This window comes from Leptinotarsa decemlineata, unplaced genomic scaffold (genome assembly GCF_025532065.1).
Source record: "Leptinotarsa decemlineata unplaced genomic scaffold, Ldec_3_MD MMD2_tig00026299_RagTag_RagTag, whole genome shotgun sequence".
Taxonomy (NCBI): domain Eukaryota; kingdom Metazoa; phylum Arthropoda; class Insecta; order Coleoptera; family Chrysomelidae; genus Leptinotarsa; species Leptinotarsa decemlineata.
This window is the reverse complement of record NW_027412676.1, coordinates 3,566,996-3,708,835: the sequence shown is the minus strand read 5'-3', so window position 1 is coordinate 3,708,835 and position 141,840 is coordinate 3,566,996. Positions and strand designations below refer to the sequence as shown.

Genomic DNA, 141,840 nt, shown 5'->3' with positions numbered 1-141,840 from the left:
CCTTGGTTCCAAACATAAGACGGTTAACAGTATAATCTCCTTTCATTGTGGTTATAGCTTGGATTTTGGCGCTATTATCATCCATAGGCATATGAAGGTAAGCTTCTCTGATATCGAGAGTTGTGAAAAGCTTACCACCAATCATACTTGTAGCAAATATATCTTCCACATTAGGCATTAAATATCGATCATCTTTGAGAATTTTATTAATTGTAACCTTATAATCGGCACACAATCGAATAGTACCATCTTTCTTAACAATTGGAACTATTGGCGTACCCCATTCGCTATATTCAATTTTTGTCAAAATTCCTATTTGTTCCAGGCGGTCTATCTCGTCTTCTACCTTCTTCTGCAATGCATATGGAACTTTTCTTGCAGAACAGTAAATTGGTACAGAGTTGTCCTGAAGAAATAATTTGGCTTCATAATTATTTATTTTACCAATTCCAGTTTCAAAAACTGCACTAAATTCTTTTCGTAATTCATTCAAAATTTGGGATTTCGAATTTTCTGACCAATATATATCGTCCTGTACCTGATGAATTTCAGGTGGAATAATTTTAATATCTTTGAGCCATTCACGACCAAAAATAGGTTCTACCTCACCAGGTAATATATATAGGTTAGCCAATACTTTTTGTCCGCAATAACTGACTTCAAAAGTTGAGTATCCAATTGGTTTTATTATTTCTCCTGTGTAAGTCTTCAAAGGAAGTTCACTTGTGTGAATCTGTTTATTGGGAAAAAGTTCCTTAAACATATCATAAGATATAGAAGAAACTGCTGCTCCGGTATCGTATTCCATTTCTACATGTTTATCATCTAATTGAACATCAAGAAGAAATTTATCCGGTTTTCGCTTAGATTCTGGTAACACACAGTCTATGATATTGTTGATGTAATAGAATTCATCATCAGAATCATTTTCCACAATAACCTCACTAGAACTTGGTTGAGTTACTGGATGTATCTGATTCTGATTATTGGATTTCACAAATTTCTTGGTAGGTTTGACACTTGGATGAATTGTCATTGGTTTTCCATTTCTACAAACTGCATCTAAATGTCCAACTCGACCACACCTTCCACAATGTGAACGAACGTGTTTACAGACATTTGCTAAATGCGATTCATCACCACATCGAAAACAAAAACGCTTGAACGGATTCGGAGATGACCTTGTAAAGTTTTGACTGAATTTCAGTTGATTTTGAGATATTGACATCGAAGATGATTGCAATGCTTGAATTTCTTTCGAATCTTTGTGAGCCGATTCCATTGCTAGTGCTGTTTGAACACAATCCGAAAAAGTATTGTTAGGTTCTTTCAGCTGAATTAGTTTTTCCAACCAACTGGAGTTTTTCATTCCACTAATAAATTGCTGCCGTAGATGTTTATCAGCGGTGGACGCATTACAAGAAAGACATCGAAAGTCACAATTTCTTGATAGTTTCTTCAGATCTGCTACAAAATCGGAAATGCTTTCACCTTCTTGTTGTATTCTTCTTGTGAAACGATTTTCTTCCGCGATTACGCTGGGTTTGGGATGGAGATGTTCTTTAATTAGAATTTGGAGAGAATCATATGATTTGGTTTTCGGATCGTCAGGACTTGTCAAATTGTATAGAAGTTGTAATGTTTTTGTACCCATGGAATGTATCAACCATTCTTTCTTCTTATTGTCAATCTCTGCCAAGGTACCCGTGAAATTTTTCATATTGAAAAAATTCTCTAGTCTCTTGATGAAAATGTCCCACGTTTCCGTTTCTTCGCAAAAAGGTTCTAAAGGAATAACTTCTGGGGAACTGGATTTTTGTGAACATTGTAATGATTCCGTAAGAGTCTTAATCAGGATACTGAATTGTTCAGAATCCATTTTATTCTATCCCGTCCTCGTCGCCACTATTGTATATGTAAATTCTTGTTAAGAAATACGTAATACTTTATTACAAAAATGCATATGACAAAAGTGATAACAGAATGACAGACTTCACTGTCTACAAACATCGGTAAAATATGACCTATACAGTGTGAAATATACATGAACATATACAACACCATAGTTTCAGACTGCATAGCTTTACTGACAATGTTAACTTGAAATAGGATGTCGTACCAAGCCACCATTGTAACTATAAATTCAAATTGCTCCATATTCTGAATCAGTGATAAAGCCTCTGATGCAGCAACTGAGTCATTCGTTTTTTCGTGAAGATCCAAAAGAGCATCACGAACTGAAGAGTAATTATAGCGAACAGAAGCAAGGCTAGAAACTCTACTTTCCCAGCGAGTTTCGCAAACGTTTTTCAATGATAGTCCTTCTATGTGTTTGGATATGACATCCCACCTCTTTGTTGACCCAGAAAATATTACAAACAGTCTTTGAAGAAAACCAAATAAAGAAACAGATTTAACGGATGATTTAGCCGCATCTGCTATCACTAAATTCAAGCTATGACAGCCACAAGGGTTAAAAAATGCTCGAGGAAATTGGTTCAGAATTCTGGTCTGGACACCTTTGTTTATGCCTACCATATTGGAACCATTGTCATATCCTTGACCTCGACAATCGTTCATATCCAAATCAACTTCCTTCACAATTTCATCAAGAAAAAGGCCAGTGAGCCCTTCTCCTGAAGAGTCACTTACCGGCTTGTAAGCAACGAAACACTCTCGTACTTTGACTTCTTCTCCATTCGTGTCAACAAAACGGAAAGTTAATGATAATTGTTCAACGTGGCTCATATCAGGAGTGCAGTCTAGTATGATGGAGAAGTACTTAGATGACTTAATCATAGTCAATATTTTATTTCGAACTTCACTTCCAAGTAACCCAATTAACTCGTTTTGAATTCGTTTGCTAAAATAGTGGACATTAGTTTCCTTATTAACAATGCGGCGAAGGTGTTCCATCATCACAGGATCAAATTTTCCTAGAAGTTGCACCAAACCCAGGAAGTTACCATTATTATAAGTGTATATAAAGTTTCAGATCCAGAGCTTCCTCTGAACGACAAATTATTGCCTGCCAAAAAGAATACTATGGACATCATTCGTTCGAGGATAGCGACCCACTTTGATTTCTCGTCTTCAATCTGTTTTTGCAACTGTTTGTCTATTCCACTCAAGTTCTTCAATCTAATCGATGCTTCTATCCAATTGTTCATAGCACGTCGGTGATCTGAAGATGCTTCGTGACTTTTAAGACGTGTTGATAAGTGCCTCCAGTCATCAAATCCATCTTTTCCCAAATTAGAATGTACACTTCGATTAAATATACTGCAGCAAAAACAATATACCTTGTCAGCAGATTTTGAGTATACAAGCCATCTTCTTTTAAAAATTTCTCCATTTGGCATTACTCTTTGAAAATGTATATTTGAAAAATGACGCCCATCACATTTTCTAGGGTACTTTTCATTACTTATTTCATTATTTACAGGTCCTCTAATAATTATTTCATCTCGTGTTGAAGAATCAATAAGTGGCGGCCACTTTGAAATATCATCCCAATAATTATCTTGCAAGCATGGTGATGATTGTACAATATCTTCTACAATATTTTGATCTGCAGATGAGGTTCCAGAAGTAGCAATGTCTTGCGTGTTTTGCTCTTCATGTTCATAAGCTTCGCGTGCAGAACATTTGTCTTCGTCTTCTTCTGTCTGTTGAATTAGTTTTGATGACGACGATGTTTCAGTTGACTTCTCAAGTTTCAACAATTTTGCAAGTGATTTTGCACCTTTCTCAATTTCTCTTGTTTTTTCTTTTTTCTTTTTAGGTTCTGTGCGCCTGATAGTTTTTTTGGTGGCGGCATGTTTATTTTCTGTAAGAGATACATATATATTATGTAAATAAATGAGGTCTACTAAGTTACTTGAGGGCAAATTTTGAACTAAACAAAGGATACATCATATATAATTACTTAATGTACAAACCCACCCTCATACAAATAAAAAAGATACCTACCTATATGTAAAATATATAATGAAATAATCAAATTTATATCTTAATACTTTAGGATAGTTAAAATATGATATATCGGGCTAATATGAAATCTATCTCTAACATGCATAATCTTACTTACCTAAATGAACTGTATCTGCAACAGAGGCAATAGTTGTTTGAAGTTTAATCAATAGATCACAAGACACAAGTAAGAAGTAATTAAATACACACGTGCGCGAACAAATAGTTTTTGCGAGTGACTGATGGATGATTATGAAGAAAACGCGATCAGTGGTCGAGCGTTTTCGGCGCCCCACACATTACGGCGCCTAGTGCGGTCGCACCGCTCGCACCGCCGCTGATTTTACTATTTAACCACATTCTTGACGTGTATACAATCTCTATGATTAAAAGTGCAAATAAATGTGATTTTTCATTTGATTACAATTTTTACAGGGTTAGACTTTTGCTTCACCTACAATCTCGCTTCATTATCCTGGAGACGCCAACTTGTTTGGTGAAACGCGCGTCGAGAAAAGTAATGCATTTCTGGAGATTGGGAAAAGTGTTTGTTTTAGACTTGCTTATTTTCGCTTTCAGCAAATACTGATTGGGATACTTGTATGTCTCGCTATTATAATGCAAATGCTAATTAAACCCTTCTATTCATCATTACAAAGATACAAGTTCAATTGCTTCATCCAACCAAATTATTCATCCCCCCTACAGCTCTTTCAAGACATACAAATGTTTGTCCTCCAATCTGTTTAAAATCTGTTTTTCCCTTAATCAATTCTGTTGTAATTAAAAATTATTATAGGTTCGACACTGTCCGGCAAGGGGCTTATTGTAATCCAATAGTAATTTAGTTGGGAGGGGCGATCGCTCGCCATCACGTTTGGCGCTTGCTGTACTTAAAATTCAATAAATTTTACATTCAATGTAATATCTATACATGAGTGACATATTCTGCTACCTTTTACCTAGTACAATAATCTTCTTTGGCGACGACACCATACTGTTACAATTAAATTTTGATATGATTGCATATGATTGACATTGCAGATGCCAATGAAAATGAACATACTTGATTTATCTATACTTGTTGGTAGTATGTAATTTTCCGCAAATCGGTAACAAAAGTGTGTGCTAATAAGGTAAAAACATAATATCTCTTGAGACAAATATCTCTCTGATTTTGTACTTATATTTTCAAATATATTCAAGAGGTGTTCTTATTTGTAGCACATTTTCTGGATGTCATTAACCAAACAAAAAATGTGTCAATCTAGTGTCCGAACGAAACGGGTTTTTACGACCGAAACCGAATTTCGGCAACGGTCTCAGTTTCGGCCGAAACTTAAATTCCTTACAAAGATTATGTTTGAGGGAAAAATAAATAAAACCTTATTATAATCAGTCAGTCTTTATATTTTCATCTTTAAATTACAACGTTATGCAGTCTTCAAAAATTTTACTTATTGATAATCAACAAATCAACATAACTACCCCCTATTCAAGAAAAAATATCAAATTCACCTTAAAAATACTTAAAATAGGTGAGGTATTTATTTGAGCAGGTGTAGATTCTTCTTTTGAATATTATTAATGGTTTTTCAAAAATAAAATTACTTATTTAAGTTGTTACCTAATAATATTTATGTAGTAAACAAAGTAAATCACGAGTCACGGCATGATTAGGCATGTGGACGTGGCAAAATGTCTTCGTCGCTTGTAACTTTGAAATTCAACGCGCCGAACATGACCGATCACAGCGCTAGAATTCCCAAATGCAGTTTCGGTTTCGGCCAGGTTTGCCGCCGAAACTAAACCGAAACCCGTTTTTTTGCCGAAACTCGACCGAAACCGAATTTTAGCTCGGGTACTAGCCAATACTCATTTCCAACAATAGTCAGATTATCAGAAGATTTTATCAGTTTGATATGCTAATCATTGAATTATTTTTTAAACGCAATCAAAAATTTATTAAAAAACCGAATATCGAATATTCTTGCATTAAAGACTATAAAAAGTAAAATAATTGTTAATTTTATTAGCAGATGGAACATCAGCAGAAAAATGTTTATATTGCCGTCGCGGGCGTCTTAATACAACAACCGAATGGGTAGCTTGTGATATTTGTAATCGTTGTATACACCTGACGTGTGATCCTACTTCCGGCGAAAAAACCTATAGCGGTACCTTTATTTCTGATTATTGTTCAGCCGATAAGCAGTTCAATAATGAAACAATTTTAAATAAGTGTTTATGTTGCTGTTTAGGGGAACGAGCTGCCACTGTAACGTGGGTAGCTTGTGATAATTGCAATCGATGGATCATTCGTATAGAGGAAATTTTTACTGTGAGAACTGTTCTTATAGTGTGAAAGTAAAATGCGAACGAGCGTTACAAATACTAAAGGAAGGGAGTAAATTGATTTACTTGAATTTAATCGAAGAAAGAACAAGGGACCCGTGCTAGTCTTCTGCATAGTTCGAGAAAAGAAAAAAACGTTTAACTACGTCAAATTTCGGGGTTTTTTGCAAGGCGAGGAATCGTAAATCGAAAGTGAACCTTACAAATTCAATTCAGTCTAGTAATTTCTTTGCCAGTGGAGCGATAACACACGGCATTTGTATTTTTTTTTAGGGTGGTCCCTAGACTCAATTATGAAATAATTGAAATAAAATGTCCCTTCAAAGTGCGCGACTGCAATCGTACCGATATTGATAATGACGGAAAATTAAAACTTAATTCAAATTGCCACTTTCAAATTCGAGATTGTTAGAAATTACTAATATACCGTGGTGCGAATTCGTTATTTACAATTTTAAAGGAATTCAATTAACACAAAAAATAGAGAGGAGTTGAATTTTTCAAAAATAAAATGTTCCCCGTGCTACAATAATTCTTTTATTGCTATCATTTACCAAATTCATTGGATATGAAATATCAATGTGAAACTAAACTTGAGATCACGTAAAGATTTAAATATTTTACCAAATAAACTAATAAATGATATTAGTTACTATAAAACAAATAAAAGGGATTTTGTTATAGCACTTTTTAAAGATTTCTATTGTTTACAAGAAATAAACATTTCTGATTTTGCTTCCTTACCTAATCAAACATGGATAACTTATTTCGTTTTGTACATTGTGTTGAATTTATTGAATGTCAATAATAGGCATCAACTAATTCAAGAATTAGTGAATGTTATGAATCAAAGAGGTTTTTGTATGAAAGTGTATAATTGTAAAATTATTGCAAAGCGCTTTCGACTTTCGTCATCATCAGTGCTCACCTGAAAGTAAGTGATCTAATTGAAAAGAAAGCTTTGTTAAAATTAAAATTTGTCAAAAAATTTTTAGAGGTTATGAAATTTAGAAAATTGTTTATGATTACTTACTTTTTAGGCAACAGTAAGTATCAAAATGAGTACATGGCACATTTTTAATATTTGACAAAATAGGCTAAAAGCCAAGAAAATACATTTTTGGATTGAGCCTTGTGGTTCACTCAAAATATTACGTGAAAGAAGGGCAACTTGAGACAGAATGTGTCAAGTCATGTTAAAAAATAATGGTACCAACTTGAGGAGTGATCCATTAGGTATTGATTTAAAATAATTAATTTGTGATGAAGCCAATTTAGAATAAAGTATTTTAGTAATAAATTTGATAAATTAACAATTCATAATCCTTTTATGAAGGGGAAGGAAATCTCTGTTTGAGTTTACTTGAGTATTCAAGCAATGATTATTATTGAAAAGTTCTTTGGAAATCTCCAGCTCTTCAAACAAGTCCAATCTGAGGAATTTTTTATTATCTGTTTTATGTAATATTCTGGAATTTCTGTTGGGGCTAAAGTTATGATACTCCACTTCTGTGTAATTTGTTAATTTTGTCTTTGGAATTTAATAAAATTTGCTTAAGTTATTTTGAGATTTAAAAGAAATTTTTGTGCCAGGTATGGTATTTTCTATACAAATTCACATATGGTTTTTAAATAATTGTTTGAGAGAAGATATCATTCCGTAGTTTGCCAGAACCACAATGCCAACCAATATACCATCTCACTTGAAATCTATTCAATGGATCCAATGAATTGTAATATACGAGAGAAATATCTAAATTCATTTAAAATATGTTTACTGATTCTCAAAATATTAAAGAAGAATTATCACTGAAGGTTTATAATCATGCGTTGAACAAAGAGGCTACTTTAACTGTTGTCTGTTTTGTATTAGATTTTTCGAATGTATTGTCAATAATCATAACATGTTGAAACGAATAGATATAGTAAAATATAGGCAATAAATTAAAACATTGATAATCAATAGATCTGAAGATATGACAAAATCTTGCTTAATGTGTTTGTGATGTCACTACAGCAAAAAAATGTGCTTTTGAAGAAGACTCATACATATTGAATGTAATTCACTTAGGGATGTATATTTTATTAATAACATTTGTCAATTGTGCGCCCAGTATTAAAATGTATCTCTAATCTACTGTTCGTTTTGTGTGGAATGGGTAAGGCTAAAAGTTGAGGTTGGTGGCCTTTTGCAGAAATGGAAAGTATTCCATTTCTGTTTTCGTGGTCAATTGTGCGCCCAGTATTAAAATGTATCTCTAATCTACTGTTCGTTTTGTGTGGAATGGGTAAGGGTAAAAGTTGAGGTTGGTGGCCTTTTGCAGAAATGGAAAGTATTCCATTTCTGTTTTCGTGGTCAATTGTGCGCCCAGTATTGAAATGTATATTTTATCACTAATTTAGTGTTCGTTTTGTGTGACTTGGGTAAGGCTAAGAGGGGAGGTTGGAGGCCTTTTGCAGAAATGGAAAGTATTCCGTTTCTGTTTTTGCGGTCCAAAACTTCAAAGGTTACACGTTTTGTGAGGACTGTATAAGACTATGAGGGGAGGTTGGAGACCTTTCGCAGTTATGGTGTGTACCCGTTTTCTTTTTCCGCGGTTCATTTCAGGAGTTGTCAGGAAGATTAACGAGAAAATGAGTTGAAATCCATTTTTTTCATTTACAGACACAGTGGTTTAGTGGCGAACCTGCCACTAAAACAAAAAGATAACGCTCCCGAATTAGACAGCAACGAATGTCTTGGTCGAACAATTGACTGGCTTCTAGCTGAAGCTTCATTGGTGACTGAGAAAGCGGGTCTTAATCATTAACTGTGGAAGATTTAATTAGCGGGAAGTTACACAGACTTGGCTTACTCCAGAAAAAAATTCAGATTTTTCCAAATTTAACACTGACTATTTCTTCTCAGATTTGAATTCAGTTAATTGGAATTTCATCTATGCTTCGGAGAACGTGGATGAAATGTTAACTCATTTCAACAATAACATAATAGCTCTCTTTGATATTCATGCTCCTGTCCACGTTACAACTACCAAACCACCAGCACCTTGGCTAACATATGATATTAAAGAAATCATACAAATTAGAGATAAGGTATTGAAGAAATATAAAAAGACAAAATTTTTAATCGATTGGAAATACTATAAAGATATCAGAAACTATATACAGGTGAAAAGAAAGCATACCGGTTTTGTCTTTTGGAACAAAAACTCAAAAACCAAGTGGAACACACTTAGATCTTATGAAATTTTTAGAAATAATAAACAAGGATACACTACAAAAACACACGTTTGTCTATTTTCCACTATATTTCTTTATTGTTGACTAGTTTCGGCTATTACACCATTTTCAAAACATAAAATAGATAAAGATAATTTAAATATCCTTCACACATGCGAAAAAGGGAAAATGATGAATCTGTTGGAATCTATGGAAATAAACAGGTCAAAGAAAAATCCCAATACTATTGTCCTCAAGGAACAACTTGATCTAAATAATAGTCCTCTCCTGAACCTATAATCCAGTTCCCAAAACCTACATTATATCAAAAGCATTGTTTTATGTTCATGGATATTACAGGTATACAAAATGTAGGTACCAAATTATTTATGATAGGATAGGCAACTTAGGTATAAATTACTCAGATTTAAATGTATTCAGTTAGTTTTGAAAATGGTATAATAGCCGAAACTAGTCAACAATAAAGAAATATCGTGGAAAATAGACAAAAGTGTGTTTTTGTAGTGTATCCTCAGTGAACATGAATTTCCACAAAATAAACAAGTCGTCAATCAAAGAAAAGAAAAATAATAAACGATCTGAAATTCCTCGGGAACTTAAAGATGCATAAAAAATGAATTCACATTTTCTTAATATCAGTCATGTGGATAAAACTTCTGGGCAACTTTTTCTTCTTGATTAATACGACACTCTGAGTGGAAATTCCCAATTCCGTTTTTCAACTTTTACTTCTATCCATGTTCAACGCCACCTGAATTCTATCACAAGTAACGCCACTGGGATTGATATTTCCATCAAAATGATCGATTATATTTTCAAAAAACTTTCAGATCATATAACATTTATCTTCAATAAGGTCGTCACCACTAACTGGTTTTCCATAGCATGGAAAAATGCCTTAGTGATACCCATACCTAAAAGTAGTAATCACATCGACTTATCTCAACTACGCCCTATTAGTTTGTTGCCAACATTTTTCAAAGTCTTTGAACGAATTCTAAAAGAACAAATCACAGATTATGTTATGAAACAAAATATTGTAACGGAAGCTCAGTCTGGATTCCATGCATTCCATAGCGTAACCACTTCTCTTTTGAATATAACTGACGATCTATTCACATCAGGTGATTACAACCAACTAATATGTCTTACACTACTAGATTATAGTAAAGCGTTCATACAATTGACCATAATTTACTATACAGAAAGCTATTACACTATGGATTTGCTGAGGATGCTGTCAAAGTGATTAAAAACTAAAGACACATCCATACCCAATCAGTTATTATTGGAACTTCTATATCTGATGTCAGACCAGTCACTTATGGAGTTCCACAAGGTTCAATTCTCGGATCCCTATTGTTCTCACTCTGTATAGCAGATTTTTACTAAAGTTTGGAAACTTGTATAATCCACCACTATGCTGACGACACGCAAATATATACAGCTTTTTCAGCTGAAAATATCACTCAGGCCCTCAGTAACATCGAAAAAGATCTTCAATCCTTATTTGACATTTCTGCAGCACATAACCTCAAATTCAATCCATCAGATTCACAATGCTTTTTAGTCCCAAGTCAAAGCGTGAGCAAATATGCGGTAACTTCAACTTAAACATATAATGTGAGACTCTGATTATGTCCAGAATATCATATTGCGATAGTGTATATGGTCCTGCATTACTTAAGGCTGATTCTAGTCGTTTGCAATGAATTCAGAATTCTTATATTCGATTTGCATATGGAATTCGACCACATTAATGGCAAGTTTGCAGATTCCAGATGGCTCAACCTGGAAAAAATGCGTAAACTTCATCTCCTCACTCTTATCCACAAAATTTTAATCACTGGTCATCTCACGTATCTACTCAAAAGTTTATTAATAATGCATAGCCTGAATCAAGTGAATACCAGGAAATGCAATCCACTTCTTGCACCTCAACAATCTACTGCTCTATTTACACGAAGATTCTATTACGTCTCTTCAAAAAAAAATAATTCCCTTCCTAATGAATTCTGGGATTACTCTCTGTATAACTTCAAAAAGAAATTGAGAATGAGGCTCCGCCTACTATAGATGGACTGACTACTACAAATGTTAAGTTCTCGGATAACCCCACTATATTTAGTTATAATTATTATTATAAGCATATTTATTTCGGATTTGGCATCACTCCGTATATGTTAATTTCCTCGCGCATATCGCCAAGGAGACTAGACAAAAAATTGCTCTCCGCGATAGACGAACAGAATGTTTTGAGTGACAGTACAAATGTAAAAACGTACGAGCCGGTGGTGCTATCGAGTATCCAGAAATCAAAGTGCCGATTTACGTGTGCTCCTTTATACCCATAAAGCAATCAACCCCTTACAGTCCACTATTCGCTGCTGATTGGGCGGATGCATCCCCTTTACCCGGAAGCTGCACAGTAAGAGCAGGTAAGGTGAAAACCTTTGACGATTTGATCCAACATTTTGGGGATACATGCCAAACTCAATCAATTCCGCAACAACAAATAATTATTTTCTTCAAGTTGTTCGTATTAGATGCCAACCTACCTATTTATGTTCAATATATTTGACCAATACGCTATATTCAGTATTATATTTTTTTTTTGTAAATACTTCCGTGCAGTATGAAATGTAACATCTGGCCATTCTTCCGCCGAGAATGATAACATCATTTATTTTCAAATAAATCATTTTGTAATAACTGTATATTTGAGGAAATGTACCATTAGCAATTTTATGTTCATAGATTTAGGGTTTTTGTAATGTAAATACAAACAAGATATCCTTTATCTTTCGCGATGAATAAAGTCGATTATCATTATTATTGTAAGTTGCATCCTCAGAGTAATTTGTTAAAGATAATCGATTTTGACAAAAAAAATTAACCAACAGACGTCGTATAGAAATAATGGAGTATATGCATTCTCAATGCAACATTTACTGTTTATCTCGAAGTCTCTCTGTCTATTAGAAATTTTCATCAAGTAATCCAGATATATTGAAAAAAGATCAAAATTGTCAAATACATATCTAGTGGAGAAAATATTTTGCTGAGTAAGAGAAAAGCAACAGGATATTTGCTCAATTGATTGGACCTCACTATATTTCACTGATATGAATTGTGGATTTTCTTATTTTTCTGAACAAATTTCCTGGTGTTATGATGTTTCTTGTCCTTTTAAAAGAACTAGGCCTAGGGAAAATAAATCAAACTTATGGATCTCAAATGATTCAGTCAAAGAGAGCAAAGCCTTTAGAGATTTGTTTTGGTTAATTTCCACGAATTGTAATGTGGACCATCAAGCTATGCAATTGTATAAACAAAAAATTAAAGAACAAATTAAATATAAAAAAAGAAAAAAGTCACTATTACGATTCAAAAATCAGGAAATCCAGTAACAAAACTAAACAAGTTTGGAAAATAATAAATAATGAATTGGGAAATAAAAAAAGGGCTCTTGGAAACAAACCTATTACTCTAAAAAATGAATTAAAGGAGGAAATTAACAATCCACAAGAAATTTCAAATCTTTTCGTTGAACATTTTTCATCTTCTGCCGAATTGCTCATCTCAGAGCACTTTGGTCAAAATGTATTACTTCCCTGTACCTATTCGAAGAATACTGTTAGTCAGTATCCCTTCGATACATCCCCATTCACAAAGACCGAAATTCTAGGTACTCTGGAAACAATGGCAAATAAAACCTCCGCAGGTACTGATGGTATCTCAATAGTTACTGTGAAAAAAATTGTAGACCTTATAATCGAGCCACTATTGTTTTTGATGAATCAGTCATTTTTTGTAGGTTGTTTTCCAAATGTATTTAAAACGGCTCTCATATTTCCTCTATATAAAAAAGGCGACAAAACTGAGGTAGACAACTACAGACAGATATCTTTACTTTGTTCCCTCTCTAAACTGTTTAAGAAAGTTGTTAGTAACAGAATTCTGAATTACATGGATCAAAATAATCTTTTTAGTAATAACCAATATGGCTTCAGGAAGAACAAATCAATTGAATCAGCTTCATACCATTTATTAAATTTCATTTATACACAGGTTGATTCGAATAAACTAGTTGTAACACTTTTTTTCGATTTGTCAAAAGCATTTGATACCATTTCTTCCGAATTTCTTATAATTAAACTTGCAGGCCTAGGTTTCCCAAATAATCTATTGAACTAGGTGAAATCATATATGGAAAACCGTAGTCTAATAGTTAGCTGCAATGGAATTTTATCAAGTCCCAAAGATGTAAAACTAGGAGTGCCTCAAGGTTCTGTCCTGGGACCATTGTTGTTCCTCAATTTCATAAATGACCTGTCTGAATTCTTTTCTGAGTGTCACATAACCATGTTTGCGGATGACACTGCAATTACTGTGGCTGACAAAAACGAAGTTGAGTTGTCAGACAAAATAAATAAAATAATAGATAAATTCAGTGCTTGGTGTCAACGTAACAAACTTATTCTGAATAAATCTAAATCTGTTTCAATGAAATCATTTATTAGGAAAAATTTCAGCAGTGATTCTTCCACAATAAATGGTATTCGATCTTCCAGCGAAGTCTTGTTTTTAGGAACGTCTTTAGACGAAAATTTGACCTGGAGCGGTCATATTCAGAAGGTCTGCAACAAACTCAATTCCGCATATTACTCAATCAAACAATTGAAAAACACTCTAGATAATTTTGGATTGATGAATGTCTATTTTTCTATGGCTTATTCTCACATCAGCTTTAATATCATTTCTTGGGGATGTGCAAGGGAATTTCCACGAGTTTTTGTCGCTCAGAAAAGATTGCTGAGACTAATTTTTAATATAGATTTTCAAGATAGTTGTAGACCAATTTTCTTAAGAGAGGGCCTATTGACGGCACCTTCTTTATTTATCTTGAAGTGTGTCACTTTTGCCCGTAACAATATAACTGAATTTGTCACAAATGCAGATATACATGGTAAAGACACCCGTCATGGGAAACTGTTAAGAACCCCCTCACACAAAACGGCTCACTTTAGATGCTCCCCACTATTTAATACAACAAGCTGTTATAATAACTTGCCGGCATCTATTAAGAAAATCGAGTCAGATAAACTTTTTAAAATTGAGGTGAAGAAACTTCTCTTACAGAAGTGTTACTACAGTCTTGAGGAATTCTTGCACGACACTTTTTCATGACTTTTTGAGAGTATTTGCTAGAGCTTCTCCGATTTTTTATATAATACTTCTATGTTGTGAAAGTTTGTGGACGTGAACCATATTTATTGTTTTTGTATTGTTCAACTTCTGTAGTTTTATTTTTGTTTTTTAAGTATGATTTAGCACATGTACTCAATGTACCAAAGTGTCATAAATAAATAAATAAATAAATAAATATTTCACAAAAATCAAATGGATATTTGTTATTTACGTTAACCAGTTGTTAACCCTGCAATCCTGAGAATTCTTTAGAAGACTAATGAAAGCAAAGGATCTACTTGGTCTTTACTTCTAAATTTTTTATTCCCGACAACTGTGATGCCTGACTCACACACTCGCCTAGAGTATGGCCACACAAGTCACAACGTCGAATACTAAAGTGACGATTGAACCCTCATTCACAATAGCAGTTGTTTCATGAGTGGAACTCTTCAAACAACCTGCTACTGATTGAGCATCTATGAAGAGAGAAAGTAACATAAAAACACGTTGAATTTTGAGAAATTAAAGCCTAGAAGAAATCTCTTTTTAATTTGAGGTACTTAGGAAAGCACTGTTATTTGATTCTTCACATTAAAAAAAATCTGTTTAAAGTTTTTCCGTTAACCAGCTGTCGCACCTCTACGAACAACAACTCTCAAAAGTCAACACTTGTGCGAGCTAAGGACTAACGAGGTCTTACCTTTTAACGTGTGATTCCTAACACGGGTTGGGCGATAGCAAGTGAAAATCGATTGTTCAGCCTGAGGCTTGAACCAGCGACCAACACGGCGGTCGATTTGAGTGAGTCAACAAAGCACCCACGTCGAACCGACTGGCTACCGCCCGTGCTAATGAGTCCCAATAAGTACACTGGAAAAAAAACGACATGTTGCTGAGGAAACTTTATTTTAGCTACTTCAAAGTAAAAAAAATTAAGAAGACTGGACTTTTTTGCACAAATCTGCATGAGAAAAAAAGGTGAATCAACTTCTCAACTGCATTTTTCATAAATAAATGGTTAGGACAAACTCGTTTATCATTAATTTTTGGTTGGGGCCTTAAGTTCTAATGTACGACAGACTTTCTATCCACAGCAATTTGAAAATATTTTTTTAGATATAAATTTACCAAAACACCAAGAAATTGATGAATGGACGAAAAGTAGTTGCTATTTTCATATATTATAGGAAATAATGTTTAGTACATGAAGTAATACCAGACATAAAAAATATATCAAATTGAATATGCTAATACTTGGCAAGAATTCATTGAAAATTCATCAATAGTAATACCACAAGACCTCAGAATTTTATCGATGAATTTCCATTTTTCAAAGAAAATTTTATTTAGCAATACCATAAGAGCAAAAGTCTTTATAAAACCACTTGTCCTATGGACTCATTGTTTCATCTATTGCCGGTCGATCGATCGGTATTGCTTGAAAATAATAAAGTTTGTATTTTTTCATACAATCATTGGTAGCTCTGTTTATATTCCTGTCACATATGAATAAACAGGAACCAGATGAAATTAATGCCCTAGATGAATTTCCATGCTTCCGTATCTTGCAAGGAATACAAAAATATTAACAAATGGTTTGCCTTGAAAACATTCAGTTGCCGAATAAAAAATCTGTACATGCATATCAAAAACCTAAGTATCACATAGTTTGAAATGATAGTTGAGAATATTAGTTACTACTTTATTTGGCAATTCTCCTCACTACGTGATCAATTTATCCAAAACGTATATAATTTTGAATGTTCTGATGAGTTAATTTGACCGAGATATTCAACTGACAAAGTAAAAACTATATGATACTTTCACAATAATACAATGTAGGAATGATAATGAATGCTTAATAAGAAAATATATACACTTTAAACATAAAGATACTCTTTGTTCCTGAAAATCATGGTTTTGTCTGCTAAAATGTTTCCATAAGATTTAATGGAACAAGTATATATAACAGTGACCTCTCCTATAATTGTAGTTAATTATAAGCTTTTTTCCAATGTTAATGACAATTGGAATAAACTTAAACATATGTAAATTCTTTGGCTAGATATATACAGTCCGAGTTGAATAATTGTTTCAACACTTTTTCATGGCTGCCGATTTTTTTTAAAAGTTCTTCAAAAGATGGTAAAACTAAAGTACCTGAAATTTACCATTCGGAATTGAAGTAAGTAGATAATGATTCCAGTAAATCTTTTGGGTTCAAAGAATATTTGAATGTCTGAAAAGTATTTTGTACTTTAGACATGAGTCTAATCGTTTTCGCCAAAAAATATTTCATACAACAGACGAAACAAATTAATTTTACAGAACCTTTAAATCATCTTATATGCAAAACTCAAATATAAAACTATCAAAACTACACACTGGGTACCTGCACGTATATATAAAAAACAATCTGAAAATTAAAATAATGTACAACATAAACTCTCTGGGGGAAATTATAAAGGGCTACATGGTTTATGCAAATCCGAGGGACAACACTTGATTCCTCATCATGCGTTGTCTACCAATAGTCAATCTGACTGCTCCTTAATGGTAAAACAGTTTACTTTGAAATGGCGGCACATCTGCCTAACCTGAAATTTAAGTTCATACTTTCAGGTTTTATTATGTCATTGCTAGATTTAAAACAAAAAGGGGGGAATAATTTCACTCAGTGAATACAAATATCAAGTTTGAGTTACTTATCGATTTTGTTAAATAATGGTTTGAATTTCAGCTTCACAGGAGTTAGTTACACGAAGAAATAATTTGTGAATATAAATTTGATGCATTTTCATCGTGCTTGAAATTGCAGGTTAAAATAGATTAAATTTATATCCACAAGATTTTTTTTTGTGTAACTATCCTCTGTGGGGCTGAAATTCAAAGCATTATGCCGAGAATAAGAGCATAATTTTATTTTTCCAGTATGAAGAGTGCAGAACCATAAAAAATATGTCTTCAATGTCGACAATAAAAACAAAATATTTATACAAAAAATGTGGAAATCTTTCAAAGAAAGGAATTCATCAAACATTCTAACCTATTGAAAAATGTACTGAAATAACTTACCACACAGGTCCCATAATGCATATGAGCAATGGTTGTGAACAAACATAAAGCGTGCATAAGGAACAACTCAAGACTGGCCCACTGGGTTAATATAGATACCATGATGACAAACGAAGTAGGAACTAATAATAAATTGAATGCCTCACATGTGGTGTTACTCATCTGGGCGACGATTAGGCGACACTAAAATTAATGAAAAATATTTAGATTCAGATTTATAAAGAATTTACATCTTCAAATCAAGTTATATCGACATCAATGTGTTTCTGTGACTCCTTTGTATATTTTCATCTCCCACAGTACAAAAAAATAAAATATAAATTGTACTATAGAAATCCAAATAGGTATAGAAAGGCAAACTAAGTAAACACATTATTATTTTTCTAAAATCACAATGAGTGCAATATAAATCAAATAGTCACATAACAACCAGTTGACTTTAAGACACCAATCCAAGAATCAACAGCTCAACAACAGCTATTGATACTTTTCACATTATTTTTAATTTAAGGGAATTTTTCTACTACTTAGGAGTCATCTGACTTGTTCGTTTCGTCTCAGGAAAACACTGCAGCCTCAGGGGCTTATTGCGTTTTTCTCTCATCCGTTTCATTGTTTCATGATACCAATTCCAATAATCTTGTGAAGTGTACTAGTTTGTAAAGGATCTTTACTGGATGCATGTCATATCCAATGCATAAAATATGACGAGCTGTCTCTCTTTGTTGCAGTTAAAATCACCGCTGTACAGCCTTTTTCGTTCAGGTGTCCTCTCTGTCCCCAGCCCTGGATCTGCAATGTTTTAGGTGGAGTAAAAACTGAAAAATGCCGCCCCCGTCCAATTATATTTATTTTTACCTTTATCAGCCTCAAAATTTCAGTTATCTGAATTGACATTTGATTAATTGACATTTGATTGATTGACATTTGGACATAGGCCTTTTGGAAATAATGCATCCATCGCTGCTCTTTCTGTGTTAAACCTATTTATTTACAGATATGCCCACTTACTATAGGTGAGAGATATATAGACATGAACGTGTAAGATATATATTTTATACATAGCACATTCCTTTCTACAATCCTGGCTTGTAATCCTTTATAGATGCCGGCCATATTGGAGCATTATCATGAGATTGGCCACGACATTGTCCAATATCTAATATGATCGACAAGTACTAAATAGTAAACACAAACAAACAACACAAATGTTTGAAACAAAACACTGTCTTGGAGAGAGGAGAGAGTTTTCGAATATAGCTTCACCCCTTTCGCACGCACGGTAACCAAACGCGTGTTGCCGCGATTCCTGCCGGCGACCGGGCGCGCATTTTGAACTGTGCCTACGCGCCTCGCGAATAATAATGTTCGTGCCTAGTGTAGGTCAGAGTTAAGTAAATGATGAGTTCTTCATTCGTCTGCACAGTGTGAATTTGTCCGCCCTCTGAACTTGCCGCCCGGGGCATAGGCCTCGGCATGCCGCCTTCTAAATCCGTGTCTGAGAAAGAGTATGGGTCCTAAGATCGATCCTCAGAGTACTCCTGCTTTCACATTCTTTGTACTTGAACAACTATTGGTTAAAACAAATTGTGTATATCCTGTAAGGTGGGATTCGAAACATTTGAGGCAGTTTTCAGTAATTTCATAATGAAGTAGCTTCCACAACAGTATTCTGTGGTTAACACAATCAAAAGCTTTCGATAAGTCACAGAACACTGCCGCAGTCGCCTCACCACTATTCAAGTTGCTGTATGCTTTATGGAGAAAATTGAATATTACGTCATTAGTGTTTTTGTTTTGCTGAAAGCCAAATTGATGAGGAGTAATTATTTTGATTATAATTAGATGGTCTGATGGTCATCAACCCTTCTATTACTAATTTTTCAATCAAATTTGCTAAAATTGGTCTTAGGTGTGATGGGCCATTAGGACCACCCCCTCAGGCAAAGGAGGGTGATCCTAATGGCCCATCAAACCAAGGCATTTTAGGTTTCTAAAGATACCTGTTCCACGGACTGTCTTATCTCTGAATATGTAATGCTTGATATAAAACAGGTATTTTTTAATAAAATCCTGATATATTAAAAAAAATCTGTACAATCTATAGTTCATCCACAAATAACAAGAGCACTGTCGAAAGGTTTTGCTAAAATCCTCTCATAAAAAAACCGAAATATCGAGATTTTGTCACCCAGTTTGTTCAATTCATTACCTAGTGATCGTAAAGAAACAAAATATCGTAAACGATTCAATTTTGTAGTGAAAAAATCCACAATAGAATATATTTTACCCACTAATTGTAAATTCTTATCAGGGGCACATAACGTTGAATTATTATATTATATATATTTGGTTAAAATGTTTACTTTCAATACTTGAGAAATTGTGTGTTGATTATATTTTATTGACTTTTTTATAGTCTACAACTAGTTACATTTATATGTTACTTTTATTACTTATGGATGTTTATCACTGTTGATGTTATTGTGTTGTTTATATTATTTATGATATGGTTACATATTATTTGGACTGACTTTTATAAAATTGTTATATTTACATTCATATGTTTTTACATTTACTTTTAAAATTGACATTTTCTTTGTTTATTGTGCATTGATTTCTGTCAACTGTACTTTTCAACCAAAGAAATAAATATTATTATTATTGCATTGTAACAATATGGGCGCGTCTATTCCAAATAAATTTATTCTTTTTATAACTAAATAAGTATTTTGGTGTGAAAACAACAAAAAGGTCATAAAAACGCATTCAGTGAATATCAGTAATAGACAAATGAAAAAATCTATGTTGATATGATGTAGAGAAAATATGATAATTAGCTAATCAAAGACAAGAATTATGTAGTATCAGTGATGTTACTTGCAATACTTACCGATATATTTGAAAAAACTGTTCCCAAAAGGAAAAATAGGGCTCTAGGCTCTCGGTCCACAATATTACTGGGAGAGTATAAAATCCATATCAAGGTTAATAAAAAAAAGGCAGATACAGGTAAAAGCGGCCGAATTGCATCTGAAAAACTTCTCATTTTTCCAGTTCCATTTTTGTATGACGCATAAATATTATATGCAACGACAGGTACATTTGATATGAGAGAGCATACATAGAGTAACATTTCAAATACCATTCCAGTATTGATGCCACCTATTCGAAATTGCCAAATTTCATGCCCACCAATCTGAAATTAAAAAACAAAACAATGAATACAAGTGAAGTTGAAATATGCATGCATTATCTATGGGGTTTGAAAAGGCTGGTCCTCACAGTACCGCAACCACTGGTGGTTAAAAACTTACCTTCTGATAGTATATAGAACTCTAGGCAAGGACCAATTTTATTCAATGTATATATAAATGAAATTTTCTCATTAAACAATAAGGGTAGTATAACTGGTTTGGCAGATGACACAGCCGTCTTTTAGTAGAAGATCCGAACCTAAATCGACCTTCACCGAGCTGATAATAGAATGAAATATATTTTATAATGAATTTAGTATATTAGAAAATATGTTGAAAATGGGTTCGCTAAAAAAATCCTGGACAGACTATTTTTAATTATTTTTCGAAAAATGATTTTTAATTAAATTTTGCAACATCAAGATAATAAGAAAATTTTTGTCCTTACTTGAAGTATAAAACATATAGAATGTGCAGCCGTTGGGTTGTCTATTATTTACCTGGGCGAACTACTGGTTTGTCAGGTATAAACAGGTATATCGATGCCAGTTACTTTCACTAGATTAGATAATAAAAAAAAATTATATCATCGTAAGCGACTACGATGTTGAGTCCTTTATTATTACACAGTATACTTACCTCGGATCTCTCTGGCACACATTTCCACGCGCATTGAAATTCAAATCTTTAAAGTTCGCAAACCCCTAATAGGACCGAATTTTCTGGGGACAACCCTATATCAACGTGTTCGCAAAGAAACAGCGCTTATGATGATATACATTTTTTTTTATTATCTAATCTAGTGAAAGTAAGTGGCATCGATATACCTGTTTATACCTGACAAACCAGTAGTTCGCCCAGGTAAATAATAGACAACCCAACGGCTGCACATTCTATACGTTTTATACTTCAAGTAAGGACAAAAATTTTATTATTCTTGATGTTGCAAAACAACCCTTGTGGGTTGCGGTGGAGGGTCAAATAGTCCCACTCACTTTGTACCTAACCTAACCTATCCTGGGGAATTATTGCTATCATTGATTATTTTGAGAATTAGTGTAAGATATGATTTTAATTTTCTATGAGTCAGTTAAAACTTTCCAATATAATTTTTGAATAGAACTGGCCGATATTTGATGAAAATCCATATTAATACTAATTAATACAGTTTATTGTATAATTTTCACTAGAAAGGGTTTTACAATATAGCGAAAAACGTGTCGCGGTTTTTGTAAAACCCTTTATAGTGAAAATCATACAATAAACTGTATTAATTAGTTCCAATATAATTTTATGGTTATATATATTATAATATTAATAATAATAACATGTCTTTATTCATCACAATAAGAAGTACAAATTAAATGAAATTCAAAGAAATGATGAATAGGCGGAGTTCAGCTATGAGAGCTGCTTTTAAACCCAACCTCGATTAATATGCATTTTTATTATTTTTTATAATATTCGGATATGTGAGAAATTGCCAAAATCTTTTTGCATGTGTCGTGCCCTATCTCTGTCGTGTAAGAAACATATCTTTCAACCTTTTCTTAAAGTTTCTCATTGTCACATTCAACAAAAAACTGTTAATTTTTTCTGAATTGCATAGCCCAGTTGAAGTAACACCACCAACAGTTTTTAATTTTTTTTCAATTCAAAACATATTATTTTCTGATTTAATTGCATGATTGTATATTGTGAACTATTTAATTTCTTTTGGTTTCCATAAGTACACTTTGAATAAAAAATAAAGATATGCGAAACTGTACATAAACACAATATACAAATAAATTGTACTTACTCCTGCTACCAGGAAAGTCAGAATAGTACCCCACATGGAAAAATCATATCCCCATGGTAAAAATAGTACACCAGTATTGTACTTCTCAAAATGAGATAAATAAAAATTCATCATCACGTTCCACATGGTGAAAAACATCCGAAAAGGAGGCAAACTGTAGGTGCTTCCTCTTCCAAAAATCGAATACATAGCACCTGGAATAAGACCAGCTGTATAGGAATCCAGGCCATGATCAAATAATTCACCAAGAGGTCCACTAGTGCCTGTCCTCCGGGCTTGTTTTCCGTCGATCCCATCTAAAAAATATATATTTTCAATCCAAAATAAGCACTTTTCCCAATCATCAGAACTGTTAGGGTCTTCAGGAGATGAAGAATATTTTGTGTTCTCTTCATCTCCTGAAGACGCCAACTTGATTGGTGAAACGCGCAGTTCTAATGAAGAATATTGTGTTTCATTAATTTTCTGAAGACGCCAACTTGGTTGATGAAACATGCGGCAAGAAGAGTATTGCAGTTCTGGTGAAGAGTATTGTGTTTGTGTTGGTGTGTACATTTGGGAATATATGGACGAAGCTACACAAAAAACTCAATCCAGTTAAAGTGGAGAAATTGGTAAAATTTATAGATATTTCAATTGTCACCAATGAAAGTTATATATCTATATGTTGAATGATTATTTCTTTTTACATTTTATGAGAATGTTCCTATATTTGGTTTAATAAATGTTATATATTTGATGACTTACTTAAATTTTTTCAAGAATTCGAAGAAAATGAATAGGTTATAACCGGCGGGTTTTTCATTGTGGCTTTAGCCGGTTACAACCCCCGGTTTTAACCGGGTTGGTTTTAACAGTGCCAACTCTGCGAAAATCCACACCAAACAGTGACTTTTTCGGAATGCATTGAACGTTCTTGGATCTCATGTGGATTAGTATCGTCCCAAATTCGACAATTTTGTTTATTCACGTACCCATCCATCTAGAAATGGGCTTCATTCCTGATGCACGACGCAAAATTTGCCACAATGTGGTCTGAGAAAAGCCAAGTTCTTTTGAGAGATGCGAAATCGACTGTCTCGGATTATCCTGCACACTCTCACAGACAGCGGCGATGTTTTCGGCAGATCTTGCGTTTCGTCGACGTACGGGTGTTGGTTTACTTAACCAGTGGACTCAAATTTATCCACCACATTGCCAACAGTCCTCTCGGTAGGACGATTATGGCGACCGTAAAATGAACGAAACACGAAGTACGTTGCCCAAACAGAATTTATTATTTCCACGTGTTGTTGAATGCTATATCCGTCCATGGAGATTTCGCAAAAGAGACTGAATAAACGACAACTAATTTGACAGATGTAGCTTCAACAAGATGGCCGTTATCAATTATCAAAATTCTGAAATCCCTGTTGGAAAACCCTATATTTATATATTTAAAACTTTCACCACAACACCAAAGTCACAGATGTAAAGTGAAACTTCCTGCATTCGTTTTATTTGAAATACAGACTTACCTAATGTATAACCAATGAACAAAAATATTCCTCCGACTGTGAAAGCCCACTTTGGAATAGGTGGATATTCAGGATGATCTGGATCACTAGCATAGAAGTTACAATCCAGAATGGTAAACATAACGTATGTAGACACAGTAAAGAGAAAGCCAGTGAAAGTTAATAAATTTGGAGCTATCGATCTGGGGCAGTACTGAAATTCAAATAAAAAATTATTGAGAATATAAAGATAATAATAAAATAATGTAGATTCTGTCAGATGTGTCCTGAAGAAAAGTTATCATGAATTTATGGTTTTTTATTGAAGAGTTAAGGGATATTGAAATTGGAGGATGAAAATACGATTTTCAAAGTAAACCAGAAACTTTACTAGTCGAAAAATTTCTTCAACACCATTATACAATGAGCAATCGAAATGTTAAACAATTATTAATATTATATAGCCCTGTATTTGAAACTGAAAAACTTTCTGAAATATAAAAAAAAATTTCACCCACCAGTTTTTAGTATTACTTATTTTAGTATTATATTTAGAAAGTAGATATTTAAATGAAGCTAAACATGTTTCTAAATATTTTCATACTAATTTACTTAGGTGAAAGTTTATTTTTGTTTTACAAAAACCCATTTGTAGAAGTTTTTTCATGAGGAAATATAATTCTGCATTAAATGTATATACTAACAACACATATTGGTCTCGATTATTAATTCACTTGAAGCTTCCTGCTAAACTAACACTATGTATTCAGCATACATAACTAAATGAATGTACAGTAATTCAGTATGTACGTAATTCACCATGAAAAAGCTACTGTGTTAGCGGAACATGTCGTGATATTTTTCAAAAACAAAGTTTGTGGAGATCAAACCGTAAGGTGTAGTTTATGAAATAACTTTTCTCCCAAGACGAATGTTCTTTCAATTTAAACAAGATTCCTATGGCTGAGATTTAATCAAATGAGCGAATGAATGTTATATATGTACTGTCATCGATGACATGGGTGGATTTGACCCATTCCATGACAAAAAGTCATAGTTATGAATGAATTGAGTATTTTTTCTTATAAAGTTATCCTTATTTGCTAATGAAGAGCCGATAAGGCAAGTGTCTTAAGGCAAAATATCGGATGTCTAGCAGTGAGGATGACAGTGTTCCAAGTAAGTGAAATTTTACTTATTTCATCAATTATATTGTGTAGGAATCTTGTGAATAATATCTGATTCAATCTCATTCAAATGTTTGAAATACAAACAGAATAGAGAAAAGGGTTCTTCATATAATTCAGCGTTCATATAAAAGTATTTGTTTCAAAAGTATTTTTCTTTCCAGTAATTCAATGTTTATATGAAAATAGCTGTTTCGGGAGGGCTTTTTTTTCCAGTCTGTGTCTGAAAGTTACTTCTTTGTATAGATTTAAGTTTTGAAATTGATTGCTTCCTTCATTTCTTTGGAAGGTTGCCACATTTTTTGTATCAAGATGGAGAAGTAGAAGGCCAAAAACTTTTTTTTCAAAAAATGATGGAGAATATTTTGAACAAAAACAATGGTTGGGATAGTGTAGCCTAATCTCTAATAAATTTCAAAACACATTTCGTTTAAATAATTACCTCAAAACTGTTACTCTCAGTGCAGGCATATTTTAATTACTTTTGAAAATATCTATTGATGCAATTTTTCGGAAACTGCTGTTGGAAATATTGATATTAAAGTATCACTGGGAAGTCAATTGAAATCACTTTAAAAAGATGTGCCACCTGACCACATTTAAGATTCTAAGGGTAATATCCAAGTTACTCTTCGTAAAGAGTTGAATCATGAGTGCTTAAAATGATTCCTGAACATGTTTTCTTTGAAAATAAATTTGACGTGTTTTTTCCATATTTCAAATTATCTCCTGGAAGGAGTATATAGAGGGTTGGAAATAGTTTTCAAATCGACACGCTGTGAATTATAACTTTAATCACAAAACATATGATTTCATGTAATACCATAAAATATAAAAAGTTAAAAATAACTTACCTGCACAAGCCAGTTCCAAAATGGATGCATAACATAAATACTCAATATTCCAGTATCTTTGCAGCTATACTGAAAATAAAAGAATTGAATATATAACATTTTCAAAATAGAGATAGATAGTGTTGCATTGTTACCCTATTTTTTCTCGTGAATAAATAATTGTAGTGGCGAACTATATTTCAAAAAGATATTTGGCTGATTCATGCACCAAATTTTTACCTTTTTTTTTTCTCCAAATATAAATTTATTTGGAACAATCATGAAATACAAATCAATCAATTCAAAGAACTACGATTATAAAAAAAAAGGAAAGAAGAAAAAAAAATCACATCAAAGGTGCTGCTTCGTTCCCTTCTGCTCATAAAAGAGGACATATGCCTCATCGCTTACTCTATCTTCAACTTCAAGAAAGTTGGTGAAATTTAAATCAATGAGAGCTTCCGCATACCACATTTTTGCTTTTATATTTACTTTGACTTAAAGGAAAGTTCTGTAGGCGAGAATGTTTTGTTTACGGATTTGACGGAAAAAATGTGCATGCGTTAACCAACATTGTGTTCCATATTTTTGTAACATAAGTCTGTTCTTTGTTGATATTAGCATTCTGCTATTATATGTGAAGTGTAGTAACAATGACATTTAATTAATAATAATAATATAGGTCTTAATTTTCCACAACATTACAAAAAAAAAATAGTACATAATAATTATAAAATAACGAGAAAAAAACCGAGGTGTCAGGTCAATATGTAAGAACACATCTTCCCTTCCAACCGCATCAGATTTTATGTGATTAGGTTATCAGCATCTACAAAATGAGGTGGAATGTTTTTGTCATTCCTCTTCAGGTTTTTTTAAATTCCATTTTGTGTTTTAATTTTTAGACTTTTTAAAATTTCTAATTAATTTTTTGTAATTTTAAAAATTAACTGTCTTTTCATTGGGTGTATTATTCTCGTAGTTCTAGTGACTTTGTAGACAAAATGTTACCTTTTCAGACTATAAAGGTTATCTTTCTATCTACCAATCTATCTATACAGTGTTTATCAGCCTAATAGAATAAAATCGATAATAATGATCGACACGTCGATTGGTATTTTCAGTTGTGCATATTTTTCAACAGAGTGTGTTGTGTAACAGTGCAATACCAATTTTGTTATTTCAAATGCAACACTCTGTATATTGTGTCAGCGCTATTTTCTAGGTTTGTTTTCCGTAGTCTGCATACAAGCATTTCTAAATGAAAACTTTGAAGCATGTAATGTATTGAAATTTTAATCATTTTAATTAATTAATGTTTTTGAAAATACCATTAACTGCTACAAATGCTCTTTACTGTTTTGAAGCAGATGCGTACTTAGATTCAGTGTGAATTGCATCGTTGTTGTGTTCTTTTTATCGAGTTTAATTCTGTTGTTTAAATTGCATCTTTTTAAATACCATACCCTGTAGTTTGAAAATTGTGTTTTAATTAAATACTTTTGGACTTCAAAGAACCACAGGTCTTATTGATAAAGCATACAGGGTGTACAGGGTGTCAATTTGAAAACTTCCCACCCTTAATATAATCGTTCCAGTAAACAATTTAAGGAATCGAAAAAATAAGTCAATTTTATTGGTTTTTATGTCAAGTTTCATTTTGACATAAAAACCAATAAACGTGTATAAGCAAGAGACTCAAGAAAATCTAATAATACTCAAAGATGAAATTGTGAACAAAGTATCAAATAACAGGAGTGTGTGGTCGCAGCATCTACAATATTATGAGATAATTTATCACTAATCATAGATTTTCAGAATTTTTATATTTCATTTTATACCATCTGATTAATTACATATGTACTTTTGTGTCATCTTGTATAATATTTTTAAATATTTTTGCAATTTTCGTTGGTATTAAAGTATTACAAATTCATATTTCTAAAATTCTCAGTTTAAATACATTGCAATAATATTTTGTTTACTGAGCCTTGGAATGGAAAATATTTTAGTTTTAAAATTAAATATACAGAAACAAAACAAGGAAGAGCTAGTAGTAGTAGATTATTGTAATTGCTTTGATAATATCCAATCCAAATGAGCACTTTAACCTTGTTATCTCAAATAGTATAAATGATTGTTGAAATCAGGTTACTAACCCTTTTATCTTCATTTCCAAATATCGAAATTATTATTATTATTTATTTAACAGTTTCCTGTTAATGAGATTACATAATAGCTCCTAAATTAGGGGATATTATATAAAAATCTATTATATACAATAAAATTAGCTGCAATAAACTGATTAAGAAATTCAAATTTATTTTAATTTTTATATGAAGGGGGTCACACTGGAAGACATTAACCTATCATAAAAAAGCTACCAATATATGAAGTCCAGTAGACTTTAGATATTTCGATAGAAATTCATAGATAACTAATAAAGGATACAGCTACCATAACTTAATTTTACTAACCTTGTAATTATCAAATCCAATCAAATGGTCTTTTGTTAAATATTCCTTTTCCATTTCGATTGAGTTTTGTAATAACTCTCAATCGCAAATATCGGTACTCGTTTATTCAAAACGAATGAATCATTCCATCGTAATCATAATTCAAAAATCTGCAGAATAATAATCCATTAAAAAAAAGAAATAGAAAATATTAGCATACATGCGACAATTAACATAACCTACTGAAAACTGTCATTTGAATAGTCTGAAGTTGTATAGTTATCTTCTTTTTATTTTTTTACCTAAGCGGAGTTAAACTGACCCAGGGTTCTTCTGGTTTCGTATTCAGGATTCAGGAGGCCCATGGAATTGGTGACATCAAGGTTTAATCATTGTCACAAGGAAGGAACCGCAGTCACAATATTCGGTTGAGGACGCCAAGCAATCTAGGTATAATTTCTATAGCACAAATGCCATAAATTACTGAATATTTAGCTACTAACATTACCGGCATGACAACCATATCACAACAGGTTACAAGGATGAATTTATAGTCAATAATATTTAGTTCAATCAAATAAAGTTGAAAACTCGGAAACTCTCTCGCAAAAACTTCAATGATGTGAACCTTTTTATATTCACCAATATCAAATATTATTTCAAATGTTGAAATAACACGAGTTTTTTTGGTGACATTATATATTAGATCAAACGTAAACGGCCAACATATTCTGTAACCTTGTCAACGTTTCTTCTGTCGAAAAGGGAAATATTCAAAATACTTTCTTTATACAACTTATGGCTGACTCACACACTAAAATTTTACTTTATAGTCGGGATTGATGTACTGTAAAATTTCGGGAGAAAAATAATGTTTTCAAATATCGAATCAACAAGTATTTCAAATTACTCTTCAACAATGAAAAAACCTAAAACTTGTTTAAATTGAAAGGTGTATATTTTTAGGAGAGAATAATTTTTGGGAAAGAAAGGTTTATTATCCATATCTGTATGCAAAAAATGTGGGAATCTTCCAAAGAAAGAAAGGAAGCCAAAATCTTTATTTATCTAAATCTTCTTCTAAGAATATCTTCGAATGGATACTAGATGAAAATCCATATCGAAATTCACTTATGAGATTCATTTTGATTTTCACCATAAAAAATTTGCAAACCCACGACACGTGTTTCGCTATAAAATAGCTCCCTAAAGCAGTATTTGATTAACTACTTTTAGACTGGAACATTTTATAGTATCATATAACTATTCCCCTGGCTAATACCACGAAGGACGTTGGATTATATCTAACAGGTGTCAGTGCAGGAATCTTCACAGAAGTATTTCCAGCATATCCCAACACCCTTCGTGATATTAGCCGGGGATATAGTTGGTTTCTGATAGGTATCAGTCCATTAACCTATAGTGTAGGTAAGTCAAGACAGGTCTGAACAAATTGTTCTTTTAATTAAGTTGATTTACAGCCGATATTCAAGTATGCCCACTGAATATATGTGAAGGTTTCTTTCCTTTTGGATATGCAGTTGCTTTCAGTACCTTGTTTACCATATGGAGCGATGGCAGATTTGTTGTTTGTCATTCGCTTCAGCTTGGTTAGAGGAATGATACTCTGAAAGGAATACGATTTTCAATTATGGAATATCATCAACTTCACGTTGATGATGGCCACTAACTTGCACTGACGAGAGGCCAAATAACCCGAATCCGGTGTGCAAGTGTGCCCGTTTCTATAATTGAAAATCGATTCCAGCAGTTCTATAGCCAACAGCAGCAGGAAATACTTCTGTGAAGATTTCTGCACTGACACCTGTTGGATGTAATCCAACGCCCTTCGTGGTATTAGCCAGAGGAATAGTTGTTTTGTGATAGGTGTCAGTCCATTAACCTGCACTACAGTGTAACTGAGTCGAGGCTATCCTAAACAAATTGTTCCTTTAGTTAATTTGATTTACAGCCACTCGTTCAAGTATACCCACTGAATATTTGTGAAAATTTTATATTATCTCTCTCTCTGTTTTATTCTCAATTGATTCCGGGCAGACGCTTTTCGCCAGATTTCATATTTTTATAACTTATGGTCTACGATTCGATCAGTCTAGTTTTAACTATCTGACTGAAGAGATCGGATACATTCATTTCTTAGCTATTATAAAAGTAGGTAAATACTCATTAACTAGTAAAAATTATGTGAAAAACAAGTCAAGTTAAAAAATATTATTAACTAGTTGTTGCCCGCGGCTTCGTCCGCGTAGAATTTTGTTTGTCACCATTTTAAACAAATAGTTGCAATATTTTTTATTAACCCAAAACTTTAGGTTTCCAACTTCAAAACTGACGAAATTCAATATAATCTTTGAACAATTATATTTCCTCCTTGGGGTGGAAATTCCTGTTTCCCTTTCTTGATGCTTATTTACGCTATACAAAGAACCTACCTGCATATTTCAAGATTCTAGGTTCAGGATTCCCAAAACTAACACAACTGTCAACGACGTCTGCCCACGTTCTCGGCGATGGCGCTTTATTGCTTAGACCACCCCTCTACCCCCGCGTATCTACCTCCGTCGTCTTACAGTAGACGCAACTGGTAATGGTTTATTGCGTTGCATCAGGTTCGTCTTATCGTGATAAGTTTTAAATGATTTGCCCAAATTACTTAGTGTAAAAGACAAAGTTTATCTATATTAAATACTTGAAACGACAATTGTGCATTGTAAAAAAAGTATTCAATTCAATTGTATTTATGGCTCAGTATTTTGCATATAGTGGCTACGACATAAGAGGTGGATATATGCTATTACGGACTTTTTAGAACTATTTGAGATAAACAATCTTACGGTACATTATCTGCATGTAACTCCAACGGTATAGGCAGCACACGTCAAAATAGCTCTCACCCATCCTCACAAACTTTCACATTTATAATACAAGTGTAGACATAGACTGATTTTCTGGGGCGACAAAGCATACTTATCTGGTTCTGGTGAGAACATTAAGTACCTGAAAATGAATTTTGAATTCATAATTGAACTCATATCTGTCTGTTTGTAAGAAGATGCGTCGGACTGTAGATCATAGTAATGTTTTTATTGAATTTCTTCAAACCGCTAGGGATATGCCTCATATAACTCCATATGTTTAGGAAGAGGGGAAGAGTTTTTCATTGGAAAATCAAATGGAAAATGTTCAAATTATTTAAAATTAAAACATTCAAAAATATCAAAACGGACTCTGATTAAATTTTCATCCGGATATGAAATTTCATTTCAAAAAACCTAACTCTGACAAGACACGCTTTTACTCAGTACCTTGTATATTGGTAAATATTTCAAAAAAGCTCAATGCATTGTAATCCAACACATTTATTCAAAACATTTTTTGGTAACTTCACTTCTTCAACTCAAACTTTCTAATGGAATCTCATCGCTGTGACAATGTATTTTCAGCAAGTTGGTTTAGTATTCAATAATGAAAAATATTCATCAAGTAGGTACCTACTCTTTTATGTAAAACCTAATATTTATCTGCTTTATTAATCACATGTGATATATAGAATCAAATTACAGATAAGACATATCAGCACTGACATCAGAATGGTGTTTATCTTTCTAATGGCCGCATCAGTGGTTAACCACGAATGATTCAAAATTATTTCCACTTATTCATAATTGCAATATTAAATTAATCACTCATTGAATATACTATTTGACTATTTCAGCACTTACAGTTTTTTGTTTTCATATTTGTTTATGGCGTCATAAAAAATTTATTGTACCTACTTGTGAATCAATTATGGGTAAAAATTGATTTTTCCATTGACCAACATTACCATTGAAAACTCTCAAAAAATGAATCTTATGTGAGCTAAGACTCAATGAAATCTTGTCTTTAACATGCACGTCCTAGCATTAGTTAGTTGATACGCAATGAACACAAGGATTGGCATATGAACAATTCACATGACACACTCGCTAAGAGTATATTTTGGTAGGTAGGTACTATACAAGTCATCAATAAGTCTCAGTAACCATCTGACTTCCGAATTAATTGGCAACATTCAGTTTTTTGATGTCTTCCTTCGTCCATTTTTCGGTTTTTTTCCTTTTTCCATCCAATTATCCGAACTTAAAGACAAAATTACCTTCCGGACAATGCACATTCACAGGTCTAATGGTAGGACAGCTGACCAAAATACTTAAGTAATCATTTTCATATACCGGGTGTCTCACATTTTATGTGACAGGCAATATCTGGTTTGTAGAAGGAGATACACAAAAATGTTTCATACAAAAGTTTTAGGAGTTCACGAGAGCTATATTTTGATATAATTTTTAAATATACAGGGTGTTTGGTGTAGTTGCTACAGACCAAAATTTCATTTTTTAAAATAGAACGCCCTGTATATCATTACATATTCAGATGCTACGTTAAATTCTGATATCATTTCATGTTTGGTTTTTGAAATTCGGTTACGGCGTTGTTGAGTTATTGCACTTTTCCTTAAATATAAAGTTTCAAAAAAACTTATTTACTCGTACACGAATCCAGTCTATATCTTTTATTAAATTGAACTAGACTATTACTGAATACAAACCATTATTCTCACCTCTACGATACGATATCGATATCAGTTGAATATAATATTGAAATTCTTGAGAATGTGACTAACTTGAGGGTGAATTGCTTTATATTGCATAATTTAATCAAGTAGCTTATGCTTGATGATGCCATAGTAACAAATGTTGTTGAATTGTATCTACTTGTCAGTTCGATTCAGTGATTCTTTGCAGAACAGTAACTGTGTTCTTTGTGCGAAAACTCCAGTATGCCTTTCGAGTTTAGTCCAAGTGATTGCATTGATATGTTATTAATTTTTGGGGAATGTCAGAAAAACTGCCGTCAAGCACAACGTCTATACCAAGAACGTTTTCCAGACAGACCCATTCCGTCACGAATGACTTTTTCGAGAGTTGTAGAAAAATTGCGAACTAGGTCATTTCCTTCTACTATAAAGCATCGTCATCATACGAGATCTGTTAGAACTGAAGATTTAGCCAATGTGAAGCCAATGTGTTGGCTTATATTATTATTCATCCACGTTTCTATCCGTACTCTTGCAGAAGAAGTCGGTGTGTGTAAATCTAATGTACAGAGAATTCTGAAAGAAAATAAATACCACCCATTCAAAATTCAGTTGGTACAAGGTTTGAACGACGACTTGAATTCATTCATTGCTTGTTTTCATTAATAAAATATTGTTTCAAATATCGCTTTGTGTCCCTTAATAAACCTTTTTTGGCCATTTGATTATCCGGACAACGGTTATCCCAATTGAGTGAGTTCTACTGTAGTTAATATTTCAGAAACAGAGATAAACGACACAGTCAATGTAATTTAATCACATTGGTTAGTTGAATTCGAGTATTGGATAATATATCGTGTGCTCCATTTGAAGATACAAACGAAGATGTATTTTTGAAACACTCAGTATGATGCATCTACATTCATATGGGATGAAAAGCATCATAGAACGTAGTGCAGAGATCAGAAAATACCTCTTCAGACACCTTGAAGACTAACCTGATATCGTTCGTCGCATTGCTGAATTAAAAGCATCAGGCACCTGTGCAACGTCTTCGATTTTGCAGGTGGCACAGTCAACATACCAGTGAATCAACTGCAGAGAGTTCATGACTAGCTGGAATTATATTTGTTTGGCCATGGTACTCAGACGGTTCACTCCGTTCTGAAGAGACCATGCCCGGTAGTGAAGATGAGGCAAGTATCCCGAAACCAGACTATCGATTGGTGTACTGACCAAATGAAATTAACTTCTGCTTTTCATAGTGGGAAGTAACTTGCAACGAATCTTCCAAATCAAAGACGTTGTACATGTGCCTGATGGTTTTACTTCAGCTTTCTGCACGGCATCAGCTGGGTTAGTTCTAGTTTTTCTGTCGTGTATTTACCACACGAACTTACAAAGTCGTAGGTCTACATGAGAGGCAAGGGGTAAGGTGTTTTCCACCTGAACCTAGAGCATATATATATATATATATATATATATATATATATATATATATATATATATATATATATATATATATATACTCATAATTTGCAAACTCATAATTTGCATGTCATAATTTGCAAAGCAATAAAATGTGAGCCGGTGCATTATCGTGATGCAAAAGCCATGAATTGTTCTACCACAAATCCAGACATTTTTCGAATTGCTTCAAGCAAATCATCAACGATTTCCCCAATAATTGTTCCACTTTTTCTATGTTTTCATCAGTTGTTGATGTGCTGATGAGTCCAAGGCGTTAATCATCTTTAACGTCTTCACGAGCATCTTGGAAACGCTTATACTACTCGAATACAACTGAAAATTTTATTATATTTCAAGAGTATGAATACCAACATAATAAAAAAAGACAATCAGATTCTACAAAGCCCTGAAATTTCTGAATTCCTGCATTTTCTGACCTTTCTTACCTGTATATGGTATTATATTTGAAGATTCCAAGTTGATGCCTGTTACAAGTATAGGTAGGAAATACTCGAAGGTAAATATATCCTTTTTGGCTATACAAATATGTCCAATAGAGCATTTTATTTGGAAAACCTATATGTGTTCATATACCTTTTCCAATTTATTATCACATAGTCACTTAATTCCCATATGTTTTTTTAACAACCTGTTCGTTATATGACTGCTATATGCTATATACTCTATATATGAACTGTTAAGAAGAAAAATAAGAGAGCATACTTAGTCACTGTTTATTAGTGATAAATGATCAAATATTCACATTCATACTTTGGTTACAGAAATTTGAAACTTGTTAGGACATATCTACAAACATAATGTACAATATCAAGTTTCACCAAAAATATTTCAAGTTGTTGCCAAAATAGTGGCATTATTGACTTAGATCATTTATTTCTCCATATAAAAACTTTGAAAAATATTTCAAGTACCGTTAAAATGTAATAAATAATTACTGATATATTAGAACATACATAAAAAGGAAGGGAACATGTTAACGTACATTAAGTGCATTCTGGTTGTGGCTTGCAAGACAGCCGATGACTAGGGCGCACACACTGAGTTTGTAGGCATATACCTATTCGCAGGTGACATACACATCGGTACGTATGGGTACAAATGGACGGGCTTTAGATGCCTTTGTCTGTACCCTCCCTCATGCATCAGTCTCACCTCCTTTTAACCTCAACCTAGCAAAATCTTCGAATATTATGTCGTCATCGTGATCCTGCATATTATTCTCATCAGCATCAAGTTGTATAAGGTTGGTATCCACTGGTATATCATTTCTGATATCTTCGCTCACACGCCTAGATGGAGTAGCAGGAGGAATAATTTCCTCCTCTGGTTTTGGATGCATAAGAATAAATGGAAGTTCAGCAACTAAATCTCCTCCTAATGCGCCAAGGCACAATTTAACCTTAACCTTATACTGGACAATAATTCCTAAGTTTTCTCGTTGTGATAAATCAGCTACCAAAGTACTCGATGCCAAGTTAGTGTCTTCATGCTTTAATTGACCATCAAGGGCAAGACCCCACTTGTCTTTGTTATTTGCCAGCAATGGGGTAAGTGTAAATATTTTATTTAATGTAAACCCTGGGCCAATAGGACAAGCCTCTTCACTCTCAATTTCAGCAACTGTGCATTTATATTGAGCTGTTGAAAACAGACAAATATCCGCAAATTGTCTAACGGATACTTTGATTTTCTTAACTGTGCGGTTAGAGTTATTAGCTATATGGACATTCACAGCAATAACTTCGCCATGATGGTATAATTTTTTATCCAGAGAAGCTTCTAAATGCAGTTTATTCGGACTCATCATAAACTCTTTACTGACCTCAACTGAAGGCTGCTCCCCTTGTTTACTTGGGGCATACATTATCTTTCTTATAGCTAGCCTCACTGAATTCCTCTTATGGGGTTTGTCTTCTTGACTTTCTCCAACAAACGCTTTAAGTTCATAATCAATCCCACATGGTTTTCCAGTATCACCAGGAGCAGGCTGAAGGGTAACTGATGCTGGGCAATGGGGAGGTAATTCAAAATAAAAAGGGAAAGCATTCGATCCCAGTTTTTTTATTAATCGTTCTTGAAGCCGGGTTAGAGGTCTTGGGTTTTGTGCAGTAGTTTCTTGTGGATATATCTGCTCAGCAGCTAAGTACAAATCTTTTCTAAACGTAAGTCCCAAAACATCTAAATCTTCTCTACCATACCTAAATGCAGCCAATACATGACCAAATACTTTTCGATCTTTCATATAATCCGGATCAATGAGGACCACTCCATCTATAGGATCTACATAAGATATGTGATCAACAAAATCTCGTTTACCTAAATAGACTGTAATTTTCCCATTTGGTGAACTCTTCTTGAAAACTCTAGTTGCTTGACGTTTGCTACCAACATCGTCCATGTCGGGACTGGAACCTGACTTGAGCTGTTGATCCGAAGGGGAAAGTAAAGGCACCTCGTGCCCCTCCAGTCTGTCGAAGTGTGCAGAATGACACTTTAGGAACAAATCAAACCCTGTAAAAAATAATAATATTCATTTTTTTTTCTTCACAAAATATGAGAAAAATCATAAGCTACATAATCATTGCAATAACACATAAAACACTTTTTTGCCTCTAGGTTTCTCAAAAAGTAGCAGACACTTGTAAATCAACAACTTAATTCAATTATCCAAAATAAAAATATTCAAATATCACTGTGGAAAATATTCCACTGGTTTACTTCACTTTTTTTTTTTGGGGTATTTCAGACCAACTTGATTGCTCTCGATAACTTTTCTGTAATATATACTAATTATATAATTTGATTATTTGATTTGATATACATGTTAGCGTGTTGTGTGTGAATAGATAGTCTTCGTTTATTGAGCTTAATAGGCGAAAAATTAACATAAAAATTCCGTTCTTTTCGCCAAGAACTAAATGCTGTTATTCCCGACACGAATTCAGTGAGTATAATTGTTTGCAACCTGCAGTTACGACAATACTAAAATATAACCGAGGAAATACCTTAAACAGAAAAAAGTCATTCTCAGTAGTACGGTTGATCAACCAAAATAATTGGAATCGAAATGGGCGGTGGAGACAAAGGTGAGGAGAAAACTAATAATGAACTGTTTGAATTACTTCAAACATTAATTCAAAACAATGCGGCTGAAAAAAAAGGAATGAAGAACTTTATTACCAGTGAAATTCAAAACCTGAAAAAAGATTTTTTCGACGAAATAAAAACACTAAAAGTAGAAAATTCCCAACTGAAATCGCAAAATGAAGAACTAAACATGAGATTGAAAATCGCCGAGCACAACTTGAAAAAATTTAATCTTGTAATCTACGGATTGAGAGATGAAAATAACGAAATAGAGGACATCAACACTTTCCTGAGAATTACTAATGATACTATGAATATAAAATGCGACTTCACTGATATCAGGGATACCTACAGAATTGGGAAACAAGCAAGAGGAAAAAAATCGTCCTTTTGTAGTAGAATGTGTTAACTACAAAATGAAGATAGAAATACTAGCCAAGGCTAAAATGCTGAAAAACACAGGAGTATTAATTTCAAATGACTATATTCATGAGGACTATGAAATGAGAAAAACATTACATACTCACCTGAAAATAGCGCGGGAGAACAATTACAAAGCAGTCATCAGGAAAAATAGTTTGTATGTGAATGATAGACAATTTACATATGAAGAATAAATAAAGAAAATTGAAGATTTTTTGAATTACCCTGCAAGAAATGAAAATACGGAAGGGAATGATGTCCCCAAAATTGTCGAGGAACAGTCATCAGCAGATAGTGGAGAAAAGAAGAAAGTAACACGCCAGTCGGAGGTAGAAGGCAAACGGCGCACAAGATCAACTAAGTAAGAAACACTAAATTATACTGAAATTAAATTATTTACCTATACTTATTTACATTATATAACTATTTGTATTTTGTTTATTATCGCCTCCTGTAATCAAATTCACATAATTACCTACTCATAGTGATCACTCGTGCTGTCAAATTAGTTTTGGTGTTGTTATTTCTATTTGTAAATATAAGGTATATCATCCGTACTATACAAACCAGGATTTATCAGTCTATCAGTCTTTCTGTATCACTTACAAAAAATTATTAACTAGAAAAACTAAATGAAATGGACCCATATATCAAGGAATTTGATACACAAAAACTACCAACAGAGATAGCAGTAAATTTTGACGAATGCAATTTAATGTTAGGAAAAGATGAAGGTTTTAGAATAATTCACACAAATATTCGAAGTATCACAAGAAACATTGATGAGTTGAAAATTGTATTGCAGAACTTTGATGTAAACTTTGATCTGATTGTATTAACTGAAACATGGAAAGTAACTAATTTTTTCAATCTTGGCATACCAGGATACGATATTATATATAATGAGGGTAAAATTAATCAGAACGATGGGTGTATTGTATATATTAAGAGTGAAACATATTTATACGTATAAAATTAAAACCTTGGAAGATAACAACCAAATAATTGAATTAAATGTTACTGTAAACACTAAAACGTATAAAATAATAGCATTATATAGATCTCCTTCCCTGCCTCCATCCGATTTCATAGAGACACTAAGTAAGTATTTAGAAAACCAAGAACAATGTAAAGCAGATTTTAAGATTATGATTAGAGATATAAACATAAATATAAAAGATGAAAATAATGACTATACTATATCTTATTTAAATATTCTAAATGTATATGGATTCAGATCAGCTATAAATGAGTATACTAGAATCAACGGAACTTCGAAATCATGCCTAGACCACATATTTGTCCAACACAAAGAATTGAATGTAAATATCTTGCCAGTAATAATACAATCAAGCATTACCGATCATTATCCAATAGTAATACAGATAAAATCTTCGGAAACGAAATCAAATATAAACAATGGCAGAGAACATAATGTTAAATATTATTTGAATAAGAATAAATTTCATAACCTAGTCTCGGCTGAAACGTGGGAAGACATATAAAAAAAGGAAGATGTAGAAGACCTCGCAACCAAATTTATTACTAAACTAAAAACAATGATCGAAATGAGCACAGAAAAAATGCGAATCAAACGAAGTCAAATTAAACGGAAAGAATGGATAACTAATGGTCTAATAAATTCTATAAATACAAAAAACAAGTTATATGAACAATTGCGCATTGACCCATACAACGACGGTTTGAGAAATCAATATAAACGATACCGCAATAAACTCAATGAGGTGATAAGAAAAACCAAAGAAAAATTTTACATAAATAAAATCAACAAACTAAAGAATAACTCAAACAAACTTTGGCAAGCTGTAAAAATGATAGATAAACCAACAAACCTAAATAAAATAAAAAATATCAAAACTAATGATGGAATACATCTAACCAATGATAAGGAAATTGCTGAATATTTTTTATCACACTACTCAAGCATTGGAGGAAAGTTGGCCGGATCCATCAGTCAGCAAGAAACCAAAATTGTAGAGAAAACAATATCCAACTCATTCTTCTTAGAAGACACCAATGAACATGAAGTTAAAAATGTAATTAATAATCTGAATAAAGGTAAATCACCAGGTCTTGATAACATCAGGTCTGAAACTCTTATAGAATTCGTCGATTACCTAGCTAAACCAATTACCCATATTATAAATAGAGCTATGAATACCGGTAGTTTTCCAGAAGCCTTTAAAACTTCGATAATCAAACCAATATTTAAATCCGGAAATAAAAATGAGGTAATTAATTTTCGTCCCATATCATTAATCAGTCATATAGCTAAAATATTTGAGAAAATATTGAAAGTAAGAATAGATAAATATTTGAAAAAATATAAAATACTCTCTGACAATCAATACGGATTCCGAGAGGCCAGTTCAACACAAGATGCAATGATTCACCTAATGAGAGAAATTTACGATTCGATGGATAATGGTAAACCATGTCTTTGTGTTTTTGTCGATCTGGCCAAAGCTTTTGATACAGTTTCACATAAGAAATTAATAAAGGTAATGGAAAGCATCGGTTTCAGAGGGACATCGCTGAAATTATTTGAAAGCTATCTCTCTGATAGGAAACAGTGCGTCAAAATAAATGAAACACTTAGTTCTTACCGTACCATAGAATATGGAGTCCCCCAAGGAACGGTATTGGGGCCTCTCCTATTTAATATCTACTTGAATGATTTGTTTAGGGTCAATTCAGAAGGTACCATTATTAGTTTCGCTGATGACACAGCCGTACTATATCGCGCTGAAACTTGGAATGAATTGAAAGACAAGGTTGAGGGAGATTTTATGAAAATTGTCAGTTGGTTTAAGAGCAGGTTGCTGACAATTAACACAAAAAAAACTCACTTTGTACCTTTCTCTTATTTCAACAACAAATTGCCAAATTATACCTCGTTGGAAATCGATAATGACATTGACACAATGACTATAAATATGAAAGAACATATAAAATATCTTGGCATAATAATAGATAAAAATGTAAGATGGAGTAAGCACGCAGAATATGTTGCGAATAAAATAAGGTTTCTACTGAACAAATTTAAGTTTTTCAAAAAGATTTTTGACATAGCACAGCTACGAACATTATATTTCAGTCTAGTACAGTCCCATATCAACTATGGAATAATTGTGTGGGGAGGTATTACTGATAATCATCTCAGGGTTATAAATGTCACTCAAAAATTTCTCATTAAAATTATTTTCAATAGAGATTATACCTATCCGTCTGAAATACTTTTCGCAGAATCTAAATTTTTTACATGTAGACATCTATATTTTCAAAGTCTCGCTATGTATCATAGGAAATATGAAACAAAATTATTGTCTGTGGATCACTTGCACGATACCAGATTCAAGTACAAAACCTCAAGAATTCCTAAAGTAAGTACATCTCGAAGTCAAAGATTTCTCACATACTTGTGCCCTATTGCCTATGCAAAAGTTCCATTCGAAATTAAGTCTATTACAAGTGATAACAGATTTAAAAAAGAACTGTAATTTTGGCTAACGAATATAACAATAGGTAAGATAAATGAAATATTGGAACGAAAAAAATGAAGTAGTGATACAGAAAGAAAAATCACATGTTCTCACAAAAAATAATGTAAATATTTAAAGTATAAATGGAAATAATTTCACAATTCATGATATACACCAGCTTCATACTTATATTTGAACGTTTATTCATATGTTCTAATACACATCTGTCATTATTGTTCACCATATTCTGTACTGTCGCAATCTTTCTGAACAAGAACTTACCTTATAGAATAGACAGCGACTCTACAGAAGTGCAGTGAACAAGGACCATATTAAGAACAGAACAGTGAATGAAATATAAAATATATGACTTTCATTTGCTATACGTATATGGTGTATGAATGATGAATGTTATGACCGATAGTTCAGTTTGTAATGTTTGTTCACTGATTCATGTTCATGATATCTTTATTTATTTTTCCCTTTCAATTGACATCACACACAAAACGTGTCAACTTAATTTATTGTTTCATTTTAATTTCTTCATTTTTTTGTCATACACAAGCTCTATGAGCTTCAGTGGCTTGCCATGTTTATTTCTGCATTTTTTTTTGTTTATATGTAAATGTATTCAATCTTATGAAATAAACATTATTATTATTATTAATTGGAGGATTTTGAAGAGGTTTCGCCAGGATCCATGTCAGCCCGTATGATTGATTATCACTGCCAGTACATTCTGAAAATATGGCGGAAATTAAAGATGACGGAAAGTGATCAGATGTGTGCAAATGTGCTCTTCGCAGTATGTGAAAAAAAAAATCAATAAAAAGCCATTTTAATGTTTTCGAACTTAGACTACAAAACGTAATAGTATGTGTAAATTGTAGAAATGTCAGCACATGTCATGTGCATAAGAGAATAAACTTAAATATACTAAAATTTATGACTCAAGGATCGTTTGTTGCGAGACTAGTCTTCCATCACAAATAAACAAACAATATCCATCAAATATATTCAAGAAACACTTCATTATGTGATTTTCACTACACTATTTTACAAAAATGCAACACATGTTTTGCTAAACAAAAGCTTCTTCTCCTATGGTTTAGACATGGTGAAAATATCATAATAAAGTGTTTCTTGAATAAGTTATAGATTTTCATCAAGCATCGGCCGATTCTATTACATTTATACGTCATAGGTAAAAAACGGAAATACCATTTCTGAAACAACTCCTGAAAGAAAATGAAGAGAAATATGATTTAATAATGGAAAATATGTCTATCAAACATAAACTTTGAATCCTTAGAAGAGAAAGTTAATGTATTGAAAACAAGTTTCAGAACATGAAAAAGTTCAACAAAGAGTTTCCTGCTAACCATCCAAGAGTGAGCATCGATTGTTGGCGAAGACTGAATTAAGGCGTTTGAAAGAGATTACAGGTGTGCATATCATTACTAACACTAACCCATTAACCCGTTAATATAGCAGAAGCACCAGGTATTTCAAAGACAAAAGGTCACAAAAAATGAATAAAGTAAATAGCAATGAAGACAATGAAGGAAAAAAGGGAGATAATTCTATACAAAGAAACGGTTTTAGGACCTTGAAATTGCAAAAGATTCGTTGGAGGACGAAGCTACATTGCCTCCTCCGGGTGAATCAAGCTCAGATTTATCTTTTGACGAAGATGAAAGGCCTCAACTATTTTATCAAGGTGAGCTCAATGATTTAGTAAGAGATTTATGTCTTTCAAAAGATGCAGCCGAACTGTTAGGTTCTAGATTAAAAAATAAAAACCTTTTATCACATAACGTATTCCAAAAACACTTTATTGTGAGATTTTCACTAAATTGTTTTACAAAAACGCAACACGTGTTTCGCCATACAATGGCTTCATCTGGCGTGTTGAAAGACACGCCAGATGAAGCCATTGTATGGCGAAACACGTGTTGCGTTTTTGTAAAACAATTTAGTGAAAATCTCACAATAAAGTGTTTTTGGAATACGTTAGTTATGGATTTTCATCAAGTATCGGCCGATTCCATCATATATCTTTTATCACATGGGACTTCTTTCTAGTTGTACAGACACCGAGAAAAAGAATTTACCCAGTTTTTCTCAAAAGAAGGAAATTTAGTTTTCTGCAATAATGTGGAAGAACTCATACATCGCTTTGATATAAAGTATGACTCATCTGAATGTTTGTTGCGCCTATTCATTGACTCATCTAAGACTAGCCTTAAAGCAGTATGGAAATAAATTTGCCTCGATTCCGATTGGACATTCTGTGCATATGAAAGAAGATTATAACGATTTGGCTATTATCCTGGAAAAAATCAAGTATCAAGACCATTAATATTTGTGGGGATTTCAAAATACTGACAATGCTTTTGGGTCAGCAAGCAAGTTATACCAAATATCCATGCTTCTTATGCTTGTGGAATAGCAGAGCCAGAGAACAGCACTGGAAGTGATTGGCCATCCCGAGAAACTTTAAAACCTGGAGAGAAAAAATGTTATAAACACTATCTTGGTATATCAGAAAAGGTTTTGTCGCCCCCTCTCCATATCAAATTGTATCAAAATAATGTTTCGTTTGCTTTAAAAAAATATTTGTTTGAAAATTTTGATTAAAGGAGTGTTTTGACCAATTTTTTGTGTTTGAATTTGCAAAAAATCCTTATGTGATAGAAAAAAATGGCCATCACTTTTGAAATCAGCGCACTTTAAAACATATAATTCAGTAAAAATATCTCATGCAGTTGACAAAAATTTTTTTTTGCAGACCTGTGTTATTAGAAAGTGTTATGAATCATTCTTTGGTTTACCAGAGAATGTAAAACTAAAAGTACTTGATGGAACACCCGAATATAACAGAAGAAATACTAGAAATGACTTGCGAGTCAAACTTAAGTCATGCCAAATACTAAGATGGGATCTTACCAATTAGCAATGCTCAAAATTCTTCAATGGAACATTAGGAGTGTGTATATCTAGCAACAAGGGTAGGTAATCTAAAGAATTGCATCCATGAAGCAAAACCGTATGTCATTTTATTGAATGAAACATGGTTAAAAATGATCCTAGATTTTATATCAAACATTATATATACGACGGTATATCCATCCTAGTAAAAAGTAATCTCAAATTCAAAAAGATAGATTTGGAAGTGATGACTGAAAATAAGAATGTCAGGTAATCACTATCAAATTACAAGGTATCGATTACATATATTACTGCTAATAATATTTCATCAAATTCTCAATTGACCAAAATGCTGAAGAAATTAGAGGGTGTTATTATATGGATGAGGGATATGAATGCCCACCATCCCTTGTGGGACAGCACTTGTATTAACCATAATGGTAGAGTCATTATATCTATATTGGAGGATGAGGAATTGGTAATTATGAATGATGGCATGAAAACACGAATCCAGAAAGCAACCCTAGTCCTGTTGATATTACGTTAGTATTGAGCAGATTGGCAAGGCATGGTACATGGGAAGTCCTGTGTGTCATGTGTACCTATTTGCTTAATACTATTTTGATGTGAGATAACAACAAAGAGGAGTTATAATAGAGCCAATTGGAATGACTATCATACACACCTTCTTAATAGAAGTGATATTACTACAACATACTCTTATGAAGAGTTGACGTTCTTGATGAATAAAGCAGGAGACTCATATCCAAAAACAAAATAAAAATAGAAATAAACTTTAAAGCCCATGGTGTGATAGTGAATGTGGTGCTCAAGCGATAAAAAAAGTAACATTGAAAACTTTAATATCAATTATATAGCAGCAAAAAATCGATTGTGTTTACCAAGAGGTTATCTAGTAAAAAAAAACTTTGGACTCCCAAATGTTTTCTTCAACTCTCAATAGAGAATCAAATCCATCTTATGTTTTCGGTGTGTTGAAAAGGTTTTCAACTAAAAATGGAACAAATCAAAATAGATCACTTGAAAAGCATATGGCTGAAAGATTGCTGAATGAAGTTTCTGTTTATGATATAACCACGGAATTTTCTATATCACAAATCGATAACAAATCTGAACCCTTTACTATGAGAGAATTTGATTTAGCGCTACAAATAAAAAATATTCAAAGCCAGAACGGGATGATATAACCTATAGCACAACGGTCGGCAACAGGCGGACCGCGAAAGGTCGAACCTAGGACCGCCAAATATTGTAATATGTTATATACCAAGTATAAATTTAATACGTAGATAAGGTATACTATACCATTACCAATTAAAGTAATATTTTTAAGCTACTTAGCATTCAACTTAGTATGTACTTATTTTATTTCAAGTTGCCTAGTCAATCTGTTTCACAAGTACCTACAACTGATATGGTTTCATTAGTTTCTCATCTACCCCGTGTGTGTGTGTTTGTGCGCGCTTGCGACTGTTTTGTTGAAACAAGCGCGAGCGAGTATTGAAATTGGGGGTGAGGGCGTGTGAGCAGGAGAAAGCAGACTCATTCATTTGTTTTGTGATTTTTTGCGTTTTCATATTTTCGTACCTATGCTAATATGGATCCTAAAGAGTGTAAAGTGGACATGAATAACGCCTTTGCCTTGTATGTCTTTTGCCTTGTATGTCCTTTGCCTGGTATGTCCTTTGCCTTGTATGTCCTAGCCCGTAGGCCTTACATCAGGCATCTTCCCATTATCTATCGCCACCACTGTCAAGAGAACCCCTACTTTTCCGAACCCACCTCCTCCCCGTACCACCGTTGGAAGGACAGTAAAGTGGACAGTGAAAATATGGGGTTTCTGGTAGAATGGACTGAACAATATTGTTTTACGCTGCCTGATAGGCCTCAAGAGGTTCCAGTGTGCCTTGTATGCAATAAAACTATTGTTAAGAGTGGTAATTTGAAGCAACACTACGAAACCACTCATTAGCAATTTCACAAAAACTTTCCTCTTGGCAGTGAGGCTCGTAATGAAAAACTTAATCTCAGTTCTTACAAAAAAAGCACGAAATTACTAGTTCGTTGCATGAGAAAGCAAGAAAAATCCACAGAAGCAGCGTTACGTGTGTACTGGACGCTAAATCATTTTCAGGGCTAGTAACTTCGGCAGGTGAGTTGTTACACACTCCTTGGCGGATTCCGACTTCCATGGCCACCGTCCTGCTGTCTTAAGTTACCAACGACTTTCATGGTATCCCATAAGCGTCGAAACACCAAAAACCATTTTCAGATTCTGAGATGGTGAAGGAATGTTTATTTGAAGTAGTCACGGTACTTTTTGGAGGAAAAAAAGATGTCGCTGCATTTCAAAGTATTCCATTATCAGCGAGAAGTAATACACGAAAAACGGAAATTTTAGCTGCGGACATTAAAAACACTCTTCTTGAACTGCTGCAAAAGGCACCTTGCTACGTCATAGCACTTGATGAATCATGTGACATTGTTGATGATGAACAAATGTCAATTTTCATGAAATTTTTTTTGAGTGTCACATTTTTAGAGAAGAGTTGCTAGCAATATTACCGTTGAAAGGTAACACTCAAGAAGACTTATTCAAGGCCATTGATGATTTTATTACGAAATATAAAATCAGTTATGATAAACTGATTTCGCTATCAACTGACGCGGCCCCAGCAATGATTGGCAAAGAAAAAGGTGTAGTAAAGAGAATCAGGGATACAAACTAGGGTATAATACCGTATCAGTGCACAATTCATCAGGCAGCCCTTTGTGAAAAGCTCAGTACTACACTGAAAGAAGTGATGAACAACTTGGTCAAGTTGAATAATTTTATGAGGTCTCATTCTACTCTTCAGCACAGACATTTCAAGGAGCTACTTTCTGAATGTGATTCAGCATATTCTGACTTACTGCAACACAACAATGTTCATTGGCTAAATAAAGGTCAAGTTATTGAACATTTCTGGCTGATAAAAGAAGAAGTAACCTTCTTCTTGCGAAACTTAGATACGGAGGGAGCTAGAAAGCACTTTTAGTTCATAACAAACAAGCGTAATATGCTGGTCGTGGCTTTTTCTAAAAGATATTTTGAAATATTTAAATGCGCTCCACACAGAATTGCAAGGAAATGGAAAATTAATATGTGATCTGATACAAAGCGTGTCTGCTTTTTGGTGCAAGCTGGATATTTTTGAGAAATATTGCAAGACAAGATTTTACTCATTTTCCGACAATTCTTGAATATAAAAAGAACTCTGAAGAAGACATTACAGTGTTTATAAAATTTCTGGCCGATCTTAGGAGGGAATGTGCTACAAGATTCCAAGATTTTGCAGAGATGGGCAAGCTACTTCCGTTTCTTAAATCGCCATTTGAAGTTGATGTAGCAGCAGACAGATGTAGCTGTCAAGTTGTTCAATCTGTAGAAGGCATCACTCCAAATAGAGATAATTGATTCGCAAGAAGATGTGTCTTTGCAAATGTATAAAACGGTATCTACTGAAAAATTTTGGGCCAAACATGTTCCAGAAAAAAATGAAAATTGCAAGAAACTAGCTATAAAATTGGCCACTATGTTTGGCTCGACATACGTATGTGAAATATATTTCTCAGAGATGAATTTTTTGAAAAACAAATATCGTTCAAGATTAACGAATGCCCACTTAGAAGACACAATTCTAATTTGCTGTTCCTCTCGAGAACCAAACTATAAAAAACTTGCTCAAGACCGTCGGTGTAATTTCTCACATTAATTTTATGTCTTGTGTTTTATAATTCAGAATTTGGTTTGAAAACAAAATGCTACATAGGTTGCACTTCATTTTTATCAGTTGTTTTTTTTTGGACCTCGTCACCTAAAACTACTTGCCTCCCCTGCTATAGCACATTCATTCACCTACCAGTGATGATTAGTTTGGAATTATTTCTTCATTTTCTTGATTTTATTACCATTGAAATGTTTTGTTATGATGTTGAAAAAAAAAAGAGAATCAAGCCAAAAACGCACTACTGGTTTGAACAGGAGCCTATCAACAAATTATGTTTGATCACAGAGATTTGGTGTTCCGCTCAGATATGTTGTAACAACAGCAGTGAATAATCCCCACATAAGCGTATCTGAAGAAATACAAATAGTTGAGTCTTTAAAATCCAGGAAAATTATCAAAATGCCTGACCCTAATCAAGTTGTGACAGAAAGTGACGTGTCTCTAAGGAATCGACTAAATCTACGAAGATACATTCTATCACAACTAGACCAACGAACAAATCCAAACAGAGAATTGCAATTGTGGAAAGAGAAATGCAATTGAAATGAAAAAAAGGAAGACAAGAATTACAAGAGAGCAGACGAATCAAGTATGAGCTAGAAGAGAAAAAAAGGTATCTGGAGAACAATTTGCGGCTTCAGAAGATGCAAGAAGAGCTTCAAAATGCAGAGTTAAAAAGTATTGATGAAGTATATTTTTCTGAAAGTTTACGTACAAACCTGAGTTGAGTATCAAATGGCGAGAAAGTAGTAAAATGGATAAATGATGAATTAGATCCAACAGACAGATATACAATTAATCTATGAAACTATCACTAAGTCCTTAAGAAATGTTTCTCAAGCTACTCCATCTATAAAGGCCACTATTTATTTATTTTATTCAATATAACTCCACAACACAGTAGACTCAATGCAAATGATTTAGTATTTATGGTAAAAGGAAATTAGAAAACAAAATTAAGCAGAGTTTGCATAATACAAATCAATGGCTGCTTGAATATGAGTTAGATCTTTCCACCCCCAAGCAAAAAGTAAATCCGTGAATATTAATTGATTAGAGTAGTAAATGAAGTCAAATATTTGGGCGTGACCTCTACCTAAATCTTGAATGAGATAAGCTTGTGAAAAATATGATACACAAAGCTAATCATGGTATAAATACTATGAAATGTTTTTGTAGGGCATGGTGGGAGTCAGACCCCAAATCCATGATTATGGCTCTGAACAGATTAGTCAAAGCACACTTAGATTACAGCAGCATTTTATTGTGTCCTTGTTCCAAAAACCGAAACGAAGAGGGAATTAACATAAAGTACAATTATTCAACATGAATTTAAACAAAGCTACAAATTCCAAAATTTGATTCATCAAAATAGGAAAAATGCTCTTATTACAATTGCATCACTCTGTCTGATACACTTCCTGACTATACCCCAAAATAGTTTTTAAATCTTTTTTTTAATTCAGGGGTTTACTCTACTCGTTCAATGAAACAGTGGTTCAAGCCTTTCAGCTACACAATTGATTTTCACTGCATATTACATATTCTTATTCACCTTTTTTTTCTTTATCTAGAGGTATATAATACTATGTCTTAGACCAATTGTAAGGTGAGTTACTCACTTTCAAAATTTAATAAACAGTTGATGAAATGAACTCTTTAAAAAATGAAACTGATTCATACTGTTCTTTTGTAAAATTATGTGACATAGTATTCTATACCTCTGACATACAGAATTAGAATCCTCATTCCTTTGAAATAACTCCTACAAGAAAACGTTCATGGGATAAAAATGGCTGGATTATTGCTCACAAAATACAGAAGTTTTCAGCAAAAACTGCGGTTTTTATAGTGTATGTTGTTGTTCAATTGATGATATATAATATTTATCTACACCATGAGCCACAGTTGAAGCTTTTTGGCCCATTGTTAGTATGATGCAGCCAAGTGCAAGAATGGGCAAGACGTGGTTGCCAAAAGAAGTACAAATACACGGAGCTACAGTGTGGTGTATTACAAACTTACAGAATCATTTTGCTAAAAACCTCTGCTGAAGCCATAGTCAACTAAAATGAACATATACAAATAATATAGTCCTATGTACTGCAAATAACGTCTACAGCAGAAAAAAACACTGCAAGTGATCATCTCCTCACACACATAACAATTTTTTTATGTTCTCGACAAATATTTTTCTTTTGCATTGATTGATATAAATATTGCAGAAACTACCTTTGTGTTAAATACACCCAGAAGTTTGAAAATATGAGGACGAAATTTACTGGGAGATTAATGGGGAACACTGGGTGAAAACAAAATGTGATCCATCAACATAAATCAATCCTCCTTTCTTCAAAATTTTACATCTATCCAATTCAACAGTAACATAAATATTTGATAAGAAAATAAACACAATTTGAACATAATTCTAGGAAGCAATCAACATTTATTTTGTGATTAATTTCAAAGTTTCCTCCCACCAGCATCATGTTAAAATTTATGAGCCACTCCTAATTAGGCATCCCCTATAGATAATAAGTTATGAAAATATACTACGTATTTTGCACTACTAATCGTCACACATGATTTATATTCAGTTTACTTTATAAACCCCTTGTCCAAACTGAACATCTAAATAACAAATTTTAGACATCTAGAAAAAACAAATGTCTCACCACTAGATATACTGCTTCAAAAATTTGTTCAAGATTCACATTGACTTCTTGCAAGTGGCGAAGTATTGCCGAATGCACGGGATTAGGAATTTTTACTGGCCATTCCCTATATTTGAGTGATTTGAGTCATGAAATCAAGAATCAAGCAGAAGAAAATTTCTAGACAACTGTCATTGGTCAACCACCTGTCAGCTTCACATGTCATGTCAGTGTTCTATAAAAGCTGCATTCGAGTTAACGCTCTCTGGTACGTAAACTTACCCCGGGGTGGAACAACGTCACTCACAAGAGTTAATAGCAGTGTAGCACTCTCTCCACAGCACAAACTCCGACAGATCTGATCAACGGAACTGTCGGGAAGGAACAAAGTTGTTACAACGAATATGCTTCCTGTTCCAATCTTACTCTACTTATTTGGAGTAGTGAAGTGGACTCGTGAGGAGCTGTATCAATTCGACGTAAGAATCCGAAAAATGATGCACCTTCATAGGAGCTGCTGCCCGAGCAGCTGGTGAGTTCGGTTTAGTTTTCGACCCCGAATGAAGTGTTCACAACTATGTCACCGAGTTGGAACTCGTTCAGCAAAAGGTCCATATAAAAGTCGCAGAGATCACTTCACTTCTGCGGCAACACAAGGATAAGCCAATGCATGGGGTCTTCATCATCAACATTGAAGACCTTGGATCGTCAAAAGGCCTGACCTTCGCTTTTATCAGGTCGAGTGAGCTGAAGTCGAAAACTGAGGGATTCATCATGGCCTGCCAGGATGGTGTCTTCAACATCTCAGTCTACCGCAGTCGTGTGATGAAGTATAAAGGTTCCTGACACAAGGTGCAAGGCCTACAGCGAGGCATCTGAGACCCTGATTCATTTGCTGTCAGCATGTCCAGCATAAGCGGTCTCAGCATAAGAGTGCTTTGATCTATAAGAGAATTATTTCACACACTATAAATACAACAGCTGAATCAAATTAACATCAATTTTTATACTATTTTTTTTAGCGAATGTTTGACATCATTTAATGAATTGATATTATTCATAAAATGATAGTTACAAATAATACAATATTATTTTGAAAATATCCATATAGGAAGAAATTGCAGTAACGATAGTTACAAATAAAAGTTTCATTTCTTATTTTCCACGATGATCTCCTATCACGTAGTAACGGCAACCAACATCAATCAATTTATTTACTTTCTCCTCATGATAAAATAGTTCATTCCATTTACATTTTCCACTTGTCGGGTCAAAATCATTTAGTTAAGACATTTTAGTTAAAACTCTGAAAATTAAAATACAAGTCTGAAAACTGTCTAGGAAAGATATCAATGTTCTAAGAAAACAAATATTTCGAATTAAATATAAAACATTCGCCTTTTCCAAGACAGTGGAGAATCTGACCGCTATCGTCGTTTCTGTATTGAATTAATACCGTCAAGGAATTTGCAGGTTGGAAAGCAAAACTATTTGACTAAAATTGTCTTTTGTGCTCGACTTGAAATGTTTTCTGGCTTGCTTGAGTAAGTTAAACCAGAGGTTCCAAATTTTATTTGGTAATGGAACCCTAATAGATCATATATTTTTTGACGGAACCCCTAGCTGGTTATTTCGATAACCAAAGTATTTACTTAGTAGTTTCAGTGTTCACGTTACAACTCGAAGAAAAAAATCATAAATGAAAAGTAATCATCATAATGTAAAAACTATTTATTGTGAAGATGACATTTTTTAACATATTTTTATATAATAGTGCCCACTAATATTAGGTTTTATGTCCAACAGTTGGATGCGAAGATCCGAAGCTGCATCCAGTCTGTTTCTGTATTTATTTTTTTTGTGAACGTAAGCTGAAAATCCAGTCTTGCATCGGTAAGTCGTTACAAATGGAAGCTGAACTAAAATTGCTTTTTCAACGATTGCAGGGTATTTAGATCTCCGACAGAGCGCGCAGAACTCCTGTTACCTTTCTTATACTAATTTCAAGTCACGAATTAGTGTGAATAATACATATCAATTAGTAAATAATAATAAAAATATAGCTCTTCCTGATGAAGCTAGCTGAATAAATAATAGTTGATGTCCAACATTTACTTCTCAGAATCTGTGTGTCTCTTAGACATAAACCATTTCAACCCTGTAGTAAAACAACAAATTCTAGATTCACGTATTACTATTTGCCTGTCACAAAATTATTTTCAAAACAAAGAAGTTTCATTCATGTAGCGAAAGGCTAATAACGGGAAACCCTTTTGAGACCTTGGCTATTTGAAATTCCTATGGACAACATTGAGAATGAAATCTATAATAATCAGTTTCTTTACAGTTTCTAATACTGATATAGATACGTAGATGCTATCTCAGTCTGTTTCATTGGTACAGCTAGGTAGTTGAACACGTTTGTCGAATTTGTAAACTCCATTCATCGTCATTAAACTTTTGGAACCGGTATTTTTTAAGCCACTCATATGGCTACTTACTACTTACAGCTTCTAACTTTTGCCTGGAACCTGTACCTTCAATACATTTTTATTCATTGTTTCAAATATATGCTAAGGGTATACGAAATAAGAGAAAAATGTTCATTTTTATATATTAGCAGTTTATTTAACGATTCCTTCAATGTACCTATGTCAATCAAACACTAGTGAAGTCGAAGAAATTATCATGAGTTTAAAACAAAAAAATATCACCTGGGCACTAAACTTCGAAAAATTTATCGGAAGAAATAAAAATTCTCTTGACCCATTTGTTTACTGCTGTCTTGATAGAGGTTACTTCCAAAAAGAGCTGAAGGTTGGATTCGTTGGAGGTCACAATTTTAAAATGAAGATGAATAACAAATGGAAAACTATAGACCAATTTCCCTCATTTCTAATATTCCAAAAATTGTATGAAAAATTATTAAAATCAGAATTTCTAGTTTTTGTAAAAAATTAATTCAATTTCCGAGTATCAATATGGCTTTAGAGTGGGTAAATCAACGGTATAAAATTCACTAGATACAAGCAACCCATCGCTTTTTATATTTGTTGGTCTCTCTGAAGCCTTTAATACTGTGAGCCATAAGAAATTACAAAAAAATGAAAAAGTATGGCATAAGAGCTAACATTCACAACATATCGTATCCAAAGAGTTCGTATTAGCGAGACTTTGAATGAACCAATGACTGTTACATAGGGAGTATCACGAGGAACGTCATTGGGCCCACTTTTGTTCACTCCATATATTAATAGATTATTAAATACAAAAACTCAAGGTAAAATTCTGAGTTTCACTGACGACACCGCTATTTTTTATGAATCTAAGTCATGGAAATCTTCGAAGTCAGAAGTGGAAGATGATTTCAAGATTATAGACAAATGGTTCAGATATAATATTTCATTGATTATTAGTGAATAAACAGTAATATTATTATTAATGACGTTAGAAGTATGGCACCTAAAATTTCGTAAACCATCATATATAGTTATACACTGACCATGTTATAAACGAAATTTCTGAATGAATTCCAATTCGAAATGTCGTTATGAGACTTTTTTGTTTTCCATGAGATTTGCAGCAATATTTCCTTCGGAAACTGAACACAGCTGTGCGTCAAATGTCAATTTTAATCTACTTAAAATTTTGTTCCACAAAAAATACAAATAAGAAGAATAATATTGTCAAAAAAGAAGAAGAATAGAAACGTCATGAGATGAAAGTGTTCCCTTTTACTTTTTTTTCCATTGTACGTGTTGTGGGGCCCCAAAAATTGAAAAGTGGCTTATTTCTTCCAATCGTTAATAAAATGTCAACCGTGGCGGAAAAGAACTTAACCGTACAAATCGAGGAACAAGCGAATTTGGTTAGGACATTGAAATCTGCTAAAGAAAGTAAAGAAAAGATCGCAGAAGAAGTCGCGAAACTTTTGGCCTTGAAAGCCTCATTGAGTAATGCTAATGAAGACGTTGATAATGTGAAGGCAGATCAAAAATTAATTCTTAAAACTCCAAAAGGGACGAGAGATTTTTCTCCTGAACAGATGGCTCTCAGATTGGGTGTAATGGAAAAAATTGTATCTGTTTTCAAAAAACATGGAGCTCAAACAATTGACACACCAGTGTTTGAACTCAAAGAAGTTTTAACTGGAAAATATGGTGAAGATTCCAAACTTATCTATGATTTGAAAGATCAGGGAGGTGAAATACTGTCCCTCAGATATGACCTTACAGTACCATTTGCTAGATACCTCGCTATGAATAAAATAACAAATATTAAACGTTACCACATTGCCAAAGTATATAGAAGAGACAATCCGTCAATATCCAAAGGAAGATATAGAGAATTTTACCAATGTGATTTTGATATTGCTGGAGCTTATGACCCTATGATTCCTGATGCTGAATGTGTCAAGATAGTTTATGAAATTTTATCCAATCTTAAGATGTTACCATTTGTAATTAAATTGAACCACCGAAAGTTATTAGATGGAATATTTGAAGCATGTGGTGTTCCATTGGACAATTTCAGATCAATATGTTCAGCTGTTGATAAGCTGGACAAGTCTCCCTGGGAAGAAGTAAGGAATGAAATGGTCAATGAAAAAGGCCTTTCTGAAGAATGTGCTGATAAAATAGGGGAATATGTGAGACTTAATGGAAAAAGTGAACTTGTAGAAAAATTAATGGCTGATGAAAGTCTTTCTAAAACTAAGTCAGCTCTTGAAGGTCTAGAGGCCATGAAACTTTTGTTGAAATATTGTGAGATTTATGGTACTTCAGATAAAATTTTATTTGATTTAAGTTTGGCACGAGGTCTTGATTATTACACAGGAGTAATATATGAGGCAGTTCTTTTAGAAGACAAGTCTTTGCCAGGAGAAGTTTCTGTGGGTTCCGTTGCTGGAGGTGGCAGATACGATAATTTGGTAGGAATGTTTGACCCTAAAAATAAACAAGTTCCATGTGTTGGCGTTTCTATTGGAGTTGAAAGATTATTTGCAGTGATGGAGTCAAGGCAGTTAGCTTTGAATATGAAACAAAGAACTACTGAAGTAGAAGTTTATGTTGCAACAGCCCAAAAAAATCTGCTTGATGAAAGGATGAAACTTTGCAATGAGTTGTGGAATGAAGGTTTCAAAGTCGAACAATCCTACAAAAAAAATCCAAAACTACTTGCCCAATTGCAGCACTGTGAAGAATACAGCATTCCATTAGCTGTCATTTTGGGGAATCGGAACTCAAAAATGGTGTTGTGAAACTACGTGTTGTTTCTAGCAGAGAAGAAATTGAGGTGAAAAGAACCTCACTCGCAGATGAAGTTAGAAAACGACTGCAAAATATTAATGAATCATGATGCTTGCTAGGAATTTGTCCTAGAACTTAACTTTCATTGCACCTTTTAGTTTTCTTCAAAGAATTATTACTTTTTGCATGTAGAACCAAAAGCCAACAGAAATTTTGCTTTGTAGAGTTATAAACCCAGGCAAATAGTGAAGCAAGTATTTCTCTTTATGTTCACAAATGAAAATATGTTTTAGATTTTTTGACTATGTTTTTTCATTTTTCTCCTGAATTAAGTTCACCTGATTTATTTTTATATAGATTTTTTTCAGGCTATTATATTTGTTTGTAATTCACCAATAATGTTTATCAGTTACCTTGTTTCTGTGCCTCAGTTTGAAATATTTATTTTTATAATAATATAAAGTATCGCTCATGACATGGTATATTCAATTTACTGGTTAACAAATTAGTATTTATTTATTGCTTTTTTCAAAATAAATTTCATTGTTAAGTATAAACATTGTTATTTTTGTAAAATTTTGAATGTCAATTTCATACTATTTATTTTCAATAAAAATATGGATTATTATACAAGAACTTAATTTACCTGCAAAAATAAAACATATTTATGTTCTAATCCTAATGTACAAAGATGTAAATATACAGAAAATTGTCTTAACTGCAGTCTCTAAAATAGCTCTAGTCTCATTTTTATTCATTTGGTGATAAAAACTCATATCGATAATAATTATGAAAGGTTAATTGAGTCAATGGAGGATCGTTTATGAAATATTGATTCCCAATTGAAAACGAAAAAAATAAATGTAATCAAATCAAGCTGACCAGGGGTAATTGAAACGAAATCATTCTCATATTGTGCGACATGTATACGTTTTTTAAATAAAATACTTCTTTATCAAACCAACGGTGGAATTCACCCAAATCAATTGAACTAGACCTTTTATAACGACCATGAAATATTATTTATTTGAAGGAAAATCCTTCAATAAAAGTAATAACTGTTCAAAAACATTCAAGTAATAGAATGTTACACTATAACAAAAAATATAATGAGTACATTATACAATAGGTACACATATCTTAATTATCCAATAACTTCAGAAAAAAAAATCTGTTTAAAATCTGTTTTTTCCGTTAACCAGCTGTCGCACCCCTACGAACGACAACCCTCAGAAGTCGAAACTTGTGCGAGCTAAGGATTCTAAGGATTAACGAGGTCTTACCTTTTAACGTGTGATTATTAACACGTTCATATATACATACATAAGGTATTGCCTGCCTAAAGTGCAGGCAATACCTTATGTACAGTGTATCCCGCTTTTCTTGAATCAATCCCCATACCCCTATTCCTTAAAATGCAATTTCTAACTCATTTGTCAGTTGATGTGTATGCAATATCCTTTCAAATGGATCTCGTTGACGTACGGAAGGTAATAGTGTCAATCAATCACGAAAAGTATATTATAGGAGTCAACATAAATGGAAAATTATTTTTAAATTTGAATTCAGCAATTTCAAAATCCCTTGAATGTAATTATAACTCTAAATTATCTTTATAAAATTTGAAATTGTGTTGTCAAACTCAACACTTCTAGCCAATCGCATGAATAAAAAACAAATCACAACTATATTTTATATTTTTCAATGGCGTACGTGATACATTTTTTAATAATTGCCTGAAAAAAATTAAAAACAGTGCCAATGGTACCCTTCATAGTTTTAAGGAAATATCTGAATTGGCCGCGGTGGTAGTGCGCCCGACTCACGATCGGAAGGCCGTGAGTTCGATTCCCGCCTCGACCAGATATTTTTCTCGAGAGAATTTATCTGGTTGAAGCTGGGATGATTCTGCAACCATGTTAGGAATCACACGTTAAAAGGTAAGACCTCATTAGTCCTCAGCTCGTACAAGTTTTTCAACTTCAGAGAGTTGTCGTTCGTATGGTTGCGATAGCTGATTAACGGAAAAACAGATTTTAAACAATCGACTTTAATATTCGAAGTTCATTTTAATTCTAATGTATGCTATGTAAAAAACAATTCAAACAAATCAGGCCCCTCACATCAATTTATGGGCCCTGATGCTTAAAAAAAGATGTCCCCCTTGGACTACAAGTCGAAGTGTTTTTGCATTTTTTTCATAAAACATGTGTTTTGAAGATATTCGATCTGTTTCGTTTTCGGTGCCCCACCCTGTATATAAAAGGGTCAATAATATTTTCGTCATTCAGAAAAGAACTACACAGTTATTTCCTTACAATGAATATGTCAAGTATCACTTCAAGTAAACTGGAATTCTCCACTGTACTTGATCGATATATTTATGAATGCATAAAATTTCTATATATTCACTAATAGACATTACTCTGACATGTATAAAATTACTTTGATTGGTTATTTAATAAATAACGTGGCGATATGTGGGTTAGCAAACGAATGTTTCATTTAGAGAACACGAGGTCTCACAGACCCGCATTCAAGGACATTGAATTCTACCCTTCCATTCAATTTTCATTTTGAAGTGTGTGTGGACAGCCAAATGAGATAATAACAGATAACGACACCAATTTTGTCGGAGCAGAACTCAAGTAATGTTTTCAAAGTTTAGATCAGAATGAGATTTCAGAAAAATTCGTATCTAAAAATATAATTTGGAAATTTAACCCTCCAGGAGTTGCCCACGAGTAGAATCTGGAAAAAGATGATACTATCTATTAAAATAACTCTGATCAGTTAGAAATCTATTAATCCAAAAGAAGAGGTGAAATTGAATATATTATTACTTCAAGGCCCTTGATACACATATCGGCCGATCCCAATGAGGCAGCCTTCAAATCATTTTCTGCTACTGCGACCAGGTGATATTGGATCATTCGACAATATAGAGCTTTCTAGCAGAAAGCAATGAAGAATTATACAAGCATTAGCAGATACATAAGTACTGGAAACGATGTGTAACTGAATATAGACCAACACTTCTTCAGAGACAAAAATGGCACGATGAAACTAATCCTATTGAAATTGTCGAGATAGTTTTAATTGTGCACCTATACATAGGAATCAGTTGATGGATGGTAAAGATAAGACGGTTAAGATGGAATCATCAAAGTTGTTGGAATCAGGGATAAACATATGCAAGATATATATAAGACATGTCACCAAACTATGTATTCTTCCAGTCAGGAGTTGATATATTCACTTGGCAAAGTCTGCTTGTGGGTGGAGAATGTTACTTATTCTATTTGAATAAGTTCAGATTAGTTAACTGTTGAATACTCTTTATAACAGTCGTGTCAAAGATACGACCCGCATCCGGCCCCCGTTTATTACTACAGCCCGCGATCGCAATGTGTCACAGAAAAAAGCGCGTGCCTAGACAAGCGAGAATGTTAGTTAGGTACCTATTTAGTTCTGGTGAACAACTCAATCGTAGACGACATTTTTTGCAACAAGCGGAAATACCCTATTATTTTTGTTGAGAACAATAACTTCCACACGCTTCGAGTCTAGACTTGTTTGTGTCGTGCGCGTGCAATATCCATAATTGTTGTGTCGAGTTCCATAATTGTTACGATTTTGGCATAATGTCACAAAAATATAAAGTTGATAGTGAGCGCAGAGTTTTTCAGTCTAAATGGGAAATGCATATTTTTTCATAGAATGGAAACGTACACTACTGTGTTTGATTAGCAATCAAACAGTTGCTGTCTGTATGGAGTTTAACTTGAATAGACACTATTATATGAATAATAAATCAAAATTCGATTGTTGCACTGAAAAAATGAGAATGGACACACTGTCATCTTTAAAATCTAAACTTCAAAGTCAACAATCGATGTTTACTAAAGCTAATACTGAGAGCGAAGATGCCCTGAAATCAAGTTTTATTATTTCATCAGAAATCGCGAAGAGATCAAAACCTTTCACTGATGGTGATTTTATTAAAGACTGTATGTATGTTGAAAGTTGCCGATGTTTCATATCCATTTCAAAAGTCAAATAATTCAAAATATTTCGCTGTCAAGAAACACTGTTGCTTCAAGAATAAATGATTTGTCAAAATTTGGTTCTTCAACTGAAGAAGATAATTAAGGAATTTACAAACAGCTCAACTTGCTGTTTTAATACGAGGTATTAACAGTAACTTTGAGAAATAACTGAAGAACTATTATATAAAGTGCGTTCCATTGATAGGTATTACAACAGCAAGTGATATTTATTCTGCAATTGTGCATTTGATAGCAGAATATGAACTCGACTTTAATAAACTTAGCAGTACAACTACGGATGGCGCTCCTGACATGGCTGGTAAACATTCAGGCGTTGTAAATTAAAACAAACATAAAGGGATTTTGTGGGATTTCACTGTATAATTCATCAGGAATCATTAGCCTCCAAACATTTAAAAATGGACCATGTCATACAACCTATAATTAAAATAGTAAATTTTACAAGAAGCAGAGGACTAAATCACAGGCAGTTTAGGCAGTTTTTACAAGATTTGGACGAAAAGTTTTCTGATGTCCCTCATTTCACCGAAGTTCGTTGGCTCAGTCGAGGAGTAGTTTTGGAAAGATTATTTTGCATTACGTGATCCTAATATTTAAGATTTAATGTTAGAAAAAGGCAACCCAATTGATTATGACAATGACTGGTGGGTTGATTGTGTCTTTCTGGTAGATTTGAATAAACACTTGAATGATCTGAATATACCTACAGTGTGGTCCACTATATAAGTCTGCAACAAATGGGAAACTTTTTTATTATCGATTTCTCAGAAAATTTTATTCTTGACAAAAGTTGGTGCATGTTCCAAAACTTTACCAAGTGTATCTGAAATGGCTTTAGGACAAACACCATACAGGATAGGCCAAAAAATATAAAATTCGTTCAAGAGTAAAGTACCCTTATTTCAAAAAATATAGAAATATGTTGAAGAGAAAAATTGCTTAGAATTGAAAGTTATGGTCAGATACGAAGTTATGGCCTGCTATTCGAATTTTTTTTTTTGTTTTGAAAAATTTGAATTATCCCCGTTTGATACATATTTTTACTATTTTGATTTAATATGTATTTGAAGTAGCCACAATCAAATCAGTTTGGAGTATTTTTTATCAAACTTTATCAACTTCATATTTGTTGCAACGATATTTAACAGAACTCTAGAATAAAACAAATACTCTTTTTAACGAGGCAAATATTTTACTAACTAAATGTTCATATGAATAAACTGTCAATAAAAGTATAAAATTTCTTTTATTCTGACAACAATGCCTCAACTAGAACAGATATTGAAAAACAATCCAAAATATATCGCGGATAGCTATGAACATAAAACACATACGCCCTAAAACAATATTGTAGTTTGATAGTGTGGCTTCTTAAAACTTGCCTGTAAAACGTTTTCATATTCGTCCTTAATTAAAAATGCCTCGCCCAGTATTATTAACGTTAACTGAAAAAGCAGAATTAGTTTTAATCTGTGGTGATGGTTATAAAACAATGCGCGAAGCTGCAAATATTTTCAACGAGCGGCATCTAGACAAACAAATTTGCTATTCAAGTGTAAGTAGAATTTTAAAGAATTTCAAACAGACCGGCTCACTAGAATATAAACATAATAAGGAGCGTACGAAACCTGTATGCACAGAAGAAAACCAGCCTGACGTACTTCAAGCAGTAATAGAAAATCCTAGAAGGTCCACCCAAGAAATTAGTGATTATACCGGCATAAAAAAACCTCTGTGAAGCGTATTCTCAAGAAACATAAGTACCATGCTTACAAACCTACATTAATTTGTACATTTCAAGAGAGAGTATGATTTGAGATATGATTTTTCCATGTGGATTCACAGTGAAATAGAAGAACAACGAGATTTTCATCGATGTATTCTGTTTGGAGATGAATCTACTTTTACAACAAATGGTGTTCTATCACCACAAAATTACAGATTATTATCGACAACAAAAATCGATACTATCAGGAAACAAATGTTTGGTGTGGTATATTAAATGATAAATTACTAGGTCCGTTTTTTTTTCGCGAGAATTTGAATGGTGACAGGTACTTGAAATTTTTGGAAACTGAAATAGGAGAGTTTTTGGAAACTGAGTTTTTTTTTGGAAACTGAAATAGGAGAGATTTTGGTAAAAGAAGAACGGCAAAAGTTATGGTTCCAACATGACGGATTCTACTAGAAATGTTTCTCAGTGGCTGAATAGGACATTTCGTAATAAATGGTTAGGACAAAATACCGATCCTCGATGGTCTCCTCGTTCTCCTTACACTTCTAGATTATTTCTTATGGGGATACTTAAAACAAAAAGTCTACAGAGATCGCCCCTTTAATGTTGATGAGTTTGACACTTCAATACGAGTTCATTGCAGAAATATTCCCGCTAATGTGTTGCGAAATACATTAAACGAATTTTATGAGCAAACAATCAGATGCATCAAAAGAGGAGGTGGACATACAGAGACGCTTCGATAATTTTTATTGTTAACACCTGTGATAGTACAGAAAAATACAGTAGGTAACTTAACCTACTGTATTTTTCTGTACTATCGCTTTTGGTTTTTTTTGTTCATGGCTATCCGCGATAGATTTTGACAGTTTATTCATGTGAACATTATACTTAGTAAAGTATTTGCCTCGTTAAAAAGAGTATTTGTTTTATTCTAGAGTTCTGTTAAATATCATTGCAACTAACATGAAGTTGACGTCACCTAAAAAAAATAGAAATCCAAGTAAATTTTACAATTACACTTTAATTTGATAATAAATACTCCAAACTAATTTGATTGTGGCTACTTCAAATACATATTAAATCAAAATAGTAAAAATATGTATCATACGGGGGTGATTCAAAATTTTCCAAAAGAAAAAAAAATCGAATAGCAGGCCATGACTTCCTATCTGAACATAACTTTCAATTCTAAGCAACTTTTCTCTTCAACATATTTCTATATTTTTTGAAATAAGGGTACTTTACTCTTGAACGAACTTTATATTTTGTGGCCTATCCTGTATGGTGTTTTTCATAAAGCCATTTCAGGTACACTTGGTTTTGCAACATGCACCAACTTTTGTCAAGAATAAAATTTTCCGAGAAATCGATAATAAAAAAGTTTTCCATTTGTTGCAGACTTAGTGGACCACACTGTACAGTTACAGTGTAAAAATTTGATTGGTACTCAAATGTATTCATGTATTCAAGCCTTTGAAACAAAGTTGAGGCTGTGGGAAAATCAAACTTTGGATAATTTCCTCATTCAAAATCATATGGTACAGTGAACCAAAATCTCCAAAATCTGATAACGGCACCAGTTCATTTGCAAATGGAGTTGATAGATCTTCAATCGGACAGTATTTTGAAAGAAAAATTCAAAGAGTTTAACGCTCTTACATTTTACTAAATATTTCAAGATTTTGAATAACTACCCGAAATTGAAAAAAGCATGCAGCACGCATTCTGTGCATGTTTGGTAGTACCTATTTATGTGAGCAGGTGCGTTTTCCGCCATGAAAATAAATAAGAACAAACATCGAACAAGACTTACAAATGAACATCTCCAATCAATTGTTAAAATAATTACAACGGATATGATACCTGACATCAATGAGCTTGTCGAAAACAAGAGAGTCGGGTGTTTGGATCCTCGAGGTCAAAATAATTAACCTCTTTTACAACTTTGATATGATTTTTAACAACCTCATATACTATATTATTAAATGAATAAAATGTAATAATAATTCAGGACATTTTTTTATTTGGGTCTGGCCCGCCTACACATTCTAAATTTAATATATGACCCTCTGAAAAATTGAATTTGACATTTCTGTCACACTCATTGTCCAGATATGACCTCTACTGAACTTACTGAAACTAAGTCAGATGGTTAAACAAAGACAAAGTTCTGTCAGCTGTGTTCATAAATTGTTGTAGTTTCTTGTGCTTCCCGTCAGTGAAATTAATTTATTTTATCTATTCATCGAGTTCTCATGTCTATAATAAACGTATATATACTATTTGTGAGCCGTCTGACATGCTCATTTTCTCGAGTCTCTGAGAAATACTGCAGCATTAAGGGCCTATTGCTTTGTATTCCCATTTTTTTCATGACACAAATTTCAACAATCTTGTGCTCCATACTATTTTGTACAGGTCCTTTGCTGTATATCATAGTCTGGACATAATTTGGTTTATATCAGGAGGGAGGTAAATATTCCCCATTACCCCGCCATGTATATATGCTTGATTCAAAATATATTTAATTATGAATAATTTGTGGAGTGTTCTTAGAACTGATGGAAATGGTGCATGCGAAAATATTGAGGACCACAGGAATTCACTGTGGTCTCGCAACTCCTTCTTATTTTTTGCTATTGTGTACATCTTTAAATCATACAGAATCAGAGATCTCTCTATTCATGGTCCTATTTTTTATACTATCTATACCTAATCATCTGTGTTCATCTGGTCCTTAATTTGACTTTTAGGTTCCTAGGTTGCGAAATGAAAATGAATAGAAAACAGAAGGTTTATTTCACAAAATTTAGGGACACTTTCAATATAATCCTAAAATAAATAGTAGTATCCATTTTACAAAAACTAATATTCTAATGTAAATTGCACGTATATAAACAAGTCACAGTGTACTTGACTTAACTGTACGGTCACGCTTGCTATTCGGACATAGTAATGGTTTTCAGTTCCTGAGGTAGACTCATTTGAGGGTCTTGTGATAATTGAACGAATTAATAAATTATCACCATCACTAGATGAAAAATGTCTGACTGTTACTGATCTCAACTGGATGAGTTATCGCATATTATAACCCAGTTTGCCCCAAAAAGTTTTTTGATGAACATGAAACATGTATACAGAAACAAGATTCAATTATGCCTGTTGTCTTTTAGTTACAACCTGTGAAACAGAACGCGTTCTGCAAAAAATGATAACAAGAATCTGATATTTAGACAGAATCTTTGTTATTCAAAAATGATAATAGAAAAACTGATATTTATAAAGAATCTTCCTTTTTCTAATACGATACTCATAATAATTTCTCACAAAGCTCTAGTATATGACTTCCAATTAAAAATCTATCCATGATGGAACAGACCACAGTGAAGCCTTTTTAAATAATTTTTAGTACTAGATGTGCTTTGCACATAGAGATTTCAAATTATATGAAATTTTTGTGATGATATCCAAAAGATATATTTGGCTTATTGGAATCAATCCAAATCATCATATGACTAAATATTTCAGTGAAACAATATGGTTTCACTGCCACCATCAACTTCAGAAGTCTTCTAGAGGCTCATGAGTTAGGCTAAGGATAGGCGATGATCTTTCCTTTCAAATGTTGATTCCAAATTCATCAATCTGAGTTATAAGGAGTAAGTTACTGTTTATGGGGGAGCCAAAAACTGGTTAACGGAAAAATTGAGCAATCTCAAAATGAATACTTTGAAACACATTTTGTCATTTTCTAAATTATTTTTTGTAAAATGTCTCGTTTGAAAAATACTTGAGCGCTAATGGAGTTTGAAAACCACAACTATTGAATACAAATAATCTGACTTGCCCCACATCATTTACAGTTGAATCAGGAACACTGTAGGATATACACTAATTCACAAGTCAGTCTATAGAAAAATATTTTCGAAATAAATAAATAATAATCTTCAGATAACAGAAAATATTAAAAACTCCATTAAAGTTAACTACAAATACATATAACTATCTGTACAAAATATATACAAAACATTCACAGAATGTAAGTTAAGATTTTTGATTATTCAGCTGCTTAGCAGCATTTATATTGTTTTGAGGTTTTGGTATATTTCTAATAGGGCCCAAAGATAGCATCGTGGTAGCCCCAATATTGGCCACATTACTAGGGCTACGTGTATTGATCACTGGAAGAGCGAAGGTGCCATCAACGCCAGGAGATGGAAGAGGAATGTAGTTATTAATACCCATCGCAGTTAGCTTTTGTAAAATACCAGGGGTTTTGAGGTTTACCAGAGGTATCCCTAACTCAGCCATGCCGCTTGAAGTTTTATGATAAGTCTGTCTATGTTTGTTGAGACCCATTGCATTAGGATATTGAGCTGGACAGAGATCACAACGATAGGGTAGGCCGGGTCTTTGCTTTTGGGGTGAATTGGACTGCGATTGTGCTGGTCCCGTGTCATCAGTTAGGTCTACAGTAGGCAGAGATTCACTTGTTGGCTGAAATAAAGAGATCTATTGAGAAACTCATGATGAATTTTTAAAAAATTAGGTTATTTCCTAGAGTTACATTCAATATCGAAACAATATATTCCACAAATTGTTCAGCTCCATGTACACCCGGTACGCAGCGTTCATGAATTTCCAAGCTCTCTTGCCCCAACATTTCCTAGCTGTTGATTATTTGATTAGTTTTGAGTTATTTATTTATTTTCTTGATCTTATTACCGTTGAATTATTGTTGTTATGGTGTCGTTAAAAAAGAAGAGTTTTTAGGTAAATTTAACATTGTCAATAAAATAATTGTCCTGACGAAAAGTGAATATTTTTTGGCACGAAATAACATTGGTGACCCCGACGTGATCGTGAAATGGAAAAGAAAGAAAATTAACCCAAAGTCGCACCGCTGGTTTGAACAGAAGCCTATCAACGGATTATATTTGGTCACAGAGCGCACCAGAAAAGATACTAACAGCGGAGTCTTCAAAATCCAGAGAAAATATCGAAATGCCTGACCCTAATCAAGTTGTGATAGAAAGTGACAAGGTCTCCAAGAAATCGACTAAATCTACAGAGAAACGTTCTACCACGACTAGACCAACAAACAAATTCAAACATAGTACTGCAAGTTTGAAGAGAGCAGACGAATCGAGTATGAGCTAGAAGAGAAAAAACGGCATATAGAGAACAATTTTCGGCTTCTGAAAATGCAAAAAGACCTTGTAGAGGTTGAAAAAGTATTGATGGAACCAACTTTCATGAAGATTCACGAGTACACCTGAGTGAAATATCAAAACACGAGGAAGTAGTGAAATGGATAAATGACATTCCTTGTGATGGATTAGATCAAACAGACACTCTTATTGTTCCGGAAACTGATAACTCCAATAATAACAAAGATATATACAAAGATAATACATCAACAAATTTTATGTAGACTTGGATTCCAAGGATACGGAACAGGAAACACTTCATACTATCTCAGAAGACTGCAAAGTACAGAAGAAAGGAGGCTTTGAAATAGTTAGTTGGATGACAAATTCTCAGACAATACGAGCTGAAGTTGTATTGGCCCATTCAAAGATCATTGGTATAACTTAATTCCATCGTGTTTTGGGACTTTGGTGGAATACCGATGATGACTATTTTTCTTTCAAATTGGATATCAGACATGTTCATGATGAAAAACCGACCAAAAGAAATGTTCTCAAGTGCATTATGTCCGTGTTCGATCCCTTTGGATTAATATCAACACTTACTATACGAGGTAAAATATTGATGCAGACGATGTGGCGTTCTGGAATCTCCTGGGATAGGTTTTCACCAGTAGAATTCATCAAGCCTTGGCAAAGATGGTTGAAAGATCTAAAGAAAGTAGGGGACTACAAAATACCAAGATGTTACAGTGTTGTGAAGCAGTCTGGCATAAACAATTAAATTCGAACTAGAAATACCCATCAATAGAATGTATTTTTCGACAGCCTCTAAATGTGTTCTGGAATGGATGAGAGCAGATGGAAAATTTTTCAAACAATTTGTCAGTCTTCGAATAGGTGAAATTCAGGAGAGAAGCGGGGATGAAGATTGGCGTTGGGTACCCAGCCAACAAAATATAGCAGATAATGCTACCACGTCATCCAAAGAAAACATTATAATTATATGTGATGATTGGCTATATGGTCCCACATTTTTTAAACAACCCAAAGTTTTTTGGCCTACTGAAAGAGATTAAATCTGTAAATAGATGCTTAGTCATACAAACGTATGAAAATATTATTCCAGACATAAATAGATTTTCGAAATAGCTAAGATTTATTCGAGCAACACCTTTGTGTTTAAGACTCATCAATAACTCGAAGAAAACTGGGATATCAGGAGTACTAACAACTAACGAATTGGAAGCAGAGAAAATTTGCGCAAACAATTTTTAAAGAGTTTGTTTTCCCAGAGATATTCAAAACTTGGAATTTGGAAAACCCATCGATAAACAGAGAAATTTGGTTGGTTTCTTTCCTACTATGAAAAATGGTTTTTTAGTTCTTGGTGGAAGGACTAATAGTATAAGATCCCGATATAAAACGACCTTCACCGAGCTGGTTAATGGATAAAAAGTATTTCAAGTCAAATTAAATATATCGTTAAGTATATTGGAAATGGGTTGCCTGAACAATTTCAGTCCAGAATATGATTTTTTTGTAATTGAAAAAAAATTTTTTTCAAACATTTCACTGGTGTAGTTAATAGATAAATTATATACCGTTCGTCAGTATAAAGTCTACAGAGTATGCAAACGTTGGGTTGCCTAATTTTTTCCTGCCCCAACTCTTGGGTTGCCAGGTATAAACAGGTAAATCGATAGTAGTAACTTGCACCGGTCTGGTTAATACATCAAAATTACATTAAAATGAAGATTATTATTTTCTGAACACGGTGGTATAGGGTTGTCTGCGATAAATCAGTCTAGAATCCTGGTTGTCGAATTTAAAAAAGTAAAAGATTGCGGCAAGCGAATATGTGTGACAGAGAAGTCCGAACAAGCCAGCCTATGCGATGGAGAAGGATACAGCATAGCAGCTGTGTATAGTTTCTTCATTGTGGGAAAGAGAATGCGCATGCTAGTTGCCTGTGGAAATGAAAAGAATAGCGATAGGCTAATAAATACTGTGCATCATTTTGGAGTAGCTTAAGGGGGTATTCTGATCTAGAAATTTGAAAAAAACGATTTTTTTGCATATTTTCAAAGTTTATACCTTCAAAAATATGCCCTTAAACGGATTTTTCAAAATTCGAATTATTTCCGGAGATACAGCGGATTTTGTGACTCGGCGTCGAAGCCGGCTGCGTTGAGTTTGAACTGTTTCTCAAACTTCAAACGCGTTTTTCTCGAAACTACTTTTTTTGAGGTGGTTGACATGATATCTCAAGTTCTACTTCACCGATTTCTTTGAAATTTGTTGAGAATCTTCTTTATACATCTCTCTATCGGACCTGCCCCGGATTTCGAAAAATTTAAATTTAAAGTATTTTTTTAAATTCGAAAACGTAAAAAAAAAGGTTGAAAAAAAATTATTTTTTAAGTTGACGCCATTTTGTGATTTTTTTTTTGTAACTGGTAACCCGATAGCGACATCTTATTATTGAAGAATTTTCTTGATTTTTTGTTTTATATCACTACAAGGGTTAAAATCATGTCAACCAGGGAGCACCGTTTTTTTTTGCAGTCCCCACTCCAACGGCCTGTAATTGGACGATTTTGTGATTTTTTTTATATTAAATTTTTTTTATACTCTTCAAACATCAATAAAAATCTTATAAAAAAATGGATAGAAAAAATATTTTTCATTTCTTTTTTATCTTAGTTAGAAAAGTACGTAAAATTTAGGCGTCTAGACCAGAATACCCCCTTAAATGAAAATCGAAAACATTAAAATTTTAGAATAAACAGTTTTTAAAAGTTTCATCATTAAAATCGATTACACCTTCATCTGAATTACACAAAAAACACTTTTTAACAATTTTTTACAGTAATAAAAAGTTAGCACGTTTTTTCGATTCTAACTATATAGACGAACTACTCCAAAATGATGCACTGTATTTATGAGCCTATCGCTATCATTTTCATTTCCACAGGCAACTAGCATGCGCATTCTCTTTCCCGCAATGGAGAAACTATACACAGCTGCTATGCTGTATCCTTCTCCATCGCATAGGCTGGCTTGTTCGTTTTAATTCGACAACCGGGATTCTGGACTGATTTTTCGCAGACAACCCTATACCACCGTGTTCAGAAAATAATAATCTTCATTTTAATGTAATTTTGATGTATTAACCAGACCGGTGCAAGTTACTACTATCGATTTACCTGTTTATACCTGGCAACCCAAGAGTTGGGGCAGGAAAAAATTAGGCAACCCAACGTTTGCATACTCTGTAGACTTTATACTGTCGAACGGTATATAATTTATCTATTAACTACACCAGTGAAATGTTTGAAAAAAATTTTTTTTTCAATTATAAAAAAATCATATTCTGGACTGAAATTGTTCAGGCAACCCATTTCCAATATACTTAACGATATATTTAATTTGACTTGAAAGGTGAAGGTCGTTTTATATCGGGATCTTAGACTATAATTTGGGAATTTGTATGCAAGAATCCACGAGGCAACCAGTGATCTCGAGTCCAAAACATCGGTACACTAGCTTGCTGATTCAACATTTTCATGAAAAGTTGAATCACACTGGAGTGGAAACCATACTGAATGACCTCCGTCAGAAATTTTATATTATTAACGGAAGATCCGCAGTGAAATTGATTTTTGGGAAATGTTTCAAATGTAAAATGAATAAAAGTAAACCACAACCGCCGTTAATGGGTCAACTTTCTGAAGTAAAACTGACGAGAGGGTTCAGATCATTTGAGAATGTTGACATGGATTATTTCGGTCCTTTCTCCATCAAAATTGGTAGAAGACGAGGGAAACGCTGGGGTGTGATATTCACCTGCCTAGCAGTGAGGGCAATTCATCTTAAAGTAGCACATACATTGAATAGTGATTCCACCATAATGTCTGTAATCAGAATGTTTCGGCAAGAAGAGGATGTCCTCGAACAATCTATTGTGACAATGGAACTAATTTGAGAGGGGCATCCAGAGAAATAAAAGAAGCCATGCAAAACATTGACATGCCTTCAATAAAAATTCAATGTATTCGAAAGGCATCGACTTCAAATTTCTACCACCGGCTTCCACACATATGGCAGGAGTATGGAAAAGGTAAATTGGAAGTGTGAGAAGAGTCTTAGGAAAGATTACAGAAAGGCAAAATAAGCACTTCAAAATAAGCACAGTAATACCAATACCAAAAATAAATAATACTTATGAAGCATGTTATTTTCGTCCTATCAATACTCTTCCAACCTTTGAAAAAGTATTGGAATTAGTAGTGTATAAGGAACTCAACAAATACTTTGATGAAAACAGGTTACTTTTAGGTTGTCAGTCAGGCTTCAGAAAAAAACATTTGTGTGAGGCTGCCTTACAGTTCACAATAACAAATTGGAAAGAAAAAAAATTTATAAAGATAATTATGTTGTTTGTACATTCTTTGATTTAAAGAGCGCATTCGAAACAATAGACAGAGATATATTAATCCAAAAGCTCAAATATTATAGTATTGGTGATGTAGTTTTGAAGTGGATGAAAAGTTACCTCAGTTCGTGGAGTCAAATAACAAAAATTAATAGGTGCTACTCACAAGAGTTAGTGAATGATTTTGGAGTTCCACAATGTAGTGTATTAGGACCTTTACTATTTCTCATTTATATAAACGATATCAATTACGTAGATGGTGATCATGTGATTAACTTATTTGCAGATGATACATTAATATATATCTACGATAAAACCTTGCAAGTCGCTATTGAAAAGATAAATAATTCATTGAAAAATATTGAGTTGTACCTTGAAATAAATAAACTGAAACTCAATATCACTAAAACTAAGGCGATGATCATTACAACAAAGTATAAACAAAATAAAATTGGGGGTCAAAAGCATGAGAATGACTGATTCCACGGAAAAGGATATGGAACAACTAGAACCAGGGACATCAAATATCGTTAGGAAGTCATGCTTAAAAAACCATATCACTATGATGTTAGATTCGTCAAGTGAAGATGAGAGAATACCAGAAAATGGTAGAAATGAAACTACTCATCAGAAAAGGCAGCAATATTACTCTTTATTAAGTATAATGCTCCTATTTTAAACTTCATTTACTAATATGAAAATTAGTAAGTGAAGTTGAAAACAAATAGGAGCATTTTACTTAATACATTTTTTATTAATAAATACTGTCTCATTGTTTCAATTCTTTATTCACAAACTATATTACATAAAATCACAAACATCCGCATCCGCGGATGTGAGCCTTCAAAAATCCGCATCCGCATTCACATCCGCGGATGCGGAAAAATCGGCATTTGTAACATCCCTGATCTGGATAAAAATGATCATTCAGGTATCTGTACATCAGTTTTTTGAAAGGCACACCATCTCATTGTATCTACATGCAGAGATCAGTTCCATATGGAACATAAATCACTTAATTTGAAATATTTGCTTCACTTCCAGTGATATGTCCATCAAAAAATACAGACCAATAATTTTTTATCCAATAAATTCACTCTAAACCTTTAGGAACCATCACTTTTGATGATTCATGCAACAAGCAAAATAGGGATATTTTTCTTGCATAATTATTCATGTTATGCCAACCAACAATTCCTTTGTTATGAAATGTCGCTTGATGAGACAAATTCTTAAAAATAATTTTCTCAATTAAAAGATTATTCCAAGCTCCATCGGTAAAAGTGCACACAGTTCTGAAAACTTCTCTCAACTATTGCAACAATTGCTAGAAATGAGGATGAAATGTACTGATTTTTTTTCTAGTATATCTTGCGATTATCATGTGAGAAATGCTAGTTTGAGATAATACTAATTATCTGGTCAGCTCACAGGTACTTACATGTGTTTTTTAAATAAGCGTAAAGCCATTTGAACTGTATTTTCTTCATTTGTCATTAGGTATGCACATTTGTACTTCTCATAGTTGATAAAATATTTTTAAAAATCTTGTTTCAGAGAATAAAATGTGCTTCCAACTGATTTGTCTTCTTTCTGGAAACCTGTTTGTACTAGTGGTCGTTTTCAACATTAAAAAAAACGCTTAGTAAGTAAAGAAGGGAATATGCACTTTTTTGTGATAAAATTATGAAACTTAGTTGAAACTGTTTTATACAGCATCCTATGTATCATTTCCACAACTTAAAATACTAGGAAACTGCAGACACACTCTGAAACTCACTGTGCCAACTAAAACATTACCAGAGACTCCATATTTTACAACGGTGGAAAAATATACAATCATTTGCCTATGGACATAAGATCTGCCAATATAAATGAATTTCAATTCAGGAAGTTAGTCAAACAATTTCTATCTGATAGACCCTATTATACTTTGGATGAATATTTTAACAATAGCTTTTAACAGACTTACACATATTTTTTATCTTTACTTATTATGGACCTCTTAAGTTGTTACTTTTTATGTCTACTCTTTTATAAAGTTGACTTTTACTTTTTTATATATACATATCTTTTATATCCTCCATTTTAACATAGTTTGTACCCATGCACCATTAATATTTTAATTTCAGTTGGTATGTATTGCATTTTTTAAGTATGTACTACCCAAGCTTTGTCTACAAGATTATGTCTTATGCTAATAAAGCATATTATTATTGTGATTATATTATATTATGATTGATGTACTTATGTACCGGGTGTTCCGTTGAAAAAATATAAATTTGGTAGGCTACACTTACATAAAATCACCCAGTATGTGGGAAAATTATTTTAGAAGATAGTTTTGATTGATATCTATGTGAAAAAACAGATCACATATTCGTTAACATAAATGCATTGGGCCAAAGGAATCTTAAATCTTTCAAAGGAAGTTTAAAACAATAAACATTGGAAAGCCAATTCAAACAAATCTGAGTACATCTTATTCATCAAACTACAAAATCAATTAATTGAACAAACACTATTAATCTCCTTTCTGAATACTACAATATTCCATAAGTACTAGTGAAAAGACGATAATAACGTTTAATTACCTTAGATGTTCCATTACTTTTAGCAGCTGGAATAATACTGACAGCTCCGTTAAGATTCAAAGAAGAAGGCAAAGTGGGTGATTTCTGAGGAGATTCTACCTTTTCTTTTGGTTTAGCCGTAGCTGTTACTGTTATACCTCTTGTCGCCAAAATATTTGCAACAGCTTTGGCATCTGATTTCTTCGGACTGGCAGGTTTTGGTGGAGGATTTCTAACACTTAGTGTAATGGAATCGGAAAGATGCATAATGCTGCTCTCCGCAGGTTCGGGGGTACCACCCTGGAAAAAATAAGTAGCATTAAAAAAGTAATCAATGACGAAATGCTTCTTCCAATGACAATATTAATAACAGAAGTAAATCTATCAGAAACACTTCTTCCACACTAGTATAAAAACACTGTCTCTTGATGTGCGTTTCGTTAACTACGTTAGCACATCTGGCCATCTGTGGTGCCATCAGTACCACACTGTCAACGACCATGAAGATCCTTCTAGATCAGTGTTTCCTAACCTGGGGGTAATTACCTCCGCAGGGGTAAAACGGCAATTCAAGGGGGTAACAGAGTTGGCACAAAAAGTATTAAAATAATAAACAAAATTATAGTACAGTAGCACGGCGCTCTCATGCGCGCGGCTGACGGCGACGGCGGGTGAGCGGCGGTGTGGGAGGGGTGAAGCACGGCTTTGATGTGGCTAGCGGCGCGGCCGGGCCGGCGCTGTTCATTATTATTATTAATATTGTCACGAGTGATTTGTGACAATATTAATTACATTTTAGTTTTGGCAGGGTCAAACGATTTTAGGGCGAATAAATATCCTTCATTCAGAAAAATCAATAGTCTTCTAAAACTCTGTACAAATACAAACATAATACTATCTTCTATACCCTATGGAAAGGTGTATAGTGTTAATCAACTTATCTATAAATTCAATATCAAATTATACGAATACACAAAAAAGCTAAATTATTATGCTGAAGGAGATATTTCTTTCTTAGAGATTAACAGCCGCGGTGGTAAAAAGCTTAAAATTCATACTATAGCGAAAAATGTATTGAACTATAACATTCTAACGAAAAAACAAGGGAATAATTTAAAATATGTCTCTATATGCGACGATTTTTTAGATCAAGCTCAGAACATCCTTGCTATAGACCTGTGATATCCCAAGAAACTGACTCCAAGAGTGAACAATGTTACAATTTCAAATCTATAACAAAAACATGCACATTATTTTTACTGAATATTCAGTCCCTCAGACGTAAGTGTGACGAATTTTATGTACTTCTGAATACTCTGAATTTTCCCAGTATAGTATTGTTAACAGAACATTGGTGTAATAGTAATGAGCCTATATACATACCTTGCTACTCTGTGGTATGCAGAAACTCAAGAGCAGACTCAAACCACGGGGGAACAGTTATTCTGGTGGCTGACACTGTAATTACCGATTACTCTTTCTCTCAAATCGAAAAGTTCAATGATCTCTTGGATGATAAAACATTTGAATTCACAATCTGCTTTAGCAAAAAATATAATTTATATGTTGTTTGTCTTTACCGATCTCCCTCTACGGATGTTAATATATTTTTGAGAAAACTAGAGCTACTCTTGTCTGACCTGCCGATAAATAGTTCTATAATCGTAACAGGTGATTTCAATATCAATTACAATGACTGTGATTCTCTGGTTCATGAGTCACTGAAGAACTTACTTTTATCATTTGACTTGAGTATGCACGTTGATACGGATACTCGCATCTCTCGATTTTCTGCATCCTGCATCGACTATGTCTGTAGCAATATTGACAAGCAAAACGTTTCATGCACAGTTATTCCATCCGGATTATCTGATCATGAAGCAGTGATATGTTCTATTCTGTTAAAATCAACAAAAAAACAAACCATACATAAGTATGGTAGATTGTTCAGTCGTTCAAACTATGATAGGTTCTATCAAAACTGCCTTGAAATAGACTGGGTGAGTATACTCTCTGAATGTGACCCCTTTTTATCATTCCACAGTGCATTGTCTGATGTGTTCAATAAGTCGTTTCCAGAACAAATAATTAAAAATAAATGTAAAAAGCCATGGGTGACAAAAGGACTGAAAACATCCTCTAGAAACCTGCGCTCACTGCATTATATCAGAAAATTCACGAATAAAACATTTTTCTGGAACTATTTCAATGATTACAAAAAAGTATATCGATCCACTATCAGTCTACCTAAGAGAATATATTACGGCAACAGAATGGGGGAATCGAAGAATAAAATTAAAGAAACTTGGTCAATTATAAGTGATATAAGAGGTAAAACAAAAAAGAAAAACTCTGAACTGTCACTTAATTCTAATATAATAAATGAGTTCTACTGTTCTATTGCTGAACAGTTGAGTAACACAATTCATGCTCCATATGATCCATTGATCAACTTAGAAAATATAAAAATTCATGATAGTCTTATTTTATATGACACTGACCTTAATGAATTGTTCAAAACACTTCATGACATTAAAAATAAAAACACGGCCGGATATGATGATATTTCCGTTAAGATTCTCTTGAATTTACCACTCAATGCTCTAGAAACTTTGGTCGCCCTTATTAATACCTCATTCAGGACTGGCTCATTTCCTTCTTCCCTGAAGACTTCCGTTGTCATTCCACTACATAAAGGTGGTGATTTAGATAATCCCTCCAATCTGCGTCCTATCTCCTTAATACCGACTTTAGCAAAAATTATTGAGAAATTAGTCAAAGTACGTTTAGATGAATTCTTAAAACTGCACTGTATTATAAGCAAAAACCAGTTTGGGTTTCAAGAGGAAAAAGATACAAATGATGCTATCTTCTCTTTTTTATATGAAATTTACTCTGAATTGAATGCTGGTGAAGTAGCCGCCGCAATTTTTTGCGATATTTCAAAGGCGTTCGATTGCGTTAATCATAACATTTTATTAAAAAAACTTCATAAATATGGATGTAGAGATGTAACGAACACTTGGTTCGAATCGTACCTTTCAGGTCGGAGTCAAATGGTGAGGACAACGGAACTCTCGGAGAACAGGGCCATTGAATCTGGTGTACCACAGGGTTCTGTGTTAGGCCCTATTCTGTTTCTGTTATATATGAATGACATATCTATGATTAACATATCTGGTAGTTTCACTCTATTCGCGGATGATACTACAATATTGTGGAAAGAAAAAAACTCAATGGAGCTAATTAAAATAATATCATCCGACTTGAAGAAGGTGAAGAGCTGGTGCGATGCAAATTTACTCTCTCTAAATGCATCCAAAACAAATATAATATCATTCAAATGTTCACTTGATGACATTTCAATAGACGCTGACGTATTACAAAATGAATTAAACACAAAATTTCTCGGTGTATTCATTGATAATAGGCTGAAATTTGATGAGCATATTAAACAACTGAAGAGTAAGATCTCCTCAGGATGTTATGCAGTTAGAGTGGTTTCAAATGAATTGGGTTTCCATGTCGCAAAGACCGTTTACCATGCACTTGTTGAATCTCGACTACGTTATGGAATACCTTTTTGGGGAGCATGCAACTCATCCCTCCTCTCTTCTGTATTAATATTACAGAAGAGGGCACTAAGATGTCTCTGTAAAGTTAAACCCAGAGAATCGTGCAGAAATTTGTTCACTGCCAATAAAATGTTAACAGTCATCGCACTTTTTATCTTAGAGACTGTTTGCCTTATTTATAAACATAAATCGAAGCTCAACTTTGCTTCTACTCCTTATGCTACACGCAATAGCAATTATACCTTTAGGCTTCCCATCCCAACTTCGAATTTAATCAAGGATTCCATATACTACAATGGTGGTAAATTGTTCAATCATTTACCATTAGAAATGAGATCGGCAAATTTAAGCAACGTTCATTTCAAAAAGGCGGTGAAGAACCTCCTTGTGGATAGACCCTATTATAGTTTGGAAGAATATTTTAGCGAATCCTTTTAATAATATATTACTAATATTTTTACTACTATTGTACCATCACTTTATACATGGTGGTATTTTATCTATACATTTTTAGATTTTTTTTTTATATTTACATTTATATTTTTTTAGTACTTTTTTTATATCAATATTGTATTTCTTGGACTTTGTCAATAAGATGCAAATCTTCGGACAATAAAGTATATTTTGATTTGATTTACGTTACGTATACATGTATCTGTTGACATTTGTTTTAGGTACCTACAGGTGTTTTTGACATGGCTTCTACTTCATCTGGCGAAAAGCCCACTTATAAAGAAGCATTTCTATAATGGGGTTTCCCAAGTATCGTGGACAAAAATATAGAAAAACCTCAGTGTAATTTATGTAATAAAGTGATTAATACAGAAAGCATGAAACCGAGCAAATTAAAAAAAACATTTTGAAAAAGTTCACAAGGAGTTCGCAGATAAAAGTATAGATTTTTTCAAGAAAAAGGAGAAGGTTCTGAAGTCTTCACGATTGGATTCTACAGGTGATATGCAGAAACAAATAAATCGTGTCTTCAAGCTTCATACAAAAATTGATTATCGCATTCCACTTAATAAAAAACTACACACTATAGGAGACAACCTCATCAAACCTTGTTTGTGAGATGCAGTATCACTTATTATTAGTGAGCAATATATAGCCGAGATCAAACAAATCTCACTCTCATTTGTGAAATGAGTACCGATATTCTAGCAACCGTTATTGCTGAAATAAAGGAAAGTCCTATGTTTCCGCTGCAGTTGAACGAGTCCACAGATGTTGCTTCGTGTTCACAATTATTGATGTTTACACGATATATTAAAGATGAAGATGTAAAGGAGGAATATTTGTTCTATAAGTCTTTGCCCACCACTACTCGCGACGAAGATGTATTTTAAACGCTAAAAGAGTTTATTGAGGAAAATGGCCTGGACTGGTTGAAGCTGGTTGGTGTTTGTACAGATGGGGCGCCTTCCATGATGGGCATCCGTTCTGGATTTCAAGCACTCGTAAAACAAGTTGCTCCTCAAGTTTTCGGCTATCATTGCTTGATACACCGTTACGCTGTGGCTGTGAAGGTGCTTCCACCAGTTTGCTACATACGTTAAGTGACATAGTAAAAATTGTTAATCACATTCGAGGCAGCGCTACAAACTCAAGATTATTCAAAATTTTGTGTGATAAAGTTGGTGCTACATTTAATGCTCTTTTGTACCATACAGAGGTACGTTGGTTATCAAGAGGGAAAGTGTTAAGTAGGGTTTACGAACTACGAGAAGAAATTGGATTGTTTTTTGAAAATCAGAGAACACAAAAAGAAAAAGAATATTGGGCAAAAATTAAAGACCAAACATTTGTAGAAAAGATGGCGTACCCTGCTGATTTTTTTAGTGAAATTATTAGTCTGAATATTCCACTGCAAGGAAATAAAACAAACATTTTGACGTTGCAGAATAAAATCGCAAGTTTTTTGCGTAAATTGGAACTCGACCAACGTAGAGTCCAAGCTGGCGATGTATCAATGTCTACACAACTAAGTGAGCAATTAGTAAATACTAAACAAGAGAAAATCTCGTTTAAAAATTCCGTGGTTCAACATTTAACTGCTGTGATGGACTCACTGAAGCAATATTTTCCGAACATGGATAGTCGTGAGTCCTACTCCTGAATTTTAAGACTATTTTCTACTTGTGTCGATATTTTCAAGGATGGAGATGTGTCAGCAAAAGTAGAGTATCTTGGACTACGGGAGGATAACTCATTGAATATTAATTTTCAAAATAATGAACTCGGTACATTTTGGCGAAAAGCAGCTGCAGAATATTCTATTATAGCTGACAGAGCTTTAAAAATGTTGATTCCATTTGCTACAACTTACAGATGTGAAACTGGTTTCTCGACTCTTGTTACATTAAAAACAAAAGCTATAAACCGTCTGAATGTGAAGCATGACATGAGATGCGTGTTGAGTGAAACCGAACCTAATATTGTTAAACTTGCGAATGCAAAGCAATATCAATCTTCACACTAGTTAAGTCCGAGATTTATATATTACTAGTTATCTAAACCTGCAATTTCTTACCTAATAAAAGATATTTTTGTTTGAATTTGTGTGGTTGAATTATTTTAAATTAGCTAGGGGTAAACTCAATTCCCATAGTTGTTCACACTGGTAGTGGCATTGAAAAGGTTTGGAACCACTGTTCTAGATATACCTCGTCTCCACATTTTTCTGGAGAGAGAGGCTAGATGGTCTGCATATAGACTTGTGCACATTGCCAATTGCACAAGTCAATAGACTGCTGGTCGACACTGGAAGTCATAGCAATCTGGAACTGACCTCTGACATTATGACTCCAACTGTCAACAACGATCTACCTTATACAGTACTGTTCCCAACTGAGGACCGGATTTTCCTAGAGAAGGAAATATAAAGAGCAGATAGTTGTTGGTGCACAGATGGATAAAAAACACCTTCAGGTTCGGTTACAGATTACCATTCTTATTGATAGTAGAATATGTTGACATACCTGTACACTTTCTATCTGTGGCAGACCTCCATCAGTATTCTTTGGCTGCATACAAATCACCTGACAGTCGTCGTCATCTTTATCAGGAGTCAGCATATCAAACCTCTTCTTTTTAGCCTGCAGTTGCTGCATTTGTTCTGGGGTTCGTTTCACTGGAGATGGTTGCTGGCGAATACCATTGGGAGCGTTCGGCATTCTCGGCCTGACTGTTCTCAATGCAGTCATGCCTACTCCACTTCTTGGTCTCATCATAGGAGCCCTTTGACGTGTTAGAGGTTGACGTTGACCTGAGATACAAAAATAAAACAATAATAATAATAACAGGTATTTTGAGATTTTGTAGTAATATGCAAATAATATAAAGAGATGTAGATTTTGGCAAAACATTTTTTTATAAAAATTAATATAATAAAAGCACAATAGACATTTATGTATTTGGAGATATTGGAGTATTATTTTTCTATTGTTGAACTTCAGGCTTCAGTTCCATCATTATTATATTATATGATGGGACTGAATAATAATTATGCTCCCTAAGTGGCTTGAGGAGCCACTTATTGCCAAAACACTAACGTTGATCAAACTCACCCATAGTCGGTCTTGGCCCATTCGGCATTCTGTTTCCAGGCGCCTGTGGCCTAGGCGGAATTTGTCTGGGAGGCATGGGCTGTCTGTACGGTGTCGATTGCTGTTGTTGTGGTTGCTGCTGCTGCTGTTGTTGCATGGGCTGATTCATATTTTGCGGCTGTGAAGTGGGTGGCATTTGGTTCTGATTCATAGGAGGCTGATTCATCGGAGGGTGACCCATTTGCTGCTGATTCATGGGTGTCTGCCCTAATTGGGTGAGCTGCGGTTGGGGAGGAGGGGGCATATGTTGTGGGGGATATCCTGGAGGTCCTGGCGGGTAGTACATGGGATTTGGAGGCCTGTATGAAGAACTATCATAGTATTTTCAAAACAGTTCGTATAACTGAAGATTTACAAAGCAACAAAAAATATAATAGTTCCAGTCATTTGCAGCCAATATCAGTGAAAACTTTAGAAGACAAAGGAGTATTACAAAAAAGGGCATTATCTACCATTCAAATTAATAGACCTAACAAAGGCATACTATTCTTCATGATAAAAATGAACTACACATCTGGTGGAGCCTTTTTATAAATGATTTGAAAATGAATTGGCCAAAAAATGTTCCGTTACAAAAATAAACTGAGTAATTTCATAAATTTATCAAATTTTAAATTTTTTTCTCATTTCCTACAGATTTTTTTAATAACATTCATTATTTTTCAGAAGAAGCCATAATACTAAAAACATCAATAAAAAACTAACTAGTGGTGTTAGTGGTTCTTCAAGTTTGGTACCATTTATTTGTGGTACAAATTTGCTCTTGAATATTCTTGCCCTGAGAAATCATTTGAAGACAACACATAAAACCTTTTGAATTGTCAAAAAAGAAAAAAAAAATGCAACGCTTTTCCATAAAATTAGTGACATTAAATAAATGTCTGTTCAAGAGAGTATTTTGAAAACAAAACAATGGGACAATTAATTTGGTCATTCCTTCCTTGGCAGTTCATAAATAAAAAAGTGAAATAAACAATGAAAGATGCTTCCGGAACCTCTGGATGAAGTGGACTAAATAGTCTACTGCATCTACTAAAAACGCTAAATTAGTTGGTGAAACGTGCGTCGAGAAGAATGTTGCAGTTCTGGTGTTGAGAACAGTGAATATCTGATTAAATGAACAAATTATAAAACTTCTCACTTAGTTTCTTAGAATATGTTAGACTTGTGTCCATCCTGTACTTTAAAATCTAGACAGTACATTATTATTATTGTCTGGAATGAATTATATTGGAAAGTAACTCAAAAAAATTCTTTGATTAGCTGGGATCTTTTGGAAAGTCATTTTAAAATTGGATAGATTTTGCAGATTCTTGATGCAAATTTGTATCAACAAATAACTGAAACAATTCATTGCCAGATTTCCACCGTTTCATTTTTGAAATAGTTTCATCAAGCAAAAAAATTCTCACTTGAGACTGTTGTTGTAAAGTGAAACGTGTTGCAGTTTTTGTAAAACCCTGATACACTTGTGATGCACTGTTTGGAACCTTTGGTGTAATAATGAATATTACTGGAGTTTTATCCCAAAACCGTTATTTTTAACACCCCGGCAAGTGTTTCAATCACCAAGTGATAATGATCAAAACACACAGGTGTTAAAAATAACGGTTAATTTCGTTGACAAGCTTTGTTTTTACATGGTTTGATAGAACATTAATGAATTCATTCTGAATTCATTTTGAAGTTTTATCTTCCTCCAATTTCATCATGTGTTCTTTCAACACTACATCATACTTTGACAATAGTTTTACTAATTCCAAAAAATTGCCTTTATTTTTAGAGTCTTGTCTTTCATCATGTCCACGAAACGCCAAGTTTTGTTTAGCCAGAAATAAAGTTATATCCAGTGATCTAGTCAAAAGATGCTTCCACTTCTGTTTTTCTGTATCCATCAATTGCAAAGCTGCATCATCTATTGTTTTATTCAATTTTAGTCCGTGTTAGGAATCACACGTTAAAAGGTAAGACCTCGTTAGTCCTTAGCTCGCACAAGTTTCTCAACTTCTGAGAGTTGTCGTTCGTATGGGGGCGACAGGTGATTAACGGAAAAACAGATTTTAAACAGAACAGAAACAGTCTCATTTCTAAAGTTTTCCATCAAGATTTTCTAGATGTTCATTTGAACATTCGTGGTCAGCTACTTTCGGATTTAATTTCCACCACATTTTTATATCCAGTCGTAAATGTTTCCGCATTGGTATTATTGGCCATAGCAAATAAACGACAGCAGAAACAGTACATGTTATTAGAGGTGAGGGAATAAACCATCCATGACCGTAGGATTTTTTCACCATTAGGCATAATTTTATAAAAACAAGCGAGCGTCACCTTTTATTTTGGTTCCGTGCCTAGAAACAGTGGCAAATGGTCCTGCTTTGTTTTGGAAGTATTCACTTCCTTTTTTTTTATTATTTCAATGCGAACATTGTAAGGAACAGGAATACTCCATTCTGACACATCATTCAATTGAGGAAATGGTTCATTAGTAGCAATAATAGTACTGCTACTATTATTTTCAGCATCTTCTTCGTTTGTGTTGATTAATACTGTACTGTCAATGTTGCTTCCTGAAGATGAGCTGATATTATCTAAATCGTCTCTTGCATTTGCATCAAGGAGTAAATCAGTTTCTTTTGATGAGCTTGGGCTGTCATCAGTTTTTGTAACATACTTAAAAATCGATCCAGACATACTCTTGAGCTACATCCAATCTAGCCTGTTTGGCTTTCCTTTGCTGAAATCCACTTTTTCTTTTGGATGTATTTTCACTTTATATTTGTTTCTTACACTAAAACAAAAAGCCAGTTGTTATGGTCTATAATATGAGAGTATTTTCTCATAAACTAGTTGAGCAATATGAAACGAATTTACTAAAAACTTTATCAAAAAAATTAGAAAATTAATTAATCAGACTAATTAGTAAAATTATTCGAATAACAAGATTAGTAAATTCCTTTATGGTGACAATCCATACGTACTCACGCAAAAATGACAGATATGACATTAGCCATTTTTACATAACCCTATCGGTTTAGTCCATAGAAGTACTAGGAAATTAATTTAAGTATAAAATTATCTTACCTTTAAATTATTCGATATGAATCTTAATTTAATTATAAAATTATCTTACCTGTAAAATATTCGATATGAATCAATAACTCTTTTTAATCTTAACAAAACAGCATTTAAGTTTCTAAAATATATTTTTTCTTTTTCTATAACTATAGAAAAATACATGTGTAACAATTCACGCCAACCAAACACAACACACTTCATGAAACAAATGAAAAATGTTGCAATTGAGACGTCAAAGATAGCGATTATGGAACGGGGAGTCCCTCACGACAGCGTCAGGCTCTTTTGAGGGAATCCCCGAATTATACAGAGCTGAGCTAGTGCTAGTGGAGCAATTCCCCAAAGATAAATTTTTGTGCTAGCGATTTTTGTTTGTTTGTACAATGTTCTTAAAGTTGAAATACCTGGTGGGTGTCACCCCAAAAAAGGTAACACCCGGTGCGGCCTGCCCCCGCCGCCCCCCCCCCTTTGCTACACCACTGGATATATCAGTTACTGTTAATGTCATTAAAATTGTTCTAGAGTATTAATACTGAATCCAACCCAGCATTATCTAGTTATACAGAAAAACTAGACGTGTGAAATATTCTTTCCATTAATTTATCTTATTTGGCAGGCATAATGCATAAAAACAAGATACTGATTGATTGGGCATATCAGAGGTTTATATTATGCAATATTTTATCCAGTGAATTTTTCAATTTACCTTTTATTATGCTTAAGCAGATTTTCGGTCGATCTAGATTCATTAACTTTTTTTAATTTACCTAATTAAGTTTTGACATGAAATGCCAATATTTTACCAGTTTCTTAGAAGTAATATTGTATTGTATCTAACTGTTCATTCAAAATCTACCTGTTTTAGCAGATTTAATCATTTATCTAATAATTTACCTACTGTTATATATGTAGTATAGTTGGATAATAATAATAATAATAATAATTTTTTATTATTTCCTTGTTAAAAAGTACATTGTTATACGTACAGTGACAAGGAAAACGTCTGAGGGTAGGACACGTTACAGAGTATAATGTTTGTAGTAATCAATAATCTAAAAATATGATACATATAGGTATATACATATAATTATTTGTTTGGCTTAGATTATGTAAAAAAATAACTATAAATAAATGAAAGTCAATTTTATCACATAGTTCTGATATTTTGTCATTAAAATATAAAAAAAATAGTTTAAAATTCGTCAAGTGTGTAGCAATTTTTTTCAATAAGTGCCTTTTTCAGTCTTGATTTGAAAATGTTAAGATTTGGTGATATTTTAATTGATTCTTCTAATTTATTAAACATTTTTGGTCCAAGATAAAGAAAACTTTTCTGATAAAGAGTTGTTCTATGAATATTGGGCATCAGTTTGCCTCTAGAACGAGTTGGATAATTATGTTGCTGGAAAGGTGTATTATGCTTGTTTCTATAAACGTATATACACAATTCATAAATATAGAGACCAGCAACAGATAGTATCTTGAAATTTTTAAAAGCATTTCTACATGATTCTCTCCAACCAATAGCGGCAATGATTCTTACTGCATATTTTTGCAAAATAAATATTCTTTCAGCAGCAGATCCGGTACCCCAATTCAAAATTCCATATCGCCAGTGGCAGTTTATGGTCGCATAGTATAAGCTCAGTAAAATCTCTTTACTACAAAAATTAGCCATGAATCTCAGAGCATAGCAGTTTTTTCTCAATTTAATACAGAGGGTCTCAATATGAGGAGTCCATGTGAGTTTGTAGTCCAAGGTGACGCCTAACATTTTTGTAGAAGTACAAGATTCAATTGGCAGATCCCCATTTTCATGGATAACAAAATATTCGGGCCACTTACTAATTGTGAACTTCATCATCACAGTTTTAGATGTATTGAGTGTTAAGTGATTTTTTTCTGCCCATATGTTTACTTGTTTATGTACATCCTGGGTTCTTTCCTGTAGGGTCGTTACATCAATTTCCTTCACTATGAAATTTGTGTCATCTGCATACGCTACTGTGTGAATAGTTGACAATCCTTGAAAATATTTCATCAGGTCATTTGCATATATCAAAAATAGTATAGGTCCAAGGATTGATCCCTGTGGGACACCCTGCCTAATGGTTGCAACTGACTGAGAGTGGTTCCAACACTGACACGTTGTCCTCTATTTTCCAGGTAGGATTTCATTAAACCTAGGGCAACTCCTCTTACACCATATCTTTCTAATTTCCCTAATAGCAGGTCATGATTAACGCAATCGAAAGCTCTGGAGAAGTCTATGAACAATCCGCAAATATGGAATTTACCATCAAGTGCATTAACCACATGCTCATTGAACTCATAAAGTGCTGTTTCTGTACTTTTGTTCTTTGTGAAACCATGTTGGTTTTCTGAAAAAAGGTTATTTGTTGTGAAAAAAGACATTAATTGATTTTTTAAATTTAGTTCAAAAATCTTGGAAATACTTGAGAGTAAGCTAATTCCCCTGTAGTTTTCATAGAGGTTTCTATCCCCTTTTTTATAAATTGGTGTTACTTTTGCTAGTTTTAGACTATCCGGAAAAATTCCATTTTCAGTAGACAAGTTTATGATATACGTCATTGGGCTGCAAAGTTCATAAGAACATTTTTTCAATAAATTGTTTGATATCTCATCGTAACCACTTGCTTTTGAATGCTTTAAGCTCTTTATCAATTCTATAATTTCGGGTTCCGTTAGTGGACACAAAAACATTGATTTTTCGCATATTGAGATATTGCTATTCATGTAATCGAAGTCTACATTTCGCGGCTGTATGAAATTTGAGAACTCATTATTGAAGTTGTTGGCCATGTCTATGTTTGATACTTCAATACCATCTTGTTGAATTTTTATTTCATTTACCACGTATTCTTTTTTCTGAATAGTATGTACCATATGCCACATTGATTTGACTTTGTTGCTGGAAATAGACATTTTGTCATTTACGTACTGCTTATAACTGGCTTTTAGTTTTTCCCTATACGTTTGGGTCACTCTCTTATATATCTCCGTATAATTATTATCAACTTTAGCACATTCTGAATAGAGGTTTACTTGGTGCTTCAGTTCGTGAAGTTCCGGAGTGAAAAAGTCAAAATTATGCTTTTTTGTCTGCTTTCGGAAGTGTTTCACCGGGAAAATCAATTCAATATAATATTGAAGAATATTGTTGAAACTTTCATAAGTTTTGTTTGGGCATATTTCTTTATAGACGTCATCCTACGACTCCTTCTGTAGGACAGCCTTGAAGTTTCGAATGTTTTCTTCTGAAAAAAATCGCCGGACGTTTTGCACATTATTATTTGCTTTTTTTATATCTTCTACTTGAATTTCAATGATTTGAGCATAATGATCAGACAGCCTGAAGTCTTCAACTTTTATTTGGTAATCAGAATCATCTCTGATAATGAAATTATCTAAACACGTACTTGATTTAGCCATTACTCTGGTTGGTTCTTTGATAGTATATATCATGTTGAAACATGCCAGCTGATCACTGAAGAGATTGAGTTCTCTGCTTTCAACTCCAAAATGTATGTTATAATCCCCGCCTAGTATTATGTTTTCATATTTGTCACCTAATAATGTCAGTAACCCGTATAAAAAATTTAGAAAATATTTAAAGCTACCCGATGGAGGTCTATAAATACATGAAAAAACCGTTTTGTTTTCAGATAACGCAATGCCACAACATTCAAAGACCCCTTCAATGCAGAAATTGGTTAAATCAATTATTGAAATTTCTAACCTGCTTTCATCATTCTTGTAAATTGCTACACCACCATTTTTAGTAAAAACTCTACAAAAATACGAACACAAACTAAAATTTTTCAGTTTTATAACATCAAGTTGCATATTGTTTTGCCAGTGTTCTGAGATGAACAATAGGTCACATTTAAGTTCATAGTCCGTTATTTCATCAATCTGTAGAATTTTGTTGCCAAGACATTGGATATTTTGATGACATATAGTTGAAGTTCTTTGATTCTTAGCTATTTCACCATCAGGATTGTCGAATTGATATATGTTTCGATTAAAAAAATCATCATTTATGGAACATTTATTGGAGCTACTTCCGATAGACGTGGGTATAAAAAATTTTCATCTGGGTTTTCTGTTAAGATAGTGTTTTTCAAAGATTCTTGTAATTCATTGGCTAGAGAGTTATTCTGGTGTGAAAAGTAATTTACATCTACCGTGGTAGAAGGCATCTTTCCTCTTTCACTTATGTTGGTTATGTTGTTTAATCCCATTACATATTCCCAAATAGCTTTACTTATGTACCATTTACCTCTTGCTAATATTTTGTATCCATTCTGGTGGTAATTAGACCTCCTAAGAATGTTATTGCAATCTAGAATACACGTGTGAGGTAAGTTCATGTTTTGTAATCCTTTTTTCAACTGCAGATTTCTATGGTATATCGAATCTACATTTTCTCTGTTGTCATATCTGTAGGGCTGTGTGATGATTACAGGATTTGTGTGCTGCACCTTTAGAACAAATTTCTTTAAAATATCGGTACTTGTTCTATCTGTCCACAAGACAACTACATCCTTATTTGATAGGTTCTCTGAGTGTTTTATTACAGTCTCAATCAGAGTATCTGTAGTACTATTGGGTTTGAGTATTGCTTGTATTGAGTAATTAGGTCTATTATGTGTTGTCATGAATTTGGCAATATCTTTTCCATTGTGTCCAGCTATAATAATGATTTTATTTGGTTCCACTTGGTTATGCATTTGTACCGGGAAGTCGAGACCATTCTTTGCATTTTTCATTGGAAACCGAGTTGGAATTGGTGAATTGTCTAGGTCTACGCCACTGGAGGTGTCGTCCTTGGTCATTGTAGATGCATGTTTCTGAGAATTTATTGTTTGTATACTGACGTTTTTTCTCTCTGTTAGAACTAATGAAGCTACCGTGTAGCAAAACACCTTTTAAATAAAATTCATTGTGAAAATTCTATATTCATTATCATGGATAGTATTAATTTTTTAGATTATGTAGGGTATATTACTGGAGTTTTTTCCCAACAACAAATCGTTATTTTTAACACCTTGACACGTGTTTCGATCACCAAGTGATCATCTTCAAAGAGAAAGATAAAACTAAGAACTAGTGCTAGCTAATCCTTTTTATGCTATAAAAGTATCCCATATAGGTAAACCATCCAGGCGTACCAACCATACAGGTATACCAACCTAAATTAATTTTACAATTTTACCTTATCTATTATTTTACAATATATGTTTATATAAAACAATTTTCAGCTATATAAGAATTAATTTCACAATATTGCCTATCCAAATTTATTTTTGCAATGTGTTGTTTGCCTGTTGTTGTTAACAACAACAGTCAACTAGATGCCTATGAGAGTGTAGAAATAAGTAAACACAATAATATTATGAATAACGATGACGGACCTATACCAAAGAGCATACTATATAGCTTGTTAAAATAAAATAATGGTGTTGGGTTTACTGATTACTACATAAGTACGCATTGCAAAAATAAATTTGGATAGGCAATATTGTGAAATTAATTAATTTTCATATTTTTATATAGCTGAAAATTGTTTTATATAAACATATATTGTAAATTAATAGATAAGGTAAAATTGTAAAATTAATTTGGGTTGGTACACCTGTATGGTTAGTACGCCTGGATGGTTTACCTGTATGGGTTACCTTTATAGCATAAATAGGATTAGCTCCAACTAGTTCTTAGTTTTAATCTTCCTCTTTGAAGATGATCACTTGGTGATTGAAACATGTGTCGAGGTGTTAAAAATAACGATTTGGCGTTGGGAAAAAACTCCAGTAATATTCATTACTACACCAAAGGTTCCAAACAGTGCATCATAAATTATGTAGGGTTATAATCATGAAAATGTGACTTCAACACAAAAAATATTCATCAATATTCTCAACAAGATCAACTTGTTTCTCCCCCTATCACATAAAAACATTCATTATTTATTTATAATATTTATCTGACTTACTGATATTGGTAGGGCTGATGCATTGGTTGTGGCGGATATGGGTACATTGGAGGTGGTTGATAAGATGGTTGTGGAGGTCCTGATGGAAATTGCTGGATATTTATCAAAACATTTTGTTGATGCATTCCATTTCCAGAAGGTTGCAATCGAGATACCTGCTGTGCTAAAGCTTGCATAGGTAGACCAGTTAGAGAATCCAACGGATTTGAGGCCTGTGAAGATGAATTGTAGAGTTGCTATAAAAAAAAATAGTTAATCATAAAATCATAGTGGTCAAGTAGTTTTTTCAACTTACCATTGCCCCTCTATTCCTCTCTTCAAGACGATCAAGAGATATGAATTCATTGTCACTTGAATGGAAGCCCAAATCTTTTGCCCTCTCATTATTGTTGAAGAGTGATAATATGCTGTTGTCATCGTTGTCAGGCAATTTTAATGGATCCTCTAGGGAAGGTGTAGACCACAAATTGGAACTATCATTTTGATCTAAAAATAAGCTTCCTGTTTACAACAGGGTGAACATTTTTATATTTTTGTAATTTTTTTTAAAATTGATGAAGCATTTTTAGATGCGTTTTTCCAATACTCAAAACACCAATAAAACCTAGAGGGTTAGGTAAGGTTAGAGTGAGCAGTGGTAATACATAATTAATTTATTGGGAGAAAACTTTGTAACTTTTAACGTTTCCATCATCAACAAAAAATGTGGGAAACCTTCAAAGAAAGTATTTATTTCATGTCTTCCTCTCTTTGGAAGTTTCCTACATTTTTTTTAATGATGAAGAAGTTATTACTTTTTTAATTAACAATTTCAAAAAAGTGACAATCGAAGTAGGTGTTGATTAATTTTCATTTTAGAATTTCATGATAAGTAATATTACAATAATAATGACTCATTTTATCATAATATTTTACAGTATGTATTAATATTCTGATTTGAATGGTGATTTCATAATAAATTATACTGAGAGAATTTTATACTGTCCTCCTAAGCCAAAAAGAAGTATCTCAAATTTCACTGAATTTTTTATTTCTTTATATAAGAACACTTTAAGTTGTATTTAATCCATCTCCTTAGCGAAATAGACGTATCTCGTGCATATTGTGCAGCTAAAGTGTTAGAATTATAAGACGTATCTCAAAAATTAAACAAAAACTAAAGCAGTGTGGACGTTACTCATATTTTTAAGCAAAACGGCCGTTTCTCAGAGATGCGTCGACTTTGCCTAGGATTTCTGGCAATTAACAATTTGACCTTCACAAAGATACGTCTACATCACTTACAGTTAGAAGCTTCCCTGATTGATACCTCAATTTGCCATAGTATCAGCGCTGTAAAGGGTTCTTATTAGCCTCATCTGTAAAGTTTGTTGTTTAGTCATACAAAGAACAGTCTCGATGAAAATTGTGATGTTTGTATGACGTGGAGCAAACATATTGAGAGAGCAGACAAATCTCGAGCAAAATACAGAGAAGATTCCACAAGAGATGAAGATGTAGAAGAAATAGTGTATTGCGCAGAAAAAAAAACAGCAAGCCATTTGCAGCTCTCTGGCATGAAGCTTTGTTCAAACGAAACAAAGAAGAGTTGATTAGTACATTTTAACAGTTCATAGCAAGAGAGACGTTTCAAAAATTACGTTATGGCTTGACAATTGAACAGCGCAAAACAAGAATTGGGCATTATTTTCATTTTTAATATATATCATAAAATCCGATTAAATATGTAACAATGAAATTAATATGAAATACTTTGTGCCGGGCCATACGTTTATGGCTGCCGACTCTTTTTATCATAGAGTGGAGGTTTCCATGAAAAAAATGGGCAACAAGCTTTATGATTTATCACAAGGTGCCGTAAAAGGTGCTGCTCATAAAACTGACGTCCTGCCAATGGAGCTACAGCATTTTTACATTTGGGAAGATTTTTCCTCACAATACAAATCAACTCGTACAGAGTCGAGGCCATATTTACATGATTTGGTCCAGGTAACCGTTCACAGAGGATCGTATAATATCAAGTATAAAAATTACTTTGATGCTCCATTATTTGATCGGTTGCAATTCTGGGACACTCTTCCAGTTTCAGATGAGAACTGAACAAAATTTATGTTTTTGTATTGTGTTTTTATATTCTAGTTTAGTTTTGGGTTAATTTTCAGTATTACTTTCTGAAAAATTCTTTTAATATCCCACAAATGTAGCGTATTCTTCATGTATCACATTATTAATAAATCTTTTCTAGATAATTTTTATTTATTATTCAATCTGCTATCCAAGTCCATGTGGTAAGAATAGAACGTTATCTATTAATTAATAGTTAGCTCAAAGAGACGTATCTCAAATTTTTGTTCACAATTCCTTAGCCAATTAGCCGTATCTTAGTTTAAAACTAAAATAGTGGTTTATATGAGACAAGTTAATTACCATGTCATTGTCGTCTCAAACTTTATTGTATTTATTAAAAAAAAAAACATAAATAAATTTGACTATATAGGTGCGGTTTTGAAATTCATTAAAATTCCTTGTATCTCAAAACAAAAAAATTTTGAGATACACCTTTTTGGTTTAGGAGGGCAGTATAATAAACCTATTTGTGCATTATGCTGCAATGTAACCAGCAGGTGTGCTTCTCTACAGTGTTAGTTATAGATTGATAGTATTTTCAAATATTACAAAGATTTTAATAAAAAAAAAGGATCACAAATAGTTGAATCACTCTCTCAGGTCTTTTTGTTACATTAATTCAATCGTTTAAATCAAGAGGTGAACATTTTGGTGTTATCAATGTCCCTTCTTCAAGTAGAAAATAAATAGTGTTAGTAGATACAGAAAATGTGCTCACTTAAATTAGTTTTTTTTTCAGTCGATTTTTGATGATCCTTATTGTATTTTCTGCAGAAATGAGATCCCGGAAAAACTGGAACTATACTCCAACCACTATTTAAATTGCACTGCTCTGCCTATGAAAAATTTATAATTGTTTGAATTAAATATACAATGAGAATGTCAGCTCACATTGAAAAGATTTCCAGGTTGTTTTGCAACTTGTAGTTTGATGATCTTATACAATTTCACTTTTTCTTCAGTGAATGAGACATTTGATAATGATTCGCTCATGATAACTTCTAGATGTTCTTACTTGAAAATTGTTTAAACTGGCACAACTCACAAAAAACTAATAATAAACTTATTACACAAATGAACATTCATCATTCACCTGACATTTGATCACTTATGTCATAGGTCATATGCTTTTCCAAACTTTGGTGGATTTGTGTACACTTGATAAGCATGTAGCAAGTGATAATTATCAATTATTACAAGTTAAATTCCTCACTTTCCAATGGACACGTTTACGCAGAAAAATTATCAATTATCGAGTAACAAGTGGCGAATAGAAATTTGTCAGCTCTGAATTTTCTGACTTTAATTGTACGAAATTTTTTATCAGTACGCACTGTAGGGATGAGCATCGTTAGCCGATGTTTTCAAAACATTGATGTCATCATTGACATCAATGTCAACATTGATGTCAATGTTTTGTGCTATCGGTAAATGTTCGATGTTATACGTATATCGATAGTTTGGAACTACCGTCGATGTTTTTGAATGGATTGTTTATAGAAATTTTAGTCACGGAATAATTCGATTGAAAAATAAAGAATATTCGATCATTGCAATCATCGATTTTGTCGATTACTTCAACTACCTATACTTTGAATTCAGAGTAACATGAGACTTTGAATGAATATCAGTTTTATTTTAAGAATGACACGGGACATGGAACAACATTTCTACAATTTGAAATATTGTATAATTTTTAGAATACCGAGGAAAATTGTACCTACACTGTTTTAGTTTTCTGGTTATCTGTCACTTTGTCACTTGATTACGAATCACGACGTGAACGAAATAATCATTCGTTTATGAAGATCAATCTCTCGAATCTCTTACTTTGATTCATTTAAATAATTTGATTATGTATTGTTGATCATCCTAAATTATATCCATTCAACAAACAAAGTAACCATAACAAAGACAGATGCGTGATCAAAGCATGATCACCACGCACATTTGCATCTATTGGGTAAAATAAAAAAGCCTCCTTTGCTGGCCAATCAGATTCAACTGCAATCGGCTGGCAGAATTCATGTTACAGTGTCGAAGCGATCAAATACGTTTTAACGCATGTGTGTACATATAACGTATTTTAAAGTTTAAAATATTTGAAATTTCAAGTACTGTACCCCTACCCTCCAACTAAAAAAATTTACTACACCCAGCCGCATATTATAAAAAAAAGTCGTTCCTTAGTACGACTCTGTATAAGTAGCCCTGTCTGGGAGATCACGTGCACTATGCATAATGATGTTTTGGAGCACTTCTATGCTTAGATGGACAGTCGATTGATATCAAGACAAAATTGGTTAGCTAATCTGCTGGAAGTGAACATAGACTATAATTGTAGACATCAGACATTGGAAGTTTGAATATGTCCTACGTAGGTAGTTGTACTCAAAAACATTGATGATTTTCACAAGTAAATTAATATATTCATGTAATTTTTTCATATTTATCAATTATCACAATTAATAAATTTCTGAATTTAAATTTTATTATTCATTTGAAAAATTGATCGGTTTTACATCGAAGTTTTACGTTGAGGATACATCGGTGATTGAAGGTCGCCGTTTTTTCACATCGATAATTTTGGTAGATGTTAACATTAATGTTTTCCCTGCAAAGCTCATGATTAGTACACATTGCGCAAATGATCGCTGACTGATCCATTTCAGAACACAGACGGTAGGTAGAAATGAGGTATAACTTAACCTAATAATTTTCAAATTTCAAAACATTGTAGGCTGTGTTCCGTTTAGTTCCATGGTTTCTTGAATAACTTGTTTCTATAATCGCTGTAATGGAAATTGTTGATGATGTGTTAAAAAATAATAATAGGTATACAATAGTCGATATTAGGCGTATTCGGGTTCGCAGTTCGAACGATTCTAGAATGGTTGTGGCTTTTTAATTTCGAATGCATAAATGTCATCGTTTTTGTTACTTGTTCCTTGCTAATTGATACGTATAACTTGCTACTTGCTAATTGATTGCTTTGTCACTAAAATATAAGACATTCGGCCAATCAAGTACAAACATATTACACTTCTAAAAGTGAGGAAAAGTTCATAGTAGCCAGAAGAGGTGTGGCCTATGACAAAAAAAAGTACTGTCAGAGAATACCTTACAAAAGGGACATTCAGCACGGAACAGGAACCATGAACTTTTTGAGGAACTCGAGGTGATTACTGTCAACCTGAAAAATTTCCTTTGATTGGCTAATGAACTTGAACATGGTAAACTCAAGATAGTTTGGTTGAAATTGTTAAAAAGTTGGTCTAAAACCTGATTAGTTACTTGATTAGTTTCAAATAATTTGAATTTACCGCTTAAAATGACATTAAACATCTCGAACACGGAATATAGGTTCCAGAAACTTGACTTCTCAACATCAAAGTGCCACCAGATGAGTGACTCTTCTGTAAGGTATTCTTTGGTACTGCTATTAAGGAGGGTGGTTTGTTGTTCATTACATTTTAAGGTTGCTTCGTTCGCATTATGAAAGTCACTTAGTGTTTTGAATTCATTGGTGCCTCTGGAGACACCCTACATTTTGTTTTATGAAAGAGAGGACATTGGCAGATCAAGATCTTCAAATGATGTGGTGCTGCATGTTTTTCCGGGTTTTCCTGCAGCTGAAAAAGCGAATGCGCCACTGGAATCAATGAAGTCGCCCCGGAGCGCCAATTATTTTTATTGTTTCATAATTTCATGATTTTTATTACTTTTTTCTTTCCAGTTTATTACCTCTCATTATTCCGGATGCCACAAATGACCGTAAAGTTTTTTGTAATCGAAACTTAGTTTTCGAATATTTGTGCTTGTCACGATTTAAATAGTTCAAAGTTGATTGATTACTATTCTGAGTATCTGATTATCTGAAATAATTTTGGAAAAGTGTAAATAAAATCAAGTACTTTGATCATATTGGTTGTTTGATTTGTATGAAAATTATTAACATATGTATCACCACACCAGTGTACAGGCATAAGTTACAAAGTTTCATTCAAAATTCAACTGAATATCTAATACCTACTACATAATATCGCAGTAAAGGGTTATATGAATATCGTTAGTTGAATGCTCAAGATCTACCTATATTGTTATTTGTGCTTCATGAAACACATCGTTTTGTTAGTGGCCTGTGATCAATTTTGTATTGTATTTAATTAGATAATGTGAGAGTTGAATTAGCACAGCTCCTAATACACGAAAGCACTGCTCAATTTTTCTGAGAAGATGGAATAGCTATTGCAGTAACGTGATCGTACGAAGATATATTTGAATTCAAATGGTTGTCAATTGTGTGCCTTAACATTATGACATCCGATTTCGACTCATTCACCTTCTTTTAGAAAACTAATGCCTGAGATTTCGTAGCATTGAATTCTACTTGATAAAATTGTACTAGAAATAGGTCTCATTTGATGAGTCTGAACAAAATGTTTTTGGAAGTGCTAACAATACATATACAAGATTAAATCACAGGATAAATGAATGTATCAAACAATTAAAGATTACTTACTGAAACTGGGATCTCCATCGGGATTATCGTCCGTGATTTCTGTTATTGTGAGAGATTCCTTCAGCAATCCGGTAGTTTTAATTCTGATCTTGGGATAATCAACAGTAGGTTCTGGAGGAGGTGTGGGTTCTGCGCCCGGAATGCTTCCGTATTCAGAAGCATTGCTCTCACTGTTGGAGTTGGTGTTGAGAATGCTGTCAGTGGTAATTGTACTGTTGTTTGGTTTATCCACGGAACCGGAAGTTCCAGAGTCGCTAGGAACTGGGGAACCTATAAAAAGTAGCTCTTTCAGGGAGTTCTATTAATTTTTATTTAATACAAGTATCAGTAAATGAAATGTTTTTAAATTAACGTATAATGAGAGTCGAATGTAACATGTATGTAACATAGTACCATTACGAAAAGTTAACGAATACTAAGCTATAGTTGATAATTTAATTGAAACCGGTTTGAAACGTTGTGTCAAAAATTCAAAATGCGAATTCAAATGCTAACAAAACGAAAGCCCAATTAAGCCGATCAATGGTCCAAGTGATGCAATAGTCAAAGAATACAAACAGCTCATAAAAATTTGGAAGGAACAGACTCGCTTTCAGTTCAACAAATGTTTCTACATACATCATGAGAGCACGGCAATAGAAAATCAACAGGAGAATGGCAGAGAATGTTTGTTTTGACATCAAAGAACTTTTGTGCTCTTGGTCTCTGGTACATATTATTCTGATAGCCTGATCGATTTACGAGTATTATTAGCCACAGGCACCGCATGTTATCTTGTAGATCCTTTGGTTCCCTAGAAAGAGTTTGTTTTTTCGTGTGGGTAGTGAACGCGATATCGTTGATTGTCGTTCATAGATGGCCCAGATATTTTGTCTTCCCAACATTCTTTCATTGAAGACCTTTGATGAAGAGTGGTATTACAGCTTTATTTCTAGTGGGGTGTCTTGTATCTATCTGGTTTTGAATTGATTTATTGATTGAATAACAAAGATTATATCAGCGAAAGAGAACAATTCCTCTTTAATTTTTTTATACTAAGCAAAGTTATTCCGCTCTCTGGGCTACTTTTCTTCTTCTGTTATCTGAACTTCATCTCTTTTGGCCAAGACTCTCTCTTGACAACACAAACAACGAGTTGCAGTTTTACTTCACATGATCGAGAAGAACTACATCAGGCGTATTAGCTTGTATGAGCCCGAGGGTGGGAAATGAATACTTCCAATAAATTCAAAGGCAACACCGGTATCTCGTCAATACCATACGTTATTATTATTACTTAAAACAGTCACATACTTGTCACCACCCCATTGAGTTTGGATACAAATGAATAGTTCTGAAGTGGGCAAACGAATTTTCCACGTAATTTTTTGTCAAATTAATAATAGTCACCATGCGGGAAAAGTAACCCCACTTCAAGGTAATAGGTGCATTCGTATTAGGTTTTTGAGGCCCGCGTTATTTTTTTTTTCGGCATTATATCTCGATAATTGCAGATATAATCATATTTCAACAACTGTACAATGAACAAACCTTGATGGGATCCGAGTTCCTTGGCGGTATCGAATCCTGGCGAGAAAGTAACTCGTTCTTCGTTCGAGTTATGTTCTTCCGCCAAGGATTTTGGCTCCGACTGCGTGGTTTCCTCGTCGGTATTCTCTTTCTTTATCTCTGCCAGATTGGAGGCTGATTCCGAAAGATTTTGGGACGAAGGGTCGAGCGGAGAGCTCTGGGATTTAGTTGAATTGTGCGAAGGGCTGTTCAGCGGCGACCCCAGATGTGTCGGGGAGCTGATTATTTCGAAGCTGTTACCGCTTTTATTTTTCAGTGTAATTTTGAGAGGCGGCAGCTGGGTACGTTCCAAAATGATGTGCGGTTGCTTTATATGGTGGAAGAGATGGGCATACAGGTAATGTTTGTTTGTGAAGTTTACGTTGCAGTCCCAACACCTGAGAGGAGTGAATTCTTCGTCGGATTCTGAAACATAAAAAAGGCGAAATTATAACATGGAATAAGAATTCCACTGGAATACAATAGATTTTCATGTTTAACCAAAATCGATCTCGCTAATAATTTCGATCTTCTCCACGGATTGGAACTACTAAATACGGGGTGCTCAGAAGTTTAGCTTTAGAACCTATATTAACGATATTTCTAAACTAAATATATCTGAGGAGTTCACTTTGTTTTTAAATGGCACTACTATATTTTGGCTTAGCATAACATGATAAAGTGAATTTATAGAATGATATACAACAAGAACTTAAATAATAAAAACATGGTGTGACAATGAACCATTTACGGATTACGTCGGTATGATCACGTATCTCAAAAATCAACATCTATCCATGTACGTTTATAAAATGATGAGAAATGCAAATGATATTATTCGAAGGAGTTTACTTCCTAGATCTCATACACATTCTATTAATGTAAGGGACAAGGGCTTACTTACCATGCCACATCATTCGACAGCTACTTTCCAGAGGAGCTTTACCTTTAAAAATTTCAAGTAGAGGGACTCAATTTTGAGAGCATTTAAAAAGTTTATAAAAGAATCCTTACTATCTGCACAGTGAATAATGTAGGTAAATGTTGGTCGAACAAACTTAGTAATGTCTGGTTTTTTAGTTAGTATTATTTTTAATTTTGTAATCTATAGGGCCATATGGTATTATCAACTCTAGATGAGCCTCAGGAGGTTAGATGTAAGAGTTTCCGAAGGGTAAATCTCGCCTCGTGAAGTTCAAGCAAGAAAGAGATTTTCCTATATTATTTCTTCGAATTATGTAATAATTTGTAATCTCTATATAATAAAGACGATATTATTATTATTATTTATATTCAGTTTCCTCGGAACTAACTGATTAATCTTCAAGTGCGGATTGAAAATTTTATTTATAGACTTTAATGACATGAAAAAAACATGCACGAATTTCTTAGATTTACATATTGGTAGTAGTTTCGAATTCAACGAACGTGTCACATAATTTTTAAATAGGTAGATTTTGCCGCTACAATGAAATTTCGATGAAAATGTTTCAGACTGCACAAAAAAGAGTTATTAAAGCACTTTGAAAAATAGAGAGCTGATACTTGTACGAGAACTATTTTAAACATCAGCATACCCTTGTAGTGATTTTTATATTAATTTCATAAACAAACGTAATCAAGGTCTGAAAGTGGTCTGGTAAAGGTCTCTATTATTTATAACGGGCCAGTAACAACAACTAAGTGCAACATGACCCTGTTGTCCGTAAATCAGTTCCAGCATAATCCCTCTTCAAACATCATCGTGGAACAGTCCACATAATAAGCTTCGAAAACATATTACGCCGAAGAATTTTATTTGGATATTCAGCACTTTATGGGACCATTTAGGTAAATTCATACTTCTTAGAAAGTTGACTGTAACCATAATCAGTGATTATTTTTATTTGTTTCAAGGTGGTCCTGCACAAAATTCAAAAATAAAAGTATGTTTTCTGCAACAGTTTGCAGGACAGCATTCATCACCTTTCTTTGTTTAGGGTTTGCTAAACTAGGGTCATCATGAGCCATTTGGGCCACGAAACTTCCGGTTTTATTGCATTTATCGCTGTTTAACTAAGACTCAACCAACATGAGCTATAGATTTGAAACTTAAAAAAAATCTGTTCAAAATCTGTTTTTCCGTTAACCCGCTGTCACACCCCTACGAACGACAACCCTCAGAAGTCGAAACTTGTGCGAGCTAAGGATTAACGAGACCTTACCTTTTAATGTGTGACTCCTAATACGGGTTGGACGATAGCAAGTTATTATAAAATATAGTATTCCCAATACCAATTGGAACAGCACAGAGAAGGAATTCCCGTCTCGACATAGGCATCGGCATATTATTTTTCAGTGGTAGTTTTTCAGTTACTTATTCTTACAATCATAGCAATTGATCACCCCATGAAAAAGTTATCTCAACTGAATTTTTCCACCATGGGTAATTATGAAAAACTTAAGGTAGTTGATTTCCGAGTCGAAAACTCTAAAATGCAATGAAAACATAAATAATCACACCGAATAATTCTTGTCAAACATATATTTACAAAATAATAGAGGCCAACAAAATTGCTAGAAAAATCAAAATTCTTCTTCGCTATATAAGGATGAGGTGGAATCATCATCGGGTTGAATAACGATCGGATTTATTGAACTTTGCACATAATATTTGTTCTCTTCTTTTATAACGTGGGCCACACAGTTCTTCCTCACATCACTATTACCTACTTCATTCACCACTCGCCTTATATTGTCAAGCACCACAGCATTCAAAGTCGGTGACTGATTACATTTCCGCAAGCTTTCTTTCATTGTGGCCCAAACCATTTCAATTGGATTGAACACACAATAGTATGGAGGCAAACGTAAGAGAATATGACTACATGTTTCACACATCGAATCAATAATATACTCTTTTTTGAAATTACGTTGTTTTATGGTCGCCAGAAATACCTTTTTCGTTGGAATCTTTTCGGGTATTTTCATGTCATGATTTCGCAAGATATCAACAATTTTTTTTTGGTGTTATTGTTTGGTATTGTAGCAATAACCGAGAATGATATGAAGCGTTATCCATAACAATAACAGAGTTTGGAGGAATATTTGGGAGAAGCTGCTCACTGAACCAGGTTTCGAATAAAGCCGCAGTCATATCTTCGTGGTAATCAACAGACGAATCTTTTATATTATTGGCTGACAGAAGCAAAGCGTTAGGTACGAAACCACTTTCATTCCCGGCGTGCAAAATTATAACACGTTTTCCCTTTGAAGAAGGTGTGTTCAAAACACAATACTTGGTTTCGTCTACCCAGCCATATTTGACAACATCATGTGTGTCAAACCAAGTTTCGTCGAGGTAGATTATATGTCTGCCGGATTCTCGGTAGCTTTTCATTCGCCTCAAATATTCCTGTCGGAGTTGAACAATGCGCGTCGATTACATTATGACCATCCGATTGTTCAATTTTATATATTTGAAATCACAAGACAATAAGACACCTCGTAGAGTTTCTAAAGATTTGTAATTGTAATCGGGATAGTCGAGTAATTCATACCAAATCATTTTCAAGGTTGGTACTTCATTTTTTTGTATATACCATAAATTGTTCGCCGAATCACCCATTTCAAATCAAAATTCAGTTTGAGGAATTCATGCCATTTGATCAATGAAATTCAAGATACTACACTCCCGGATAATGCCAAATTGATTTCATTCGATGTAAAGAATTTGTTTCCCAGTATTCCTCCGAATGAAACGATTACTCTTGTAGATAATCTATTGGATGAAAAGTCTATCAATCCGGTAGTGAATTAGGAAATATTAGACTTGCTTACGGTGTGTTTGTCACAGAATTATTTCCAATTCAATGAAACTTTTTACTCATCCTGCCAAGGTTTCATAGTGGGAAACCCACTTAGTCCTATTCTGGCAGAGATTTTCATGGACGATTTGGAGGGAAAAATACACAGTAACCCACTGGTAAGAAGTTTTGTGTATTGGTGTAGATATGTGGATGATATCCTGGTATGTTTCACAGGAACGAACAGACAGTTGACTAACTTTTTGAATTTCATCAATTCTCTCCACCCTTCTATCTATCTTATTCGCAATGTAGATGGAAAAGGACGACTCTATAAAAATTTTTTTGACTCGACAATAACGAAAGTTAATAACAAACATGGATTTTCAATTTATCGTAAACCGGCACATACAGATATTATCATTCATAATTCGTCCACCCACCCGTATCAGCACAAAGTAGCAGCTTTCAACAGTATGATCCACAGACTGATGAATTTGCCCTTGTCAGAGGCGAATTTCAATAAAGAACTGAACATGATGAAACAAATAGCCGTCAACAATGATTACGATAGGAGTCTAATACATTCTTTATTATCAAAAAAGTTATACAGTCAAGTTTTGAAAGAAGTTTACCCAATGAGCCTTTTTCCTGAGAATAGTACAGCGAACGTGTCACGAGAGGCAACACTAGTAGAAGGGACAAACATAAACTATTCACATTATTTAAAAATATAAATCTGATAAAAAAATTATTTTGTGCTAGTATAATGCCAACAAAGCATTGCTGTTTTGCGAATTGTACGTCGGATAATCGATATCCGGAAGAAAACGTGTTTTTTATTCCATTCATAAAACCTCATATTAATGAGGTTAGATGTAATAAGAAATGGATACATGCTTCGAGGAGAGTGGATTTAACAGTGCAAAAAATAAATAAAGATTCATAAGTATGCTCTAAACATGAAATAGTTAATTACCATTGATTAGAATGAGATATAACTTCAATCGTTCATCAAATCATATAAATTTATTGTATTTAATTAAATTTATTTCATTACCATTTATATTTGATTCATATTTCGCTCGGAAATAAATCTGAAATTCATAATTATTTCTAATTTCATTTATTACAGTTTGAATCTGCCGCTACTCTTTTACTAGAGTCTGTATACTAACCTGTCTATTAATTCACTTTTTTTTCCAGTTATTTTTAAATTATGGCATGCAAGCCAACGTTTTAATGTTATAACATTGTTATCCTTTACAGTTGCAAATTTTAGTTTTGCTCCAGGAACATTTTCTTCTGTTAAAAACATTCTTTTTTAATTGTACTTTATCATATGTTTATATGAGGATTAAGCAGTGTTTGTCCTTACCGAACTACTAGCGCTGCTAGTGAGTGATTTTTCGTACTTCAGGAAAAAGACTCATTCGAAGAGAAGATGAAAGTTATAAAACCTTAACCTACTTCGGCCAACCCTACTACAAATATTTCAGATTTTCTGCACAGCAAAGGTGTAAATATTGCTTTCAAAACCAACAACTTAGGCATGCACATTAAGAATAACAAAGATAAAAGTTCAGTTTCAGAAAAATCGGGAGTGCATAAATTATTATGTGAAATTTTCTTGAAACCAAAAAGAAAAATACAAGCGCATATCGAAGTCCCTTTCTTTTAATGTATTGATAAATTTCGGTTTATGAGGCGTAAATTTATTTTTGTGTAAAATACGTCGTACACTCTCTCGGTTAACATCTGTTCTATCTGCAATATCTTGAATACTTGTTTTTTTTTATGTTCTACGACATCCAAACATATTCCAAATTCCACTTCTTCAGTATGTCTAGAAGGCTGATGTGCTTTTCTAAAATTACTCTCAACCGAGCCAGTAGATTTAAACTTAGCTATTATCCTACTAACTGTTGACTGATGAATATTTCTTGCAGGATGTCTGGCATTGAAAATATCAGCTACTTGTCGGTGACCGGTATTCTCGCCGCATATTAAAACGATTTCAATTTTCTCTTGAAGATTCAGCATTTTTTACAACACACTAGACAACGAATAAACTATTTTAAATCTAAAACTGATAAACACTATTTTGAGTTATTCAACAAATGTCATATGACAATAAAATATTTTGCTTATTCAGTTCAGTTCAATTGTTTCCACAGTACCCTTAGTTTAATTTCGTTGTAATTTTTCGTAATTAGTAAATCAAAGTTTAACTGTTTGAAAAGTGCACTAAATAATAAATTATTGACTTTTCATTGATATTGTTTTGTAATTATGCTTATGTATCAAGCTATTTCGCAAAAAGTAGAAATAAAGTGAAATATTTATCTGTTTTTAAAAACTGTATCAACTTTGCATCATTTTTGGCATAATTTTTTCTGGTGTTTTAAATTTTTGCGAAATAAGTTGTATTTAGAATTGCAATTGGTAATATAAATGCGTTGGAAAGATAAGTTAGGCGTAAAGCACTAACTTTGTTGAGGTTTGGCTAAATTTGAGAAATCGGCAAATGTCAAATTTTTGAAAAACTGTAAAAAAACTAAATTTGTACTAGAGAGCTAAAAATTGGTATATGGGTAAAAAATGAAAAAACAATCATCTTTTCTCTTTACCGATTTTCGAAATTTCGTGCAATAACTGCTTTTCTGAACATTTTTTGAAAAAAATGTCAAATTGGACAGGGAAGAAAAATCACTTGATCGGTCATATGCATGTCATTTGGCATCATTTTTAAAGCACAACCTAATGGAGATATCAAAAGTTGCTTGAAGAGTTGAACAAAAAAAAATCCCATTTGATGCGGACTTTATGTGTGACACTGTAGATTGTTATCTCCAGAAAACCAACCTTCGTCAGGTACTTCAAAAAATATAATTAGGAATAATAAAAGTATTTCTGGATACCAATAAAACGAATAACACTGGAATAACACCGAAATGAAGGTGTCCGAATAGAAAAAACATAAAAAAAAATGTTGAACTAAGGACATGACAATATATGCTCACTGAATATTTGTCAAACTAAGCTGTATCTCCTCAGGAAAAAAAGCGAAGTTAACAAAATCCAATATACTGTATATGTCACTCAATGGTGAAATAATTTGTATGACAATGCAGTTCTCTAAAATGATTTCGTCGATATTCGAAGGTTTGTTATATATTATTTTTTGTTATAAAAAATTTAAGGCAAAGTTTCAATGAGAAGAGATACTGGTGAGTTGAAAAAATCTCTTAGTGTTGATTTTACTCAAATGCAGTGAAGCTTTCTGGTTAAGTTTATTAATTTGTCTTCTACATATGATTTATTTATAACCATTTTTGATTTAGGAAAGTGGGATCTCGCCAGTTAATTTTTTATAACTGAGGTGATTCTGGCGCGAAAATCCTTTCTCTACGTACTATACGCAAAAAGACCCTTCACTCTGATAGGGAAAAGTCATCTGGCATCAGACTTTTTTCTAAAAATGTTTTATATATTATGATTCATATATGCAGTTGTCTTATCTTCATACTCTCACTAAAGTACAAAAACTTCATTTGTGGGAACACTATCCGCAGCAGCCTCACGAAAACCAGGCCACCAATCGCGGACTGCGATTCCAGGAATTGCATTTAGCAGATATACCATGCGAGAGGCTATTGAAAGTTCGCATTGCTGAGCACAAGAAACACACACAGCAAGGAGAAACCAGCAAATCCGGAATAGCAGAGCATGTTTGGACTCATCAAAATATCAAGTGGGCTTAAGCGGAAATCATCCACAAGAAGGAACACTGGTTTAGGAGAAAATTCAAAGAAGCCGCGTATATGTTGTCCAACAATGCATTTAGCCAAGCTAGCATAGATATACGTAACATATGGAAACCTCTAATCAAGCGGAAAACGACCAACTCTCGATAAAACTAATGAAGCGGAGAGAGGGAAGAGGGGATAGGTGAAAGCACTCGAATGACCTATAAATAGTCAGATCTCGAAGGAATAAGTCCAGTTATCACCCGAAGACGATTGTGGATAATAACAATCGAAACGTCGTGACATAACTTGGTTTGCAATCTTTTACTTTTTAATTTTCATTTCTTGTTGATAATATTTTTTAATTTTTTTTATTTTTACCTTGTATTACTATTTAAATTTTTTTATTTTTTAATTTTTTGGTTGTTGCTTGTATTTCTTTGTAATTTCAGTTTTTTGTTCAATAAAATTGTTATTTTTCGGTTAATCTTCTTAATTTTTTACAGATTCTTTCTGGGATTTCAAATCAATTTATATTAAATTAGACAATGAAAGTCCGAACACATCCTTGGTAAATGGCTAATTAAAAGCATCTATCAAAGAAGATAGAATTCAATAAAAATTCGATTGATGGAATATGATAAATATGATGAGACAAAAAAAGAAATGATATTTGGAAAATCTGACAAAAAATGAGCAATGAGTGTGGAATTGAATTTAACATTAATTTGTAAAGAAAACTTTCCTGGTATTTTGAATTTTTTCAACCATTCATTTTGAGTTCACATTCATTTAAAAAACGATAACACCCATAACTCTTTCTGCAAGAAAACATACAAACCCTGAGGAAACATAAGAAATACGCTCTGACTAGGTTGCAGTACTTGTCGCCTCAAACCTTCCTTAAAAAGACTCCTTAATTCATCCTAGCATAATTTAAATAACTTCATTTTATCCATATACTATGTAAATAATGACATAACCACGAGAACTGACCTCTCGCCTCTCAGCGCCCACTTTATACCGACAATAATTTTTCGTGATTGCCCTCATTGTTTTTATAAAACGCTTTATATTAGCTTCACCTGTATGTATGTGTGTTAGACAGAATTATCGTCATTATTGCTTGATCTATTCGCGGGCAGATGGCGCTATACGCAACCTCCTTGATATATCGACATTATTGCTTGATCTACTCGCGGGCAGATGGCGCTGTACGTAACCTCCTTGATATATCGACATTATTGCTTGATCTACTCGCGGGCAGATGTCGCTGTAGGTAACCTCCTTGATATATCGACATTATTTCTTGATCTACTCGCGGGCAGATGGCGCTGTGCGCAACCTCCTCAATAATAATAATAGCTTTATTCGTCTTTTCGATCATTTACCTGTCATAAATGAAAATTATATAAAACAATAATAACGGACACTCAAGACACGTAATTAACTATATACATATATAAAAAATAAAACAAACACACATACAACTATATATATATATATATATATATATATATATATATATATATATATATATACATATATATATATATATATATATATATATATATATATATATATATACATACACATATATACACACATACATAAATATACATAAAAGTAAATTTATCTTTAACTAGGATGAAAGAAATGCAGTGAAAGGAATAATCATGATAACAGTGTATCCCGTTCTAAGAATTCTTCTACGCTATAATATTATTAGTTAATAGCTCCTTAATTTGTTTTTTAAATGGTATAATATGTAAATCTTTAATATCTTGAGGCAACGAATTGAATAATATTATGCCATTATATGCAAGTGATTCCTTGAATGTCGATGTTTTATGTTTTGGGATAGTTAATAAATGTCTATTTCGTGTTGCATAGTTATGAACTATTGATTCATCTGTTAGATTAGGTACATTATTTTTCACATACATACACGGTAACGTTAGCATCTTGTTCTTGCAGAAAGCAGGTCTACAGCTATCCCTGAGTGCAATATTAAAGATAGTTCTAATTATTCTTTTTTGAACAATAAAGACACGTTTTGCCCCCACAGAAGAACCCCACATTAATACATTTTGAGCCATATGTGAGTACGCCAATGAATAGTAAACAGTCCTGATACCATCAAAACTAAACATGTCTTTGATCACTGTTTTCCTTAACGCGAAGCTTAAATGTACTGTTTTACCTTCATTCAATTTTAGTTGATTTTTATCACACCAAGAAATCATGTCATCCATGACTGAATTAATGTTGTTTTCTAGCTTCTCCACTATATTTCCGGAAACTGTTATGGTAGTGTCATCTGCGAATAGGATAATAAAACCTTGTTTTATATACTTCGGAAGATCATTTATTTAGATAGAGAAAAGCAGTGGGCCTAAAATGGACCCCTGTGGTACCCCAAAGATAATATCTTGAATAACAGATATTGCATTATTCACAGTCACTACCATTTTCCTATCTTCCATAAAAGATTTTATCCATTCCAGAAGGAACCCTCTAATGCTAATGTTGTATAACTTACTAAACATAGGTCACTATTTACTGAATCAAACGCCTTAGCCAAGTCAAATAATATTGAAAGTACGTACTTTCGCTTATCGATTTCATTGTAAATAAACTCGAATTTTCTAGCAATAGCACTCTCAACTGATCTAGCTTTTCTAAAACCATGTTGATGATCGGTTAGAATCTTGTATTTTTCGAGAAACACAATAATTCTATTTGCTACTATTTTTTCAATAAGTTTAGATAGAATACACAGTAATATCGACATTGTTGCTTGATCTATTCGCTGTACGTAACCTCCTTGATATAATTCGAACTCACTTTACATGTTTTGTAACTATATTTATGTCTGTACAAGGTTTTATCAGAGAACAAATATACCAGGCGACTTAAAAATTGTGGGCAAATCTGAGTTTGAGATTCATGCAGTCAAAATTGTCACTCAAAAATTCGGTTTGAATTATCATTTCGTTATGCCCATCTTTGTTATGCCCGATAGGTACTCATAAACAAAATGGTGCTGCCTAAAGGGCAGATTCTGCCTGAATATTATTACATTCCGGCAATTTTACCTAAAAATTGTAGTCACAAGCAGTAAATATGACTGTCTATGTATGCTCTTGTCATGCTCCGACATGTGTTCCAAGAAAGTTTCCAGTCGGAACAGAATTCATTCGATAGGGCATCTGAAAATTTTCGGAGTGGTAATTATTCGGTTACACAGTTCGTGTTTATTTCCAAAAAAAGAATTATCTGTCCGCTGATCACGAATGTGAATTCAAAACGGTCTACTTTCAGAGACACAGGGTGTTTCAAATTCGATCCTCGTCATTGGGATCTCGGAAACTATGAGAGATACGAAGATGGTTAAATTTGGACAAAGTTGCGCATTTACCTGACTGACAATATGCCGTTGAGAAAGTTCTGAAATTCTGAGTATATCCGGAGATATCAGGAAAAAAAAAAGAAATTTCGGAAAATAGTTTATAGTTTTCTCTGGCTTCATTTTTCGAAGGATTCGAAAATAAATTGCACTTCCACATTGCCACTTTCTCCCTTCTACATAATGGTGTTTTCAGATTTGTTGTCCGACGTTTCGCCTTCCGGCCACCATCATCAACTTTATTTTTTCTTATGAGCGCTACATTGGATTCTTTCTGTTTTGAATAGAACCAGATTTTACCTTTTCAATGATGTATCATAAGTTATCATTTTTATTGAAAAATTGAAGATATTGAAAAAAAATTATTCTTATCATGAGAGGCTTTGACTTTGATGTTTCTAAATTCGACTTTCAATTTGTTACACTCAATGACATTTTGTTATTATACAAGTCATTGAAATTTTGGCGAAGAATGGCTTTCACGAATAATGAAAAAAGAGATATAATACAAATTTATTACAAATACGATAGAAACAGTGTTAGGAAGTAAATCACAGCAAATGCTCAAAATGCTGGCATTGTTCATGGTAACGCAACTGTGCCCTTCTTCGAATATTATTCACTGCACGATTAATTTTCCTCCTCCTCAATCTTCCGAACTCTCTAATAATGCTGTGTTGAAGGTCCTCAATATTTTGATATTCCTCTAACCATAAACTCTATTTTTCAGTGTACCCCATAAGAATGTATCCATAACACTCAAGTCTGGAGACCTTGCCCATTATTCCCTATCCATATGTCACCAAACCTTTCAGTCAGGTAATTAGATACTCGTCTGATAGTGAGTGGTGGAGCACCATCATGTTGAAACCAGATGTTAGCTATCAGCTGAAGGTAGATCATCCAAATAGACTTCGAAAATCGACATTAAAAACTGGTGATAGGTTTCTCCATTCAGAATTCCGTCAAATAAATGAGGACTCAAAATTCTATCTTTGTAAATTCCTGCCCGCACGTTAATACTAAATCGCACTTGAGGTCGAATTTCTCGGAACTGCCTGAGGTTGTTTGTGCTCCAACTGTGTTCTTTATTTCGGTTGAATATCCCACAATTCGTAAAAGTGCTTTAATCTGTCCAAATTACATTTTCCAGAAAAATCAGGTCTTCTTATTGGCCAATTACAAAATTCTAATTGCCTTTCGGGATCACCTGGATACAATTTTTGAGATATGTGTATTTTGTAACATTTTAAACCGTTTTTTTTGAGATTTCTCCAAGCTCTTGTATGACAAATATTCATTTCGGAGAAAATTTGACGTGTAGATTTCTCCGTGTTCATGTTTACTTGCAAATTATTAATTTTTATTGAAAAGGACACAATGTCTAACTTACCTCATACATACCTCATTTATTTCTCAGCTACACTTCTAATGTGAATATATTTTCATTGACTTTAAATCATCTAAAGGAACAATTCGTTTAGGCCAGTCTCAACTCCCTACACTGTAGGGTGATGGACTGATACCTATCAGAAAACAACTACTCATCTGCATATGCTGTTGGCGATACAACTACTGCAATAGATTTTCAATTATTGGAACACACTTGCAGACCGGTTTCGGGCTGTTTGGCCACTCGTCAGTGCAAGGTAGTGTCTGTCATCAACACAAAGTCGATGATTTCTGATAATTGAAAATCGAATTCCTTCAGAGTATTATTCCTCGATCTAGGCTGAAGCGGACAACAAACAACAGGTTTGTCATCGACCCATCTGCCTGTGAACAAGGTAACCAACCGCATATCCGAAATTTGCCCAATTCCTCGTATAAGGAAAGAAAACTCGAGGAATAACTTCAGTGAAGATTCCTGCACTGAAATCTGTCGGATAAAATCCATTACCCTTCGTGGTATTAGCCAGGGGAGTAGTTGTTTTCTGATGGGTGTCAGTCCATTAACCTACAGTGTGAGGAGTTGAGACTGGCCTGAACGAATTGTTCCTTTAGATGATTTGATTAATAGTCAGTCTTCAAGTATGCCCACTGACTATATGTGAAAAGTTTCATTGACTTGTTATATGGTGTATTGTCATTTGTAAAAACTAATTTGGAAATATGATGTTGACATCGAAGTCTATGAAACAATTTCTGTACATGTCTTAATACATCTTTGGATGGTCCCTAGATAATTCTTAGAACTTTCTATCAATTTTGAACATATGTGAGAGTCGTTATACCATAATTTTAATGCCAATTTTTCTGCAAATAGAAGCTGAATAAACATTAAAACTAGAAGCAACTTCAAAATTCAAAAATATTTTCACACAGAAACAAAGCATGCAAACATGCCTGTCGAGGACATAATAAATACAGTACCACTGTATTGTATGAGAAACCCCTACCTAAAATCCCACAGGTCAAACATTTCAAAAAGTATTTGAAAGGTATTTCAATTCTATAACCAACCCTGTAACATTTTTGACATTACAACGATAATCATTATCAGAAAAAAAATCCTTCTTTCAAGTGAAACTAAACAGAAAAATTTACTTTATCAAATGTTCGAATATTGAGCACCATTAACTTGAATAGGTACAATGTAATAAATGAAATTATGTTTGCTCCCTTACATTCTGAAGAATATCAGGTGTTAGCCTACCCTACAGCAATAGGTAGCTTCTTCCCGTAAATTATCTACAGTAGTTGGCCGCGTCTCGCGAACTTTTGATTTCAATCATTTCTATAAAAAAAAGTTCAGTGGAGTCAAATCGTGAGATCTGGTGTCCATTCTGTAGCACCTCTTCTTCCAATCCATCGACCCGGAAAGGTATTATCGAGGAATTGTCGCACTGGTACTACGTAATGAAGAGGAGTGTCATCTTGTTGAAATTCTCAATAGAATATCTAACTGTATGACGTTGTTATTGAATATTCAGCTGATTGTAATATGCTTCGCCAATATGAGATCATAGGCTTTCACTGCCGAAGTCATGATTTAAGAGAACAGAATTGGGTCTAGTAGGTCATTGTCAAATGGAACCGAGAATACCAAAAGTTTCGTCTGCTACTGCGGCAGACAACATCAGTGGCATATGCGTTTGGTTCGTGATTATTTCCCTATACTCTTGTGGTATTCCGTGATTTTTTCCGAATTTTCTTTCCTCTTTTAGAACCTCACGTGATTATTTAAACAGAATCCACTTTCCATTGCAAACTACGAGCGTTTATTGAGACTCTCACCAAATAAAACTCTACTTCTTAACGAAGTTATTTATAGAAATGTCTTTCAAGTCCATGGCGCGGGTGAAACTCTGCCAAAACTCTTACAAGGCCCTGTTCCCTGCAAGGAAATCAGTAGTAGTTTCATGCTTCTAGGCCAGTATGGCCGAAGAATTCTGACTGAAGAATAAATACAGTGAGTAATAAAATAGTTCGTTTAAAATTCGAAAAATTCGAACCCCTCTTGCAGGATCAGATAGGGATATCAGATGCTTATTCTCTTTGGGGCTTTGTACACGAGATGAAGTTGAAGCTGAGTATGAAGCTTCAACCAAACTTCAACCGTTCCATACTGAGATGTGGATTATATATTAGCGGTATGAATTTGGTAAAATCAATTGGGGACCAGCAAAAGGGACAAACTCGCATTGAATGATTATTTATCATCAATTAATTTCAGAGATTTCCTTCTGTTGGACAAAAAGAAGGATTAGCACGGATGACCTCTGTGGGTATATCAGATATCAGTCAGGATAGTACTTAGTTGTTTTTTAAATTGCATTCGAAGTATTTATTTTCCGAATAAAAATATTTTCAATTCATAATTTCACTTACCAGTGGAGGCAGACGCCGCATCTACATTCGAAGAAGTGAGCATGGTATGACTGAAAAAGAAAATAATACTAAGGATAAACTTTTCAACAACGCCCGTTTCAAGTTAGAAAGATATATATACAGTGCTAGTCAAAAGTCCCCTCCCCCCCTCGTATCTTTTGAACGGATATACTTATAATAATGAAATTTGGAGTGTGGAAATAAACGGATGTAGGCTTCTTAACTGGTCATAACAGGTGACGCAATAGTCATAAATGACGTCACAAGGCCACTGTGACCAAAAATTTTTAATGGGACCCTATGGCAAGTGACAGCTCGTTTGAAAGGTATTGAAAATACCTATTCAGTCATACCAATTTTGTTTGGGTTTCGGCTGATTTTGATTGATAAATTGAAGAAATACGAAAATTATAGTTTCGCATTTAATTAATACAGATTTAAGAACCAGTTCTTATAATAAGTGTTCAAAATGTGCTCCATCTACTTCCTGGCAGTAATGCATCCTATTGCTAAACTCTTGTCGTACTCGTCCCAGTGTGTCAGCGGAAATTGCCCTACATTCTTCAACAATTCGTTGTTTCAGAATGGCAATACTGTCAGGTGCTGTAGCGTAAACCTTAGATTTCAAGTACCCCCATAGAAAAAAATCTAATGGTGTAAGGTCCGGTGACCGAGCTGGCCATTCGATCGAACCTCGTCGTCCAATCCATCTACCACGATATTCTTCATCTAGGTAACGTCTTACTGCACCGTAATAGTGCGCAGGAGCACCATCTTGTTGAAACGTTATTTCCAAGTTGTCGAATTCATCTGGATTATCTTCTAGAATTTCAAGAATTAACGCCTCAATATCAGTTTGTAACATCTCCAGATACAATTCACCGGTTAAGTTAGCATTGAGAAAAAGAGGCCCAACTATGTGGTTTCCCAAAATACCTGCCCAAACATTTACTTTTTCTGGAAATTGAGTATGTTTTTCACGAAAGATGTGAGGATTTGTGTCACTCCAATACCTCACATTTTGAGTGTTAACATTTCCATTGAGAAAGAAAGTACTTTCGTCACTAAAACAAATTGTCTGTATGTAGCCTGGTTGTTGGTTCATTTTATCGGACATAGTTTCACAGAATTCTAGTCTTCGGTCGGGGTCATCATCTGAAAGTTGGTGCACCATTTTTAATTTGTATGGATGAAATTTGTTTTTAGCCAACACCCTATGTACTGTCCTTTGACTGACTTCACAGATAGACGCAACTTGGGCTGTGGAAGAAGTAGGGTTCACTACCATTTCTCCAAGTATGTCAATTTTTTTGTCATCACTAATTGTTGGTCGACCAGATCGTTTGGCATCTTGAACACTACCTGATGCTTCAAACTTCCGAAGAAGCTCCCTCAAATAAACCCTCGATATAGGGCGATCGGGGTACCTCTCATTAAACAGTCGTTCCGCTGCATGGAAATTGTTTCTACATTCACCAATTATTAAGATAGCTGCTACTTTGTCGGCTACAGTACGTACCATTTTGCCTATGTAAACACTTAAACGTCTCGTTAAACAATAGCTTAGGTAAATTTTCAAGGTATAAACACTTTTGACAAGTAGATAATTCAAACACGTCAACCTTTTTGACAATGAACCAGAGGCGTACTTTAAAATCTTTATTAATTAAATGCGAAACAATAATTTTCGTATTTCTTCAATTTATCAATCAAAATCAGCCGAAACCCAAACAAAATTGGTATGACTGAATAGGTATTTTCAATACCTTTCAAACGAGCTGTCACTTGCCATAGGGTCCCATTTAAAATTTTTGGTCACAGTGGCCTTGTGACGTCATTTATGACTATTGCGTCACCTGTTGTGACCAGTTAAGAAGCCTACATCCGTTTATTTCCACCCTCCAAATTTCATTATTATAAGTATACCCGTTCCAAAGATATGAGGGGGGGAGGGGACTTTTGACTAGCACTGTACATATATATATATATATATATATATATATATTGAAATTCCATACGTGCTATTCGTGAAATATTTCTACAATGCATTCTACAAATATAATTAATTTGGCATAAGCATCTGGTTTAATCGGTTAATCGAATTGCACCTGGTATTTCATTCTAATTTTCATGATATATAAGTATAATATCTGTTTAAAAATCTGTTTTTCCGTTTAACCAGTTATCGCACCCCTACGAACGACAACCCTCAGAAGTCGAAACTTGTGCGAGCTAAGGATTAACGAGGTCTTACCTTTTTAACGTGTGATTCCTAATACGGGTTAGACGATAGCAAGTGAAAATCGATTGTTCAGGCTAGGGCGTGAGCCACCAACCAACAAGGCGGTGTATAAAATATATGAATTATTTAGGGATATAAAAATTATTCCTGTAGTTGGTTGATTCTAAAGGTCATGAAACCTTGTTAAATTTGGACCATTGTTTTTGTTAAACCCTTTGAAGATATATACAAATAAAACTAGTAACTGAAAATAGTTCATTTTGACTTAGTATTTTGGAATATAGTAGTAGTATCTGCTGCACAGTGCGGACTGAGAGTGCGTTTATGTTAGAGCCGTGATAAACGACAAGAGCGGCGATACAAAAGACCTTCCGAATTATTTTTCAGTGCATTATCCACACCATTATTATCTGTTTTTTTTTACTTATTTTATTAAATACTGCTTTGACCGTTCTGTAAGATATTTTTCTCCATCAGATAGACAATCAGTTTACTACCTTCGATATCGATATCGGTTTGGCAAAAGTCAACCCTTAAGGGCAAAAAGGGAACTTACCCCCCTGATTATACTTAGATACTTGAGGAAACTTATACCTGTTTATTCAAATAAATCTACTACGAAGGGAAGAAAAGGGATCAGGACCTTTTCATGATTTGAAAAAGCTCGTAAACTTGGCTCGAGAGCTTCCGGATCGGGCACGAATATATGAGGCTCGGCTCGAGCTTGGCTCGTGAAAAATTCTGCGGCTCGAGCTCGGATACTCACTCGGTAGGTACAGTTATCTCCTGTTTATTCAAATAAATCTACTACGAAGGGAAGAAAAGGGATCAGGACCTTTTCATGGTTTGAAAAAGCTCGTAAACTTGGCTCGAGAGCTTCCGGATCGGGCACGAATATATGAGGCTCGGCTTGAGCTTGGCTCGTGAAAAATTCTGCGGCTCGAGCTCGGATACTCACTCGGTAGGTACAGTTATCTCCTTGGCGATGTCGGGTAGTTTTATTATAGAAGCAGAGTCTTCGAACTGAAACTACAGATGTGCGATTGGCTTGTGTTGATGAATATGTTTGTTTTTGCCCTATTTTTCAGTTGCTTCATTTTCAATTCATATACAGCCACCATGTACTAGTCGATCATTTTTCTAAGTATTCAGTTCTACCCTAGTATATCACGCAGTTAGCGTTGGCTCTTGTTGATTATGGAGTTTTTATTATGAATACACTGACCTATCACTTGATGAAAATTATTGACAGTATCCACAGTAATTATACAATTTTTACAGTATTGATTTAATTCAAGACACGTTTCACTACACGGCAGCTTCATCATCAGTTGAGCAGATAAATCAAACTACTCTACAATGTATTTTTATAACAGTAGGTAACTACAAAACTCAATTAGATAAATGATTGATTCTGGATGAATAGGTAAATTTGAAAAAATCAATTGAATTAATAAAATTAAACAGATAATATATGAAATTGTTAATATTGGCATTTTATGCCAGAAACAATTGAATTAAAAGAATTGAATTGTTTCTCAAAATCTATCTGTGTTGCTAGAATTAATCATTTATCTGAGTTAGGTTTTGGCAATAATTAACATTTTTCTAGAATATCTGTTTTCCTAGAAGTAATACTGTATTGTAACTGTTTTTTTTTTGAAAACTATCTCTCTTAACAAAATTTATCATTTACCTAATTACATATTGTAATTACCTATAATACAATATATAAAAGGCATTGAAGATTTCGATGTATACCAGTCCAACTGATGAAGCATTAGTGTAGAGAAACGTGTCACGAATAGAATTTATATAAGTAGTGAAAATTGTATTATTATTATCGTGGATGCAGTTTTCATTTTCAATTATCGTTTTTCATAGTTTGATATTAATTCGTTTCAAACATCCATTAGGTACTTCGTTTTTTTTTGTAATTATAATTGTATATATTTTGATTGATGCAACTAGTTTCCCTTTATTTTCAATGTTTTAATATTAACATTTGTTCACAAAAAGGACTTGAAACTTTAATAACTAATTATTAAATGCGAGCGCTTTCGTAATCAGACTGTGCTATCATCTTCATGGCTTCACTCGAACTGAACGTTTTATCTTCTTGTTTGTTTTTTATACGGTTGGAACGCCTTAGTGCAGGTATTTGTCCTTTCCTTTCATCCGGATATCTCTTTAAATTTGCCTGGTAATATCCTTTGTGTTGGTGTTTCTCTAGGTTCATTGTTTCTAGGAATTCACATTCCTAGAAGCATATATATGCGTGAGGTCAATCCCATTGAGGATAATAGCACAGAACACGGATCAGCATATTCCTATCCGTGAGAACCTTAGATTTTATATATATATATATATATATATATATATATATATATATATATATATATATATATATATATATATATATATATACAGAGATATAAATATTACCGAGTGTGTATGATATAAATCAAAAGGGGAAAATTCGTGGACAGAACACTCAAAAAAATAGGGGCAAACCGCGGACACGTGTTTCTGGCTATTGGCCTCATCAGCGCGGTGCAGCCAATTGCAAAGATGGACAACAACTGGTTACCAAAAATGAAAAACATCACATATGCACGGTGTCACCAACAGGAGCTAACCGCACATTTGTGGTTTCAATTAGAAGACCTAGAATTCCCAGGCATCATCTAACATCACCACGTAGGCAGCTATAGCTACCTGCGTGACTTCCGGGTCCAGGATATAAATACAGAGATATAAATATTAACGAGTGTGTATGATATAAATCAAAAGGGGAAAATGCGTGGACAGAACACTCAAAAAATAGGTTTATTTTGATTTTGATTTATATCATACACACTCGTTAATATTTATATCTCTGTATTTATATCCTGGACCCGGAAGTCACGCAGGTAGCTATAGCTGCCTACGTGGTGATGTTAGATGATGCCTGGGAATTCTAGGTCTTCTAATTGAAACCACAAATGTGCGGTTAGCTCCTGTTGGTGACACCGTGCATATGTGATGTTTTTCATTTTTGGTAACCAGTTGTTGTCCATCTTTGCAATTGGCTGCACCGCGCTGATGAGGCCAATAGCCAGAAACACGTGTCCGCGGTTTGCCCCTATTTTTTTGAGTGTTCTGTCCACGAATTTTCCCCTTTTGATATATATATATATATATATATATATATATATATATATATATATATATATATATATATATATATATAAATATAATTTTTTATCCATGAATAAAAAATACTGACTTGAATAATCTCAGTCAGTCAAATTTATACTTATTTATTTAAATTAGATAATGATAGTCGAAGAAAGAAATAGTATTTCATCCAGTATGTAACTGACTGATTGTAAAACTAATTATTATTTTTATGTTATCAACAAATAATTGTCATTTATTGATTCATGCCAAAATTAACTTGCAAATTATTTTTCATTCGATTTGCTGGTAATTTTTTATATTAATCTCATGTTGAGTAAGTTATATATGTAACGTTTTATACATATAGCTCATGGCTTTACATTTTAGTCAATTTTTATACGATTGGAATCTTATCTTGTTAACTTGTATTTTTTTGTAACTCTAATTTATCTACAAGCATTTTTTAGAAACTATATTGACGAATCTTATCCTCTCAAACATATTTTAGAAATTGTATTGACGTGTCTAAAAACTGTGTGTTTCTTGAGACTAATAAAATTATTATTATATATTATGCTTGAAATTGGCTTCAAAATGGGAACCAAAACGTCGAACACAAAATTCCAGACGCGGTTCAAGAAGATAGGATGGATATACTTTTTGAAGATCCCTGTATTACACTTCTTCAATTTAAAACATATTCTGATCAGATTATTAATAATTTAGCGATGTCGGTAAGTGAATACTTATAACGTAAAACCTAGGTGATTTGAAAATAATATACCTAATATTCAATTAAAATTGCCCCTGTATAAATATATAATACGTAATGAGGTTTTCACGTGTGCCAGCGGTTTTATTAAAAAAATTAAGTAATCGATACTAACCAGTAAAATAATTAAAATGATTCGGTCTTTGAAAACCAACTATTGCAATCAAATTACTATGCCTAATCAAAACTACAAAAAATGACAGATTAATCTACTTCCACACTACAAACTAATCATGATTATAGCCATGTCGTTATGATAATTGGGTACAAGCAAACAATACATTTACATACATTCTATATTCTACTTTAGCATAGTGAGAAATTACTTAGGCATTAGGTACTATACTAGATAAAACAAATATTAATTAAAAACGTAGTACATAAAAAATATCATTCATGATACCTTGTACATTGCGTCAAATCATATCGAAAAACAGTGTTATCCTATTGCGCAAGATGCTAGATTTGAAACGACCATAAATACTCACAAGCATTGTTAACTGTAATGTGCAGACAACACTGTCTGGCTATTTTGCTTGAATTTCACCACTGCTGCTTCAGTTTAGTGATTAAAATGTCACTAAATATCTCACTAACACAATATACCAATCAAACAGGAAACGAATCAGTACGCCCGGCGTAATAATTCGATATATTTTACGTGAATTGACTGAAATTCTGCAGCACACAAACTTTCTACACACGGCTAGTCAGTTCAGAAACCCAGTATAGTGACTGTGAACAACTGTTTGGCGACTGTGAGGGGCAAAGGACGCTCTAACTCCGCTCCGAGGGGGAAGGGACGGTAGTAGGCTGTGGTTGTATGGGTTATAGCGCAGCCGAAACCATTTAAAACCATTCGAGGAGGGGAAGGTATAATGAAACTCGTGAAACTCTCTTTGTTCGAGAACGTGAAACCGGTGAAACTCTGTTGGGCGGTTCGCCTAGCAACAGCACGGATTCGGTCGGTGAGGTTGGGAGGAAAGAGGGGGGTTTATGCTGCATAACAAACAATATAAATGGAAATCAGATACTGCTTACCTCCGTGAATTGGAGATGTGGGAATACTTGTTTACAATTCATCACTGTAGCATTTTTAAAAGAGTTTAATTGGTTGAGCTCGTATCAACGAATGAAGCACGATGTTTACAAATTGTATGCTTATTAGAAATCGATAACAACATTCTATTGAGACAGAGGTTATCGTTTGAAAAATGTTTGATAATAGAATAAGCAAATAGTTACAACTATGTATGTAGACTTTGAAGAAGGGTAATAAAGTAATATACCTATACCTAATTAATAATAAATCACTTCTCTTGGCTTGGTGAATTATTAATTTCAAGGCCGTTAGAGATACATAAACTCATTAGACTTGAAGTTCTAGGGATTTACTGTTCAGATACACTTTCTACCTGCACCGACCTTTTCTTTCAAACGAATAAAAAGGACAAGGTTTTAGGAACATTCTAAAGGACGTTTATTTCATCTTTCAAAGATATTTGAAAATTGTTGTGGTTATTTGTATTACTACCTTATCATCACTGAAACCTTGAATATATTAATAACTACAATTGAGGTATGAAAATGAACTAATTGAATGAAATAGGGATAAATTTAACGCTTTCAACTTCACCATCCCCACTTCAGAAGTAGGCAGGTAGCTAATTTCATTTAAAATCAATTAGGTGTCACTAATGTATTAGTAATTTATATTACTAGGAAAATCGGATTTCTCTTACAGTTCTGGAACTGTAAGGACTTGCAAATTAATACAAATAACAAAGTAACGTTAGATTGTTTGAAAGGTAGAACTGGAATTTCTGCTATAAATTCAAAACAAGCACTGTTCCCAAACACCAGAACTACAACACTTTCTTGACGCGCGTTTCACCAACCAAGTTGGCATCATCAGGAGATGAAGTACACTGTCTACTCCATCTCCTGAAGACACTTGTATTATTTTGATTTGTCATTATTCGTTAGAAATACAATTTTCAAGTTGGCGTTTTGTTTTATTCTGCACACAAAATCTGAAGATGTCAAAATCAACGATGTTATTGTTACATGGACAAGCAACCCAACACTTAGCCGTTAGGTATTATATAGAATTCCCGTTATGGGGAGGCGCGTGTTAAAATCGGGAAGGTGGATATTACCATTTAAAAACTATTGAGTATTTAATTAAGAATTTTTCGCGAGATTTTCACTGGGCAGTTTACAAAACCGCAACACGTGTTTCGCTATACGATAGCTTCTTCAAACGTTTAGTGCAGATATCACAATATAGTGTTGAATGGATTTTTATCAAGTATCAGCCAATTCCAACATAAAACTGTGATGAAACTTTCATATTTACATATTGATTACTACTGAATTTTAGCTGAAAATTTAAATTCAGTAGGGTCACTTCTCCAATTAGAATGGATTAGGGTCGGAGTTGGTTCTGAGTTGATCTAGGTCACTATCTTGGAAGATAAATAATATTATTTTTATTGTTTTGAGAGTCTGATTATAATTTGTTTGTACAAACCTGATTACGATAAGTTAAAGTAATCATAAAGATCAAAGTTTAATTTTAGTGATGATGTTTTTCTTAACTACATCGAGTTCAATATATTTTCATAGTAGTGGTACCTACTCAATACAACAAAATGTCAACTGAACATAAAACATATATAAATAAATAAGCGGGTATTTCTATGGAAACACAATTTTTGGAATGAAACTAATAAAAGTGAAGCAATCGTACCATTCAAAGAATTTGAAAAAATAGAACTGAAGAGAAATAATAATTATGAGTCTCGCTGAACAAATTATCGATCGAAAACAAAATCCGAAGTTGTATTTTTTTCATGACTCAACTATCAATACGCTAGAGTTAGAGTTACAATTTTGTGTGAATCATTGAACAAAGTAATTACTCAGCTTCTGATCAAAGAGAAATCTTTCACGGCCAGAGACAATTGTGTCAAAACTGTCTGTTAACAGATGACTGACATTTTGTCTACGAATGCGGTAGGCATTATCCAAAGCGATGAGGCAACTGGAATATGTCCTCATAATGTTTCTGATTAAGAATGTTTTCATTTTAGAAGTCTAAGATTGCTACAAATGTAAAACTTTTGTATTATCTTTTAATAAAGCCCACTTCTTTCAAATTAATAAAAAAATATTCTTTTTTTAAGTTGGTGCCGAAAATTTTAGAAAAAATTGAAATAACGAATGAAACGATTCTATGCTAAGGCTCATGGCCAACAAAATACGCTTTTTTTTTGATTGAACGTAAAAATTTGGCCTCGACCCAAAATAAAAACCAAATCATTCTTCAGGTATTATCATCTAGGCAGGGCCGTAGCGAAAAGAAATACCGGTGGGGGGAGAGGGAATCCAAATTTTCCCAACCCCACCAGCACAATTTCCCAACTTTCGAAAAAATGAAAGCCGAGGGATTACTTCTATAATATAATAATTTTCTTACTTAGCTATCCAAAGATTGGCTGAATGCTTATGCCTGTTAGGGTATGCACAAACAAAAATGAGTTTTGGTAATTATAAAAATAATAATGGGAATTATTCTACTTTGGACCAAGGTCCTTGGTCATTCACCATATACAGGAATATTCAATACAAATGAAAGGAAACAACACTTAAATAATATTGTGCTTATTGTTTTCTACTATTATTTTTTCTATTTTCACGGCCCGAAATTTCCCAACTTTTCCAAGTCAAAAAAACAGCGAAAAGTTGTGAATTTTGTAAAATTGTCACTTCAAAATTTGTGGACTGTTCAGGACTGTTATCTTACTTGGGACAAATTGAACTTTTTTGAAGTTTTCAAACAACTCAGAATTTCAAAGTATGGGATCTCCAAGTTATGCATATTGGGAAATCCCAACCTTCTCCTGGTTCTTTCCCTTTTTTTATTACCTCTCCCTTTCTTTTCTCTCATTTTTATTTTTTTATTTCTATTCATTTTTTTACTATTATTTTTTTCTATCTTCACGGCCCAAAATTTCCCAACTTTTTCACAAGTTGAAAAAGCAGCCCCCCCCCATGGCGTCAGCCCTGCATCTAGGTCATGGTCTAGGTCTGTTCATCAGGCAACTTCGCATATAGTGTGATAAGCCACGTCAAAAAATATTTTTGTACAACTGTCATTAAAAGTGACATTTTTAATGGTTGTCAAGAGTATTAAAAGATGACGTTTACAAAAGTAGCGTGTTAGTGTTGAAAGTATTTTAAACACAATTTTTTTCAAGCAAATAGCAATAAACAAAACATAATTATTCAATTTTCAAGGAAGTTTAATTATGGACAATAGATATTGATACAATTAAATTATGTTACAAATGTATTATATACATTAATTACATTTTTATTATTATTATTTATGAACATTAATATGAAAAATACAATTAGAACAACTGCTGATATTAATACCTTGCGATGTTGAAGAGCATTGTAATATATTTGAACTAGTTGAGTCGACAATTACATGGACATTTTAACATTTCATTCTTGCAATAGCCTTTCTATACGAAATAGATTGATTCATGTAACCCTCCAGCTACTGTTGTAGACTCCCATCCTCCGTGCTTCTTAATATCTGTTATATTTACTCCTGATTGTGCTAGTAAAGAAGCAGAGGACCTTCTGATAGAGTATCTGTATATTCCTTTGGTTCCGAGAGGTTCAAAAACTCAGTAATGGTAGAAAAGCATTTTTCCAATGATTTATCCATTAATTTAATGTCTTGTCTAAATGGCACAGCTCTTCACGCCGGCAGGCTCCATATATTACAAAAATAGTAGCCACTTTTATCATCAAATATTTTTCATCTGGCGCCTCATTTATAAACCTCTGGACTTGTTCAAACGTAAGAGTTTTTGATTTTTTGAGCCTATAACTTTCATTTTTCCGCTTTAAGAATGCTATTAACTTGAAATATTTGCTTGTGTATTAACACCACTTTTAACGAGCACACTCGACTTTATCATCGAAAAGTTGCTCCACAAAGGCTAAGAAGACGGTTTCGCTGAAATTTCCTTCAACGTTTTTAAGTCTACACCAGCTAAGAAAATTAGAATATGCGATGTCGTACTGCTGAGCCGATTTTTTTTGTAACAATTCAAATAAATCTCTTTGCAGCGTCTTCAATATCATCAGGAACACACAATTCCTCACTATTGTTCTTTATTAGGTACGTAAGACATTAAACACCAGCAAGAACTTTAAATGTGTTCGTGAAATTCCTCAACTCGCTACGATCGTTTCGCAAACTTTTTCACTCACAAAATAAAACCTTATTTTCACCACTCATATCATAAATAGCTATTTCGTTTGTCAAGAAAACACCTGTTTTGAAAATCTTTTAATAAAGTTCCCTGGGGAATCAACGGTAGAGGGAATATTGCAATAAAAACTGTATGTACATGTTGCTAATTGCTTTATCAATATATTTTTTTCACGAATTTTTCTAATTTTGTTTTTCTCGGGAAAAGTCCTATTCGCGATGTTCGATTATATTGGTTTCACACAAAGAGGTAATTACGTCAAAATACATTTAATTAAGGCTGTCGAGGATGTTAAACCGAAAAGAAAAACTGTCTACAAGTGGCACTACTACAAGTGGAACTACTACAAAAACTTTCAGTGGAACTTCTACAAGGTGCCAGAATCGACAATTAATGACAGAGTAGAAGAAAAACATATGAAAATAAGTGGTGTGCCAACTATGTTGACTAGTGAAGAGGAATATGTAAGTTTGGAAATACGAACTGCTGCGTAGTGATGAGGGTTTCCATTATCATTATTAGATACTGAAATCATTGAATGAATGAATGAATGAATACGTTTATTTAGGAAATCCTAATATACATACAATAATAATAATAATAATATACAATAATAATATGTCCTTGAACAACAATAGTCAAGAGCTTCTTTTTGAATGTTGAAAAAACAAGTTCTATGGTTGGATGAATTTTCATAACGGTAAAAAAACTTACTGAACGATTGGCTCGGAATATTGAAAGATGTAAAGAGAAGTTAATAGTGAATCTGTAACAAGTTATCTCGAACATCTTAAAGTTATACTTGAAATAAAGTAGTTAGTATTTGAGACCGGCTTTTTCAATCATGAATGAAGGATAGCACTTGGAGATAACTTAACATACTGTAGTTCTGTTTATTCATGAAATAAAGAGGGTAGTACCTGAGAATACTTCAACATGTGCTTCAAAATTGTATCATGCCTATGATTGGCAAACTCTAATGCGTTATCAACTGATTTACGTTTCAGCAAGATGGGGCATCACCTCATTATGACAGGCCCACTAGATCACCTGATATGACGCTCTTAAATTTTTATTCTTCTTGACATATAAAATATACAGAACATTTTCTGAAATATCCCTTGGTATACATAGTATCAATAGTACATACTTGATTTTTCTTGTCAGATGCCCCGTTCGTTGGTCAATTTCTTATAATATCTTATTTTTCCATTTATATTTAAATAGATCAATTCCAGAGATTTGGAAAAAAAATCATGTTTTAGTTGACGAACTTTCGTAAGTATATATCTCTAAATATATATAACTCAAAGATGACTGAATGACTGACATAGTGATCTATCAAAGCACAGCCCAAACCACTGGACGAATCGGGCTGAAATTTGGCATGCAGGTAGATGTTATGACGTAGGCATCCGCTAAGAAAGGATTTCGATCAATTCTACCCCCAAGGGGATAAAATAGGGGATAAAAGTTTGAATGAAGCTTTGTCAATTTTAAACCGATCGGGGTGATACTTTGCATGCATAAAGCTACTATGACGTAGGTATCCCCTAAGAAAGCATTTTGATAAAATCCACCCCTAAGGGATAAAATAAGGGATGATGGAGGATGTAAATTAGTTTGAACCTATCAGTACCTAATGGAACGAATAAATTTAGACGAACAAAATACTTTTTAGTTCTAAATGTTAAAAATAGATGGCGTCAGTAGTATTTTAAAACGCGCTATCGTTGTATTTTCACTGATTTACATATATATACCCGATCATGAGTGGCCTCCGTATCTAATAGTATATAAGTACTATACATAAATATTTCAAGCGGATTATATTTGACGATTTTGGCTGTTCTTTTCTTGGCATATTTTGGATTGCATTTGCTTCGTTTCGGTTTAGTAGTTTTGGTTGTAACCAAATACAAAGCAGAGTCTATAGACTCTGCTTTGTATTTGGCATTTGTTTTGTTTTCGTTTGGTTTAAGTATAGGTTTTGTCGGTTAGACTTTTTCAAAATGACTAAAGAAAATCTGAACGTTAATGGAGAAGTTGAAGAATGTACTGTCGTCCCTATTGTTGGTGACGGTTTGTTTCGTGCTCTCTCTAATTTAATGTATGAAACACAAGATAGAGCGATGGAGGTGCGTTCAGAAATTGTCAAATATGTGGTTAATGACTGGAGAAAGTTTTCAATTATGACCCACGACAGGAATGGCGACAAGTACGTAACACCTAACGAATAGTTTGCTGATATGATGAAAAATGCTACTTATGGCGGATTTTGTGAGTTAATAACAGCAAGATTATTATCCCATTTAAGTTCGAAGTTTATAGAAACGGTCTCATATACACGGAATCTGGATCTAAGAACTATCGGGTAAGGCGATTACGATTCAGCAGAGATTAGTCCAGTGTGCATTTTGATGCCTATCTTCCCATAGCAGCACAGAAAATTTCCAGCTGTAGAAGAACATGATTTTGGAATTGTCAGGAGGTAGCTGTTTTAGAGCGTGAACATTTACCTATTGTATCTTCAATAAATTATGATGAAAATTTAATAAGAAGTTTATTGTACCAACCTGAGTCTGTGACATTGATAGAAAAAAAGAAAAACAAACGTATAGGGGCAAGGTTTACTAATTACACACGAAAAAATCAAATAAAAAAGACACAAAAAAAATATGGACAGACTCTACCTGTATCCCACCGTAAAGCTGTGTCTGAATATAAGAAAAAAACCCTGATGTACAGAGGCAAGCTGTCGCCACCTACAAGGCTGCACACCCTGAAAAACACAGGCAATCTGTCGCCACCTACCAGGCTGCAAACCCTGAAAAACATAGGCAATCTGCTGCACTATATCAGGCCAGGAATACTGATGTGCATAGAGTGATTCAGTCACGGTATAGAGAAAATACAATTCAGCGTGTATGGAGAAGCAAGTTGCTTTCAGGTTTGGCGTATGACCCAGATATTGCTTAGGGAACTGACAGTAGTGTAGTCTTAGGTTCTATGACGTACAAGTATCAGTGGTGTAACGCCTTGAAGTGGAAAGATGAGACACCTGGCATGTGTTGTAGCGCCGGTAAAGTACAACTTGAGTCGTTTAAACAACTGCCTGAACCACTTTACAGTCTGGTTAATGATTTACACCCAAATCATGTATACACTTCATGGATAATATCCGAAAATATAATGCCTGTTTTCAAATGACTTCCTTTGGTGGAAAACAAATAAGAGAAGGCGGTTTTTCACCAACTTTTAAATTTCAAGGACAAGTCTATCATTCAATTGGAAGTATATTACCGGAACCTGAGCAGGATGCACAGTTTCTGCAAATTTATTTCGTCGGTGAAGATTATAGAGAAGCTAATATTCAATGTTCCAATTTCCTGATTTGAGACCAAATTTAATCAAACAATTGCAGCTTATGTTACATGAGATGAACCCATACATAAAATATCTAAAAATAGCCATTGATAAAATATCGCCTTCAGAGTCATTCAAGGTCGTAATACATGAAGATAAAAAACCACAAAGAGAACACAGCGGCAGATTTAATGCACCAACGGCAAATGAAGTGGCTGTTGTATTGGTAGATCAGCATTTTGACCGAAGAGACATCATCCTCGAAAGTCGAAGTAACTCACTTCAGCGTATCAGTGAGATACATCGAGCTTATGATGCGTTGCTGTACCCGTTGATGTTTTGCTGGGGAGATGATGGCTATTCAATCAACATACCACAATGCGATCCCACAACTAAGTTGTCCTTGAAAAAAACAGTCTCTGCTGTAAGTTTTTATTCATACAGAATAATGATCAGAGAAGAAGATAACTTTTTGGTTAAATTAAGAAGATGTAACGCTCACGTGAACGTAGAGAATTGTCATTCAGTGAAGTCAATCAAATACGTTTGCAAATATGTCAATAAAGGGTCAGATCAGGCTACGTTTACTTTAGAGAACGGAAAGGATGGGAAGGATGAAGTTACAACCTACGTAAGTGGTCGATATATAAGTTCAGCTGAAGCAGTTTGGCGAATCCTTGAATTCCCAATACATGAGTGTTTTCCTTCTGTACTGCACCTTGCTATCCATTTAGAAAATTGACAGAGAATTTATTTTAATGAGCAGAACTTGTGCGACAAATTGAGTAGTCCTCCTACGACTACAGCACTTTGTCAAACACCGCATATGATTCGAGAGCTTTTTGTTATCATTTTATTGTTCTGCCAGGTTTCCGACCCGCTATGTCTTTGGGAAAAATATAAAGAATACCTTTCTGAAGACTTTAAAAAACAACTGGAAAGGCAAGGTGACGTGAATGTAGAGCACTCATCGGACCTGATATTTAACAAATGCCTGTCGGTATTAGAGGATGCTGTATTATCATTAGGCGGCCGTTCTCTTGAAGAGTATGGATTACCTCAGCCAATAACATCAATACATCTTGAAAAAAGAGAGTACGTGAAGGAGACCAGTTACTATACAGTGGCCTTAGAAGACGCAGTAAGAAAAAATGAAGCATCCTTGAATGACGAGCAACTGGAAGTTTACAATAAAATTATCTGGAACTGGTAAAACCTTCCTTATTAATTTACTTTTAGCGAAACTAAGAAGTACTCACGGCATTGCCCTAGCTGTGGCGTCGTCCGGCATGGCTGCTACATTACTCATGCTACTTATAAGTTACCACTCAATTTAATCACTGCCGAAACTTCCATTTGCAACATCTCCAAACAAAGTAATTTTGCTTAAGTATTAAAGAGTACAAAAATAATCATATGGGATGAAATAACGATGGCTCTCTAAAAATATCAGAGCACATTTGGGCGGGGATGGGTCTGCTGATAGATTTTCAGATCTCCTTCTTTAAATCGGTAATGGTGATTTTCCATCGTTTGATGGAATGATAACCATCCCGGAAGAATTGTGCACAGTTGTTACTACGGTTCAAGAATTGCTGTCTAAAGTTTATCCAGACATCATTCATATACATGACAAGCCTATTATTGAATGGTTATGTGAGCGTGCCATATACTTACTCCAAAGAACGATCAAGCAGCAGCTATCAAAGATATCCTTCTCATGTCGTTTGAGGGCGAAGAAAAGGTCTATCTGTATCTGTAGAGTAGGGAGGGTGAGTTTAAGCCCACGCACTTAGGCCACATGTGACCCATTGTACATCCTCCCGAGGAGTTGTCCTCCTAGGTCATCGTCCATCCTGTCCTTTCCAGGAAGGTGGACAGGTCGCTGGGAGACATTTCGCCGAACACACACTCTCTTATTGACGATAACTCCCGGCACTCACACAGGACATGCCTGACAGTCTCATCTTCCTGTTCACACATCCTGCATAGAGGTGTGTCCACTAGCCCCATATTATGTAGGTGTTTCCTTAGCTGACAGAGAGCTATAAGGCGTAGATTTTTCCTGGTCATCGCCAGATATTTCTTCGGCGCCAGCGTCCCAGGGTCGCCCAAGGTGATCCTGGTATGATTACATCCTTTGAATCCATCCCATCTCTTCAAGGATTGAGCATGAGTGTAACATTTGACTAGTTCGGCAATTGTTGAAGTCATCAGGCCGTGGGTGCCACTAGGTCCTAAAATTCTTAGTCCAGCCGCTTCCTTGGCTAAAGAGTCGGCAATGCGATTACCTTTACTCCTGTCGTGCCCTTTAACCCACCTCAGGATAATGTTATTATCTACCGAGGCTTTGGCTAAATCTTGGTGGCACTCTAGTACTAGCCCTGACGTAAGACGCTGTCTGTTCAAGGCTAATAGTCCTTGTCTGCTATCAGTGCAGATTGTTATGTTTTTGCCAGAAATTCCTTTCTTGGTTATTTCTTTTGTGGCGATTGAGATACCAGCCAGTTCTGTTTGACCCCATGCGAGACCCACTGTTCCGAAATTGCTCATAAGCCACGTATGCTCTTTTTGCTCTACTCTGTAGATGAGAGTTCCATGTTAGCTTCTTGTCGAGGATAGTACCAAGGTATTTCACCTCTTCAGAGAAGTTTAGTTTGCTTTTGAAGATTTTGGGAGGTTTTAAGCCCGCTAAACTTCTTTTCCTGGTGAAAACGACCATCTTAGTCTTCTTGGGATTGATCGACAGTGAGTGTTCCTTACACCATGTTTCTATTAATTTGAGCCCATCCTGAGCTCTATCGCACAGTGTGTTTAAAAATTTGCCGGTCTGCAAGATAACTATGTCATCTGCGTATGCAATTGTGTAGAATCCATTTTTGTTAAGGTGATTAATTAGGGTATCCAGAACTATGTTCTAGAGAAGGGGTGACAAGACCCCTTCCTGTGGACATCCCCTCATTACCAGTCCTTTCACTGTGATGTCTTCTACATTAATAATTATTGCTCTACTAGAGAGCATCTGGAGTATCCATTCTCCTACTACTAGGGGTACATTTCTGGAGTGTAGTTGCTGGGTAATTGTTGGAGAGGTTGTTTTATCAAACGCTCCCTCGATATCTATGAATATACCCAGGGTGGATTCTTTGTTGTCCATTGATCTCTCGATTCTGCCAACCACATGGTGAAGGGCCGAATCAGTAGACCTTCCCGGAGTATATGCATGCTGATTTGGATGAAGTGAGTTGTGAACAAGTACTTCATCTCTTATGTACCGCTCACATAGCCTCTCCATGGTTTTTAAGAAAAACGATGTGAGACTAATTGGTCGGAATGCTTTTGGTAGGGTATAGTCCATCCTACCTGGTTTGGGTATAAATACTACTCTTACTTCTCTCCACTTACTGGGAATCTACCTCAGAGCTAGAGAAGCTCTGAATATTCCAACCAGGTGCGGCATAAGAGTGTCCAGTCCCCACTGAAGTAGGGCTGGTCTTATACCGTCAGGTCCTGGTGACTTGAAGGGGGAAAAGCCCGATATAGCCCATCTTATTTTGTCCTCATCAATTACTGTACTAGCATATTGCCAGTCATATTGTGAGGGTGTTATTGGTACATCCGTCCATTCGCCGTTCCAGGAAAGACAGAGCCTGGGAAGTGAGTTTCCATAAGAATCTCAGCACTCTCCTGGAGGTTGGCGGCTTTGTCGCCATTTTCCCTCTTCAGGATACCGATACTCTTATGATGGTCATTTGATAGTGCCTTCTGTAGCCTAGAAGCTAGTGGGAAGTCTTCGACTGCCTCACAACAGGCTCTCCAGGCTTCTCTTTGCTTTCGTCTGCAGACTTTTTTGAACTCTCTGAGGTTGGCTTGATATATAACCCAGTCCTCTTCGAGTCTTGTACGTTTTGCCTTGTTAAAGGTCGTTCTCGTTGTCTTCCTGAGGTGTTCCAATTCAGGGAACCACCATGTGTTGGTTGTGCCATGCGTTTGACCCATCCTCATCGGACAGGATTCCTTATAGGCAATGCCTATTTTGTTGTGGATAGATACTGTGTTCCTTTCCAGTTCTTCATTGTTGCCAGGAGTCAGGACCTCTGTTTCCTGCAGAGATTGTTAGATCTTTCTGTATTATATATTCATATAGTGACTTACCTCGGGCGTTGATATCCTTGCTGCCCCAGTCACGTGGTGAGAGTGCGAGTCGCAACCCAATATGAGATCCACTCTCTGGTTGAGGCAGTGATCCACTAGTACCTCCATTTCTCTGGTCGGTGGTAGGATGGCTGCATCTGAAGTGAGGAACACCGATGCGATTATCAACGCCATATATTTGCCTTTCCCAACTGGACATTCAACTTTAACCGCAGTGAGATCTGAGGTGCTGAATTGTGCAATCGGAAACGCTCTGTATTTCCTTGTAACGTAGACAGCCGTCCTAGGTCGCTGGTTGCTTGGTAAGCTGAAAATTTGACCAGTTAGGCTACTGAAACCAAAAATTTTGGTCTTTATTATCCAGGGCTCCTGGATCAGAGCTATTGCCTCCTCCAATATATCAAGGTGGCGACATAGTGTTGCCGTTGTGTGTTGGAGGTTGCATTGTATTATTTTTACTTTTTTTCCAACGTCCTTGCCCATGAGACAGTTGTTGGATTCAAAGTTACCTTCAGAGGTCCATCTTCTCCCCCTCTAAGGGGGAGATGGCCTTGATGTTTTTGGGTGCCTCCTCCGTCAGGTCATCGACTGTCATCTGTTGAGATGCTTCGACTTCCTTTTCGGGACCCATGGTGGCCTTGGGGTCAATATCCACTTTAGGTGGCTCGACTTCCAAGGACCTAGGGTCTTCAGAGGAACCCTCTCCTTCTTTTTTTGTTATTCTAATAGTCAGTGAGGTAAACGCGTAGCTTAATCTCATCGACTTCTGCTTTAGGACAGCCATATCATCGTCTCCGATCCCGAAGACGAAGAGGTGTCCTTGTGGGTTCATCTTAACCTCATGATGGAAAGTGCACCATCTTGCTACCGTCAGGTCAGGGTTCTGCGCCTTCAGCCGACCCAGTACCCTCTCCTTCTCACCGGATGTCGTCTTGTGGACTTCCTCCGGGATCCAGAGTGAAGCTTTGGTAAGCTTTGGGAGCTTATCCACACTGACGACCGCAAGTGATGCCTCCTCCCATGGCTTAATATTCATTGTGGCTTTCTTCAGCCACTCTAGCGTCACGTCGTCATCGCAGACCACTCTGATGATTTCACCGGAGTATGTCCACGACTTGAACGTGGGCGGTTTGCTGTTGTTGCTTGAGACAGAGAAGATGATCCTGTCCAGCTCCTCCAACAGTTGTTTTTTGATGAGACTCTCTCGTACTGCGGTAACCTTACCGTAAGGGTTAGTCTCATCTATGATGACTACCTTGAGGTGTCTCAAGGCGGCCTCCACGAACGTTTTGGAAGGTGCAGCGACATTACTGTCGCTGCGAAGCTTCTTCAACCTTCTTGGGGTTCCCTCCGTGTAGGTATTCGCGTGAGGGCGCTTCACTGCAGTGGCAGCCGTTTCATTGTCTTTTTTCAAGGCGGAGCTCTTGGCGCTCTCCGCAAGAGGTCCCCTTGTTGTTGGAGATGGAGTGGGAGAGGGGGAGGGTGCACTCATAGTTGCTGCCATTCCTGCCTCTTTCGCTCTCTTTCTCCTCTTGGCCTCGGCGCCGCCAATACGCTTACGCCTTGGACTTTGCGTTACGTCGCGAGGTGGTTTGATATGTCCAGCCTCTTTCTGAGCGGTAGCTTGGGGTGAACATTTCTGTTCATCTCCAGACCCCGCTCTAGATTGAGGTGAGCATTGCTGTCCAGCCTCGGGATTGGTTGTTTTTTTGCTTTTTCTTTCGTTAGTGTTCATGTATGTTCCCACGAGTAGCAAGGGAAGGGTTGGTCACCTCTGTCAGAGCCCCGCATTACCAGAGGAAGGCTAGTTACATTGAGGTTTCGCCCGGTTCCTCAAGGGGATCGTTCGTAACCGCATATCACCCTGCGGCCATTCAGCTGTCGGCACGATTCCTTACACCTTAGCTTGGGTAGGCTGGTCCGCGGTGGCATGTTTTGCAGGGCTTTTGCAGAGTTTTAGTTTCCCTCACCCTACTTATTTCTGCCACGGACCAGGAGCCCGGCAACCCCGTCCGGAAGGCCACAATGGCTTCCCGGACAGGGCCTCCAGTCCCCTGGCCATTCCCCTATCCGCCACCTGGGGACGCGCCCGATAGGTAGCCCAACCCACGGGAAGAAAAGGTCTATACTTCGACTGATACTGTGGTTAATACAGATGACGCTACTAATTACCCTGTAGAATTTTTAAATTCATTAAAACCGCCAGGTTTGCCTTGTCATAAGCTTATTCTGCGTGTGGGCACTCCAATTATTTTGTTGCGAAATTTTAAACCACCAAAACTTTGTAACGGTACGAGACTGCAAGTGAAAGCGCCACCATGTTAACTGGGTGTGCGAAAGGGGAACCTGTATTTATACCACGAATCCCATTAATACCTGATGATATCCCGTTGGAATTTAAACGATTACAGTTTCCCCTAAAAGTCTGCTTTGCGGGTATTGACTTGAGAGAACATTGCTTCTCTCATGGACGGTTTTATGTTGCTTGCTCACGAGTAAGTTCACCCAATAGCTTGCTAGTTTTAGCGCCTAATGACAGATTAGTTAAGAATATTGTGCATCAAGAAGTTTTGTAGGCCCTAATTTTTTACATACGCTAAACAAAAGTAAAGCCGCAAACACTATACCTAATCAATAATAATACTTCTTGACGCGAGCGAAGCCGCGGGCAAAAGCTAATATATATATATATATATATATATATATATATATATATATATATATATATATATATAAAATCTAGAAAGGTTAATGCAGTCAAGCTGCTGGAAAATAATTCCATGAAAATCAAAAAATAAATAGATAAGTACTCTTTGATCATTCCCATATTGATTTCAATTTAAGAGCCACCGGTATACAGCTGGTGGTTCCACTTATGTTTCGCTTGCGTTTACGCAGCTATTTTTATCAAGTACTTTCTTGGTTTTTTCTCATTTTGTCTTCAATCGAGGACCGCCTGCCCGGTACTGACGATGCCCAATAGGCTGAAACAGCTGTATACCGGTGGCTCTTAAATTGAAATCAATATGGGAATGATCAAAGAGTACTTATCTATTTATATATATATATATATATATATATATATATATATATATATATATATATATATATATATATGTACTAGATATATAATGAAATGATGAAAATCCATAACTAACGTATTCAAAAAACAACTTATTGTTAAAAATGCCTTCAATTAATTTGTTAGACTTAGCTTAATCTCCTATAGATAAGGCACGTATAAAAGCAGTGTCGTCAAAACATGCAGGCGCTTGGTTGGATGCCTTACCAGTTTCATCCCTTGGTACATTATTATACAATGAATCTTTTAGAGTTGCTGTAGGCCTTCGACTAGGTTCCAATATTTCTGTTCAACACAAATGCAAGTGTGGAGTGGAAGTAGACACCCGAGAATATCATGGATTGAGTTGTAGATATAGCGCTGGGCGCTTTTCCCGTCATCAAGCTGTAAATGATGTCATCAAACGTGCCTTAGGTTCGGCAAATATACCATCCATCTTAGAACCCCCAGGCACTTGCAGCGATGATGGAAAACTACCAGATGGCATGACTCTCATTCCTTGGCGGAAAGGAAAACCGGTTGTCTGGGATTTCACATGCGTCGATACTTTGGCTCCTTGTCACGTTCCTTCGACTTCTGTATCCAGCGGTGCAGCAGCTTCATCAGCGGAATTGTCAAAAACAAGGAAATACAATTATTTGGGAGATAATTTCATTTTTTATGCAATAGGAATCGAAACATTTGGTACCTTAGGCCCCCAAGCATTGGAGTTCATTCGTGAAATCGGCATTAGGATATCCAAAGAGACGAATGACCCAAGAGCTACCTCTTTCTTGATTCAAAAAATTAGCATTCTGATTCAATGAGGAAATGCAGCTTCATGTTCAGGTACAATTCCTCAATCAAAAACAACCCTAAGTGAATTACCAATGTTTCCCATGAACAAAATATATCGGCATGTACAGACAGTGCAAGGAATGGAGTTGTGCAGTTTGGTGAAAGACTCGCAGCAAAACGGTCGAACTTTGACAAAAAAGGAACTGGAAACTCTAAATGAGGCTGGGTTTGGTCCTCTGGCTGAGCCCTCACAGTCCCCAAAAGAACTAATATCTAATTCAGTTTTGAGCAGTTTTGCTTCGAATTCCTTATCCTACCAGTCCAATGAAGGGGTGAATCATCGTATCCGTGTTTACTCAGAAGAAGATAGTAGTGACGAACGTAGTTGCAACAATAAATCGGTGATTCATTCTTCAGTTAAAACTCTTGAGTTCAATGGGTTGAAAAATCTTGGAAACACCTGTTTCATGAACAATATAATCCAATGTTTATCAAACATGGGATGGTTGCTGGAATACCTAAAAAAGGATACATACATAGAAGATATCAATACTAGTATTTCTAGTATGAAAGGTGTTTTAATCAAAGCGTTCGCAGAAGTTATCAAGGAATTGTGGTCAGAAGATTCATCTCATAGAGTAATCAACACAGTCTACTTAAAAAATCAGATTCAAAGATTTGCCCCTCGATTCATGGGTTCTGCCCATCAAGACGCCCACGAATTCCTTCGATATCTTTTAGAAGGTTTACATGAGGACCTCAACAGAATTATTGAGAAAACTGAACCGATCTTAACTGAGATTGACGAAAAATTGACTGAGAACGGAAAAGCACAAGAGTCCTGGCAGAGATATTTGAATATGAACAATTCCAAGATTGTAGACTATTTCGTTGGTCAATTAAAATCTAGCATGAAGTGCATACACTGTGGACACACATCAGTAACCTTTGATCCTTTCTGGGATTTGTCTCTTTCCATACCACAAAGAACTGGCCAATTGAGTTTGTCACATTGCTTGGATTCTTTCACAAGAGAGGAAACTCTGGATGGAGATGAAAAACCAATGTGTTCGAGGTGCAAGCAAAAGAGAAAATGTACAAAGTCATTATCAATCTATAAGTTTTCCCGTATTTTAGTAATTCATTTGAAAATATTCTCTCCAACGGAAAGATTCAGAGGCAAATTGAATGTTTCCATTGACTTTTCTTCAAATGGATTAGATATGAGCAGTAATGCAGCAGACAATGTGACTCCTTGTCGTTATAATCTATATGCACTTTCAAATCACAGTGGGACTACTTACAACGGACATTACACAGCATATTGCTGACACCCATATAGTGGCACGTGGCATGAATACAACGATTCACACGTGTTTCCAATTTCGCCAAAATCACTTGTGAGCGATGAGACATATGTCCTCTTTTATGAACAGGGGGGGACGAAGCAGCACCTTTGATGTGATTTTCTTTTATAATCTTAGTTCTTTGAATTGATTTGTATTTCATGATTGTTCCAAACTCCATTATTTATTGTAATATTAAGTTGTAATTGATTTTATATATTAAAAAACTTATTGTGATATTTTCACTAAACTGTTTTACAAAGACGCAACACGTGTTTCGCCATACAATGACTTCTTCGGGTAAGTCTTCACTAACTAATTCTACACATTCAATGCTAAATATACCTTATTGAAGTACCTACATTTCAAGTACCTGATTTTTACCTGAGTTTGTAATGAATTAAATTATCTGAACTCATGTCCCAGTTTCCACATTTGAAAAAATATTTAGTAACGGGGAGTTATTCAATTCTAATTGATCATTCAGTAAATTACCCGAATTCCTGAATCTGTTGATTTCTAACCATTCTAGAAGATTGAGTCTCAAACTCTTCTCTTCCAAATGTAACACATCGTATTCATGATTAAACTCATGTTCTTCTGCTAAAATGTGGTTTGCAAATGTGGAATTGGTGTTTCTATTTACAAAACTACTTCTACGCTCTTTAATTCTTTGGGAAAATGTTTTCCCTGTTTGGCCAATATACAGTTTTGGACAAGAGCCACAAGTCAGCTTATATACTCTTGATCTATCCGACACTACGTTTACGCATTCTTTCTTCAAAAAACGGGCAATATTATTGGTTGGTTTACCCAAATATGACAATGTCCTGTAACTTACGTTATCGCATCTTGAATTTGGGTAGACCGGTCCATAGCTTGCTTTTGGTGTTTTTTGGAAAGAATGGAGACCATAATATGTACCTTATAGGACCATTGTTAACCGCGATTTGTTATATCAAACAAATTACTCTCAGACAGTGGAATATTCAAGTCTGTGAAGCATACTATTGAATGCAACAACTTTATGCTGGTGAGGGTGTGTGGAGGTATTATGTATGATAATGTCCGTGTACGATGGTTTGTAAAAGTACCGTGACTATTTCCAACATGCATTTCTTTACCATCTCAGAATATGAAAATGGTTTTTGGTGTTTATTAAGCGTCCAGTACACACGTAACGCTGCTTCTGTGGATTTTTCTTGCTTGCATATGCAACGAACTAGTAATTTCGTGCTTTTTTTGTAAGAACTGTGATATGTATAAAGTTTTTCTTTACGAGCCTTACTGCCAAGAGGAAAGTTTTTGTGAAATTGCTAATGAGTGGTTTCGTAGTGTTGTTTCAAATTATCACTCTTAACAATAGCGAAAATTGTATTGCATATAAGGCACACTGACTGGAACCGCTTGAGGCCTATCAGGCAGCGTAAAACAATATTGTTCAGTCCATTCTGCCAGAAACCTCCTATTTTCAGTGTCCACTTTACGCTTTTCAGGATCCATATTAGCATAGGTACGAAAATATTATGAAAACGCGGAAAACTCACAAAAAAAAATTAATGAGTCTGCTTTCTCCCGCTCACACGCCCGCACCCCCGATTTCCATACTCGCTCGCGCTTGTTTCAACAAAACAAACAGTCGCAAGCGCGCACAAACACACACACACACACACAGGGTAGATGAGAAACTGATAAAACCATATCAGTTGTATGTAGGTACTTGTAAAACAGATTGACTAGGCAACTTGAAATAAAATACTAAGTTGAATTCTATGTGGCTTAAAAATATTACTTTAATTGATACAAGTATAGTATACCTTATCTACGTATCAATTTATACTTGATATATAACACATTACAATATTTGCCGGTCCGAGGTTCGACCTTTCGCGGTCCGCAAAGCGATTTTACAATCTCTATACAAATACAGTCACGATGGTGACTGAACTCGAGTAGTTTTTGTTTGTAAAATATTAGATACAAAACCTAATCTATCACAGTGCAAAAATGCACCATACTGGCGTAGAATTTGTAAGACGAATTTAAAATTAAATAATGAATAAATGCCTACATTATTTCGGCCATTTAAGTACATAGACGCTGCATTTAAAATGAAGACACCCATAATAAGTTTATTAAATTAAACAGTAATTTTTTTTTTATTTATATGTTAAATCTTACCTGAGTAGACATATAGGAACATTTTTCAAAGATACCTGTGTATAAAAATAGCAGTAGGGATCTCGAACAGGTAGAAAAACGTGGAGGGGAGAGCGGAGCGACAGCTGCTATGTACAATGGAATTTCTCGGCCAGTTTAATTATAAATGAAACTTACTCTATTGTGTACATTAAAAAAAATAAGGTAATTAATTACGACTAATGAAAAGAAAAAAAAATATTAGTACAAAATCTGTTTATTTAAATATATTACATTGTTGTCTACATCAAATATTTTCTTCTACTTCATCTATCTGTATAATAGGTGAAGTATTGGAACAACTATTTCCGCTGCACTGTAAACATGCTACACTGCAGTATAAACCACTTTTTCTGCATCCACACGCAGCTCCACATCCCTTTTTGCAATTACAAAATAACATTTGCAATAAATTATCCGGAGCAGGTAATTGATTCATTGTTATTGGGATGTACATGTTATTGGAATACTTACATCCCCAATTTTCAATAACTACGTCATTTCCTAGCCATATCTGAATTTGTAGGTACACTCTTTTAAGGTGCTCAAACGCTGCATCAGTTGTTGGAGGCAGTGATGACAAAAGAACACTCGTGTTTTTGGCTGTTGCTTTTATGAACGAATTGAACCTCAATGTATTTAAATCATGAGTTTTAGACGGAGCGCCAAATAAACTCAAAATACATGCTACACCTGCTTGCAATATATTATTGGGGTCTTCATTGATATTTTTAAATACTTTTACTGAGTCGTGTAAAAAAATCCGTTTCTCAAAATTTTTGGCAAACTCAATTTTTCCTTTATTGAAAAACGCAGAAGTAGTGTCACAACCCGTAAAGGCATGTAAAAAAAGAATATGTTCTTTACAATTTGGTAATGATTTTTCTAAACATTTCGATGAAAATATCTTCTGTTGAACTTTGCCTCGGGATGGTTTTAGAAAATATATTTCACGATCTTTATCTACCAATGCCGTTAATATCACTAAGACATCGATATCTTCTGGAACTATAACAACATCTTTTGATTTCAAATTCATTGCCGTCTCAATAATTAATTTGTCGGCATCGCTTTCCGCTTGGCATGTAAAAATATTGTTGTCAGCTAATTTAATTCTCAACATTTCTATCAAGCGAATTTTATTTTTAATATTTGTCAAAAATTTATCTTGAGCAATTTTTAAAGGCATATGTTCATCAAATTCAATATCTGCACATTTATTTTTTAATGCGTGACGATTCCTTTCGGCTGATTTAATACTACCTTTTTTATACCCATCAATTACCACGTATGTGTTACTATTATAATTATTTTTTAAATATCTCACATAATGGTCACATATCATTGTAAACGTTTCATTTAATTGCCATTCACAACGATGTAGTAACATGCCTCCGTCAATAACATAATAGAGATTCTCTACACTTTCTAAATTAATAGAAAGATCCTGAAATAATTCGTAAAATGTTGATTTTTTGTTTTTCGCAGTTCACCATCTCAAAAAAAGCAAGTGGATATGGTGCCAATTCGTAATTTATATAATTTTTAAGTTCTTCGTCGGTTTTTTTTAAACACAAATACGTTGAAACAGCAGTAATGGGTCAACAGGAATAATCTCGTCACGAATTTTAATTTTGGCTATTTTTCGCCAATAGAGAATTTATTTTATTTTTCCTTGACAATTTTAATAACGA

At 34.2% G+C, this 141,840-nt stretch overlaps 5 protein-coding genes, 1 long non-coding RNA gene and 1 pseudogene across 12 annotated transcripts; 3 read left to right on the top strand and 4 right to left on the bottom strand.

The window, feature by feature from the left end:
- Positions 1–15,649: 15,649 nt before the first annotated feature.
- On the bottom strand, positions 15,650–31,677 carry LOC111503759 (ethanolaminephosphotransferase 1). Its single transcript, XM_023158155.2, has 8 exons — positions 31,661–31,677; positions 28,827–28,975; positions 26,371–26,439; positions 24,351–24,543; positions 22,834–23,129; positions 20,729–21,034; positions 17,836–18,018; positions 15,650–17,357 (listed from the first exon to the last, which is right to left on the bottom strand). The coding sequence occupies exons 2-8, from the start codon at positions 28,878–28,880 to the stop codon at positions 17,295–17,297; spliced, it is 1,164 nt and encodes a 387-aa protein (XP_023013923.1). The 5' UTR covers positions 28,881–28,975; positions 31,661–31,677; the 3' UTR covers positions 15,650–17,294.
- Positions 31,678–35,595: 3,918 nt separating this feature from the next.
- On the bottom strand, positions 35,596–51,479 carry LOC111503761 (beta-arrestin protein kurtz). 3 transcript variants are annotated; one of them, XM_023158157.2, is made up of 2 exons: positions 51,307–51,479; positions 35,596–37,407 (listed from the first exon to the last, which is right to left on the bottom strand). In XM_023158157.2, exon 2 carries the CDS (start codon positions 37,292–37,294, stop codon positions 36,032–36,034), a length of 1,263 nt encoding a protein of 420 aa, XP_023013925.1. In that variant the 5' UTR covers positions 37,295–37,407; positions 51,307–51,479; the 3' UTR covers positions 35,596–36,031. The 3 variants fall into 3 exon arrangements, with proteins under 3 accessions (XP_023013925.1, XP_074036812.1, XP_074036811.1); XM_074180711.1 differs by lacking the exon at positions 51,307–51,479 and adding an exon at positions 44,299–44,392; XM_074180710.1 differs by lacking the exon at positions 51,307–51,479 and adding an exon at positions 37,718–37,799.
- Positions 51,480–54,966: 3,487 nt separating this feature from the next.
- On the top strand, positions 54,967–57,162 carry HisRS (histidine--tRNA ligase). The gene is given in 2 exon segments (XM_023158156.2): positions 54,967–56,516; positions 56,519–57,162. Coding segments are annotated over 2 exon segments (1,638 nt in total). The 5' UTR covers positions 54,967–55,003; the 3' UTR covers positions 56,644–57,162.
- A 1,808-nt stretch (positions 57,163–58,970) lies between these two features.
- On the top strand, positions 58,971–61,304 carry LOC141484964 (uncharacterized). Its single transcript, XR_012466905.1, has 2 exons — positions 58,971–60,725; positions 60,789–61,304. It is a non-coding gene; the product is annotated as an uncharacterized lncRNA (long non-coding RNA).
- Positions 61,305–65,124: 3,820 nt separating this feature from the next.
- On the bottom strand, positions 65,125–120,984 carry LOC111503762 (uncharacterized). Of its 5 annotated transcripts, none has more exons than XM_074180706.1 (10): positions 120,966–120,984; positions 113,749–113,798; positions 98,957–99,400; positions 97,427–97,696; positions 91,073–91,278; positions 90,778–91,013; positions 81,645–81,994; positions 81,057–81,343; positions 74,525–74,803; positions 65,125–66,839 (listed from the first exon to the last, which is right to left on the bottom strand). In XM_074180706.1, exons 2-10 carry the CDS (start codon positions 113,789–113,791, stop codon positions 66,387–66,389), a joined length of 2,568 nt encoding a protein of 855 aa, XP_074036807.1. In that variant the 5' UTR covers positions 113,792–113,798; positions 120,966–120,984; the 3' UTR covers positions 65,125–66,386. The 5 variants fall into 5 exon arrangements, with proteins under 5 accessions (XP_074036807.1, XP_074036806.1, XP_074036805.1 ...); XM_074180705.1 differs by lacking the exon at positions 120,966–120,984 and adding an exon at positions 120,328–120,808; XM_074180704.1 differs by lacking the exon at positions 120,966–120,984 and adding an exon at positions 120,413–120,807.
- LOC141484963 (uncharacterized) lies at positions 84,015–90,345 on the bottom strand. The gene is made up of 2 exons (XM_074180709.1): positions 84,817–90,345; positions 84,015–84,474 (listed from the first exon to the last, which is right to left on the bottom strand). The coding sequence occupies exon 1, from the start codon at positions 89,618–89,620 to the stop codon at positions 88,823–88,825; it is 798 nt and encodes a 265-aa protein (XP_074036810.1). The 5' UTR covers positions 89,621–90,345; the 3' UTR covers positions 84,015–84,474; positions 84,817–88,822.
- Positions 120,985–136,713: 15,729 nt separating the features above from the next.
- Positions 136,714–138,447, top strand: LOC141484962 (ubiquitin carboxyl-terminal hydrolase 2 pseudogene; annotated as a pseudogene).
- Positions 138,448–141,840: the final 3,393 nt, after the last annotated feature.

Coding starts and splice junctions, on each gene's coding strand:
- LOC111503759 (XM_023158155.2), bottom strand. CDS start 28,880: ATGGAAAAGGAATATTTAACAAAAGACCATTTGATTGGATTTGATAAT. Junction 24,544..26,370: donor TTTGGAACTGGCTTGTGCAG/GTAAGTTATTTT, acceptor TTTGAATTTCAG/TACTGCCCCAGATCGATAGC. Junction 18,019..20,728: donor CAGTTTTTTCAAATATATCG/GTAAGTATTGCA, acceptor CATTAATTTTAG/TGTCGCCTAATCGTCGCCCA.
- LOC111503761 (XM_074180710.1), bottom strand. CDS start 37,784: ATGTTAATTTTTCGCCTATTAAGCTCAATAAACGAAGACTATCTATTC. Junction 37,408..37,717: donor CACACACAACACGCTAACAT/GTATATCAAATC, acceptor TATTTTTTACAG/GGTTTGATTTGTTCCTAAAG.
- LOC141484963 (XM_074180709.1), bottom strand. CDS start 89,620: ATGACCAAGGACGACACCTCCAGTGGCGTAGACCTAGACAATTCACCA.
- LOC111503762 (XM_074180706.1), bottom strand. CDS start 113,791: ATGCTCACTTCTTCGAATGTAGATGCGGCGTCTGCCTCCACTG. Junction 91,279..97,426: donor CGATGGAGATCCCAGTTTCA/GTAAGTAATCTT, acceptor TGTTGTAAACAG/GAAGCTTATTTTTAGATCAA. Junction 91,014..91,072: donor AGAGGAATAGAGGGGCAATG/GTAAGTTGAAAA, acceptor TTTTTTTTATAG/CAACTCTACAATTCATCTTC.